Here is a 144,179-nt window from a genome sequence, read left to right on the forward strand (position 1 = left end):
CGTCCTCTGCAGAAAGTGAGGAGAAAGAGAGAGAAGGAGGGCAGTCGCTTTGCCTTTTGTGTGCATGAATGTAGGTAAAAGGGAGAGATAAGGGAAGGAAGCCTTCTGCTTGTGGGTAACGCTGCTTAAGTAGAGAGAGAGAGAGAGAGAACTATGGTTGTTAGTGGCTGGTCACCTATAGGAGTAAAAAAATAGATAGAAACGTGGCTCTGCAAATGTCTGTAATGCAAGAAAGGAGGTAGTGTGGTTGCGCTATGTGTGTACATGCAAAATAGGAAAGAGAGAGAAAGAGATTTGATCACTTTTACATGGTGCATACTTAAAAGTAAAAGCATGAGAGTGTGAGAGAATGTATTAGATTGTGTGCATTATGTTTGTGTTTGTGTTTGTGTTTCAGGAGGAGGAAGAGAAAGAAAGAAAAGAAGAAGAGAGTTCACGAGAATAGTGAGTAGAGAGAGAGAAGAAAGAAAGAAAGAGTTTTGAAGTGTGAAAGAGAGAGAGTGAAGTGAAGATTAGCCAAATGTTGAATGCAGTGATGCTGTTTTGCAGATTGACTGAAACTTGGAAGTGTTGGAAATATTGGTTCTTTTTCATTAAATTCTTGGAAACAATTTACACAAAACCATTTTGACATTAAATTTCTTTATTCAGTTTAGAATGGTGAAGTTGTGTCTTGATGATCTGTTGGGTCGTAGTAGTTTGTTCTTTTCCATTTATGTGTCTGTGTGGGTGTGTGTAAATAAAACATTGTAAATTATTTCATACAAAAAGATGTGTGTGTTTCTAGGATTTAGGCTGTGTGTGGTTGTTATTTAGGACGTATTCACTGTTTTAGTGGGTATTCAGTGCGTTGGCCTAGAGAGTAGGAAGGCCAGTCATTTTTTGGTGCGTTCGCCCCGGGAGATCACTAGCTATTTAGTAGCTACGGGATATCTCGGTGCATATATTTTGCATGTGAGAACCAGGGTTTAGGAGTTCAAAAAAAAACGGCACGACTCCTAGGATCAGAAGGACTTAGGAGTGGCCGCGAGGAGTCAAATGAGAGAGGGGCCTTGGTAAACACATGTGATTTTTTGGAGAGTTTTGCTAACTGGGTTCCGTACGAAGAAGAACGACAAGAGTGGGAGGACATATTCATTCAAGAATATTACCCACGGTTTCCTAGTGATGTGATACGTAAGATTAAGGCCACATACTGCAAGGATTATCTTAGATCCATAGAGCCCTTTGGTTTGTTCCATGCACCAATCTGGTGGAAGTGGTTTATCAAGGCAATTTTAAGGTCCATCAAGCTAGATAATTCAGAGAATCATGAAGAACCTCAGGAAGTAAGAAGTGCATGAGTGAGTCTACTCAGGGTCGACGAACAATTGACCCAAGACAAGCAAGGGAAGAAAGGAGGAAAAGGAGGGCTGAACGAGCTGAAATCCGTCTCGCAGCGCAATTAGAGTTAGTGAACCTATTGTTGAGAGAGCAAGAACCGAACGTGACACAAGAAAGATCCTTGGATAGCGGTCAATAACGTTCCTTCTAGTCTAAGCGGGGAAGATCTTTCGTGTGATGACCAAACAATAAGGGATTTAGGAGTCCCTGTACAAGTTGATAGCCCAACAAGAGAAGAAAGAGAGACTATTGCAGGCACTAGCGGTAGTGTGCCTAGAGGACTTAGAAGCTATCCGCAATTACCTAGGGTAAGACCTAGAGCTTTAAATTTCTGGGGCGATCCAACTTTTGAGGTAATGTCAATTAGTTTTGTTTTTCTTGTTATTTATTTCAAAAAAAACTTTAAAAAGAAACAATTGTTTTGTTTGTGTGATTTGTTATGTGTTTTTGTTGTTTGTTTTGGTTTGCATGTGGATTGGTTTTTTGTGTTTGTTTGTTTTTAGTTTTAGGTACATTATGTTTCTTGGAAGTTGTAATCTAATTGTTTGAATGGTTAGTATGTGCAGATATGGTATTTTCTTTGCATTTTTGCATTGCTAGGTGCAAGGAGATGGGGGAGTAACTTGGGAACAATGATATCATAGTATTGAAGATTGTTTCTGGACATGCAATTTTTTTTTTGCTATTCAGAGGATATGCAGTGTTCCACAGGTGTATTTTCTCCAATATATTTGGTTTTTTTTTTTGGTATCACTTGCATGGTGTGTGTAATAATGGGGATTGTGAGTTGTGTTAATCCAGTTGCAATTGCTTGGTACTTGACTTATATGATTCTTTCTTTTGGAAAGATTTGGGGTTTATTAGCCAAGGATACTAATTCTATGAGTTTCTTGCTGAGCTCTATAGTAGAAATTGGTCATTACCACATTCATCTTAACTAGGCATGTGCTGCATTGACTTTTTTTTTCTCTCTCTCTTTAATGGTAGGTAGCAGCTTGGAAGTGCTTAAGAACTCTAGTGGAAGGAACTTTTCTCCCTTATTCTTGGGTTATAATGACCATAATAGTCTCGATTTTCATGATGAGCCTGGGGAGGGTTTTCAAATCATTGCCTTTAAAAAAATGAAAAAAAAAAGCAGAAAGAAAAAGAAAAAAAAATCAAATGTATGTATGTGGTATATGTGGTCTATCGCCTTAATGGTTCTTGGTAGGTGAGGAGAGTCATACTGGCAAGGTTGTCAGTACTCTAAACCGATGCCTTGGGCTATTTTGGGATAGCCATCGCCATGTGAGCTTGGTAGATTCTTGGAGTCAACCTAGCCGGGTGGCAAGGTCTGAGGATCGCAGCTTAGTTTCATATGGGGTGGTTGCCATTGTGGTGTGCATTTGGTTTTTTTTTTTTAAATCAAAAGAGAAAAAATTTGAAACGAGAAAGGCATGGTTCTAATATAAGGGAATTTCAATCAGGCAATGACTTCCATGGTTAGTTGTGCTATTATTGTCTTTATGAAATATGGAAGTGAGTGGAAGGTGGTTTTCCTAGAGTTTTGTAGTTATGGATGGGTTGTTTTCTACTTATTAAAGTGGAAATATTATAGACATAGTGAGGATGTTGTGGTAGTTGCTAATTTTTACTGTTTTTGGGATTTGATGTTTGCTTAATAAACCTTTTTGGTTTATCTATTGGTTAGTGTTATATAAGTCTTGTAGTGGTGTTTGCAACTTGGATTTTCATTCACTCATTTATGTGTGCTGATGTGAAAGTGTTACAAGTTTGTTTTTTGTTTTTGTTTGTTTGTTTGGTACGGTGTAATTCTAGTGTATGGTTGGTGGTTGTTTCAGAGTGATGAAGTGGAGATGTGATGCTAGGCAGTGATGGTGAAGAAGTTAAGTGTGGGGGAAGCTGTGAAGTGAAGTTGCTGTTGTGTTCGCGAGGACGCTCACATTTCCGTGTGGGGGGAATGATGACCCCTCGATCGAAGCCATTTTTAGCAATTTTTAGGGTTTAAATAGGGTCAATTGTGGTTATTTTAGGTGCATTTCCATGGTATTTGAAAGCATATGTGTGTGGAATGTCATGGTATTTGCATGCATCATGATTGTCGATGTTGTCCATTGGTGTAAGTACATTGCATGGGTATGGTGACGATTAACATTGTATTGTACATAAAGAGGAGGTTGTATGTAAGAGTGAAGAGAGAAGAGAGAGATCGAGGGGAAGAGAATGAGGGTTAGTATGATGAGTTTCGAACTCAAGCTTTGAGGATGGTTAGGTGGGAACGCAAGTTTGGAGACCTTAATGTGGTTACAAATGAAAAGTTTCAAATAAAAAATGGAAGGGTGGGTAGTTTTAGCACCCGTTGGTACCCGTCACCCTCTTGAGAGCATATAAGAGAGAGAGAGAGAGAGAGCGCTTCTCTCTCTGGCAAATGAGCAAGAACAGGAGGAGGAGGAGGAGGAGGTAAGCCTGCTTATTTGTTTGTTGTTAATGTGTGTGTGTGAACTCTGTACATAAAGAGAGAGAGAGAGAGGCGATTGTGCTTTAGGGGAAGCGCCACCTTTGGCAAGGGGGTTGTGTGTCGTTCCAGGCCTACGCATACAATGGAGAGAAGCAGGTGAGGGCGTGATGGCTATGCGTACATGGGAAGAGAAAGAGAGAGAGAGAGGAATAGAAGTGTGTGTGTGTGTGTGTGTAGTGCATGACAGCATGAGAAGTGAGAGAGATGAGAGTATATGTGAGTGGTGTGTGCTCTGCCCGCATATACAAGAGCAGTAGAAAGAGAGAGAAAGTGGCGCACTAGTGATCTGATGTACTGCAAAGGTAGTGAAGAGAGAGAACCGGGTGCATCTGAGAGAAGCGTGTGGGCAGCGTGTGTAAGCAAGGGTAGAAGAGAAGAGAGAGAGAGGGAACACAGTGATCTGAGCGCTGCAGAGCCATTAGAAGAGAAGAGGAAAGCGTAGCTTTGTGGGCAGTCCAGCCAAGAGGAGAAGTGCCAGGGAGAGGTTGCAACGTCCTCTGTAGAAAGTGAGGAGAAAGAGAGAGGAGGAGGGCAGTCGCTTTGCCTTTTGTGTGCATGAATGTAGGTAAAAGGGAGAGATAAGGGAAGGAAGCCTTCTGCTTGTGGGTAGCGCTGCTTAAGTAGAGAGAGAGAGAGAGAGAGAACTATGGTTGTTAGTGGCTGGTCACCTGTAGGAGTAAAAAAATAGATAGAAACGTGGCTCTGCAAATGTCTGTAATGTAAGAAAGGAGGTAGTGTGGCTGCGCTATGTGTGTACATGCAAAATAGGAAAGAGAGAGAAAGAGATTTGATCACTTTGACATGGTGCATACTTAAAAGTAAAAGCATGAGAGTGTGAGAGAATGTATTAGATTGTGTGCATTATGTTTGTGTTTGCGTTTCAGGAGGAGGAAGAGAAAGAAAGAAGAAGAAGAAGAGAGTTCACGAGAATAGTGAGTAGAGAGAGAGAAGAAAGAAAGAAAGAGTTTTGAAGTGTGAAAGAGAGAGAGTGAAGAGTGGAGTGAAGTGAAGATTAGCCAAATGTTGAATGCAGTGATGCTGTTGCAGATTGACTGAAACTTGGAAGTGTTGGAAATATTGGTTCTTTTTCATTAAATTCTTGGAAACAATTTACACAAAACCATTTTGACATTAAATTTCTTTATTCAGTTTAGAATGGTGAAGTTGTGTCTTGATGATCTGTTGGGTCGTAGTAGTTTGTTCTTTTCCATTTGTGTGTCTGTGTGGGTGTGTGTAAATAAAACATTGTAAATTATTTCATACAAAAAGATGTCTTTTCGGTGTGTGTTTCTAGGATTTAGGCTATGTGTGGTTGTTATTTAGGACATATTCACTGTTTTAGTGGGTATTCAGTGCATTGGACTAGAGAGTAGGAAGGCCAGTCGGGGCGGGGGGGGTCTTTTGGATGAGGGAGGGTAAAACAAAAAATACACTAAATTATGAAAACCAACCTCCTTTCAAAATCTTGCAACTTTTTCATATGTTATCCAAATTTCAATGTGTTATGAAAACATATTTGAAGCTCTTTTAGTACAGAACACAACCATGCTAATTCTGCAAATTTAACTCGTGCCATATTGTCAAATTCATCTCATACTCAATATTTTGATAGTTTTTCTTACTAAAGGGAGTTGGCACCCTAGGGTTGTAGTGTACGAAGGAGAATATTCTATAGAAATCCAAGTACTATCCACAAAAAATTTCAAGAAAGGTTCATCATTGGTAGTAGGGACCCACTTTCAAAGAAAATATTGGTAGGGACCCACTTTCAAAGAAAATATTCCTAATGATGGGGGAAAGACCCCCGGAATGTAGTCAACAATAGCAAGATGAATTAGGACTCATGTTGGGATGATATGATCAATTAACGTGGACACATGATGGTGCCTTAGCTTGATGCACAAACTTCCCAAGGGATGATGAGTGCAGATACGATACATATGAGATTGGATGTCCCAAGGCCAGCATGATTATATTTCTACATAAAAATTACAACTGAACTACCGAGCTCTATTGGAAATTTATGAAAACTTTAAATGTACATATAGTCAAGAAGACCCCAAGAAGAAGTTCAAGGGCCCTGGACACTAAGCACACAAAAGAACATGAATGAAAGAGTGAATGAGAGAACACTTGTCCAAGTGGAAGAAGAGTCTTATGAACCATGATATTGTCTCATTTTGAGCATGTAGGCACACGCCTCACAGAGTTACAAAACATGTGTTGTGCACAATTTTGACTTTTCATTATAGTCTTACGGGTTTATTTCCTAAATCCTTCAAGTCTTTCACCTGCTCAAGCGTTAGAATGCTCCGTTATGTAGGGTGTTCTTATCGCATAATAACAAATACACGTCTATTGATTATAATTGAAACATTGAAATATTTTCCATTTACTTTGGCTTGCATTGCACTAGCCCTTGGATCTAGGTTTTGTTTTTGTTACATGAGCTTATAATTGTACTAATGACACTATCTTTGATTGTACATTAATGGAGATCAAATGCTTGGATAGGAGATCAAGGACTTGCGTGCCTTCGTTAACATGCAAAAAGGTAACCTACCTCCCTCAAATGCTAATTGATTTATAAAACCAAAGGACCACAACTAATGAACCAATGGACCATTAGACCAATCCACCACGAGGAAAGGGGGCCGTTCTTAGTTTTTATAGATAGCTCTCAGAGAGGGAGCGCCCTGCCTCTCCAACCACATACTGTGTGGCTATTATATATATACATATATATATATTATATATTACATTCAATAGGAAAAATGTTTACGTTTTAGATCAATTCAATTTGTATATTGATGATTCCTCTCTTTTGATGCATGTTCTTGATGTGAGTGAATATTTGGAGCCAAAGTAACCGAATTGGAAGCACAGTATAAATTTGGTAACCACCTTGGAACCAAACGACTAAGAAGTTACAAATTGTAATCTAATTTAGATTGATGATTACCATTTGGTAACTTTGCACTAGTAAAAATTTACCAAATGATAACTCACCTTTTAAGAAAAATTACCATTAGGGTTTTTCTATAAGCCTATATGATGCATGCTTAACGAGGCTCAAATTGATAACTTGAGGCTCACCAAGTAGAAATCACTATAATATCTTGCTATTTTTTCCAAGTTCTCTCAATAACTGATAGAAATAGCTTTAATTTTTTGAAACTCATACAACATCTAGCATGTATGAAAGAAATGAAGAGATCTTTGGAAACTTTAAGATCTAGAAAATTACCAAATTGTAACTCAAAATTTGGAATATGTTACCAATGGTAACTTTATGAAAATCTCAAATTTATACTATGATTGGAAGCAATATCAGAAGGATGTAGACAATATTATATAGACTGTACAACAATGATAAATTACGGGCTTTTCGAAGCATATCATTATTCATGTATTTGTGGGGCTTCAATGCCCAAAAGGTACAAAGCTTTTTGCATCACCTAATCAATAATAAAGCACCACCGCTGACAATTACAAGGTAGATCGGGTCCTAATGGACCTTGTATCATGACTCATGTCCATAATTATAACCATTCTTTAAATAAAATGATAAAATAATAGAAAGCGATCATGATTGAAGGATACAACCACCTTTAACCAAACCAGCATCGCGGGTGCATTGATTTTTTTACTGTGGGAACATAAAAATGCTCTTCTTTTATGGCATAAATTTCCAAGTATAGTGCACCATGATATAGACGAGAGATAAACACAATTGCACTCACTTTTAGTTGTAGCTCTAGACTTGCCAAATTTTAAAATTGCATGGTGACTCCGAATGCCGCTAGTTTTGCAAACATGTGGGGGTAAATCCGGGCCTTCCCCATACCATCATACCCAAACATGCTCCGATGGGGACCAAACTTTGCAAACATGTGGGGGACCCACCCCCATATGCTTGCAAAGTTTGGTCACAATCAGAGCATGTTTGAATTGGTAATTAGCGCCCAGTGCGGATTTTTCAAGTCTCTTGGTGCTTAAGAGGCCATGGAAAATCCGGGCCTTCCCCATACCATCGTACCCAAACATGCTTCGATGGTGACCAAACTTTGCAAGCATGTGGGGGGGGGCCTCCCACATGCTTGCAAAGTTGGGTCCCCATCGAAGCATGTTTGGGTATACGATGGTATGGGGAAGGCCCGGATTTTCCATGGCCTTTTAAGCACCAAGAAACTTGAAAAATCCACAGTGGGCACTAATTACCAATCCAAACATGCTCTCATTGTGACCAAACGTTGCAAACATGTGGGGGTGGGTCCCTCCCACATGCTTGCAAAGTTTGGTTCTCCCGTCAGAGCATGTTTGGGTATGATGGTATGGGGAAGGCCCAAATTTTCCATGTCCTCTTAAGCACCAAGAGACTTGAAAAATCCACACTGGTCGCTAATTACCAATCCAAACATGCTCCGATTGTCGAAGCATGTTTGGGTACGATGGTATGGGGAAGGCCCGGATTTTCCATGGCCTCTTAAGCACCAAGAGACTTGAAAAATCCACACTGGCCGCTAATTACCAATCCAAACATGCTCCAATTGTGACCGAACTCTACAAACATGTGGGAGTGGGCCATTCCCACATGCTTGCAAAGTTTGGTTCCCATCAGAGCATGTTTGGGTACGATGGTATGGGGAAGGCCCGGATTTTCCATGGCCTCAAGCACCAAGAGACTTGAAAAATCCACACTGGGCACTAATTACCAATCCAAACATGCTCCGATTATGACTAAACTTTGCATGCATGTGGGGGTGGGCTCCCTCCACATGCTTGCAAAGTTTGGTTCCCATCAGGGTATGTTTGGGTACGATGGTATGGGGAAGGCCCGGATTTCCCATGGCCTCTTAAGCACCAAGTGACTTGAAAAATCCACAGTGGGCACTAATTACTAACCGAAACATGCTCCGATCATGACCAAACTTTGCAAGCATGTGGGGGTGGGCTCCCCCCCACATGCTTGCAAAGTGTGGTTCCCCCCATCGGAGCATGTTTGGGTACAATGGCATAGAGATTTTCAACAAACAATATGATAGCCAAAGAGTTAAAAGTTTTAAAAAAAATCAAGAACATCAACTAAAATGTAATGATACTCAATAATGAAAAAACTCATAATGATATAAACATCAAATAAGTACATCAGAATGAAAATGAGCTACCCCAGCTAGTCTGAGGTTAGTCACTGCCCATAAATCTAAGTAGAATGTAAGTGAGCTAACCCAGCTAGTCTGAGCTTAGTCACTATCAACGGCAACCCAATCAAAATCGTCATCTCTAACTGCTGGTCGACGTGCACGTCGAGGGTGCTGTACACGTCGAGGAGGCTGTGCCGGCTGTGGGGGTCGTCGAATATCTATGGGGAGGTCTGCCTCAAAGGCAGGATCATGAGCTGGTGTGTCGGTGTACTCGGGAGCTCACGAGTCCCATAAGCTGCTACAGCCCTCTCCCTCTCTCTACGTCGTGCTACTGCAAGACGTCTCTGTCTATAAACCCAAAATCTATAATCAGCAATGGTACGTGTCTGCCACTCTGCTCGTGTAAGCTCCTCTGCTCTGTAAGGACACGCTGCTCATGAGAAGCAGCACTGCTGCTAGCACCATCACCCAAGGTGCCACTAGGACTAGCACCACCCACACGCTCGTATGCTGTGATCTGGCTCTCGTAAAGGACTCTCTGGTATGCATCAAACTCATGTGCACTACTCCACTCAATCTCTGGAGGCACCTCAAGCTCCTGATCTCTGTCATTGGCGGCATCGAGTCCCAAGTCAGTAGCTCAGGTAAAATCAAGAGGCCTATCAGTCCTAGCATCTACTCGAACGAGGCCTGGGTGAAGATCATCAATGCCCAAAACTCTGTATGCCACTACGTCGATGTGTGCACGGCAAGAGGGACATGCTGAGAAGCGTACTAGCTCCTGGGTGATGCAAGACAAATGGAAAAAATGTCCACATCCCAGGGCATATCCACCAGTATTGTCAATGTCCTCGATACATAGAGCGCAGTAGGCATCACGTAGGAATGGTGGTGCATCCTGAGGGAGAGGTCATCAAAAAACCTCTGTAAAATAACAGGCCGTGGATATAAAGGCAAGTAGGGCACTGTCATGTCTGAGGATCTGTGGAACTCTCAAACATGCAGCATCAACTGCTCTACCCTATGCTGTGCAATCCGCTCCTCCATAATCATGTGATGATGCGCCTCAGCTCTATAACTCTCTACCTCAGTCCAAGCCTACGTAAAGAGGAGTGAAAGAGGAAGTCACGCGAGCGAAAGAGAGCATCAAGAGCAAGAAATCGTAGCATCATGGATGATACCCCTCTCCCTCGCCTGCCCTCTCCATCCCCCTTCTCCACCTCCCTCATCCTTGCCACCACCTCCCTCCCACTCCCCCTTTCACCATTCACCTGCGTGTAAGGTTATGTAACTACACTAATATATGCTATTTGACATAGTATACACGCATGGATACATGCAATTTAACACATCATATACACGCTCATACATGTGACATAGAGACATATACTACAAAAAAGAATTGATGGATGTGTTTGCTTTTGTGTGAACAGGATGTCATCAACCTCCTCAAGTATTTCTAGTGAACATGAGTCAATGCATCAATGCAGTCATGATGTGTGATTGGGAGACAAAGGATCAAGTGTATGTGTAATTGATGTCAAGAATGCATTGTCTGCGCTCGTCGAATCATGTTGAATCACATCGCCATGTATGGGGAATGGAATCAAATAGGTTTAGCAGTGAGTAAAAGTAAATAGATGGTGTCGAAATTACTGATGGTATCATGTATGGGGAATGGAATCAAATAGGTTTAGCAGTGAGTAAAAGTAAACGGATGGTGTCAAAATTACTGATGGTATCATATATATTCTAATTAGAGTAGGATGCAGTACCACAGCCTAACATGCCCTACACTGAGCGTAAGAATCTAAAGCATCAATGAGATGATACAAGAGCTTCAGGATGTGCCATGAGAGATGAGTGGGAAGGGGATGACAATAGCCCTCCATCTCATGAAGTCATGGAAAAGAAACTGTTTGATGATGATAAGGTGTAAAATCTTTTTAGGAATGATCCCAAAAAGATGGACGACGATGATATGGAACAAGAGCATCTTTACATGGCTACATCAACACTAGTATTTAAAGGATGCAGATTCTCTATTCTACGTGCTTCACTTAAACTACTCAATCTACAAAGAGTTTATGGATGGAGCAATGCAAGTTTGAATGGATTACTGAAGTAAGAACTATATTTTGCAAGTTAAGAATTAGTTGTTTTTTAGCTCGCATTGATTAAAGCTCAATATGTTTTAATCACTTATGATATTGGGTGCAGATGCTTCCAAAGGGAAATAGACTACCAACCTCAAGAGATAGTGTGAGGCGCTACGTGACATCTCTTGGAGGATTGGATTATGATTTCATACATGCATGCATCAATGATTGCATTCTCTTTCGTGGGATGCATAAGGAGGCTCGACATTGTCCCAATTGTGTGGCGAGGCAAGGTATAGAACAGATGTCAAGAGTTTTCATGTACCTCGTAAAGTCTTGCAACACTTTCCTATAATTCCTCGCATCAAGCACATGTTCGAGTGCAATTCTACAGCAAAGCTCATGTCGTGGCATTCCTTGAATTGATCAAACGATGGCATGTGGAAAATTACCATAGATACTCCTACATTGAAGATGAGTGGCCTAGCTTTAAAATAGAGCCTAGGAACTTGGAATATGTGAATCCATTTGGTTTCAAAAGCACCGCATACACTGTATAGCTAGTTGTTCTAGTGAATTACAATCTTCCACCATCAATGGTGATTAAGAAGGGACATCTTATGTTATCCCTTCTAGTTCCAAAGAAACATAAAGTAAAGCATAAGAATGTTTATCTCAAACCATTGATTAGTTAAATGCTTGGATTGCTTTGTTTAATTGTTTGATCAATTAATTGAATACTATGATTTGCAAATAGCTAGTGCTTGAGAATATGGCTCTATAGGTATCATGAATGCTTTATTTGCTTTCTTAAAGTTTAGTATATAATGCATTGTGATGATTGCACATGTTTTGAATGTTATGATTGATTTAACACATTGTTTGCTTTAATACATTTTTGTGATTGCTTTGAATTTTATGATTATTTTAATACACTGTTGTGATTGCTTTGAATTTTATGATTATTTTAATACAATGTTGTGATTGCTTTGAATTTCATGATTGTTTTGAATCCCATTGATGCTTTGAACGTTGTCGTTGCAAATGCGTTGATGGAATGCTTGTATTTATTGCCAAAACAAACTTAGATTTATATGTGTATATATATATATATATTTATATTACTAAAATATACTCAATTGCAAAAATAAAATAAAATAAAGAAAACATAGTTGAATTGCCAAACTATACTTAAAAGTCAAATTAACAAAAGATGAGCATGTATTCCAAAATTATCAAAAATAGAAAGAGTCGATAGTAATGAGATTGTCACATAACTTCAATAAGAGTTTCAAGGCCTTGGATACACCTCCTAACCCCAATATCATATACAATGCTTTTGGAATATCTACTTTGCAAAGAGAGCACTGAGAGGATGCACACATTGCTCGTAATAAACAAACCGAATGCTATCTACGATTACAAGGTAATGAATACCAACAAGTAGAGGCATCAAAAAAAACTTGGCATATAGGAATAAGAGGAGGTCAGGGTGGCCTTTAGGAAAAGGGTCGCATTCATAGAGTTGTGCCATGGGACATTGACACAAGGCTAGTTGCACCTTTTCACCCATGTCTCCGGGCAAGGCTGCACGTGCATTGCGAGACTCTTGTTAGAGCCACGCATTCCAATCGTCTAAGGTGTTTAAGCAAGCATGGAGCACCACATTCTTATTCAAGATCTTGGCTCCATTTGCTGCCGCTTCGAAGCGAGCCACATTCTCGGAGTGTAGGAGCTATCAAGTGCATGTCTTCGAAAGAGTTACACTTGATGAGAGGGAGATACCACTTGCACATACTTCAAGTAGCTTATAGAGTCTTCATAAAATTGATCATTTTGTTAATGATCCATCCTAAAGCGTAAACATCACTATGCTCTATGTATGTGCCATGATGTAGTTAGTACCCATTGTAGCTCTGGCGCAAGCTATTTTTTACGTGCTCAACTTCCCTATAAGCAACTCTTTCCTCAGATTCTTCACTTGGCTCGTCTAGCAGCTGCTTCAAGTGTCTAAATTCCTTTCACGTCTAAAAAAAATCCATGGCCATAACCCAATCTATGATGCTGATGCTACACACGCTAAATTGCCAACAAAATAGAGGATGTTACTTGGGTGCAGGTCTATATGTACCTAATGACCAACATGTAAAGCTGCTAGCCCATCCACTAATTCATGGATAATGTGAAGAAAATTCTCACAAGATACATTCGTGTGAGCAATTTGTTTGGGCTAAAATCATCCTCAGGTCCCCCAGTCACTATGTCCTTAAGACCTTCTCCTCTCCTTAGAACATGATGCACCTACCTTGTGAACTTGCCTTTGTGCATAAGTAACATTGCTAAAAACTCAAGCAAGCTTCCACCATTGAAGTATGGCATGATGGTCCACAAGGGTTCTTCTTGAGTTGCTGCAATCACTCGCATAATCACTGGATGAAAAATTTTGCATTTGTGCTTCTCTTATTTTCTCCCGTGTGCGAATGTTGGTATTTCCTTTGTATTGCTTCCCAGCATACTTAATGTGTGTTAGTAGCCCTAGAGATCCCACACTAAATTGAACCTTACTAGTATGGTGACCCACACAATGCTGCAGTTATGTCCTCCTTTGTGCTTCAACTCCACCTAGTATTTACACTTGAGGTTGTTCCTCCTTGTAATAGATGTCAATCGCCTCGAGTAGCAAGAACAATTCAATGAAAAAATTAATCATCTCTTCAAGAAACTTTCATTTTAAAAGGAAAGAGCTGTGAAATAAGATATTCTTAGTTAGTTTCATCTCTCGACTAAATCCTTTGGAAATTTGTCCAATGCAATAAGGGAGGCATTCTTTGAGTGATTGCTAGCCTTTCCCTTCCCCCTTCCAAATCTGTTTCGCCTTCATGAATATTATTCATTATGAAGAAACTTGCTTTATATACGCATTGACCTATCACCTTTTTGTGGATGATAGGTTTACTAAAAAATATCCATGCCTTATTCTTCAAATTTGATCATTATGATGAACTTGTTGCTCACCTCCATAGTCAATCTTGTGTATGATAACATATGCAAATCTAAATGCATTTATATGCTTTTATTCTTAAGACATAAGTCATGGCTACAGGGCCAAATATTGTAGATCGCTAATTTCCAAAGTCCAAGCCCACAACTCTACCTTGTTCTGCATGGTTGCTTGGGCGAATAATAGATTTATTGAAGACACAATTCATATTGTAACAATCGCTAGACTGACAAACTACATCAAATTTGGAAAGGCTTAATTTTCCCTAATATGACAATCATTAATGGGAACAATTAGTCTTCATTGCATCCATAGTATGTTGAAATTTGACATGTGAAAGGATTTATTCTAACAATGTTGTAGCTAATCTATGCATCATCACCATATCCAATCTCTACACTCAAGTGACAAATACATCTATGCATAGAGTGACCCTATGCGGCTTGCATTTTTTATACACTTCCCTTAGTATTATAAGAAAGGTCCGTACCTTTCTAGCAAGCATGAAAATATATCATTATCCTACCTTCTGTAAAGATGCTAAGCAATTTCATGCTAAATGCAACTTATTATATTTCTTTACAATCCAATTATGCTTCAAGTAGTCATGAACAAAAAGAGATCGAATTCTTGCTATGTAACATTGTCATATGGATCTTCTGTGTAATTGATTTTTTGCTTGAAATATCAAATCTAGATATTGTGTGGGTTGTAATAATAGGAGGTTGAAATTCGTGTGCTGCATATTTGATCGACACCAAGAGCATAGTGCATTCTTCTAGGACCTAAAAGATTTGGCATCGCCCAAAAGCATACAAAATTATTTATTTGTACAAATGAACTACTCTTTGATGTTTCTTGAACCAATATCATGTGCATGACATTGGGCTGATAGTGTCTCTTCTATGCATCACTAAAGAGGAATTGGGAGCATCACTAAAGAGGAATTGGGAGCATCCATTTTGTTCATCCCATCTTCATCTTCCATCAATTCTAAGCTCGTAGCATAGCCAACTTCATTAAGATGGTCATGAAATTCCAATTGTTGTGGAGATTTTGGAATCAATAGCAAGAGTACTCATTCACACTGTGACAAATTTCTCATTTCTTAGGTGACAACCCCACGATGGCAAACGATGGAAGGTCATTGTTCCACTTGATGGTATCAAAATGACACATTGCAAACACGCTAATGGACCGAGAAACCCCCTCTAGAATCACTTCTTCATCATAACCCTTGTAAACTCAAAATTGTGACACAGGGGGATGATGTATGATAACATATTTTGTGGCACATCGCAATCTTGTTTTGCACATCATTTAGTGGAGTTAGTCACCTAATGATGGCCTTAACATCTTGTTGTGGTTTGTCCAAATACTTGGGACATGTATGAGATTCTAAGATGCTAGCATGGAGCGTAGCTGAACATTTACGTAGTGCACCTTTGTTTCAATTGAGGAGAGCTTTGAGGCTACCTTCCATGTGATCCAGTAGTGTGGCAAATTAGAAAGTTCATGTGTGAATACCTACAACACCTTGCTCCAGCTTACACTCACCTCAATCTGAAGGTTATTATAGTTTCTTTATTGACCAGTATATATAGAACAATGTAACGATTAAACTCTCCTCCTTTGGAAACAATTGGCTCCTCTAACCCTTTCTCAAATAGTTGGCATTCTCAAAGCTTGGGGACTGGAATTTGAACCACCCATTTCTTAGGTGCAAGAATTTGTTAAAAACCTTCATACCTAAAGCCACGTAAGGAGGCTTGATCCTTCATAATATGTTATAGATATACAATACCTTAACTCTTTGCCCCAACTTTGTCAATTATTTTTATCTCCTTCTCGGGAATGCAAGCCATGAATGACACAACTTGTGTGGCTTGCCATGTGTTGTGACCTCTCTATGTCTACCCCACTCAATGGCTGAGAGGGTCTCATGACTATGTGCTCATCAACTCTCCCTAAAGAGGTTGATCGCCCATATGTAGCAGCAACCTTCTTATCCTAGTTGATGCTCCCTTTGATTCGCTTATCCCCAAAGAAGCAGCCACCCTTTGCTTGTAACTAGCCCACACTATAGTCCATTGTGTAATCTTTGTTGCATCGAACTCCCAAGAAAGGGATGGTTCAGCATTTTACGCTTCATTGAAGTGTGTCTCTACATTATCAATTAAACTGTCAACCCATAGCAATCCATTGGTTTGCCATTGTATGTCTTTTACAAGCTCACTTTGGCCAATAGATTCCGAGGTTTTCTTTGCATCATCAAGTATCCTTGTCTTCATATTGTCTATCCTCTCTAAGCTATGTACTATCCACTGCATCTCTTGGTCTCTCATACTGCATACACTTGCAACATTCCGGATGCATTTCAAGACCAACTTATATTGGCCTTTAGTGAGCCCCACCCTTGTTTTGCACTTTGTTCCAACACATACTGAGTCCATGGTTGCAATGAGGAAGCTAGTCTTTTGCAAGCAAAGTACTGCACACGTGTCAAAAGACAAGCATGTGACAATCCATGGAGGCTTAACCTGACCACTAAAACCTAAATTTCAATCCAACACTGTATGCATTTGATTTTTGATTTATGCATGCAACATTGAAAAGAATAAAAATTCAAAGTGCAAAGAACACAAAAAAAAGAACAATACTTTATTTTTGAAACTTTTGAATCTGATAAATGCATGCAAAACTATGCTATTTTACCAAACAAATCATGGCAAATGTCTACATAAAGAAATCATGCATGCATGCATTCACATAGAAAAAAAGGGCATAAAACATTTGACAATATGTTGTTATGATTTGCATGCAAGGCCAAGGGACCTCCCTGAAATATTGGTCTTGGCACCATTTGGCCCCCCGTCTAGTTCAAGATGCGGGACCAAGGACCACAATTTGGACCAAGCCCTCCAGCCAAAAGAGAGGAGAGGATTCAATGGGCGCACCAAATGCTTATTGAGGTAGACACCGCCAAACCCCTTAAAGAGAAAGTTCCCTTGAAAAACAGAGAGGGCCAGATTATTTATGAGCAAACTCTGACCTATAAGAACCTCCCGAATGCCTGTTTTAATTGTAATAAGCAAGGGCATCTTATCAAGGACTGCCCTGATCTTCATCAACCAGCTACTAGTGATAAAACCCCAGCCAAAGAGGAGGCTTTTGTCCTGCCCCAGAGAAAACATGTGTCCAAGGTTAAAAACAATAAATCTAATTGGCATATCCCAGCCAACAGATATGCCCCCCTCCTAGCTGAGGTGCAAGATGGTCTAGAAATGCAATTTCAGGCCAAAGAGGCTATTAGCTCAGCCCTTATAGGGGCTGAACAACCATCCCCGCCGGGAAGGGTCCCCAACAAGGACCGTGTTTTCTTTAGTCAAGATCTTGATTCCCCTATGGAATCAGATGAGGATTTCATTAACAAAACTCAGCGGATCGATGAAGTTTTCAAAGCCCAACTTGATGAAGAAGATGCTTCCTTGATGAAGAGGATGTCCCTCTCACCAATGAAACAGCACGAGGAGGATGACTTCTCTCCCCTTCTTATGGGTTCGAAAATGAAGAGGAAAAAGGAAAAAAGCCAAGATGTCCTAAGAACCTCCGTGTCTGCGGGGAAACCTTCCAAAACCAGTAAAAAATGAATTCTATTAACCTTCTCTCCTTTAACTGTAAGGGGCTCACGAACCCGGAAAGGGCTGTGACCATCAATATGTGGTTAAGGGACTTCACTTTTGAATTTGACCTTCTCAGTCTGCAAGAGCTCAAAATCGAGGTCCTCAGCTGCACATGAACCTTCAGAAAATCTCTAGGAATGCTCGATGGTTTTTTACCAATCATCACTCTGGGAAAGGTGGGGCTGCGATTGGCATCCACATGAAGTGGGAGCATGCCATTTTAGATGCTTGGTCTGATGTTAACCACTGTTGGACCGCTGTTAGGATGGGCAACCCTTTCAACTTCACTTTGGTTTCCGTGTATGCCCCCTGCTTGGCCAGCTTGAGAGACAGAAGTAGGCTTCTGGGTGGGCAGCACCATTAGTGGTCATGAAAAGGTTAAATGGGACGTGTTGAAGGTAGAGAAAGACCTCTCTGACCTTTCTATGAAAACTGGATTCTCCTAGTCTAACAATCAAAAAGGCTTCTATCATAGAGCTGCCAGATTGGACAGACTTTATGCCTCGGGGAGCTTGATTGATATGTTCTTAAAAACCAAATTTACTACTGACTCCTCCCTAACCATCTCAGATCACCTCCCTCTGATCTGTAATCTTTCTTTAGGCCAGGCCAAAGGAAGGGCTGGATGGCCCCATCTTGACCCCTCCCTCTTCCGTCTCTCGTGTATCCAACAGCAGATGATCAAAGCCTCCATTGCTGATGCCTTCAATTAGTTCGAGGATGGGACTGCCTGGTTAACAAGGTTCATTCTATCTGCAAGGAGTATAAGCTGAAAGTTTCTACGATCCGTCTGAATCGTAGAGTTCAGATCAGGAACCAGATACAGGACATTTATCTGTCTAAAAATTGTGTTGTCGACCACTCTTTGATTGAGCTAAAGAATCAACTCAGACTTGAGGAGTTGTTGGCTGCTAAGGCCAACAACTCAGACTTGAGGAGTTGTTGGCTGCTAAGGCCACTAGATTGTGGTACAGAGAGGTTTGGGCTGGGAAAATTGACACACCTCACCCTAAGATGTTTGCTCTCCTTAAAAGGAAAAAAGGTAGAGATCTCATTCCTATGGTCAAGAAGCCCAATGGTCATCCTTCTTTAGATGATGTGGAAAACTTGCAAGTTATTAAGGATCACTTTTTTAACTTGTTCTCCACAGCCCTTCCTCCCTCTCAGGAAGTTTCTGCTGCTAGGGCCAAAATTGCCCGCATTAGGAGAAAGGTTGTTAACCTCTCTTTAGCTCTTAAGCTTGACTCCCCCTTCACTGAAAAGGAGGTCAAGGAGGCTATCTCTCATCTCAAAAAGTGTAAATCTCCGGGTGAAGATGGGAATCCAAACGAATTTAATGGGTCTCTCACTGATGCCTTTCCTCTTAGGAAATCTATAAGGCAAGGTTGTCCCCTTTCCCCCCTTCTTTTTGCTATTATTGCGGATGCCCTGGGGTGGCTTGTTAACAAGGAGATAACAAACAATAATATCAAGGGTATTGAGATCCCCAACAGGGCTGATCCTTTATGCCTGCAGCTTTTTGCTGATGACACGAATGTCCTGCTTCGGAATGAAGTGCAGACTGCTGCCCACTTCATGACCTACCTTGAAACCTTCTGCCTTGCCGGTGGTTCGCAAATAAACCACTCCAAGACCAGCTTCAGAGTGTTCGAAGGTGTGCCCCCTCCCTCGATCCTGTCCGCTGGTTGTAAGATTATCCCAGATGGTGTTGTGTTCAGGCTTCTAGGAATCCCCATGGGCTTTAACATATCTTCCAAACAAAGGTGGGACTATGTGCTTAATAAACTCAAGGATCAGGTCAAGAAATGGAGTCACATTAACACCGAGGTGGCATCAAGAGCCTTTGTCCTCAATCACTTCATCATCCCCTCGATTGTTTACTTCCTGGCCTGTTGGAGACCCTCCGAGACCCAACTCCAATCCCTTAACTCTATCATGGGTAATTATCTGTGGGGGGGTTCTCTAGAAAGTAAGAGGATCAGCAAAGTGGCTTTTCAGGTATGTTGCTTGGAAAAAGAGCAAGGGGGTCTTGGCATCATCAATATTGGTTTGCTTGCTGAGAAGCTTGCAGCCAAATGGGTGCAAAGAGCCATCTTGTCTAATGATGTTTGGGCAGACTTGCTCAAAATGGATGTTAGTAAATTTTGGCTCAAAGGTAAAAGATCTTGGAAGGGTTTCTCTCTCAATGAAGTGTTGTTTTCAAAGGCCTATCTTTCCCCCATAGGCAGCAAACTGTGCTGTAGGATGTGGGAGTCTTGGATGAAATACAAAAAGCTCTTCTGTTTCCAAACCTATACTAAGAGAGGTAGGTATGCTTATGCTACGGACTCTGTGTGGTTTGGGCACCTCGTGTTTCCGATTTCCAATGAACAGGTCCAGATCAGTCTTTCTTGTTTCAAAGCTGGTATAAAGGTTTGGGGTGACTTATGTGACTCATCTGGCATGTTAAACAGGGAACAAATCAGCAATAAATTCATCTTGTCCCGTGGTGGTGGAGTTGAGTTTGTAATGCAAAGGTGTAATGCTCTCAAGGTTTCCATTCCCCCGAGGCTGATTTGTGACTGTATAGCCTTTTCTAAAGCCATCCGGTGGGGCTGCTCCAATAACCTTGTCAAGTTACCTAACACTTTTCATGCAGGAAACCTGATTCTTAAGCTTAACAAGAGATGGTCCTTGTCCTGGAACAAACATCAATGGGCCTTCCGCTTCAAGCTTATTTGGGCCTTCGCTCAAGAAAGAAAACACGCCATTTTGGCTTGGCTGGTCATTCACAAAGAGACCTGGACCCTTGAGAAGGCTTTGAAGTTTGGGCATGGGAACGGTCTTTGTCCCCGCTGTAATACCAAGCTGGAAACTGTCCCCCATCTCTTCTTCTCTTGCCCAGACACTAGTCAATTCTTGAATGTTCTGAACAAGGCCTTTAAGAAAATTAGGAACACCCCTCTAAGTTGGAAAGAAGTCCTCCTAGGAGAATGCCACTCTCTAGACCCCTTAACATGGCAGTCCGTCAAAATTCTGTTTCTTTGGCATGTATGGAAGCAACGTAATGAAGCGTTGTATGAAATAAAAACTAATCACCACTTTTATCTTTTTCTTGACAGTGTACTCAAGCTAATCCACCAGCTTTAGTCAAGTGGTGTTCCTTTGGAGGTGGACCGTTGGCAAGACCTACCTTGGAGGAAATGGAAGAAATTCCATGGCTCCTCGCATTGCAAAACAAAGGAATCCATGATACAAGGACTGAATCTGGAATGTCAAAGAAGGCTTCAGCACTCCGAGTACTACGTCCAGGCATCGGAAAGTTTCTGTGGGGTCCCTTAAACCCGCACGGTCTCAATCTTCTGCACATGATGTTTTCCCATCCTCTTTCCCGGAATAGAAGACAGTCAAGCTCCAACTGGTGCTGGCTGGCCACTGCCGAGTGCTTCAGGCTGTTCATCATGCTTTGTCTCATCATGAACCGGTTCATCAAAGTTTTACTGCTACAGTGTTGCTGTAGAAGGTTCAGAGTTGTTTCCTTTTTTTCTAAAGGTTTTAACAGTTACTAGTGCTGGCTGCCGAGCTGTTCATCATGATTTGTCTCATGATCTGGTTTATCAAAGTTTCAGTCTTACTGCATTTGTCTTAGAAGTTTCAGAGTTATTCCCTATTTTCTGAAGGGTTTAACAGTTCGTAGTGTCTCCCCATGGACCTTCCGCATGGGGTCTTGTAACCACACTTTTTTTTAATATATTCCTCTGTTTTAACTAAAAAGAGAGGAGAGGGATGATTATGTCTAATCTTGGATTTCTGATTTCATAATGAGCCTGACGGTGCTTGCATTGGTACTTTATCACCAATAATTGCCAAACTACCATTGGTACTTTGACTATAACTGATGGTATTTTTATTAATGCAAATGGTAGATTACCGTTGGGAATATTTTAATTGCCAATGGTTATTTGAACAATACCGGTGGTACCTACTGGCGGTGTGATCCTAGTTACCAGGTCGGTGTAACCAAATATCGTGAAGCCGTGCATGTTTTTGTTTAAAACGTGTTCACTTGATGTGATCTCAAAAAATTTCACGTGATTACATGAACATACAAATGCTAGGAAAACATCATTGTGTGAAAGTATTAGAGGTCGTCCCTTATTGAACATGCACAATATGCACTTGCATAAGCAATTTTCTTCAGAGGGTCCTCATTGTCAATGGTAGAGAGGGAAGGCTGGAAACACACATGGAAGAAGATTGGTGAATTTGGTCCAAGTTTCTCGCCTCCAACGCATCATGATATGAGGCGCACTTTGCTAGACAAATGTTACGAAGTGGTGACAGCACAGGTTGACCATGATATTTTGACAAGCGAGGGTTGGTCCAATGTGCAACCTCGTCCTCTTATCATGTGTTACTTCATGGCAAATGATTGATAGACCTAGACAAATAAAAATGGGCATGTACATAGCACAAATTGTTGCATCAATTATTGGTATCGTGGGAGCAACGAATGTGGTACAAGTGTTCATGGACAATGCAAAAACTTGTCATGTAGGCACAGTATAAATTTGGTAACCACCTTGGAACCAAACGACTAAAAAGTTACAAATTGTAATCTAATTTAGATTGATGATTACCAATAGGGCCCTACAATGAGCGAAAAATCAAAATTGATTAATTAATAAAGGGAAGTTGGGATAACCTTTGTTAAGAGTAAAATAAATAAATTAAGCACTGCAACCATTGATCACTTCGTTCGAAGCCTGAACACATCGGGGTTAACCATGCTCTTTCGTCCAGCACAAGCACAGAAAGTCGGAGATGGAGATGGTCATGTTGTCTTGTACGTTACACAAGGGTTGCCCGTCTGCGGCATCAATCTCCCTAATCACTGCTCATTTCTATCTTTCTCTCTCTCTCAAATGAATGATGGAACTTGGGCAAGGGAGTAGGCGACGACAGGCAAGGCAGAGAGAAAACAATTGATACGCAGAGAGAAAATGATTGCAGATTCAAAATCTAAAATAAAAAGTATTGATGGAGGTAAATCCCTCATCACTGTAGTTCTGATTTTTTTAGGTTGAATAGGGGCTTGAAGTAACTTTGCACTAGTAAAAAATTACCAAATGATAACTCACCTTTTAAGCAAAATTACCATTAGGGTTTTTCTATAAGCCTATATGATGCATGCTTTACAAGGCTCAAATTGATAACTTGAGGCTCACCAAGTAGAAATCACTATAATATCTTGCTATTTTTTCCAAGTTCTCTCAATAAGTGATAGAAATAGCTTTAATTTTTTGAAACTCATACAACATCTAGCATGTATGAAAGAAATGAAGAGATCTTCGGAAACTTTAAGATCTAGAAAATTACCAAATTGTAACTCAAAATTTGGAATATGTTACCAATGGTAATTTTATGAAAATCTCAAATTTATACTATGCATGTAGGAGGTGCACAAATTAAAATACTTTATCCACATATATATGCCACTAGCTGTAATACCCATAGTTTGAATTTGGTTTTATAAGATTGGTATAAGAGCGAGGACATAGCTTGTTTCAAAGAACCTATCGGACGAGATTGACAAACTAGCAGAATTCATCCTCAAGCAACAATGAGTTCTTGATATCTACCAACCACGTATAAGTACAATGTTAAAGTTACTAGTGAAAAAAAGATTATGTACAAACTTTTATCTCCTTGAGTTGTTGTTGCAAAACAACAACTCAAGGAGATGTTGCAAAACAAAGATGCTATTAAGGAGATGTTCTCGTCTACCCTTTATAGGAGGTGGAAAGAGGTTCCAAAAGGCAGCATATAGAACAAGAGTGCAGAGATGAAAATACATTTTGACAATAGAGACTTGTTTTGGAAGAACATGGCGGATGCATATCACGTAATGATGCCTGTAATGTATGCCATTAGAGCTAGACTTGACACAAGAATGCCTAATGTGGGGAAGATATGGTTGATCTATTGGGGTGTGCAAAAAATTCTTCAAAACCTAGAATAACTAAAAGACTAGGTTGTCACAACATAGAGAAGACAATACACAAGAAGAAATCATGATGTGCTATTGAAATACATTCATCGAAGGTGGTCATCTGCCCACTGCATAGTGTGGGATATCTCCTGGACCCTGAGTTTTGGAACTTGCAGCAAGAAATAGATTAATAACTCTTGAATGACTTTGATCAAGTTGTCAATACCTTCTCTCCACATAGCAATCAAGATGTCATGAGCTAATTTGATCTAGTTGTGAATACCTCCTTTAAAGAAGTAGGAAGAGAGGGAGGAGACTCAACTACAGCTTTTTTCACAACTCACAAAAGAGAGAGGAAGATTGGAGACTGAATCCTATCTTCACTTAGAAAACAACAATAATACAATGAGAGATAGGTGTACACTATATGTGTAACCCTAGAATACATGATTCATATATGAACCCAATCCAAACATACATGGCTATCTAACTAGGCCACAAGTACATCTAACAAAAAGTGCTCACATAAATGAGAGTCACCTAGGATATACATCTAGAGTGGATCTTGATATCTCAACACTCCCCCTCAAGCTCAGATCCATCTTGAGTACACAAGCAAGCTCTTTAATCTACAAAGATTCTCTGTACCCACCACGGCCTTCATGAAGACATTAGCCACCTACTCCTCAGAGCTGACATTAACAAGATCAACCTCTCTATCTAGAACCTTCTCTCTCACAAAGTGATAATCCACCGAGAAATGTGCTTCATTCTAGCATGATAAATTGGGTTATTATCAAGCATAATGCTACTAATGTTGTCACAATAAATGACAACTACACCATGTACTGACTAGCCCAAATCAGGAAGTAGCTTATGTAACCAAGCTAGCTCACATGCATCCATAGGTGCACCCTTGTACTCAACCTCTTTGCTCAACAAGGCAACTATCGAGACTGCTTTGGCAGCACTGCCAAGGGAAAACATAAACCCGCTAGTAAATCTCCTATCGGAGATACTACTAGCCTAGTCAACATCCGTGTAAAAAAGTCCATACTGCAAAGTGGAGTTAAAATATCTCAATATGCACCTAGCCACATCCAAATGTGGCTTCCTCGATGCGTGCTTAAACAAACTCACCAACCCCACATCATAGCTCAAATATGGTTTGGTGATAGTCATGTATATCAAATTGCCAACTCTGCATTTGTACATAATGACATCTTCAAGAAGCTCCCCTTTTTCTTCACTACACTTCACATTCTACTCCAATGGAACAGAGATGGGCTTGCAACCTCTCATCCCATATTTGGACAACATATCCAAGTCATACTATCTCTGCAATAGCCATATCCCATTAGCGAATCTAATAACTTCAATGCTGAGTAAGTAATACAGCTCTCCCAAATCCTTCATTTCAAATTTCTCCTTCAAAAGCAGCTTCACTTCATCAATGTCACTTGTAACATTCAAGTCATCCATATAGATGACTACTAGCGCAATCCCTCTACCTATTCTTTTCACATAAAGTGAAAAGTTTGCATTGGAAATCTAAAATCCAAGCATGATAAGATACTAGCCTATCTTGTCTTACCATGCTGTGGGTGCCTATTTTAAGCCATATAAGGCTTTGCGCAACCAACAAACAAAATGGGAGTGTGCATCACCCTGATAACCTTCTTGATGCATCATATAAACCTCTTCTTTTGCAAATCACCATGCAAGAAGACATTCTTTATATCCATTTGATGCAAGAAGGCATTCTTTACATCCATTTGATGCAAAGACCATCCTTTTGTAGTAGCCATAGTAATTACTGCTCTCATTGTTGCCATCCTTGCAACAAAACTGAAAGCTTTCTCATAGTCAATGCCAAATGTATGTGCATATCCTTTGGCAACTAATGTTGCCTTATACCTGCTCACATACCCATCGGCATTGTGCTTCACCTTATACACCCACTTGTAGCCAATCGCCTTCTTATCACATGAGGCAAAGGCATCAATTCCCAAGTGTGATTTGCATCCAAGGTGATCATCTCCTCATCCATGGCTTCCTCCCAAGTGATACCTCCCAATTTTTCTTTCCAACTACATCCTTAAAGCAAGTTGGCTCTAGTTCTTCTAGAATTTTCACCCGATATGCATAATGATGGGCTAAAAAACCATCATATCTCATCCTATCAATATGATACTTCACATGTGTGGACCTGTATCACCTCTAGAAGTCTTAATAGCATTCCTGCTTTTTCTTGCACTTGGAGTATCACCTCTAGAAGTCTTAATAGCATTCCTGCTTTTTCTTGCACTTGGAGTAACAACTGAAGGAATCCCAAGTTTCTCATCAAGGCTCATTTATGAAGCATTGGATTCTCCATCAACATGAGAGTGACCACATGAGACATCAAAAATAGGCGCAAGGTCCACCTTCTCCTTACCTTTACATGATACTTGTGTACCACTATCTATGACCTAGTGGATCTTCTCATGGCAGTCTAGATAGCCAACTCAGGGAGTGTTAATTTAAGATTAGTCGTGCATGTTGCATACAATTAGCCTAACAAAGCAGCATAGAACACAAGGGTACATTTAATAGTCAATACATGTGTTTCCATTGTAGAGGTATGTTCAATACATGTGTTTCCATTGTAGAGGTATGTTCAATACATGTGTTTCCATTGTAGAGGTATGTTCAATACATCATCACGTGGTTTATTATCAATAAAGTGATCTTTATAATTGTAATATTCCAATATACTAGAGATTCATAAAAAGCTAGATCATTGTCTCTAAGGAGGTGCCTATAATCTCTTAGCACTTGTGAGATGTGGTCCTATATGAGTTTGTCTCGAGTAAACCTCAATGTCATCATTAGCTTCCTATAAAATTTATAAGAAGGGTGTTATCACAATGCTAAATAATGTAGCATGCATGGTGTGTAATTGAAAAAATACATGGAGTACTTAATTTCAAGCTTAGGACTGTCACTGGATGTACCATGAAGATATTGTCTCTCATCAGATCTGACTATTGCGCACCATAATTTGACTACATATATGTTTTGTAATGCTTAAAACATAATTTTATTAACTCTCATCAGATCTGACTATTGCGCACCATAATTTGACTACATATATGTTTTGTAATGCTTAAAACATAATTTTATTAACTCTATAAATTTTTTGAGATTACACATTGATTATATATATACATTCCTTCAACCATGTTATCTTTTATTTCGTTAATCCAGTGCTCTACTCTATTCACTCTACTATTCGGAAAAAATTATAACTCTACTTTTAAAAAGAGGACGACAAAAAGAAAACCATAGATATTTTTTATTTTTCATGACAAAAATTCCTATGGATTCACATTTGAGAAAAACTTAATAAAAATATCATTTATTGATCTTTCAAGTGATTACAATACCAATATTCTTTTTTTGGAATAAAGGAATATATTCTAGCTTGTGGATGTTCTCCTCATTGTCACTATTATCAACTTCAATATCAATTGGAATGTCTTTATCTTTTTCTATTTCTTTACCCGGTCTATGTGTTTGCTCTTCCTCCATTATTTCAATTGTTTGCTTATTTGTCTTATATAAATTCTCTACTATTTCATCTTCATTAAAGGCATACCTGAAATCATCAACTTCATTCTCATTTCTTTTCCATCTATTCATGAACCAATCTAATCTTGGATGTGAAGCATCGAAATTTTGTTTATTAATAAAAATGTCTCTCTCTCTCTCTCTCTCTCTCTCTCTCTCTCTCTCTCTCTCTCTCTCTCTCTCTCTCTCTCTCTCTCTCTCTCTCTCTCTCTCTTTGAAGTATTTCAGTGGATGCTAAAAGACTCACTAAACTAACGTATATAGAAAGCCTTGCTGAAAGGTTACACGATCCTACCCCGACTTATGCTACATTCGTATAAGAGCATTGTTGGCTTGTAAGCTAGCCATTTAAACCAACCCAAATAATCTTGCCAGATGCCTATTCTACAATTGCATTAATATGGCAACCTTATGTGCCCTATCCTCTTCATGCACCAATGCCCAATTTGGAGGAGCTATTATCGATGTGGCAGGAGAAGGTACATTATGGGAAAATGTGGCAAAGCATACAAAGCTGGCAAACCCCCACTTAGCAGACCTGCTCAAGATCTAGATTGTTACATTCATGATTAGTTATTGTCTTCATAGGTGGTGCAAGATAAATCACGTTCATACAAAGGGGGGTTACAAAGCCGTCATATGATACCAATCCCCGCATGGAGGATTTCAGTATACAACCAGAGTGGCATAAGGAGTCAGTCTCCAGTATAGTCAACAGTACCAGCGCTCCCTGCTGCTGGCCAACCCAAAGTGTTGATCCACTCTACATGCCTATCAAGTGGAGACTGACCCCATTACAATTCCGTGATGCCAAACGCTAGGATTCTCATGTTTGCTATAATTTTCCACAATTTGTACCATCAACATTTCCAGATATTGCAAGTCAAAGCCAGCAAATGCTCACCTGGATACGAGTTTGGAACCATATTTGAGATCCAGATATTGTGGTAACAATCAAATTTATGAAGTTGATAGTGGCCCTTATAGATCAACCTAAATAACGATATGATGAATTTGCATCTGAACAGCTCTACGTTGACATGAACATAGGTCCTGAGATGAAAGAGGCATGATGTTGTACTATCATCGCCTAAGGTGTCTTCCAAGTTACATACACATTACATTTGAAGATATGGTCGACATCGAGTTTTGGACATCACACTCAGCCTTTAGAAAAACCCTAAAAAAGCTTCAATCACGCTGGAACTTCTACAGACATGAGTTCGGCGACCAGGTCTTTTGACCTTGGTAAAAGTTTCTGAGGATAGAACCTACATCAGGTGTAGGGGGGATGTTAATCTCGTTTTAGATTGACAATTATGCTCCTCCGTTTGACGACATTAATAAGTGTTATGCAAAGGTACTATAAAAGTTATACATTACGAGATATTAACCACCCAAGGCCTTAGTTAGTAAGTTTTAGGCACCCAAGTATGAATAAGGGCTGGTTGTATATAAGGTAGTTTCTCATAATGGTGGAAAGACATGATCCCCCTTTGTGCTATGAGCTCTTGTACTTTGTAGAGAGAGAGAGAGAGAGAGAGAGAGTGTGTGTGTGTGTGTGCTCTAGTACATGTGCCTCTTTCATGTATGCATTTGTATGAGAGGGAGTGAGAGGTTGGTTGCCTTGCGTACGTGGTGTGAGCGACTTTGTGGGGTGACAGCATGGAGGTGGTATTCGGAGGAGTGGAGCTTCCAAAGTGAGCTTTAGGGAGCTTCAAAGAGTCAACAGTCGAGTTAACAAAAGGCCAAGATGTGCCCAAACATAATTCCTCAAGGAGTCACATCACTATACATGAGTGCACAATTTCTTTTCACGAGTCCAGTTGCTTACGTTGGAGAGATAAGCATAAGGGTTTAGTTGGTGGGCCACCTATGCAGGATGGAGTAGGCATAATGAGTCAAGTCCAAATGAGTCAGAAGGAGTGACATGGCTAAACCTTTAAAATACACAAAGGAAGCAGAATGAACCTCACCATCAAAACCCATGAACATGTAAGTGTACTTGTATAACATGTTCAAAACACCATGTGAGAGACATACGCATCTAGGCTGTTGGGACCCATGCACTAAGAAGAAACACCTTATATAAAAATATAAAGAGTCTCATCACATGGAAGGTCCAATTAGACAATTGGAATCTTAAATCGATGGGCTGATCCTCCTCTTAAAGCATCAATTATACACCTCCAATTGCTAATGCCAAATGGATCGCAAGACCTCCAATTGTCAACATAGTCCAATCATTGGCAAGACCAATCATCTCAATGATCCAGTGGTGACCACTTCAATCATCAAACCTTCAATCAACTGATCATTGCATTGTCTTCATCACCTCAAATTCAATCGTTTGATCAACATGTAATCATGTGATCTCTAGTCAAGCTGAGTGATCCAATCACCCGACTCGAGTCAAATCTAATTGTACCATCACTTATGCCACATAATTAGCCAAGTACAAATACTCAAGCCCTTGATTACACAATCACAATGAGATGAAGTGCACAAAGCATCAAGCACCACCTCTATCAAGAACATTGACCATGTATTTTTTTATTTTATATCATTGGATCGTCTCTAGCAGTGAATGAATTCATGGTTGAACTTTGTGTAGTGTTAAACACATGGCAAACAAGGAATAGGATACATTGTAGATATAAACTCTTTTGCACAAGTATAGTGGTTTGGAGTGTGCACTCTACACCCTGATTACTAGAGAGGATAGCTTAGTTTATGCCCAAAAGGGGGGGAGGTTTTCGCTATTTTTTACTGACTGTATAGTTGTGCTTTGTCCAGCATATATAAACCATATTTCAATAGGGGATTGCAAGAAAGAACTGTGTAGTTGCACTAAAAAGGAGGGGGGAGGGGGGTCTTACATTACATTGCCACAATTTCGCCTGGCAATGGTATAATGCTTGCAAGAAAATTCTTGTCCAAGGTACTGGCCAATCCAAAACCTTCTGGATCCGTTAAGGTCTATAATAGGAACATTAAGGGGTACATAAGATTAAAAAAGAGATCTTGCATTGGAGCATGAAGTTTCAAGTTGCATGCCTTGGCCATTATTGTAGTAATTCTTTGTAACTGAATCAAACAAAATTGTAATTCTTTGTAACTGAATCAAACAAAATTGTATTTGGACTTTTTAAGGGTTGCAAAGTTCCCTAAAAGCACAAGTTATTGAATAGGCCACCCAAGCAAAAAAATTATACCCTTATGGACCTCAATGAAACCAAGGAAAGCTATATAGACAAAGAGAGATTACAAGTGGTGGTTGGGGGGAATCATCCTTAGATTCCACTTTTGGGATCCCCTCAACCCAACTCAATTGTGTGCCTACACCAGAGTGCAAGAAGCAGACAAGGCAAGCCTTGGACAAAAAAGAAATGATGCCTATCTTGGAGTTGCACCATGGGGCATGGACCTCAGAAGGTGCTATGAATCCATTGCCACCTACAACCAAAAGATGGAGTGTGTGACCATAATCTCTTTTGAGAATGAGGTAGAGAGATATATTATCAAGATCACCCCAGTTCTAATCCAACAGCCACTAAATCTACCAAAAGTGAGACCAAGGAGTGGGACAAGAAGATCAACACCCCAAGTGAGAAGAGTGTGTGCCTCAATGCCACGCACCAAAAGCCCTACTAGAGTGAGATTATCTTGCCATAGTTGGTGATGCCCTACAGATTGTATTATGCTAATCTATCATTTTACAAACCATACAAGAACACTCAGGAAGATTTTATAATCTTAACAACGGTCAACAAAGCATTGAACTTTGTGGGGCTCATTCATTATGAAGTAGTGAGGATATGAAAACTAAATAACCCCAAGAAGGAGGAACATAAGCCTTCATCCCTGCAATCCCCCTCTAATAAGAATAAGCCTAGGAAAAAAAGAGAATAGAAAGGCCCATTAGAATTAGAAGGACTAAAGAAAAGGAGGAGAAAGTTATTTGTCACCATCAAACAAATGATGAAACAATTATGCTTAGAGATAGACACACTGATGTGACAAAAAGAAGAGGCAAAGACAGATAAGAACCAGGAAGACACCAAGGAAGAGGAAGTTATATGCAGCCCATAGATAATATCTAGGAGCCTAAGGAACAAAAGTAAGAAGACACCCCCCAAGAAGGGGACATGGCTATAACCCCCTCTCAATGTTCTGGGTAGTTTAAGAGGCTTTCCAAGGAAACAAAAAAGGTCTTAATAGAGGAGGTGGTCCCCTCCGCTTTGGAGCCAAAAGTAGCAGAGGATTATGCCAAATCTATCATCTTTAGAACTCTCAAGTTACTATAGGCCCACACTTCCAAAACAGAGTAGTATGAAGCATAGCTTCAGGAAGCCTAGACAATAATAAGCAAGCTGGAAAGTGAAAATCAACACATTCAGGGCTCAAAAGATTTTATGGATTCCAAGAACAAACAGCTTATGCACTCTTATACCCAATAGCACATCGTGCAATAGAAGGATCAACATAGAACTAATAGAACTAAACAAGGCCTAGGGCATGGTGGCAAGGTCAACAACACATTCAGGGCTCAAAAGATTTTATGGATTCCAAGAACAAACAGCTTATGCACTCTTATACCCAATAGCACATCGTGCAATAGAAGGATCAACATAGAACTGATAGAACTAAACAAGGCCTAGGGCATGGTGGCAAGGTCAACTGTCCAGTTAGAAACTATGCATTAACAACACATCAATGTAAGGATGAAGGCTCATTTGGATGCAAAAAGTTAAAGAATCAGAAGATTAGAGGGCTAAGGTGGTGAAATGGATCTAGACCAAGAATCAGAAGATTAGAGGGCTAAGGTGGTGAAATGGATCTAGACCAAGAATCAAGATATCAAACACACAAAAGACCAATTCTAGCATCTATTTTTTGGGAAACAAACACACATGAGAAATACATGAGATTATGAAGAAAATAGAGAAAATCCATATGCACATGTAGCAAAGAAGGAATGTGCATCAGGCTTGAGTGATTTAACTTCTCACCACCATGAGGATGGCTATATCAAGCTTTCCATGAGCCCTAGACCATGAATGGCCATCTCCAAGAAAGGAGCCAAGAGTACAAGTAGATGTCCAAGTGATGAATGACTAAAAGATACCTACAATGAAACCAAGGCCCTGTTTATAGCAGCCTTGTTCATGGCCCATTATTTACATATTTTAACCTTAGTTTGTGCTTCATTTTACAAACCATCCCTTCCGAAAGATTTTGTAGTCAAAATCATACAAGATATCTAAAATTCAACATAGCCTCAAATGAAATCAATGGTAAGTGGTGAAGATCCCAAATATACTCTCCAAATGCAAGGAAGTCCATGAAACTTCATCTCCAATGCATATGTGTGAAATTGTTATGGCAGCCCTTGTTGTAGATGAAATCCTTTGGCATGAAATCAATGAAATAGGCCAAAAATGATGCATACACTTTAGCCAAGCATATCTAGCATCATATTCTTCCATTTCTCTTCATGATTTCATGGCATCATATCATTAGCTGAAAAATGTATCAATTAAAGCACTTATGAAAGTGATCCAAGCATTTCCATTTTCAGCTTGTGTATTCCCATTGACCATGGACACATTGGTGATGACTTGTCAAGAAAGAACCGGCATCTAGATATCCTCATTTACTTGTTGTCCACAAATTACATCAAGTGTCTTATCCACTTTAACACCTATAATGTGTGCATAAAGACCCACATAGTCATACTCTATGCAATGACCAAATGTGATAGTGAATGGAAGTCCTCTTTTACATTTTCTCAAGCCAAAATCTTGCAACATTGAGTGCATAGTATATCTTCTATCCCCACCCACCAAAGCAAGAGGAAGACCAAGTGTAGGTAACAACAATTCACATATGCTACCCTTGTTTATCTTGGCTTCACTTGTAGAGGTTTTAACATAAACCATTGCACATTGTCTCCTTCCAATCACTCCCTTTGAAGAAAATAGTGTTTGACTATGTGCACACCTCATCATGTTCACCAACTTGATACATAGGTATAATGCTACCCTTGTTTATCTTGGCTTCACTTGTAGAGGTTTTAACATAAACCATTGCACATTGTCTCCTTCCAATCACTCCCTTTGAAGAAAATAGTGTTTGACTATGTGCACACCTCATCATGTTCACCAACTTGATACATAGGTATATCAAACTCATTTGTCCCACCTTGTTGCATAGGCATCCTCAATGCACTTTGTCCCCTCTTTGTGCATCAATGGTGGAAGCGAATTCTTCTTCCTAAAAATAGAACCACAACTCTAATCACCTTGTTTTGCAAATAAGCTTGAAGGTTGTGTATTTCATTTGCATATGAAGTGTTAACAAGAGGTTGAGACCTTTGTCTCCTTGTATCAAATAAATCTTGCCTAGAGGACATCTAAGTGCTCATTTCTCCTCCACCATTAGGCATTGACAATGCATAGCTCCTTTCTTGCATTGCATTAACATTCTCTTCAACACTATCCTCTCATTAATTGAATTTGTAAGATCACTCTCAATTGAGTTCCAACCACCATTGCTAAGAGTGACCTCATAGGAAGAATCATAGCCAACTTGATTCTTGTAGGCATAAGCATCAAAATCCATACCTCCCGTATGCCCTCGATAATCACTACTGGCTAGAATTGAGGATTGCATGTAAGAATTGACAAACTGAGCAAAGTCTTTGTACTCCTTAATAAAATAAGGCAAATCCATCCAACTATTGTGAACTTCCCTTTGCCTTTTGGTGAATGACATATGCTCCCAATCATGTTCAACCCCATCATCATCAACATAAAACTCTTCTTCAAACATAGAAGATTGATTTTCCTTGGAATGTGAAGATATTCCTTTGGGTTCTCCAAGGTTGGTTCCAAGTATTTAAACCAAGATGTATGTTGCTTTCCATGTAGTTAAGAGGGATGGGCTTGGAAAGATGTAGGCCTCATTTCCTTCATGAGAGGTCTTCTAGCCTCTGCCATGAATCTACATGTGGCATTCTTTGTAAGATTTTCATGAGTAACCCTTGTAAAAGCCTCTTGCATATGTTGCTTGCCTTCTCTTTGGTCTTCAAAAGAGATCCCATGAAAGGGTTTCTTGTCTCCTTGATGACCACCATAACCATCATCATGATTAAGTTGACCCATTGGTTGGGCTAAATTTTCTTGCATCAATCCAATTCTTATAGCCATAGTGTCAAATTTTACACTCATTTCCATCAACATTTGGATAAGAGTGTCATTTGAAACTGTATGCGAGGATTGGGGGTATGCATGTAGGCACTTCCAACATTCGCTTCTTCTTCAACCTCTCTTGAAGGTTTCCCAAAAGTCTCCTCCGATACCTCCATGTTACCATGTTCCACCATCTCTTCACCCTCTATATCCTCGGAGCTCAATGCATGCTTCCTTAGCCTTCCTTTAGGCTTGGGTGCCATGAAAATTTACTGTTTTGGAAAATCGGCTATAACTTGGGGTAGGGATCTTGGATTGGGGTGATCTAATACTTGATAGAAATCTTATGAGATGCCCTATCCAAGCATGCAAAGATCCAATTAAGATGAGGTGCCCTAATATCCTCTGTTTTAGGGTTCACAGGTATATAGGCTGAAAATGGGAATTAAGCTATAGAATACTCAAAACTCACCAAATTTGGATGAAACTTGGTGTATGAGCTCGTAATGACGAGTACTGACTATGCCTATGAGGGTTTGACCAAATTCAAAGTGCATGGATGCTTTATTTTGACTTTTTGGTCAAAGTCAACCATTTCAATCCTTATGTGCTTTGACTGAATTACGGTTTAGTACATATGCAAGAATTGTCAAGAATGATTCCATTGGGCTCATATCGCACTCCAACTTGCAATGCATTGCCTCTTGCTCTTCCCAAGTGTAGTGACCATAAAAAACAACTCCATTAATTAATTGTGTGCCATCAATTCACTCCATGCATCATAATTTTTGGAGAAATTTCGCCGTAGTATTCTTTGTATTATGGACGAAATTTTAATTTCCCAAGCAATCAAAATGGCATTTCCAAAATATCCTTTGCATTTTTGCCAATGCACTTATCATATCAAGGCATCATTGAACAAAGGCAAAGGGAAAATGGAAGAAGGAGATGACACCCTTCTGGAGCTACCAATCGGTACCTCTCCACTGCCAAACCCACACGATAACCAAACCTAATGAGGATCCAAAATTCAGACAACCAAACCTAATGAGGATCCATGGCCAACAATGAACCTTCCTCCCACCCACTGAATGGGATAAGATTGATAATGAGCAACCCTCAAAGGAGGATATTTATGATTTCCTACCATAATATGTCAATTTATTGCAACACGTCAACAACACGAGGTATAATAAGTTAATCTATGTAATTGCTATCCCCACCAACACAAGCCAACAGAGGTTACCCCGCACGTATACGGAATGGACATGCCATTCTTGAAGACTTATCGAGAAGACAAATGGGAAAGAGTGGTGGGAAAACAATCTAGAGCACATGAGGGTAGGTTTCACATGACCCACAAAGGAGAATTTATATACTTAGGGGGAACCATACAAAATCAGCCAAGATGGCAACTTCCTTGGTTCTTCAAGGAACGCCTTTATAAGACACTTACAGACATGCCCTTATTTTCAGAGGATTGATCCATAATACATGCCAATACCCTACAGTTAGATTGAGAACTGAGATATGCTACCATCATTGCCACATAGAGAGAGCTAATGGGATTGGATGTGGTAGGTGATGCGATTCTTTTTAGAAGAACATCACAATTGAGAAGATTTTCATGTGCAAATGACTTGGAAAATTTTTACAGCTCTTTTGATTTACCTATAAAATTTTGAGGATGTAAAGATAAATAAAGAGTGGCTCATTAAGCTGGTATGTTTGACTTTGCCAATCGACCTGACCCACCTTCTATAATAAGGACTCACTCTTCTCTCACTATGTACTCTCTCACACACAAAGCATGGATATGAACATGTACTAAGAATCAAACTAACCTTTACTCTCCCTCTCACACACAGAGAGACAAGAGCAAACAATTAGACAAGTGAGATAACTCATTTAGCACAAAGGGAGATTGTGTCTATTTATTATGAGATAACACCTTACTCACACTTGGGCAGCAAAATTCATAAGTTAACTATCATAAATATTACAACTTTTATAGTGCCTTTTCATAACACTTATTACTACTCTCATGCATGGTGGAGAGCATCTAGTAACCTAAAATGAGGTTAACACTGAGGTCAAGGAACATTGTTGACCTTGGTGAAGAACCTAAGCTAGTATTCATTGCCAAAGATCTCACCCGCATCGAAATGTAGGGAGTTTCTTTAGAATTAGTGAAACAAACCTCACCCCTAAGCAAGAAGGTTCCGTACACTGATATGAAGGGAATTCCTTCATAAGTGTAAAACATACCATTGCCAACGACCTCACACATGATCGAGAAGGAAATATAATGATATAAGGGGAGCTCCTTTAGAACTGGTGAAACACACCATCTCTTTCATTGAAGGTGTAAAATCATCAAAGTAGAGAGCCTACCACCACGTGAATCCCATGTAGAGAGCCTACACCATAGTAAACTACTCTTAATCCATAATTGTGGTTATTTTGAAGCAGAGTTAGAACTAAACCTATGTCTGGCATGCTTTATATGTTATCCCATCCTTTGCTCTCAAGGTATAATGGAAGAGTGCGTCATCCTCAAAAGGGGATGGATTACGACCATTAACTGGGTAGTCAATTGTTGGCAAAGAAGAATTGTGACACTTGAGCTTTCCCACATAATGGTTACTGCACCCTTGGTGGATGAGGACACCTCGAACCCTTCAACATCTTGGGCCTGTCTTCCAATTAAAGGCCAACACCTTAGGCAACCCCTAATACTTAACACTCCACTCACCTATGCCTAAACCTTGCGAGATAGAGATAGAGATCATCCCCCAAATGTCAACCTCAACAACCCTTTGAGGAGTTCCCAAGAAGCAAGATACCCTAACTAGCCAAGGAAAGTACGATGCCCAAGAAAAGACCTGGAGCACTATGCCTACCTATGAGCAAAAATCGACCAAGTGGGAATCTCAAGTAAAAGAGTTTTACCCACAACTCGAGCCCCGATCTAAAAGATGCTAAAAGTTTAAGGCTTGTAAGAGTGAAACCTTTATTTCTAGGTCCCAAAAACCTTATCGTGTGCACCACAACTCCCTAAGCTAAAGAGAGTCAAGCAATAGCCTTGACACCCAATTGCATCACACCATCAACAAGCTACACTTCAATGAATCCCAACTAGAAGCTCAAGGCTTCTACGAAGGGAACCTCTACATCTGGGTGTCCAAGTCAAGGAGACCCATGCCATGAGCCTCTATAACCACACCATTAAATGTCAAATCAAAGATTGACATAAAGCCATGCTCACAATACTGCCCCAAAGTTTAGAGCAATGGAAACACTAGCTTCGAAGGAGTTAGAAGGGTCCATGGACACCAACTAGCAACAAGAGGTATCACCAAGTCCATGTGTGGTGTTTAATGATCAAACCTCCCTTTCAAAGAAGAGGCACCCACCAAGGTGATAAGCCCCTAAGAGAGAGCCACACACACACTCCCTTTTAGCTTTGAGATCCCATCACCAAGCAATCTCAAAGGTGAAAGGGATCACCATGGTCGCACAACATCCTCGTGCAGTGCCATGCAATAACACCAACTCACTAAAAACTAGAAAGCCAAAATTCAATAAAGCACAAGGCGATGACGTTAAAGCTTTTGTTGGATGGATAAGTGATTTTTTGTATTTGTTCATTGAACTCACACGATAAGTGATTTTTTGTATTTGTTCATTGAACTCACACGATAAGCTGGAAGGTTCCCCATGTATACATGTGTAACGTAGCACCTCCTCCTTAATGGCCACCCTTGAAGAAAAGGAGATCGAAGCTAGGCACAATTGTTCTATGAGAAAAGGAGATGGAAGCTAGGCACAATCACTCCTACTATTAATTGTACACACAAATATACTTGGGAATGATGGAAACAACTTTAAAAAGAAACACCTCTCTCTATCCAAACATGCATACCTACACAAATCAGCCCTCCCTTAAAAGACCCCCTTTTAATCTCAAACCCCCAACATTTTTTATATTCTAATTTAAAATAAATCCCCTTTAATATTTAATTTAATTAAAACCCCTCTTAATATAGTTTTTTAAATTTAACTGTCAAAAAACTAAAAGTAGCATTATTATTATTATTATTATTTTCTTAAAAATGTATTTTAAAAATATTGGTCTACATTGCCACACGTGGTAACATAGCCCTATGATGGTTGTGGGCTTGTGTTGCCGTGTGGTATCACAACCCACGATGTGCATAAGCCCATAATCAGACTAGGACGAGGGGCCGCACCGAAGGCCCCTCCACCAGTGCAAACAACATGGGCTTTGGGTGTAAATGACGTAGGGCCGTGCTACTAACGTCGCAGTTCATTTTGCAATAGGGCTCGAGTGGTTTAGGCTGGGTGCTTGGTGGTTCTTTCTAGTGGTAATAGTTTAGCTATGACATTTAGGCGGCCATTCAAATCTCCATGACAACATCCGACAGTATAGCATCGTTTCTCACTTCCATCCAGCTTCGACAACAGTCTCAGCAGTTCGACACCATATACACCTAGTTATTTGATATTGCCCAGCTATCTGAGGCATTTTTATAAATTTTTAAGTGCTAATACCTCGACTCCCCAAGCACACTAGGGCGCTCCCACCATTGAACTATCAAGCATGAGAGAGAGAGAGAGAGAGAGAGAGAGAGAGAGAGAGAGAGAGAGAGAGAGAGAGAGAGAGAGAGAGCAAAAGAAGCCCATAAAAAAGAAGAAGAAGTAGAAAGCAAGAAAGAAAGCGGTGAAGGGGAAATAGAAGAAGAAGGAGGCACGAGGGGAAGAAGAAATAAAGAAGGAAGAAGAAAAGAGAAAAGCATATAAAAGAAGAATAAGGAAGAAGAAAAGAGAAAAGCATATAAAAGAAGAAAAGAATGAGGAATGTAAAAGAAGAAATAGAAAGTGGAAAAAAAGATGTGAAGACAGAGAAGAGGAGTGAAGTGAATGAGGGAAGCAAACACAAGAGGAGAAGTGAAGTGAATGAGGGAAGCAAACACGAGAGGAGAATAGAAGAGTAGAAACAAAAGAAGTGGAGAAGATCAAAGTAAAACAAGGCAAAAGCAAGTTGGCAAAAAGGTAGGCTATATAAGAAAAGAAGGTTGAACAATTAGACAGTGTGTGAAAAAACATTTAGTGGATTTTGCACCTCTTATATTTGCAAATTTACAACGAAGGTTTTAAAATTTCTAAATTTACAATCAGGCTCTCGAGTAAGAACAACCTAAAAGGCTCTTCAGAGATTAAAGGTGATTTTATTAGTAGAAATAAGAAGTGCCTAAATTTTGGGTGGTTTTAAATATAAATACCTTCAAATTATTATTCAATTTAGTAAAAAACACATGTATTTTTTTAAGAAATCATTTGGACTTTATTTAAGTGAAAGTTTTGGAATGTCTCGTGCAACCATCGCAGTATGTCTCATGCAACCACCCGTGTCAGTCTGTTTGCAGCCCGAAGGGTGATTAGCTATTACAGTAGGAAAAATATCCCTACTTACTATAGTACAGACACCACTAAACGAGTTATTATTGCCCCCATAAAAATAAAATTCTTTTGCAAAACCCTGTTTCCTTCTTGCTTTCTGCCCATGTGGATTATGCTCTTGAATGTCCCAAATAAGAACTTCACAATGATTAGCCACATAAGACCAAAACAATCTAGATTTATGTTTGCCCTTAATGCCCTTTACATTCCAAGAAATTCCATTTAATCTAACCATTATTGTTCCTAAGATGGGGAGTCATGTCAACATCTAAATCCTCGTTTTCTAACACTGCCAACTGAGACTGCAGGAGCCCTTGCTCATGTTGGTCAAGTTGGTCCAACTCTCTTTGAATTTGCACATCCATAGAGTCATCCACTGTAGTGCTCAAAACAGCATAGCGATTAGGGGACATCAGAGAAGGTTGTTCCACCCCTGTACCAGGCTTGGTACAGGGAGACATCCTGATACTAGACTGCACTATATCAATAGTATCCTCATAAGACTGAGAATCTTGGACATCCACCCGAGTAATCCCCTAGGGATTCAAATCAGCATAAACATTAGGCAGCGCAGACCCTAAAGGAGTGGCCCTGTTCTTTTGTTAGATCGATTGTTCCCCATCCACCTAGTCTGAGAAGATGAGATAAAAGGGGGGGGCTTCACTAACACCCGGAGACCCATTTAGCTGATTATTTACTAAATCTGTTGAGGAATTATTTACATGAAATATCTTTTTGACTTGAAGTATTCATAAAAATATTGATAGGAATATTAGTTTGAGAAGAAGTATTTACATTGGGATTAACACAATTGATGGGATTGCTAGTCTGAGAAGGGAAGCCCCTCTTTGTGACCCATTAGAAGTTCTTTCCTTGTCGGGACTCTGAGCAGGGGAAATGTCTTATGCAGGGGGAACAGCCGCATTAGGAGAAGAAGCTGCAGACAAATGAGTGGGGCATCCCCGAGCATAGTGACCAAATTTATTACAATGAAAACAACCCCCAAAAAAGGATCCAAACATCACAGGGATTCTCAGAGTGCCTATCCCTCCCAACTGAATATCAAGATATTTCAGAGGTGAAAGAAGTATTCCAGCAAATACACACTTTGTTGGAACCTTTTCCCATAGCCGAATTGGAAGGAATAAACAAGGGTTTCCCCAAAGCCTCTGCAAAACTTCCAAGAGAAGACCATAACCAGGGGGCAGCTTTAGAAATTCCACCCACACCAAACAAGCATTTGCCAGCCCTATATTAACATCAAAGAGTGGATCCCACAGAATCACATGCACCAAACCTCTATTCCAGAATAAAGGAATCTTGGAAAGAACCGTTGACAAAGTGTGATCTACAAACGTTGTGGAGATTTTTTGGGAACAACACAATATGTCTGGGTCATAAATGTGTATGCTGCCAATCACTATAAACAGCGGAGGGAGCTATGGAATTGGTTGAGTAATTTGCAAGGAACTGCTCTCTGTATTTTGTTAGGGTATTTCAACATGGTGGAACATGAAAGGGACATAACTGGGGATGATACCTGGATTCAATATTTGGGTTCCACTATTGGTCTTTTTGAGGATGCCACAACAGAAAGATGGCAAGCTCAATAGCTCTGCTGCTGTAAGATTCCTCCCTCTAGATTTTGAGATATAAAGGTGTAAGAACCTCCTCTTTAGTCTCTGTAATCATCCCCTAATTCTGAATGCAAGAAAACATTGTTTTACCCTGTTTTGGTCTAGAGAGAGAAAATATTATAGAGAGAGATAATACAGTTTTAAAATATTTTTGGATAAGATTTTTCTTCTAGTCAATAGAAAGAGATCCCCTAAAACAGATTCTTAAAAAGAGTTTTCCAATGTGCATTAGAAATTAATTGAATATGTGAATTGGACATCTTGGCCTAGGGGTATAAAATTTAAAAAAAATTCTTATTAAGGTCCAAAGAGTGTCAAGAAGGGCCAATAAGGTTAATCCAAGTGTTGGGATGAGAAAAAGGCAAAGAAGATAAAAAATCTCCCAAAAATAAGTAAATTCTCACATAAGATGAAGAGTTGACTAGTATAGGGTTTATTAGTAAAAAAAATGGGATTTTTTAGTAAAGAAATGGAAATTTTGACACCTCAGAATGGGGAGAAGGGCTCATGAAGGAGGCGCCTAGAAATCACATCAAGAGGGCATTTTTTAATTCAAAAAAGTGAGATATTTTATCTCTCCTCCTCCAAACTAAATAAAAAAAGTGAGCCAAACTAGTCTAAACTTGTCCAAAATGGATCAAAAGTGAGCCAAACTAGTCTAAACTTGTCCAAAATGGATCAAACTGGAGCTGGAAGCCTCTAGATTCTAGTTGGACTTGGTTGGTGGCCTACCTAACCTATAAAAAGACTCCCATTCCTTTGTATTTTCATATTGGAGTAACTATATGCTAGTGTAATTTTCAATTTATTATATTTTTATTATTGTGAAGCTTTGGAGCTTCATTAATCCTCTTCTTCTCTTGGAGATTACCCTTTACCCTTGGTGGCCAAGGCTCTTCATGAAGGCTACACAAATTTTGCAAGGTAAAGAATCAAGCAAACCAAGGGTAAGCCTAAACAATGTTGTTTATGCTCTCTTTTTAATGTTATTCTTCTTCCCAACCTCCCTCATGCTTGGGAAGCATTTTATTTTGTGGTTCTTCTCTTAAAACCATGCTTTTCTTGATTATGATGAATTAATGTTTTTGTTTAAGCTTTGGTTTATGCATAAACTAACTTTTATATTAAAAGTGAAATTTTTAGCATTATCATTTCATAGTAAATGCAGGAAAATATAGCAAAATTTTATCAATAGAAAATGAAGGTTTTTACATAAATTAAATTTTATGCTAAAAGTGAACTTTTGAGTATTCTCATTTCATAGTAAATGTGGGGAAGCTATGGTAAAATTTTATCATTAGAAAATGAAGGATTTGCATAAACTAATTTTTATATTAAAAGAGAAACCATGAGCATTCTCATTTCATAGTAAATGCGGGGAAACTATGGCAGAATTTTTATTATTAAAAAAATAAATTTTTATGCTAAAAGTGGAGTTTTAAGCATTCTCAATTTATAGAAAATGTGGGGAATCTATGGCAAAATTTATAGCATTAGAAAATGAATTTATGCATAATAATTTTTATACTAAAAGTGGAAATTTAATCATTATCATTTCATAAAAAATGCAGGGAAGTTATGGAAAAAAATTTATAGAATGAATTTATACAAAATAAATTTTATGTTAAAAGTAGAGTTTTGAGCATTATTCATTTGCCTGAAAAATGAAGAAGGTTATGCACAAATTTTCCAGATGAATTATGGAAATGATTATAAATATAATTCACTTGGATGTGAATGGATGTGAAATGATGATAATGGATGTGAATGGATGTGAATGGATGTGAAATGATGTGGATTGATGTGGAAAAGATGTGAATAGATGTGGGAAAGATGTGAATAGATGTGGATTGATGTGGGAATGATGTGATTATATGTGGATTGATGTGGGAAGATGTGAATAGATGTGGATTGATGTGGGAATGATGTGATTAGATGTGGATTGATGTGGGAAGATGCGGATTGATGTGGAAATGATCTGATTAGATGTGGATTGATGTGGGAAGATGTGAATAGATGTGGATTGATGTGGGAATGATGTGCTTAGATGTGGATTGATGTGGAAATGATGTGATTAGATGTGGGATGATGTAATTAGATGTGAATTGATGTGAGATGATGTGATTAGATGTGAGTTGATGTGGGAATGATGTGATTGGATGTGAATTGATGTGAGATGATGTGATTGGATGTGGGAGTGATGTGATTGGATGTGGATGTGAATTGATGTGAGATGATGTGATTGGATGTGGGAGTGATGTGAATTAATGTGGGATAATGAGAAATGATATGGGACGAAGGGTATTTCTGTAGAGCAAGCTGCCTGGTTAGATCGTCCCGTGCAGTTGCTGGATGCTTTCAATAAATTAGGGCCCTATCTTTTCTCCTCCTTTGGCATATTCAAATATTAAGCAGGCTAGCACAATAAGGGACTGAAATATTTTTCTGATGTGTGGGATGGTCCATTACTAGGGTGGAGAGCTTCTCACCAGTTGAAAGTCATGTATGAATTATCTCCACAGCATACACCTTTGCTTTCTCAGATCATGGATCTCATTATTCAGCTACCTATCAACACTCAAACAAATCCAGACTCTTTTTTAAAGGATTGGAGTTGGGTTTGGGGTACCCCTTTGATCCTGTATCCAAATCTTTGTATTATGCTCTCATCATGACCCCTGATTGGTTTCATCATCTTAATCAAACTTGGAAGAGGTACAGTGGTCACCAGATGGCAGCAATAGTTGCAATTATTGTGGAAAAGTCCTCTCCCTCAGAAAATTACTTGCTTTTTGTGGAAGATCATTGTTGGAGCTTTGCCAACGGGTCTTAAGCTGGCCAGTAGAAATATCCGTTCACCCATTTGCCATAGGTGTCATGCAGTAGAAGAATCTCTACAACATTTGTTTTTGTAATACCCTTCTCTTGGAGCTTTTTGGGTTCAAATGACCAGGTGGATTTTTGCATGGCTTGGGATTAGGGTTCATTGGTCGGATTGGATTGTTGGCTTATTGCATCCTATTTTACAGAGGAACATCATGTGGCATTTACGGTTTGCAGATACATTTCTTTGTGGGAAATTTGGTGCTCTAGAAATCTCATTATGGATACAGGAAGTCAAGTGCAGTTTGTTTCAGTCGCAAGTGTGCAGCAGCAATGCATTTCTTTTCTTCAAGATTTTTTGAAGTCACAGTTATCTCTGTCTTTTGCTTGGCAAGCCTTGGCACGAATTACCTTACCCTCCCGGAGGATCTGATGCGTTGAGGGAGCTGAATTGTGCTGCTGCTCCAATCACCTGGGATTACAGTCTTTTTTGTCATAGTGTAGCTTATGCCTAGACAGCTGCTTTTTGTTTACTTTTGACTTACTCGATCAACCCTTATCCCCCTTCCCTCCCTTTATCATATTGTATATATTTTCATAGTTTAAATATTAAATACTATTTCCATTTTAAAAAAAGAGAGAAATCATTTGGACTTTGCTATTATTTTGAACAACTCCATCTTCTCCTTTGGTATTTTTTTTGAACAACTCCATCTGCTCATCTGCCATTTTTTGAACAAGTTGTATTTCTGCACGGCTATGACGATGGCTTGTCGCTCGATCCGCCATGCGCTGAGAAGTCCATCCTCCACGGTGGCCTCTTCTTCGTATCTCCCTCAACTCGCTTCATGGAGCCGCTGCGTCAACGCCATCCAAACCCACGTTGTCTCTGCTTCTGCGCAGGAGGATCAGAGCGATGTGGGAGGCTCCGGTGGTTTTGTCGAGAAACGAGGAACCACCTGCGTCAATGTTGGATGCATCCCATCCAAGGTACCCACCTCCTCCTCCTCCTCCTCCTCTCTCTCTCTCTCTCTCTCTCTCTCTCTCTCTCTCTCACCCCCCCGCCCTCCCTTTTGTGTGTGTGTGTGTGTGTGTGTCTCACTGTCTTTTCCTTTTCTGTGTAGCAGGGATACAGTTTAATGACTTTTTTCTTCGCGACCAGGATTTTATGTTTTCCCTTTTTCACATCAGTGAAGGGATCTGCTGATTCTTCTCTGTGTAACGGGGAAATGTGCCTGTAGTTTCATGACTATGGAAAAGGTTGCATCTCTCGTTCTGAATACAGCAGCTAACTTGCTATTTGTGTTTGCTGTTTGTTGGGATTCCTCTAGTGTGATGGTAATTTGAATTATCGCAACACTCAATTAGGGATTCCCCAGGGATGCTGGAGGATTATTTTGTTCCTTGAAGCTTGATGAAAGAGGGACATTATCGCGGGAAAAAATGCACTTAAGTATATGAAGCCTTGGGAGGGATATAAGTGTAAGAGGGGAAAAGATCAGTGGAAAATTTATATATCAAATGAACATATGTAGCATGCAAGAGACTTGGAGATGAATTGTGAACTTGATTAAAGCACAGATTCAGCACTAAACTTGACACTTTCATATGCACCAATGAAATAGAGAGAAGCAGGAGAGAATACACGGTATTGGGTCCCAAATAACCTTCGGAACGGTGAGTATTGGACTCACTGTCGGCTGCGAATTAGCACCATAAGGAGGACAAGCCACCTTCTGATATACAATCAGCACCTTGAACTTGCCTTAATCCTCATAAAGACCTCTACTAGCTGCGTTTTCTGTCCACAGCAGGTCGCCTCAGTTTTCAGCACCTTCCTCCTTGTGTTCACCTTGGCTTGGGCTGCCCAGGGCATGTGCACAAGCAAGGACTCTTGGCAAAGTTCTCAGATGAGACGACAAGGTCCATGAGCACCCTTATATTTTGAATATGGGGCCTTTTCTACTGGCTGGCTGGGCATATGGGCTGGCTGACTCGCATAAGAGGACAAATATTTAGATATTTGATGTGTTTCTTACGTGACCCCTTCTAGGATGGCACCTATGCATCGACACCCCAATTATTCTTCCTTTGGTTTGGCCAATGAGCTATCTGTTAGAATTGTGCATCTCACTGTTATGAGGTTTACCCTATTTATTGGGTATTTCATCCATTTTCTCCTTGTGTAGTAAGTTGTGAGGTTGTCGGCCTGTTTATAGAGGCAGTCGGCCAGTTCACACATTCACTATATAAGGTAGCCCCTCATATTCACTTGTTGTATACAATCCTTGCACTTTGTTCAACACTACTTGCTGGCTATTGCCATTGTAAAGCTTCTTGCTATTATAAAAGGTGAACTTGTGCACAAGCTCTCTCTCCTTGCTCCCTCTTCTCTCTCTTGTTTTGTCTATGCTTCCGCTTGTGCATACTCTAACATGGTATCAATCGCTTAGGTATACCCGGCTGGCATCATTTGGCAAGTTTGATCCTTACCCTTTGCTGTGTTTTCTTGGATTCACAACAGTAGCTGCGTTTTTCTGGACAGCGGCTGCGTTTTCTGGAGATAAAACAGTGGCTGTGTTTCCTCATCATACCTGTGTTTTCCTTCTCCCGAGGCTTCTCACATCTGTGTTTTTTCTCTTCAGGCTGCCTTGCTCTTGCGCTTGGTTACCAAGCATCTTTTGCAAGCTTCTGTTGGCTGCATTTTTACTTCTACCTGCATTTACAACGATTGGTCTTGGTGCCTTGCTTCGTTGGAGAGTGCTCGAGAGGAGTCTTGGAGTGCTGAGATTTGTGTACTTTGCTGTTGTGGATATGGCTCCCCCTTGCACGAACAAGGATGACAAGAACCAACTATGCCCATTGGAAGCTGAATATGCGGGTTCTTTCACAAGGGTTTATGGGAGATTGTATAGGGTACTAAGAAGAAGCCTGAGCGTCCTCAGAACTTGAGAAGGTGGACCTAGGATCAAGAGGATGAATTCCTTGCGAAATTACAAGACTGGGAGAATCGTGATTCGAAGGCGCTGTAACATGCGGAAGCTTCGGAGAAGAATCGGTAACTTCAATACTCAGAAATCAGCACTCTTTTCGCGGCGGAAATTAACACACAAACTGAACGGAGATGTGCAAAAAATAGAGAGAAGGAGAGAGATGTAGAGGACACAGTATTGGGTCCCAAATACCCTCTCTAGGGCACCCACCACGGATGGTGTATTTGCTTTATTAGAATGATGTAAATCTGAAAGAAAATACAGAAATCTTAGACCTTTCTTGGCTGGAAATTCCTTGCCCTTGACCTGAAATCCTTCACCCCTTTGCTTAGCACCTTCTTGGCTTGTGCGTCTGCTTCTGATTGATTGGCTGGACAGGGCCTTTGCAAACCTCATGAGGGCTGGGCAGCCTGTATGGGCTGCCCCATACCTGCCCTACAACCATGAACATGCTGTATTCTCCTGAAATTTGCCTTTAGCTTGCCCCTAGGGCTGTCCTACAGCCCCTCCATGGCTGGTGGGTTCAGCCAGGGCTTTCCTGGCCCTCATGGGGGTGATTTCACACCATCCCCATGCCCACACAAAGACCCGGGGTAGCCCTATGGGCTGGCCCCTTGTTCTAAATACTAACTACTCAGTGATCTACCATACTAGATACACAGAATCACCGACATCATTCCAGAGGGATACTCACAGTGCGGACTGGCACTGTTTCATGTGCAGGACAGTGCACACCTGACCTTAGACTACTGTGCAGGACAATGCACACTTGACTTCGGACAACTGAGATGGATCCCTGGCTGACTCGTCCTGGACTGGGCTCACATGGGACTTGTTCACCATCCTAGGTCCTGCTCCTTCTGGACAGAAATGTTTACGTGGCATCCAAGTGCGGGATGCACGTGACATCTCCTTCTGCTTAACTTGACGGAGGCTGCATAGCCTCCAAATAATCCGTCAATAATGCCGGATAGTCTTCAAAAAACTCTTTGTCGAGCCATACCGCTTCATGGGTCCCTTGGTCCTGAAACTTCGTGAGGAATTGTCGTAGTCTTGGGCCCGAGTCATGCTTGAAATGGTGCAGAAGGATCTGTTCTGGAACCATAACTTCTGCTTCATCAACAATATCTTGTTCCGCTTCGTCTTTGACCTCTGAAGGGATTGGACCTGCACATGGCTTTAACCAACTAACATGAAATACATCGTGCATAGTCCAACTCGGAGGTAGCTTTAATTGCATAGACACCTCATTAATCTTTTTCTAGATGGGAAAAGGTCCGAAGTTCCTGAAATGCAACTTTGGGCATCGCTTGCCCACCTGTTTCAATCTTTGCTTCATAATCCGAAGATAAATCCAATCCCCTTCCGAAAACTTCATATCCCTTCGGTCTTTATTGGCCTGTTGAGTGTAGGCCTCTTGCGCTTTAGCCAATCTGTCTTTTACTGACTCTAGAATCTCCTGGTAAGACTCCGTCACTCTGTTCGCTTCAGGTACTGAAGACGAGGTCCTGCTCAACAACAACTAGAAAGGTCTTCCAAATGCTGCCTCATATGGAGTCCTGCCAAGAGCTGAAGAAAAAGAATCATTCAAAACAGCTTGAACTAAAGGTAAATATGATTCCCACTTACCTTGTTGATCGTGGACATAACACTTCAGCACATCAAAGGCCAACTGGTTGTATATCTCTGTCTGGCGGTCCGTCTGTGGGTGGAATGCACTGGAAAAATTCAACTTAGTACCAAAGTTATCAAACAATGTCCTCCAAAAATGACTGGTAAACTTGGCATCTCGGTCTGACACTATGGTCCTAGGAATCCCGCCAATCGGATACCAATGTTGAATGAGCAACTGGGCAACATCCTCGGCGGTCACATTGGCCCTGCAAGGAATAAGCATAACAAATTTGCTAAATCTATCAATAATAGTTAAGCACTGCGTATTACGCTTACTCGGACTGGGAGACAGATTCGTGACAGTCCATGGAAATGTCTTGGAAAGGACCCTCAGGAATTGGCAAGGGCTATAACAACCCTATCTTCTTTCCACGAGGAGCTTTCACCTTTTGACAAATATGACAGCGTTGTACATATGTAAACACATCACGCCTCATCTTTGGCCAATAGTATTGCCATTCCAATTTCTCCAGAGTCGAATTCATGCCCCTATGACCACCTGTAATGGCGTCATGGGCATCATGGAGAAGAGCTGTCCTGAACGACTTCATGACACACAGTCGGCCTTTGTAGAAAAGCCAACCATCGCGTATCAAAAAGTGGCATGGTCCAGTGGCATCCAATGCCTGTTCCCACTGTGTACTGAATTCCTCGGAATTCGCGTACGTGTGCTTCATGTCATCTAGTCCTATACCAACAAGATCAAGTCTAGTGGTCTGAATCGTAGTCACCTGTCCCTTCTTGCTCAAAGCATCAGCCACTGGATTGGCCTTTCTTGGAAGGTACTCAATCATACCACCGAATTGTTGGAATATCTGACTCCAGCGGTGTTGTCGATCACTCCACTGTGCACTTGGCATTGTCTGAATCTAGCGTAATGTCTCATGGTCAGTGCGAACCTCAAAGTTACGGCCATACAGAAAATGTTTCCAATGTTTCAAGGCCTGTATAACTACTAGGAGTTCACGATCATAGACTGAGTAGTTTCTCTCTTCGGGCAGTAACTTACGAGACATGTAAGCTACTGGATGACCATTCTATTGCAATACACCTCCAATTGCGATGTTACTCGCATCGGTGATCACCTAAAATGATTCGTCCCACGAGGCAAGTGCTAAACAAGGCGCTTCTGATAAAGCCACCTTGAGATTCTTGAATGCCTCCAACGCTCGTGGAGTCATTCGAATCTTTTGCCTTCTTGTCTTCACACCCTTTAGCAGATCGGTGAGATCTGCCGAGAGATCAGAAAACTTGTCTATGTGGGTGGAGTATGCCTGGCATATGCCCACAAAGGATCTAATGTCATAGGCTGTCTGAGGTATTTCCCAATTGACAATCTCGGCTACTTTAGCCGGATCAAGTCTAATGCCTTCCAAGTACCAACTGGCTAAGATCAGTATGTCAGTATCTGTTTTCCTAACTGCGGCAAAGTAAGCTTCAAACTGATGCAACCATGAATAAAGAGTTGTGGGGTTGAGTTTACCATTATACTTACTGAAGTTCATTTTCTCGGGAAAATGATTCGAGGGCGCCGCCGGTGTCAATCTGGCGTCCAAAGCTCTGAGGTAACACTCGTGTTCCACGCGTCGCATGGCTTCGTCTTCTCGTTGTCAGATCTCTAATGCACGCATCTGCAACTCAAGCAAAGAGCTTGGTTGCGGTTGTGACCCCGCGAGAGGGTCCCTGTGTCGAGGATTTGGTATCTGGGATATGGAAGGAGAGGGAGGAGGAGATGGAAAACGTGACGCTGGAGAACGGGTACGCTCTTCGAGAGTCAAGATCTGCGCCTTCTGCTCATCCAACTTGGCTGTCTGTTCTGCGATTGCTCGCATCATTCGCTGGAACATGTCTGTAACACTCAAGCCTGGTGCCCTAGTTGGGCTGCTTGGTGTACTATGGTCCCATGGTTCTTGGTCTCTCTCGTCATTGAAGCTCGCCATAGCAAGAAAATGCACTTCCTTTTTGGAACGCAATCTGACTATCCACTATCTGTGTGGGAGACGTCCGGAGGCGTCTAAAAACCAACCACACGAGCGAGAAAAAATTCTGGTTTCTTTGCTGAATCTTTGTACTTGAAGTAGGCTCTGATACCACTGTAACATGCGGAAGCTTCGGAGAAGAATCGGTAACTTCAATACTCAGAAACCAGCACTCTTTTCGCGACGGAAATTAACGCACAAATTGAAAGGAGATGTGCAGAAAATAGAGAGAGGGAGAGAGAGATGTAGAGGACACAGTATTGGGTCCCAAATACCCTCTGTAGGGCCCCCACCATGGATGGTGTATTTGCTTTATTAGAATGATGTAAATCTAAAAGAAAATACAGAAATCTTGGACCTTTCTTGGCTGGAAATTTCCTGCCCTTGACCTGAAATCCTTCACCCCTTTGCTTAGCACCTTCTTGGCTTGTCTAGCCTCTTTATGCTTGAGCTCTTGGTGAGAAAATGAGATCCAATGATGGGATTGTGGGCTCTCCCTTTTATAGTACTCCTACTACAGCAGTCGGCTAGCATAAAGTCAGGCGGCCAGCATTTAATGCTCCCACGACTGAAATTCCAGCATAAAATGCTGAAAAAATCACATTAAATGTTGCGTTTTTTTCCTAACAAGTTGGGCATGATGCGCCTGCTTCTGATTGGTTGGCGCATTAAATGCTGAAAAAATCACATTAAATGTTGCGTTTTTTTCCTAACAAGCTGGGCATGATGCGCCTGCTTGTGATTGGCTGGATAGGGCCTTTGCAAACCTCATGAGGGTTGGGCAGCCTGTATGGGCTGCCCCATACCTGCCCTACAGCCATGAAAATGCTGTATTCTCCTGAAATTTGCCTTTAGCTTGCCCCTTGGGCTGTCCTATAGCCCCTCCATGGGTGGTGGGTTCAGCCAGGGCTTTCCTGGCCCTCATGGGGGTGGTTTCACACTATCCCCATGCCCACACAAAGACCTGGGGTAGCCCTATGGGCTGGCCCCTTGTTCTAAACACTAACTACTCAGTGATCTGGCATCCAGTACCATACCAGATACACAGAATCATTGACATCATTCCAGAGGGAGACTCACAACGCGGACTGGCACTGTTTCATGTGGAGGACAGTGCACACCTGACCTTAGACTATTGTGCAGGACAATGCACACCTGACTTCGGACAACTGAGATGGATCCCTGGCTGACTCGTCTTGGACTGGGCTCACATGGGACTAGTTGACCATCCTAGGTCCTATAGTGATACAGATACTTCCAATAACACATAGGGCTCCCAAGGTGCTTCCGGCTTGTATAAATAGCCATAGCTTGCATCTCATTCATTCATCTCAGCATTCAGCAATTGGCTCAAGCCTCATCATCGATTCAGCCTACAGCAAGTAGATCTCATCATTCATCATCGTTTGGAGCAAGCGTTTCAGTCCTACAGCCCTAGGAGCATCATCGCTTGTGCCATTAGTCCTCCATCAGCAAAACGCAGCACCATTTAGTATTCAGCCACTTCAAAGCTCAGCGTTTTCAGCATATACACAGTTTTCAGCATTTATACATTCATCGTTTTGCTACAGCCCTTCCGGTCAAGGTAAAACGCATTCATACAATCATTTTCAGCATTCATTCATAGCCGAGAACAGTCCCAATCAGTCCCATCTCTCAGCCTCAGATTTGCAGCCTTCCTACATTCCATTGGAAGAGTGCATAGGCTGATTCTCCACTGGCTAGCACCTGATTCTTCCAGTACAAGATGAAAACAAAAGCAAAACATATGTTGAATTCGGTGCTCGTTCACAGAACAGGAGAGCTTTCCTGGCTTGGAGCACATGCAGGACAACCAAGGACAGCCCACAACATTCCCACATCAGCCCGGGACAGCCTTGTAAAGCCATCTTACATTTTGCCAAGCCCACAGACCAAATCGACCAGCCTTAAGGGACTGTTTCAGCAGTTGACTAGTTCTCAGGAGCCTCAGAGAAAGTCAGCCAGCAGAGGTTTACACGCCAGATGACCACTGAGCAGCAGAGGAGTCTCCACACAAATGAACCAGCTCCTGCTGCCCCAAAATGAGTTGGGCCAGCAGCTTTTCAAGGTTTGTCTGCAGCCGGCCAGCACAAGGGAAGGCTTCAAACAGTCGACCAGCACCCTCCAGCCACTTGGATGGTACCGGACTTGACAGCTAGCAGTAGGCAGCTCCAGATCAGGTCGGCCAGCTCCTCCATGCATGAGAAAAGCATGCGATCAGCCCAAACATGAGTTCCCTCCAGTAATAGAGCATGTCCTCCAAAAATATCTCAAGCGTGTGCTTTTTAGGTCCAAGATGGGGCGCCTACAAACAAGCAGCCCATAAATTGTCCAGTGCCCATCCTTTGGCTGTCACATGTATTAAAATAGTCTTGCCCTTCCCGGAAGAAAAAAAAATTGTCCTACCTAGTGTGTACACTTATAAGTTTGCCTGGTCACTTATAAGTGAGTGTGAACATGCATTAGTATCATAAAGCTGTAAATTGATTTTGTAGGGACACTTACCACTTGTAAAACACATGTAGACCACCTATTGGTCCAAAACAAGTGTGCACATACACGTCCACAGGGTGCCCAGCGTCCCCGGCCCCATGGACAACATAGGTAGTAATCTCAGGCATTGTCGAGGCAAACAAGACAAGTCATCCAAATATATAATCACCAGGATAGCTAGTCCTGGGAAATCACATCATGTCAGGCTCCATGAGCCATACATGTACTTTCATGTCAGGCTCCACAAGCCATACATGTATGTCATGTTAGGCTCCATATGCCACACATGAACAGTAGAAAAGAGAAGCAATGAGGAATTTTGTGACATCTGCCCGGAATGTCCCCCAAAATCTGAATTCCCGAGTATTGTCTCTCTCTCTCTCTCTCTCTCTCTCTCTCTCTCTCTCTCTCTCCACGCAATGTTCTCTTTTCTTTAAAAGAAATTCAGTGGACTTTTTGTTCAGGTGCATGATTCCACGTCAAAGTTTATGTAGTGTGTACTGTGTTTTTTCTCCTATAGAGTTGAACATGTGCCCCTGAACTTGTCCAGCTATCTGGAGCGGTGAATTTGATGCAACCTCAACATCTTGGGTCTTTTTCTTTAGTGCGCCATTATACTGATGCTCCAGCTGCAAATTCTGAAGAACAAGGTATTTTTGGAAAGTAATTTGGTTTTCTGGATGCTTACTTTGTATTACATGAAAATATGCGATCTACAGGGAGCAGCGTCTTTTTCTGTTCATTCCTCTAGATCTGTTTATTTTTATTTCTCGTGCAGATCACTATACTGTTTTATTTTTGCTGACTGCTACTCTCCTTGAAGCTACACATAGGAGAACGGTCTGATAAGGCAGTTTTATCTTTTTGTCTGACGCGATAGAATATTCAACTGCCAAGCTTTTTCTTGCTTATCCTGAACTTCCAGACGGTCTTTCTTTAAAGGGCAAAGTAAATACCACAGAAGTCTATATATGGTTTTTGGCTATCAAGTGGAGAGTGAGTAGGGTTTTAAAATTCAAATAGTGGAAGAGGCTGAAAGTGCTTGCTCAAATAAGCCAAAGGACTAAAATTATCTCATGTATTTCAACTTTTCAGAACCTTAGACCTAGTCTTAATATAAGCAGCCTGCCCTCTTGATAATGTGGCACGGTATGGCAATCCTTATCTAAGCAGGCACCATGACAACAGAAGACTTTGGGAAGCACCATGACTACCACTTATGTAAATGGAAGATACCACATGGGAAGCAGTGTGCTTAAAGAGTTTGAAGGGTTTGAAATTTAAGAGTGAGGCAAGGTCCTATTGACAAGTGTGGGCAGGCTGTTATACACTCGGATAGCAAACTGTTGGTGAATTTTTCTTAGGAAGTGTGGCTCTTTAAACAAGCGGATTGCAACTACATTGACCGCCAATGTTGGCATGCAGGCATTATGGCAGTTCAGCCCATGAAAGTGATGTGATACTAAAATAATGTAGCCAAGGGTAATGGTAATGAAGCTGGAAATGGTCTACCAAAATTCATTCTAATGGTAGATGTTTTCTTTCCTAACTAACTCATACATACGGGTATAAGTCATGAGAAAATTGCAAAGTGGTATCATGTATTTGCAGCCATTTATTTTTGCTTTCTGCTGTTTGCCCAACGACTAGTGTTTCCCCACCCCCATTTCAAGTCATGCTTATGTCAAGTGAGTTTGAAATTTGAACTCTCTTCTTGCCTCTTATTTCTTTTCCTCTCCCTTCATTTTTCTGTATGCTTTTTGATAAGCGTGGCCTTTAGAAAAAGAAAAATGACGTTTGGCTTTGATTTTTAAATTAAGCGATTAAGAAGCAAAGTGGGCTTCACGCTTATGGTGAAATCAACTAGAGAAGATTGCGTGGAGCTCTAAGGATTTAGTTATGTGGCAAAAGTCCACTCAAAACATCTTAGGTTTGCATCCCTAAACCCTAACTCAGTAGTAGAAAACTGTAATTGCAGATTTAAGCAGTAATTGGGATCAAATCTCAATATGATACCCCCCCCCAACCCCCCCTTCCATTGCTTGTTGCCATGTGGCCAATTACTTCTCCAAGCGTAAGACCCCTTTGGGCCTTCCACCTTAATAATTTAATGAATGCCTTAGGCGTCCCCTTAGGCCTTTATACTTCACGTTGGCCACTTCTTTGTAAATACACACACGACCTGAGGGTAATCCTATCAATAGGAACATGTAACAAAGCTTTGTAAGGTAGAGTTGGAGCTGTACATGCCTTTGTCAATTCATGGATAAAGTGAACATTTTAGTAACTTCTAAAGTAAGTATGGATCTTCTTTCTTTGTGTGCAGACCCTTTGAAACGAATTTTTTTCAATATGATGAAGAGATACAAATTATTTGTATCGGAGTTGACAAAATCAAAAATCACCCTAGATCCTGATGATTCAAAAGCAGTTGCGGACTACAAGGCAACCATGGATGGAGTAAGGAAAAAGTAAGAGCTGTCTTTGATTTCCAAATATGCCTGCCATCCTTTATGTGCATGGTTTGTGGACTTGTGGTCTGAATAACCAGGCATTCAATGAATATGCACATGTGTTGTGGCATGCAGGGTTGGTGTACATTCGAAAACACAAAAAATTGCAATGATTATTGAACGCGAAGCAGCAGCAGCGCCAGATGTGAAGACCTTCTTCAAGTCCCTGCCAAAGCTGAAAGCTCGGTAGGTCATACCTCTTTTTGTTGGAATTTTCTGCTGCTTGTTATGTATGTATGCCCCTGCTGGATTGTTTGTTCTGTGTGTGTTTACATTGTACTTCTCTTCTGAAATGTCATGATTGTGCAAGAGTGAAAGGAAGGTAAGTACATAAGGGCTTCTACTTTGATTGTTGCATTTTTCTAGCCTGCAAGGCTCGAAGAAGATGAAGTGGAATTGAAGTTGTTAAGGATCCTCTCATACCTGGTTGCCATTTTAAAATTATGCTTACCTTACGCTTTCTAATGCGGACCTTACAGTTTGGGGGTCAAAGAGGAATATGATGGAGACAAGATGATGCTTGAGGCGGTTGAAAAAGTGGAGAAAAAGATTGGAAGAGTTTTGACCCGGGTTGACAAGGAGGGCATGGGCTTACTCCGGAAGGAATTTGATGCTATCAATAAGGCGTATGCTTCCACTTTTCAAAATCATTTATGAATGAACTTGAATTCAACATGTTAGATTAACAGTTTTATTGGCTCATCGAGATAGTTTCACAGGATGGTTATGTTTCCTTGGGGTTACAAAAGTGCAGGTTGGGAGTAAGTCCAAACATGCTGAAAGACTTGGAAGCTGAGCTAGAACTTACATTCGCAAAGGCAGAGCTTCAACACATGAAGAATGAGGTGGTTGACACAATCGAGACTCACAAAAAGAGGTATCTTGTTGGTTTCAGGCCTTTTGACCTTGTAGCAAAGATGATTCTTGGATTCTTGGATCAATTAGCTGTCTTTTTTTGTCTTGCTGTTCCTACCAGCCAGTCCAGAGTGGCAGCAGCCTGTCAGGCAATAATCATTCCCACTGCTACCCCACAGTTTGTGCAGACCTGTCCAAGCAATCCAGCACTTGGTTCTGCATCAGGCTTCAGCAGCTCTAGGTGTTCATCTGGGGCTAGCCACCATGAACTAGTGTCATGTCTCCAGCCCCCGAGTGAGTGCACAATTAGATGCTGCAGAAGGCAGCCAGTTTGTAATTCTTCCTATCTTCTTGCTTCTACAAGTGAAGCAAGTACTCTGCAAAGGCAGGGAGGGGCATATTGGCTCATTGAGGTTGTGTGCATGTTCTTTGTAAGAAGGGGTGTATCCCAAGAGATCTTTATCATTCACTTAATTAAAACATAATTCAAGGTAGGATGGAGGGAGACAATTACGTGAGAATGGATGGAGACAATAACGTGTACATGGGGTTTGAGTACGTGCAGGACTGAAGAATGCCCCCTCCCTTCTGTAGCAAGCTGATGATTTGGCTTGTTAGGTCGAGGCCATGTGTCGTGGGAGCACGGATGCATGGCACGGTCGTGGGGATGCAGGCACCTAAAAAGTGTGATTTGGAAAGCCGTATATTTAAGGGCTCGAAGGCTGGATGCCAAGGGAGAGTGTGGACCTGAACGAGAGAATTATGAAACCAGAACTAATGATGCATGTGAAGAGCCCAAAATGTGAAATGGTTTGCCTTTTGTTTTTGTAAATAAATAAAATGTGAGAAGGGGTAACGAATTTGTATAATGGGCCTGTCCCGTCCCACTCGCTTCTTGTATCAGGCAGAGGCCCATTCGAGAAAAATCAGAGAAAAAAGATTGAGGAGAATCTTGAGGAATGACTACAGCCCTCCGCCATGCCTCACTTGTATAGAGCCAGCTTAGGCACGCTTTAAAGGAAGTTTTGCTTTTAAAAAGAACTTTTAAAAAGTAACTTGCTTTTAAAAAGCAAGCGAAAAGCAGCTTTATTGACTTTTTATGCAAAAATTCATCCTCCTAAAAATCTCTCTCAAACCACTTTGAATTTGAAGATGCTGTTAGAGACAAAGTTGCTTCTCTCAATGAGCTGTTTGGGATGGCGTGAATAGATCTTTATTATGACAGTCTTGAAAATTAGGGCTAGGGTTTCTGTTGAGGCAAAACATGCATTGTGCTGACATAGCATGAACATCATCATAGACCGTGGTGATGAATGTAAGTGCTGGGAGCAGTATTGAGAGCATGCTAGGATGCTGTAGTGGCTGTGGTTTGGGCAGTGCGCAAAGAGAGGTTGGTTCTGCAATTACAAAGAGGAAAGAAGGCATCGTGAGAATATTGGTGTTGCTAACAAGGAGGATGCAAGCATTTGTCACCATGCTAGGTGCAGAGAGAAGAACGTCGTTGTCATCACTCATCATTGTTGTCAAGAGATAATTGTTGTTGATTGCGGAGAAGGTGTAAGATCATTGGCGAAAGAGAGAAGGTTGACATCAGCGCGAATCCATGCTGGGAAGCTTTGTGAGATCATTGTGTTGTAGCGAATTTGGAAGGAGAAGTGGAAATCTTCTTCGTAATAAACACTAGTTAAATATGTATGGCTCAAAGGTCTTTATTTAAAGTATTAAAATTTATAAGTTCATAAAAAATTACATGGAGATCATAGTCACATGAAAACGCGTTTCTAGAGTGAGAAACCCCGAAACCCCAAAACGCAAGAAACGTTTCGAAAACTCCTAATTTTTTTGGTTTCTCAAAATGTTAAAAGTTCCTATTGTTTGGAACTTTAGCAATGCAAAATTATGCAGGATAAAAACCGAAACCTTGGCGTTTCTTAGCCAAAGGCCGAAACGTTTTGCCCCGAAACCCCAAAAACCCCGAAACGTCAAAAATCTCGACATAGTAACCTGGACCGGCAGAAACGGTCGGTTCGGACCGGGTTGGAAACGGTGTTTCCGAGTTTCCGCGAGGTCGGAAACGGCAAGAAACGGAGTTTCTTTTGAATTTATTTTAGACATGTAAAAAACATGCATAGAGACATCCTATTAAATAAACTTATGTCAAGAGATGCAAAAAACATGCATAGAGACCTCAAACAAGACACATCAAAGACTCAAGTGGACATTAGAATCATAACACTTAACAGAATGTAGATAATGGACATGTATGATGTCGCGGCAAATTCATGTGAACCATAAAAAACTGAAGGCTGAAGGCTGAAGCATACATAGTGAGCTGCAAATTGTGATCATAATACATCATACATATCAGCAATGATCATCAAACTTGGGAGTTAGAGGTGCCCACTGTGGCACTGCCAATTTTCAAAATTAAATGGTTCAAAAACTACAAAATAACCGACATGCCGGCTGCCAAAAAAAAATGTACGGAAATGGCGTTTCCGCCGGTCTCCGTTTCCGGAAACGGCCGAACTGTTTCCAGAGGGCGGAAACGCCGTTTCCGGTTACTATGAATCCCGAAACGTTTCTGGTGACTATGATGGAGATAGATATGAACATCGATCAATGAGTTGAGAAGGGAGTTTGTTATATACCGTCTGGGTCAACAAGCAAGAAAAAGCAAAAGTCAAACTTTGTTGACCAAAAAAGTTGAGGGCACCGTTGGAAAGAGCTCGTCGAACTGAGTCAAAAAGCTATAAGCCACTTTTTCAAAAAGCAGCTCCAGGGCCAAAAAGCAAGGTCCTGAAGTTAAAATCAAGAACTTTGACTATTATTAAAACAAAAGCAAAAGCAAGTGAATAAAACAAAAGCCAAGTGGTAAAAACAAAAGCAAAGCATGGTAAAAGCAAGCATCCCCTCAAGTATTTAAAGAACCAAGCACCCTTTGGTGGATCATAGAAGACTCGAGAAGAACCTTGGAGAAAGAAGTTGTGAAGATCCTACGCCCCTATTCGGAGTACTCAGCCGACTGTGCGCCACTTGGACGTGCAGCACCTTGTTCAGTTCTGTGCGTCGGTTGTACCCTACTACGCCGCCACCTGCAACAGTACCTTCTCTGTTCAGCAGCACCACTGTCATGTAGCAACTGCGCTAATTGCTCCTGTACAAACCCTGTGTGCTTGCTGTCTAGGCAGAGTCCTCTGGCTATGCTGCCCTTGTGCCACTTGTAGCCAGTTCTACTACTACCTTACATCGCCGCCAAAACACCACCATATCTGCCGCTTGCCGGCCTGAAAAGTCTGCATTGCCAGCTCTCTGCTTTGTGTACAGTTAGCAGCCATCATCTTAATTTTGTGTGCTGCCTGTGCTCATCAAAGCTGTTGCCCCTATCGACAACATCTAGCCCTCAAAGTATTCCGTTTGAGCAACATCAACGAAGATTTTATCGAAGCCAGACTACCGAAGCCGAAGGTGTGGAAGCTGCCAAAGCATACTTACGTGGAAAAGGGGTTTCCTTTAGAAAAGAACCTAGAGCCACCCGATCTGTCACTCATGGAGGACAGAGAGAAGCTACCCCCAAACTCGCCTTATCAGATGTAGCCTCTTCTGGCCTAGCAAAAGAGAAGAAGGCAAAGGAGCCTTCAAGCAGCAAAGTGGACTTCAAGCTAGGAGAGAAAAGCGTAAAGTTTGATACCATTCATGGAAAGCGGGACACTCAGAAAGCTCTATCCTTCATCAAACAGTTTGACACTGCCTTTGGAGGAGAGGACTTCTCCGAAAGTCCAAATTCCACACGGTTTGTATGCACTTGAAAGATGCCGTCTTGAATTGGTGGATTAAGGTGGTCCAAGAAGGGACCAAGCCTACCTACCTCATGGGCTGATTTCAAAACCATGTTCACCAAAAAGTTCCTTTCCGCTACCTTTAAGGTAGATGTACAGAAGGAATGGGGCGAGGTAAAGCAAAAAGTGGGAGAAAGTGTGGCAACATATCTTAATAACTTTTCAGCCGTCTCATTGAAGTTTACCTCATATATTCCTATCCCACCATTGATGGAAATGCGAAAGCTTGTCAATGGATTGCAACCAAAGCTTTATCAAGCAGTCTACATGTTGGGACCTAAAACCTTGGAAGAAGCCCAAGAAAAAACCTTGCAAACCGAAGCTCCATATATGCCTTGGATGGTGGGAAAATCAAAGAATGAGAATCAAGTCTCATCTCAAAGGAAGAAGTTTAGAGATCAATCCCCATCAAGAACCGAGTCACAAGAAAAGAAGATTAGGAGTGAGGACAAACACCCACTCTTTAGAAGAAAATTGTCCTGTCACGTGCATCCCGCACTTGGATGCCACGTAGACATTTCTGTACAGAAGGTGCCACGTAGACATTTCTGTACAGAAGGTGCAGGACCTGGGATGGTGAACTGGTCCCATGTGAGCCCAGTCCGGGACGAGTCAGCCAGGGATCCATCTCAGTCGTCCGAGGTCAGGTGTGCATTGTCCTGCACATGAGTCCAAGGTCAAGTGTGCACTGTCCTGCACATGAAACAGTGCCAGTCCGCGCTGTGAGTCTGTCAAAGTCGTGCATGCGGAAGCTTGAATACAGGCAGTGAGCGAGAGAGAGAAGTTGACGCAGAGAGAGAGAGAGAGAGAGAAAAGTTGACGAACAGCTTGAACTTTAGCGATGAATAGATGATTATTACAATGGTGGGCATGGGTATTTATACCCTCATGCTGTGAATGGCCGACTCATGTAGCGTAATAACTTATGCACTTTGTTACGACTCGTTTCCACATGAGATACTACATTTTAACACCCTCTCTGTAGCTCATAGTGGGCATAGATGAAGAAACCAAGGCGATGCAGATGCAACCATGGACACCCTAGCGTGGCCTTTGCTAGGTACACCTCGGATAATGCACCAATCAACCTGTCTCCACAAGAAAATGCCATCTTGAGCTTTAGCTGCCACATAGAATAATGAATTGCGGACAACTCCACATTCATGATCCCCCATTCGTTGAACTGCGAACACATCACGTTCAAAAAATCCTCTGAACCTTGAACTGTCGTCACACGACGCCCAAAATTCTGCTACACAATGAACCAGGAACTCATCCCATCCATAGTCTGCTACCAATGAACTACGAACACATCACGTCCATAGATTTGTCAAGCTGTTCCATGCCAGATGCATGTGCCTTGAACTCCGACACACGGGTCCAAATCACAAAAATGGGAGCACAGACTGCCCCTCTCTGCCACTCACATGCCTCTCTCTGGCTGAAGCACGTGGTAGCATCCATCCACCAAGCTAGAATGGTGGAGCATGTGCCAGTGAAGTCCTCGCCACACCGGCAGACGCCGTAGCATCCCTAGTAGAATCACTGTCATTGTCATCCTCGTTAGCTTTGCCTTTACCTTTGTCATTTGTCGAGCCTTGAGCTTTAGCTTTGGATTTGCAATCCCGAGCCAAATGCCCTTGCTTTCCGCACTTATAACAACGGCTCCTAGACTTCTTATTGGATTCCGATGCAGTATGTGCCGATTCTACATCCTTCGGAACTCGAATCTTGCCTTGGGAAATGAGCACTGCTTCCTCCTCAATGAGAAAAGAGCTGAGATAATCAAATTCCAGCTTTTCCTTCGTGACTTGTAAGTGTAATGCCCTCGAGACCATCTCATACTCCTCAGGCAACTTCGTAAGAACCAAGGCAGCTAACTGGGTACTAGTTAATGCACTATTCATAGCCGATAACTGATCATGGATAACCTTTGCCTTCATTAGAAATGACTGCATAGAGGTCCCGGCTTCAAACTTGATGGAAAACAACTGGCCGAGAAGGGTTACCGCTCGCATTGTTGAGTCTCGATCAAACATTCCTGCAAGCTTTGACCACATTTCCTTGGCAGTCTTTAAAGTCTGAATGGCAGGGGAAATTTCCTTGGTGAGAGATTCTGCAATCGCCGACATCGCCTTCGCATTGTGAGCTTCCCAATCCACAAGAGATTTGAGAAACTCCTCCTCCTGAAGACGTGTGAACCGATTGCTATCCCTTCGGGGACGTTCCTCCGAGCCATCAACAATGTTCCATAAGCCTTTTCTGCTAAACCACAACCTCATGATCAAATTCCAATGCGCATAGTTGTCGCCATTCAGTTTGTCGTCCTTGCTTGAACACGGGAGACCCATCTCATAAACTCTGTCCAAGGCTCTTGTGCCAAGGGTAAATCCATAGCTTGATGTAGATCTTCTCGTGTCTGGATTTCCTTCCCAATCTGAGTCACTCCAACCTTGTAGTCTGACTCGATCCGTCGTTCCCCCTCTAGTGTCATAGAAGAGTCCAAGATCCTTCGTACCCTGCAGATACCGCAAGATCCGCAATCCTACATTCCAACGAGTCTTCAAAGGTGTCTCTGCATGAATGAGCTCAACAACCCCACTAGAAAGCTTAAGTCCAATCTGGTGTTCAACAACTAAATCAATGAACCAACAAGCTTCCGATACAAGGAGGCATCAATTTGCTTACAAGGATCATTAACTGTAAGTTTGGTAGATCTTCTCAGTCGATCCAAACCTCCTCTCCGTAGCCGACGCACTTCTCGATCCTCCTCTTGTAACAGTCAACACAGTTGAAATCTCGTCCCGAGTCCTCGAGCACTTTGACCTGCAAGTCTTGGCCGCGTCCTGGATTCCACTCCCGAGGCTCCACCCTTGCGTCACCGGTGCCCTCCTGGCCTGAAAACGCAGCAAAGAAACCGTCTGTTGTCCACACTGTACTTGGCCCACAAAACGCAGCAAAAAAGACTGCTCTGTTGATCGCCTATTGCACTACAGAGGCAGGTCTTCACACGTGCATGGGCAGCCAGGAAATGCCGCCTGGAAACACAAAACGCAGGGTTGAAATGCTACTGAGATTCACTGAACACTAACGCCAGCCAAAAAAATGCAGGGAAAGGGAGAGTAGCGTTGGAGGAGAGATGTGCACTTCAAAGCTCTGATACCATGTCAAAGTTGTGCATGCGGAAGCTTGAATACAGGCAGTGAGCGAGAGAGAGAAGTTGACGCACAGAGAGAGAGAGAGAGAGAGAGAGAGAGAGAGAGAGAGAGAGAGAGAGAGAGAGAGAGAGAGAAAAGTTGACGAACAGCTTGAACATTAGCGATGAATAGATGATTATTACAATGGTGGGCATGGGTATTTATACCCTCATGCTGTGAATGGCCGACTCATGTAGCATAATAACTTATGCCCTTTGTTACGACTCGTTTCCACATGAGATACTACATTTTAACAGAGTCTCCCTCTAGAATGATGTCAGTGGTTCTGTGTATCTGGTATGGTACCGGATGCCAGATCACTGAGTAGATTATGTTTAGGACAAGGGGCCAGCCCATAGGACTACCCCGGATCTGAGTGGGCATGGGAATGGTGTAGAACCACCCCCATGAGGGCCAGGAAGGCCCAGGCTGAACCCACCAGCCATGGAGGGGCTGTAGGACAGCCCTAGGGCACAAATAAGGCAATCTCCAGGAGATTACAGCCTTTGTATGGCTGTAGGGCATGTATGGGGCAGCCCATACAGGCTGCCCAGCCTTGGGATTGTGGACAAAAGTGGTGTCCAGCCAATCAGAAGCAGGCGCATCACTTTCAGCCTGTTAGGGAAAAAGGTAGTATTTTTTGGGATTTAATTCAGCATTTATTGCTGAATTTCACCAGTCGTGGGACATAGCTTGTTTTTTCAGCTGGCCGACTGCTCCTCAGGAGGAGTATAAATAGTGGAGGCCATAATCCCATCATTCATCTCAGTTTTCACCAAGTGCTCAAGCCAATCAAGGGCCAGTCAAGCCAAGGAGATTGCCAAGCAAAGGGTTGGACTTCTGAAGGTCAAGGGCAGGATTTTCCAGCCAAGAAAAGGTCAAGTTTTCTGTATTTGTTTTCAGATTTACATCATTCTAATAAAGCAAATACACCATCCGTGGTGGGGGCCCTACAGAGGGTAATTGGGACCCAATACTGTGTCCTCTCCATCTCCCCCTTCTCTCTCTATTTTCTGCACATCTCCTTTCAGTTTGTGCGTTAATTTTCGTCGCGAAAAGAGTGCTGATTTCTGAGTTTTGAAGTACCGATCCTTCTCCGAAGCTTCCGCATATTACAGTGGTATCAGAGCCTACTTCAAGGACAAAGATTCAACAAAGAAAACTAGAAATTTTTTTCGCTCGTGTGGTTGGTTTTTAGATGCCGGTGGACTACCCCTTTCGGAGTGACTCCTGTCCCTCGAAGGACGGTTGGTTTTTAGCCTCCGGAAGCCTCCGGAAGTCTCCCACACAGATAGTGGATGGTCAGATTGCGTTCCGGAAAGGAATTGCATTTTCCCGCTATGGCGAGCTTTGGCGACGAGAGAGAACCAGAACCATGGGACCAGAGTGCACCAGGTAGCCCAGCTAGGGCACCAGGCTTGAGTGTCACAGACATGTTCCAGCAGATGATGCAAGCAATCGCAGACCAGACAGCCAAGTTGGATGAGCAGAAGGCGCGGATCTTAGCTCTGGAGGAGCGTTCTCGCTCTCCAGTGTCGCGTTTTCCATCTCCTCCTCCCTCTCCTCCCTCTCCTTCCGTATCCCAGATACCAGATCCTTGTCACAGGGACCCTCTCGCGGGGTTACACCACAGCCAAGCTCCTTGCTTGAGTTGCAGATGCGTGCACTGGAGATTCGACAACGAGAAGACGACGCCATGCGACGCGTGGAACACGAGCGTTACCTCAGAGCTTTGGACGCCAAATTGACACCGGCGGCGCCCTCGAATCATTTTCCCGAGAAAATGAATTTCAGTAAGTATAATGGTAAACTCGATCCCATAACTCTTTATTCATGGTTACATCAATTTGAAGCTTACTTTGCTGCAGTTAGGAAAACAGATACTGACAAAGTGATCTTAGCTAGTTGGTACTTGGAAGGTGAGGCCATTCCTTGGTGGACTCAGTGGGCTCATGCCCACACCAGAGCAGGTATGGTTGGCAGCTTATGTGTGGGACGAGTTCGTCCGCGACCTTAAGCAGCGGTTTCTACCGCCCCACTACCTTGAGCGACTCGAAGACGAGTTCAGGGGAGCGCGTCAAAATGCGCAACCAGTCCTTCAGTTTGCTAATAAAATTTCGACCTTGTGTCTACAATTAGGCTTATCTGACTCGGACAAGAAAGGGCAGTTTTTGTATGGCCTGGACACGCAAATCCAATGGGAGGTGCGTATGTTTAGGCCAGCCACCTTTGAGGACGCACTCTCGCTTGCGCATAGTGCAGAAATGAAACACAATGGTGGCAAGCCCAAGACTTCCCAGTCGGCTTCTCCCAAGGCTAACGCCTCGGGGGGCAAAAGCCAGAACCAGACGGGGTCTTCCCCAGGACAGAGCCCGGGAGCCTCTGGCTCCAAGAACTCGAACGATGCGTCTAAGCTTACTCCAGACCAGAAAGCGGAGGCAGGCAAGACAGGTGGAAAGTTGAGTGCTGAGGAGCTTTCTCAGTACAAGAAGGAGGGTAGATGTTTCTTTTGTCACACAAAAAGGACATACTTTCTCAGTACAAGAAGGAGGGTAGATGTACTGAGGAGCTTTCTCAGTACAAGAAGTGAAACCGATCCCGTCAAGTGGGAAAGACTTCGTTGGACACCCACACGCTTAATAGCACAACTTTAAAACCACAAATTTGAAATGGACAACTTAAAACAACTTGAAATTTAAATGAAATGAAATGGAAAGATGGACACCAGCACTGGGGCCGGAACGGGCCGACCCCCCCCTCAATATATGATATATTTATTGGGAGTATTTAATAAATACAATGCTCCATGGGTTCCAAGAACCAGATAATGTCCATGTACATATGAAAACAGTACCAAACAAATAGGCTCGAATTTCGATGTAGAAGCTCGAAGCAGAACGACCACTAGTGTGGTCCAATCGCTACGGTCCTGTGCTTTCACTGGACTCCGCGGAGAGCGCCTCACTGGTGTTCCGAGACCACGCACAAACAGGCGCTCTTGTACTAACGCCTGGCTCTCCCGATCTCAGCACCTTTGGACCGAGGTTCTCCAATAAAGCTTGGACAACCCGGCACCGAACGGGTGTGGCCGTAGAGGGATGAATCCCTTATCAGATTTAAACATAAAATACTTTACTCAAATCTGAAAATCACTTACTTGTAGATGGTTGATAGAAGACCAAAACTTGTGGTGTTTGTGTAGATTATGAAACCACCTTTGTTGAAGAAACAGTTGCCTTGTGGTGAACCACCAACACAAGAATCACCGCAAAAGACACAGCCGCCTGCCGTGAGAAAAGAAGCATCCACTTGCAAAGGAGGAGAGGCTTGGCTGCAGTGTAGAGGAACCGACTGGTTTGAAGAGGCAGCCGCCTATAGAAAGTGGGGTAATACTTGCTGGAAGACGGGTGCAACATGTGTAGATTTGCAGCCACAAAAGGCAGCACGTTGATGTTCTGCAGGTTTTGCTGCCACCTATGGGAGCAACCGCCAGAGATAGAGAGTGCAGCCCGTTTGAAGGAGGATTTAATAGCCTGCGCAGCATACAGTTGGCTGTATGAGCAGGAGTGCAGCAGCTCGAGTAGTGTGGCTGCCTGGTCATACAGGTACGCAGCAGTCTGAGTAGAAAAGGGACGCCTGTAGAAGAGCAGGCGCAGCCAGCAGCAGCCAAAAACAATCGCCTGCAAGGTTCAAGCAGCCAGCTGGAGATTTAGCGCAGCCACCAGCACTCGCCTGGGAGCAGAAGCACATACAATTCAGCAGCCGCCTGGGGCATGGGTTGGTGTTTGGGTTGCAGCCTGTAGTGCAGAGGAAACAGCAGTCGCCTGAAAGAGAGAATGCGCAAACAGGGATGGTCGCCTGTTGTTTCACGTAAGAAGGAAGCGATGATCCCCACGCTTGATGGAGGGAGACCTTATTAATAAGTTAATGTGGAGTTAACCTTGGTGATACCCACGCATGCATGTGGGGGAACTAGTGGGGGTAGGTGACCATGCCCACCCCCACACTCACTTAAAAGTGGGGCTCCCCACCTTGGCCCCAAAGTGGGTGCCCAAAGGGGGTGCCCACTTTTAAATAAGTGTGAACACCTAACCTTATAAAATAAAGGGTTAGAATAAAAAACATTAAAACAACATGTGTAACATACTTACCACCTGTTCACATGCACTAGAACTCGTCAGAATACAGAGCAGACTTCACGACTCACTGGCAGGCGTCCCCGCTCAGTAAGTAACACGTCAAGCAGGCAAACACACAAATACATGTCATGCGAAAACAGTTTCAAGCATGCAAATCATGTGTGCATGTGCAAATAGTAACATGGACATATCTCCCGTTCATGGAACAAGTACAAAATATCTGTCGGCACAAAACTGGCACGACAATAAAAACATAAAAACCTGGTCTTCCCATGGAGTGACAGTCCCATAGGTAAGACACAGTTCCAGGCACGAGTCTCCCTATGGTGTGACAGTCCCATAGGCAAAACACGGCACGAATACTGGCTCTTCCATGGCGTGACAGTCCCATGGGTCGAACACAGTCCAGGTCATACACGGGTGGCACTGGTCTGGCTCCCGTCCATACGACATCATCCTGCTAACACACGGGTGGCACCAGTCTGGCTCCCGTCCATGTCAGCAAAATACTGTTCTCTTCACACGAGACACTGGCCTGGCCTCAAGTGAACGAGACGCAAAAACTAGGAATGGACCAAATGGTCGGCCAATTGGTGACATCCCCCCGGGCTTCTAAAGAGTTGACCTCAACTGAAAAGCCTCAAGATATGCCTGCAACAATTGCGGATAATCTGCAAAATAATCCTCATTTACCCATTTGGCATCAATAGGCAAATAATTCTTAAACTTCACAAGGTATCTCCTGGAAAGCTTTCCTGCAGGTAGCTTTCTCTCCTTGTGAAAAACAATCTGTTCTGGCTGGAGGATCTCCTCAAGCTCTTCAATCTCTGGCGGATCTTCTGTGACAGGCTCATTAGGATCTAGCCCCACATATTTCCGAAATAGACTCACATGAAAAGCATTGTGAATCTTCCAATGACTAGGTAGAGCAAACCTGTAGGACACTTCATTGATCTTCTGAATCACCTTAAGGGTCCATAATAGCGAGGAGAAAGCTTAGGATATGATCCTTCTCGTCTTGGCCTATGATCCTTCTCGTCTTGGCCTCTTCCGAAGCCTAGCCTTCTCAAATTTCAGCAATACCCAATCACCCTCTTTGACTTCCATGTCCCTTCTATGCTTGTTCGCAGCCATTTTATGCTTATCCTGAGATCTTGCAATGGCTGTCCGCACCTGACCAAAGGCAAGATCCAAGTCACGAACATATTCATCAGCTGCAAAAATCTCATCCTATGTACGAAGGATGGGTGGCAAGACCACTCTGCCATAAATAATCTCAAACGGAGCCTTTCCTGTGGAAGTATGGATTGTATTGTTGTAGTCAAACTCAACAAGTGGAAGATACTTCTCCCATGCACTCTTTTGATCTGCCACATAACACTTCAACAAATCCAACACGGCTGAATTTGCAGCTTCACTTTGGCCATCCGTTTGGGGATGATAAGCTGATGAAAACTCAAGCTTAGTACCCATATTATCAAACAAAGCCCTCCAAAATAGGCTTGTAGTCCTGGGATCTCTATCCCCAACAATGGATTTAGGCATACCATGATGCTTGAAAATATTAGCAAGAAAAAGCTTTACCATATGATCAGCTTTGATGGTTTTCTTGACGGGCAAGAAGTGAGCTTGCTTGCTAAACCTGTCCACAATAGTCCAAATAGCATCATTCCCATGCTGGGATCTAGGCAAATCCATAATGAAATCCATCGTGATACTTTCCCAAGGTTGCAAGGGAATAGGCAATGGCTGAAGCAAACCTGGAGGCTTTTGCCTATCAAATTTCACCTTTTGGCAAGTAATACATGCACGCACATAAGCCTCAATGTCTTTACACATGCTTGGCCAAAAGAAATACCTCTGAATCATGCGAGTAGTAGGCATAATACCTCGATGACCAGCATATGGTGGAGCGTGACATTCGTCCATAACCTTTGGACGCAAATCCTTCACCACACATAGGCAATTATCCTTCATGAGATAACCCTCGTTGATAACATAAGAGGCATGTGAATGACCAGCCATCAAATCAGTCCATATATGGCAAAAATCAGCATCCAAATGATACAAATCTCTCATAGCAGATAGATCTCCATGAGAGGCTACTGAGACTGCAGCAACATAAGGCCTCCTAGATAATGCATCGGCCACCACATTTTTCTTTCCTGGAGTATGCACAATCTGAAAATGAAACATGGAAAGAAAGTTTGCCATTCTCATCTGCTTCTCTGAAAGCTTGGTTTGAGATAGAAAATATCTCAAGCTTTGATGATCTGTCTTGACTACAAATTCAGCCCCAAGAAGGTAATGTTTTCAAATCTTTAAGGCGTGAATTACAGCCAAGAGCTCTTTCTCATAGATATCCATATGAAGCTCAGCATCATGCAAACGATGGCTCTCGTATGCAACTGCATGCCCTTCTTGATTTAGGACAGCTCCTATGCAATCACCACAAGCATCACATTCAACCATGAATGACTTGTGCAAGTCAGGAACAATCAATACTGGACCACATACGATCGCATGCTTGAGCTGCAAGAAAGCATCCTGTTCCTTTGAAGTCCATTTGAAAGCAGTTTTCTTCTTCGTGAGATCATGTAGAGGAGTGGCAATCATGGCGAAATGCCTTATGAAACGCCTGTAATACGAACATAATCCCAGAAAACTACGTACTTGATGTACGTTTTGCAATTCGGGCCAATTCCGAATAGTCTATATCTTTGCAGGATCCATTGTAACTCCATCTTTGGATACAATATGTCCCAGATAATGAATCTCTGAAAGGAAAAACTCACTTTTCTTGGCATTGACGAAAAGTTTATGCTTCCGCAACTCTTCGAACACTGTGACCAAATGAGTTCTGTGTTCCTGTTCATTCTTGGAGAAAACCAAGATATCATCAAAGAAGACTCCTGTAAACTTGCGATGGGGTCGGAATATCCTATCCATCATACGATTAAAAGTAGCAGGAGCATTGGTGAGACCAAAAGGCATTACCAAGAATTCATATAATTCGAAGGCTGTCCTGAAAGCAGTCTTATGGACATCTTGTGGCACCACTCGGATCTGGTGATAACCACTCTTCAAATCAAGTCTGCTAAAACAAGCCGAACCATCAAGCTTATCCAAGATATCATCAATACGTGGAATTGGAAATCTGTTCTTGATGGTAAGCTTGTTCAAAGCTCTATAGTCCACACACATACGGAATGATCCGTCCTTCTTTTGAACAAGAAGCACAGGAGAGCAGTAAGGTGAGGAACTGGGCTGAACCAAACCTTTCTCTAAAAGCTCGTTTACTTGCTTCATAATTTCTTCTTGTTGTGCAGCACTCACTCGGTATGCGGGTTTGTTAGGTGGAGAACTACCTGGCACAAGATCTATACGGTGATCTTCGGGCCTTTGGGGAGGTAATTCACCTGGCAACGAGTCAGCAAAACAGTCGTTGAATGCATTAAGAAAATTCAGCTTATCATTAGACATAACATCCACATTTTGATGATTAGGCACAAGACTATCACGCACAAAAACCAAGTACGCTGAAAGACTCTTTTTCATTGCTTTATTAATTTGGATGTGTGATACAAGTGGGATGGAATCCCCTTCTTTGCCAGCATCAATAAAATGCATGCGGCCTTTATGCATAAAAGAAATCATATTGGACTTGTAGTCTTTGCGGGGCTCAAGCCTATGATGCCACGGCTTGCCCAACAATACATCACATCCATTCAGTGGAGCAACTAGGAAATGCTCATTATCAAGGTAGCCCTGAATATGGATACGCAACTTCCCTATCAAAGGGGTAACCTGCACCTCTTTACCAATAAATGCAGCTTCGGCTTCAATCTGAGGTCCCATGTTTTCAACCTCAATACCCAATGCAGCTGCCATTTGCATAGAGATGAAATTGTCAGTTGCACAGTCATCAAACATGAAGAGTGCGGGCTGATCCTTGATTTGCCCCCAAGCCTTGCAAACCATACGCTCTTTTGCATCATGACCTGTTTTTCCTTGCACATCAGGAACTGCATGAACATTTGCTTTGGTGTGCTTGTCCTCGTGCTTTGACTTGCGATCCGGGCATTGCCGAAACATGTGGTCTTTGCTACCACAAGAAAAGCATTTTCCATCCTTGGCATATTGCTCTCTTTGCTCCGGGGTTAATCCAAATTTGTTCTTTCTTGGGCCCTGTTCTTTAGATGTGTTATTTTCAGCTTTACCACCCTTGTAAGGCTCCCGGAAGTTCTTTTTAGGTGGCTGTCCACCCTTTTGCTGATTTGGGACAGCCTTGTCCTTCCCCTTGGAACCTCCTTGATCCTGCTTAATCTTGAGCACCAATTGCTCTGTAGCAAGAGCAGAAGCTGTGAGTTGTTGCAACGTATGTTTTGGGTGCAATTCAATACCCGATCTATATGCTGGTTGCAGTCCAGAACGAAACTTCCTCTTTCTTTCATCCTCTGTGATTTGCATGAAGGGAGTGACTTCCAGCAACACTTTCCAGAATTTTTTAACATACTGTTGCACACTCTCATTATCTTTTTGTTCCAGCCTGTCCCACTTTTGAGTGAGAGTTTGCTCCGCATTGGGTGGCAAGAACTGAGCATAAAATCTATCTTTGAATTCCTTCCAAGTAGAGATGGGATCCTTGGTGATCTTTTCAGTGATCCACCAATGGGCAGCAGTCCCTTTCAAAAACATGCTAGCATGGCGCACCTTTGATTTTTGTGTGAAATCCTCATCGCTAAAAGCAATGTCGAACTGTGCCACAAATGCTAACACCTTAGAAGCATCATGTTCACCATGAAAGACATCAAATTTGACAGATTTATCACCTGCTTTGAATTCCTTGAGCTTCCTGGCATGAGGCTCATGGTCTTCTCTTTTTCTTTTCCCCTTATCCAACGGGGTAGCCCTGTCTGCATGGGCTCCATGGGCCGTCATAGAAGCTTCATGGGGCACGGTGGCATGTGCTCCACGAACTCGAAACTCAGATGCATGTGACTTACCTGCATATGGCATGGTCTCTCCATGAGACAACTCAGAAGGCAAAATTTTTCTGGAAGTAGACCTGTCAGCATGAGATACATGTCTTGCATGCATGTGACTTTCATGCCCTCCATGAGCACTGGCATACATATATCTATCAGGCTTTGTGCCTTGTGGAGAGGATGCATGTCGAGAGGTGACAATCACCTCTTCCTTTTGCATAAAGGATTTCAGCCTCTGGGATGCGGGATCTCCATGCTTCAAACGAGGTGGATTTCTGAATTTCAGCTCTCCGTCATCCCCCTCTTTGATATCACCTTTTCGAAGGAGATAGGCAAGTGCCAACTCCCTTGGTTTCTTGCCCACTTTACGAGCCATTGATTCAAAAGTTACATCAACCATAGCATCAGCCTTCCTGGCTTCAATAGCACTTTGTAGATGGGGATCTTCATGCAAAAACTTTAATTCTCGCTCTTGAGCCTGCAAAAGTTTTCTCATATGTTCCATTTCAGCCCTCATAGCATCAGGCTCTTGTTCAAGCATAACTGTCTTTCCTGGAGACAGTTGACCCTTGGATTCACTATCCAGAACCCTTTCAAGGGGCTTGTGCCTACCACGCAGGGCATCAGACCCACGAGAAGCACTAGATGGACCCCTCGAATTTGGCACTTCCAAAGGGTTGCCTTGGCTGTCCATTGTGTTTTAAGTTTGCTAAAAGCGGGATGTCCAGTACACAGGTTCGTTTCCCCACTAGGAAGAGGGAAACAACCGTGCTCTGATACCAATGAAACCGATCCCGTCAAGTGGGAAAGACTCCGTTGGACACCCACACGCTTAATAGCACAACTTTAAAACCACAAATTTGAAATGGACAACTTGAAACAACTTGAAATTTAAATGAAATGAAATGGAAAGATGGACACCAGCACTGGGGCCGGAACGGGCCGACCCCCCCCTCAATATATGATATATTTATTGGGAGTATTTAATAAATACAATGCTCCATGGGTTCCAAGAACCAGATAATGTCCATGTACATATGAAAACAGTACCAAACAAATAGGCTCGAATTTCGATGTAGAAGCTCGAAGCAGAACGACCACTAGTGTGGTCCAATCGCTACGGTCCTGTGCTTTCACTGGACTCCGCGGAGAGCGCCTCACTGGTGTTCCGAGACCACGCACAAACAGGCGCTCTCGTACTAACGCCTGGCTCTCCCGATCTCAGCACCTTTGGACCGAGGTTCTCCAATAAAGCTTGGACAACCTGGCACCGAACGGGTGTGGCCGTAGAGGGATGAATCCCTTATTAGATTTAAACATAAAATGCTTTACTCAAATCTGAAAATCACTTACTTGTAGATGGTTGATAGAAGACCAAAACTTGTGGTGTTTGTGTAGATTATGAAACCACCTTTGTTGAAGAAACAGTTGCCTTGTGGTGAACCACCAACACAAGAATCACCGCAAAAGACACAGCCGCCTGCTGTGAGAAAAGAAGCATCCACTTGCAAAGGAGGAGAGGCTTGGCTGCAGTGTAGAGGAACCGACTGGTTTGAAGAGCCGCCTATAGAAAGTGGGGTAATACTTGCTGGAAGACGGGTGCAACATGTGTAGATTTGCAGCCACAAAAGGCAGCATGTTGATGTTCTGCAGGTTTTGCTGCCACCTGTGGGAGCAACCGCCAGAGACAGAGAGTGCAGCCCGTTTGAAGGAGGATTTAATAGCCTGCGCAGCATACAGTTGGCTGTATGAGCAGGAGCGCAGCAGCTCGAGTAGTGTGGCTGCCTGGTCATACAGGTACGCAGCAGTCTGAGTAGAAAAGGGACGCCTGTAGAAGAGCAGGCGCAGCCAGCAGCAGCCAAAAACAATCGCCTGCAAGGTTCAAGCAGCCAGCTGGAGATTTAGTGCAGCCACCAGCACTCGCTTGGGAGCAGAAACACATACAATTCAGCAGCCGCCTGGGGCATGGGTTGGTGTTTGGGTTGCAGCCTGTAGTGCAGAGGAAACAGCAGTCGCCTGAAAGAGAGAATGCGCAAACAGGGATGGTCGCTTGTTGTTTCACGTAAGAAGGAAGCGATGATCCCCACGCTTGATGGAGGGAGACCTTTTTAATAAGTTAATGTGGAGTTAACCTTGGTGATACCCACGCATGCATGTGGGGGAACTAGTGGGGGTAGGTGACCATGCCCACCCCCACACTCACTTAAAAGTGGGGCTCCCCACCTTGGCCCCAAAGTGGGTGCCCAAAGGGGGTGCCCACTTTTAAATAAGTGTGAACACCTAACCTTATAAAATAAAGGGTTAGAATAAAAAACATTAAAACAACATGTGTAACATACTTACCACCTGTTCACATGCACTAGAACTCGTCAGAATACAGAGCAGACTTCACGACTCACTGGCATGCGTCCCCGCTCAGTAAGTAACACGTCAAGCAGGCAAACACACAAATACATGTCATGCAAAAACAGTTTCAAGCATGCAAATCATGTGTGCATGTGCAAATAGTAACATGGACATATCTCCCGTTCATGGAACAAGTACAAAATATCTGTCGGCACAAAACTGGCACGACAATAAAAACATAAAAACCTGGTCTTCCCATGGAGTGACAGTCCCATAGGTAAGACAGTTCCAGGCACGAGTCTCCCTATGGTGTGACAGTCCCATAGGCAAAACACGGCACGAATACTGGCTCTTCCATGGCGTGACAGTCCCATGGGTCGAACACAGTCCAGGTCATACACGGGTGGCACTGGTCTGGCTCCCGTCCATACGACACCATCCTGCTAACACACGGGTGGCACCAGTCTGGCTCCCGTCCATGTCAGCAAAATACTGGTCTCTTCACACGAGACACTGGCCTGGCCTCAAGTGAACGAGACGCAAAAACTAGGAATGGACCAAATGGTCGGCCAATTGGTGACAAGAAGGAGGGTAGATGTTTCTTTTGTCACACAAAAAGGACATACTTCTCGGGATTGTCCGAAGAAGGAGGGTATATGTTTCTTTTTTCACACAAAAGGACATACTTCTCGGGATTGTCCGAAGAAGCCTCCAAAGCCCGCCGCCGCTGCCTCCACAGCTGCCGTGGTGAGCACAGCTCCCACACAGACCCGAGCGGCTACCCCTAGTTCTTCAACCCCCGGTGCTTCAGTTGGAGTAATTATTAGCCGGGATCTCGAAGATAAGCAGAAGGGCGCCCATGACCAGGAGTATGAGCGCAACGAATTGCTCAAGTCCTTTGGCTACATAGGTGGCCAGAGAGTCGTTGTCTTGTTTGACAGCGGCAGCACGGAGGATGTGGTCACGGAACAGGCCGCTAGGCGTGCCCGTTTCGAGCTGACTCCGGTGGACAAACAGGTTGAGGGTTTTAGCACAGGTATGACAACGAGCGTCAAGTATGAAGCTCTAGGTGCTAAGTTAGTAATTCAGGGCATAGAGTTTGTGCGTGACTTTATGGTTGCCCCTCTTGTAGGAGTAGACTTAATTTTGGGTATCCAGTGGTTTCACAAGTTTCTTCCTGATGTCAAGTGGGACAAGCACACGTTCCAGATCAATCGAAATGTGTCAAACACCCCGGTGACCATTAAGTGTGAGCCAGGTATTCCAAACTTTCCGCTCATAAGCCACTTGCAGGCTAAGTGAGCAGTCAGGAAAGGCGCACAGTGTGCGATGATTTACATCCAGACAGCCGAGACGGTGGCCAGTGCTTCTGAGAAGCACTCGGTTCTCCATGAAAAGTTCCAGAAGATTTTTCTTCGGGAGAGTCTCCCTCCCTAGCTCCCCCCGTCCAGACCGGAGGATCACAAGATTGACCTCCTCCTAGGCTTGGAACCCCCGAGCAAGTTTCCGTATCGCCTTTCTAAGGCAATGGAATCGGAGTTGGACCGCCAACTCCAAGAATTGTTGCAAGCTGGCTTCATCCGCCCCAGCGTGTCGCCATTTGCAGCACCGATCTTGTTTGTCAAGAAGAAAGATGGGTCTTCTCGGTTGTGTGTCGATTATCGTGCACTCAACAAGCTGACTATCAAGAGCAGATTCCCGATGCCTCGAATTGACTATATTCTCGAGAGGCTGAATGGAGCTAAGGTGTTCTCTAAATTAGATTTAAAGAGTGGGTACCACCAGGTACGGATTGTAGAGGGGGACATCCCCAAAACAGCCTTCCGTACAGAACGGGCCCACTATGAATTTGTGGTCATGCCATTTGGTTTGACGAACGCCCCAGCTACGTTTAACCACATGACGATGCGTATTTTCTGGGAGTTGATTGGAGAGTGTGTGTTCATATTTCTGGACGACATACTCATATTTTCAGCTACAGTTGAGCAGCATGACATTGATGTGGAGAAAGTCCTTAAGTTGCTGGAAAGCAACGAGCTCTATGTCAATGAAAAGAAGTGAGAATTTTATCTGTTCCAGGTACATTACTTGGGATATATAATTAGTGCCGAAGGCATTCGACTTGATCCGGCTAAAGTGGCTGAGATTGTTAACTGGGAAGTACCTCAGACCGCTTATGACATTAGATCATTTGTGGGTATATGCCAGGCATATTCCACCCACATTGACAAGTTTTCTGATCTCTCGACGGACCTCACCGATTTGCTAAAGGGAGTGAAAACAAGAAGGCAAAAGATTCGAATGACTCCACGGGCGTTGGAGGCATTCCAGAACCTCAAGGTGGCTTTGTCAGAAGCGCCTTCTGTACAGAAGGTGCAGGATCTGGGATGGGAACTGGTCCCATGTGAGCCCAGTCCGGGACGAGTCAGCCAGGGATCCATCTCAGTCGTCCGAGGTCAGGTGTGCATTGTCCTGCACATGAGTCCAAGGTTAGGTGTGCACTGTCCTGCACATGAAACAGTGCCAGTCCGTGCTGTGAGTCTCCCTCTAGAATGATGTCAGTGGTTCTGTGTATCTGGTATGGTACCGGATGCCAGATCACTAAGTAGATTATGTTTAGGACAAGGGGCCAGCCCATAGGACTACCCCGGATCTGAGTGTGGGCATGGGAATGGTGTAGAACCACCCCCATGAGGGCTAGGAAGGCCTAGGCTGAACCCACCAGCCATGGAGGGGCTGTAGGACAGCCCTAGGGCACAGATAAGGCAATCTCCAGGAGATTATAGCCTTTGTATGGCTGTAGGGCATGTATGGGGCAGCCCATACAGGCTGCCCAGCCTTGGGATTGTAGACAAAAGTGGTGTCCAGCCAATCAGAAGCAGGCACATCACTTTCAGCCTGTTAGGGAAAAAAGGTAGTATTTTTTGGGATTTAATTCAGCATTTATTGCTGAATTTCACCAGTCGTGGGACATAGCTTGTTTTTTCAGCTGGCCGACTGCTCCTCAAGAGGAGTATAAATAGTGGAGGCCATAATCCCATCATTCATCTCAGTTTTCACCAAGTGCTCAAGCCAATCAAGGGTCAGTCAAGCCAAGGAGATTGCCAAGCAAAGGGGTGGACTTCTGAAGGTCAAGGGCAGGATTTTCCAGCCAAGAAAAGGTCAAGTTTTCTGTATTTGTTTTCAGATTTACATCATTCTAATAAAGCAAATACACCATCCGTGGTGGGGGCCCTACAGAGGGTAATTGGGACCCAATACTGTGTCCTCTCCATCTCCCCCTTCTCTCTCTATTTTCTGCACATCTCCTTTCAGTTTGTGCGTTAATTTCCGTCGCGAAAAGAGTGCTGATTTCTGAGTTTTGAAGTACCGACCCTTCTCCGAAGCTTCCGCATATTACATGTCCCTCAAGCAACTCACAGAATATACCAAAGAAGGGAATTGTTTCCAATGTGGAAAGAAGGGCACTTGGTTGCAAATTGTCCTAACCTGACAGATCAAGAAGCTAAAGAGACTAGAAGATCTTCAGATTGACATCTTGCCATGAAGTTTTTGGAGCGGTTTTGTATCATGAGGGCTATGTAATGGCTTATGATAGTTTTAGATGAGGATCTCAAGAGCTATAATGAAACATATTTTTGTGACTTTTTGTTATGAAGAAAGATTTAAGAGGGAGGGATTGTATCTCTGTGTGTGTGTGTGTGTGTGTGTGTGTGTATATTGAATTGGAATTGATCATTATTTTGCTTATAATGGCTATTTGGACATGCTCTAGTTTGGGTGGCAACGATGCCAGAAAGCCCAAGGAGCAAGATTTGTAAATGGAAAGCAACGATGCCAAATGACCCATTGGATGGCAACGATGCCAGATATATTGGACTTCGTAGTCGAGCGGTCATTGCGACTAGATGGCCCAGATGATTGTATTGGATTTCGCAGTCGGGCGGTCATTATGACCAGATGGCCCTGAGCGGTCCTAGTGACCAGATGGCTTAGTACGGTTTCGATGAAACCAGACAGGACAATCCATGAACAGGAGGATCAGTATTTGTGCATTGCATACTGATGTAGGTCTGAATTTCTTTGACTTTGTGTGCTGTTTTTGATGCGTGGACAATGCTTCGATTTATGGCATGTGATAGTCCACTCGGCTCTAGACTACCTGGCCAGTATCTGGAATACCCAATAGACGCGAATGATGCATACTTGTTTGTTGACTAGCTTGTGTCTAGTTTTTGTAGAAGGTGAGTATGCATTTATTTTCTAACCCCTGCTATAGGCTATGAAGATCATGTACCATTAAAAACAAGGACATCCGTCAAAGAAAGACATAAAGATGTTGCCAAAGGAGCAGAAGGCACCACATATATGAGGAAAGGACAGATGCACAAGAGCACCAGATGGAGCTAGTACCATATCTATGTCACAGTTGAGGACAACTGTGATATTCCTCAACTGTGAATGTAACTATTTGGTCCTCCATGCTCTTTTCACATGATAGAACTCATGCCCGGACACATGGACAGGATGATGGACATATGGAAACAGGGTTCCTAAAGTTGGAATTGGAAAAAGCACTCGTCTGGGTCAAAAAGCAGGAAAAAAGCAAAAGTCAAACTTTGTTGACCAAAAAAGCTGAGGGCACCGTTGGAAAGAGCTTGTCGAACTGAGTCAAAAAGCTATAAGCCACTTTTTCAAAAAGCAGCACCAAGGCCAAAAAGCAAGGCCCTGAAGTTAAAATCAAGAACTTTGACTATTATTAAAACAAAAGCAAAAGCAAGTGAATAAAACAAAAGCCAAGTGGTAAAAACAAGAGCAAAGCATGGTAAAAGCAGGCATCCCCTCAAGTATTTAAAGAACCAAGCACACTTTTGGTGGATCATAGAAGACTAGAGAAGAACCTTGGAGAAAGAAGTTGTGAAGACTCATCTTCATCATGAGCCTCACCAACTAACCTCTCCACCACAACCGGTGGCTACCACTCCTTTTAATCCCCGGCGTTCTGCCATCCTACGCCCCTATTTGGAGTACTCAGCCGACTGTGCGCCACCTGTACCTGCAGCGCCTTGTTCAGTTCTGTGCGTCGGCTGTACCCTACTGTGTCGCCACCTGCAACAGTACCTTCTCTGTTCAGCAGCACCACTGTCATCTAGCCACTGCGCTAATTGCTCCTGTACAAACCCTGTGTGCCTGCTGTCCAGTCAGAGCCCTCTGGCTATGCTGCCCTTGTGCCACTTGTAGCCAGTTCTGTCACTACCTTACATTGCTGCCAAAACACGACGATATCTGCCGCCTGCCGGCCTGAAAAGTTTGCACCGCCAGCTCTTTGCTCTGTGTACAGTCAGCAGCCATCATCTTAATTTTGTGCGCTGCCTGTGCTCTATTCTCTGCCCTAAAAAGCATCACAGCTGCTGCCCCTATCTACAGCATCTATCCCTCAAAGTATTCCGTTTGAGCAACATCAACCTCTCTAAACCTCCAAGGAGGGAAGTTACCTTGTGGAGACACTACCTAGTTGTGGATACTTTTGAGATTGTCCTTGTCCGGATTGGATTGAGAACAAAGAACTATTTGTGGATACTTGGATTGGGAACAAAGAACATAGAAACATGAGAGGAGCATCAGCCCCCCATAGATGGTATACCACTCTCCAAAATATCAAGCATGGGGCTAATGAGTATGGCCGAGAGGTCTCGCTCAGCTGCGCCACGTGGAAAGGTAGCTCGATGTGGCAGTGGAGCATGTCCTAGATTTGGAGTTGATGAGGGGATTGTGGCCGACGTCCTTTGAGCCGGGGGCGTTGGGCATGTTGGAATGCGGAGGCCCGGTCCGAGGTAACTCCTCTTGGGCGAGGTGAGTTTGGAGCAGCTCGGGGTGGGTCCACAAGATTCACTATATCGGTGCCCTCCATCTCTTGGGTCCGAAAGAAATTGGTGATGGTTGGCGAAGGAGGGGGCGAGGTTGGTTGGAGAGGGGGAAGATGCACGGGTGGCGAAGGAGGGAGGGGCGCAGTTGGGAAGGGGGGGAGAAGGGTGCGTAGACGGGCAACGGGTGAGAGAAGACAACAACGAAGGGGGGTGCAAGCAGCACATATGTTTGCAGGGGGAACTCGCAACTCCACACACGCTTAGGATGACATAGATGTCTACAAAGTATTGGGAACGTTTGTATTTGAATTCTCTCTTATCCTTAGTCCTTAGAAGTGGTGGTAGTACAACTTTGCCATAAACAACCTTGAATGGTGTTTTTCTTGTGGAACTATGCACTATATTGTTGTAGACAAACTCTACTAGTGGAAGATACTTCTCCCACTACTTTTTTTGTGCCACATAGCACTTTAACAAATCTAATATGGCTGAGTTTGCTATCTCACTCTGGCCATCCGTCTGTGGATAATATGAGGAAGAAAAAATCCAATTTCGTTCCGATATTATCAAACAATGTCCTCCAAAACAAAGTGGTGGTCCTGTGATCTTGACCACCAACAATAGACTTGGGCATTCCATGATGTTTGAACACTTGTGCCAGAAAAATCCTTGCCATGTGGTTTGCCTAGATGGTCTTGCTCACTAGAATAAAATGAGCTTGCTTATTGAACCTGTCCACAATGGTCCAAATATCATTCCCAAACTTTGACTTTGGCAAGTAAAAAATGAAGCCAATTGCTATACTTTTCCATGGCCTCTTGATCATGGGTAGAGGCATAAGCAGGCCTGGAGTCTTTTGATGATTATACTTGATCTTTTGACAAGTCAAGCTCTTGGATACATACTTGTCAAGTCTTTTGATGATTATACTTGATCTTTTGACAAGTCAAGCTCTTGGATACAATCTTGTCAATATCCTTTCTCATGCTAGGCCAATAGAAGTATCGTTCCAATGCTTGCGAAGCAAAAGAAATATCTCTATGTCCTACATAAGGTGGTGCATGTGATTCCTCAATCACTTTTTGCCTCAAATCCTTGGTTACGTATAACTGTGTATCCATCATCAAATATCACTCTTTCAAGGAATAGTGATACCATCCTCTATCTTCTGCATAATCCCATGAAAGTCCTCATCATGCACATAGTGATCGCTCATGGAATCCAACTCTCTATGATAGGCAATGGTCACTAAATGTACCTTTGGTCTCTTAGATATAGCATCTACAACCACATTCTTCTTCTTCTATAAATGAAACATGGACAAAATGTTTGCCCACCTCATATGCTTCTTGGAAAGCTTAGTTTGGGTTAGAAAATATCTCAAACGTTGATGATGTGTCTTCACCATGAAATCAGCCCCAGGCCCCCAAGCAAATAATGCTTCCATGATGTAAGGGCATGAATCACGGCTAGAAGTTCTTTCTCATAAACCTGCAAGTGTTTCTCCACATGTTGCAACTGTCGGCTCTCAAAGGCAACCACATGCCATTCTTGTTGCAAAACTGCTCCTATACAATCCCCACTTGCATCACATTCCACCACAAAAGGTTTCACTAGGTATGGAATGACCAATACTTGTCCATTAGTAAGCTTCTCCTTCAATAGGTGGAAGGCATGTCTTTGATGCTCACCCAATTTTGAACAATACTGTCTTCTTGCCTAGATCATGCAAGGGAGGGATAATGGTGGCAAAGTTTCTATTGAACCTCCTATAATAGAAGTATAATCCTAAGAAACCACGCACCTAATGTATCAATTTCAATTCTGGCTAATTCTTGATGGCCTCAAGCTTTGTTGGGTCTATCCGCACTCCTTTCTTAGACACTATATGTCTAAGATAATGTATCTCTTCTAAGAAAAACACACTGTTCTTTCCATTGATGAACAACTTGTACTCCCTCAACTCTTGGAATACCTTAACTAAACGCTTTGTGTGTTCCTCTTCGGTCTTGGAAAACACAATAATGTCATCAAAGAAAGTGCACGCATACTTCGGATGTGGACTAAAGATCCGATTCAACATGCGGTTTAAGATAGTCGGAGCATTTGTGACTCCAAAAGGCATCACCAAATACTCATACAATCCAAAAGTGCTACGGAAGGCAGTCTTGTGAATATCGTGTGGCTGGATCCAAATCTGATGATAGCCAGTTGATATTGTGCCTATTTTTTCTATCTTTAGCGGTGCATTTGTCCTATCAACTACTTATTTGCTGTACTAATTCTTTCTATTTGCTACTTCCCTTAGTGCTAGGCCTCATTATGGCTGAGTTTGCCTTGCATCTCCGGAGGTTTGACAGAAACTCAGTACGAAGGGCTTTGTGTGAATATATGTTCTTATGTGTGTGTGTGTGTGTGTGTGGAGTGCGTGTGTGAGAGCATATCTTGATATAGAGTTCTACACCTTCTATTGGGCACCGATGACGTTAGTGGGGATGTCGTAGTATCTAGTCCATACTATGCATAATGGAGTTGATAGTTATATAGTCTTGTGGGTTGACTACCATGAGTATATAACATGCACGTTCCTAAAAGGTGAATTTGGGCATGTTCTTGGATTCATCTAGCTATATATAGCCACTCTTTAAGTCAATCCAACTAAAGAATGCCGCACCTTCCAACTGATTCAATATATCATCAACCCTTAGTGTAGGAAACCGATTCTTGATTGTAATCTTGTTCAAGTCTCTGTAATCCACGCACATGTAGAATGAGCCATCCTTCTTCTGCACTAGAAGCATTGGAGAACAAAAGGGTGAAGAACTAGGTCGTATCACTCCCTTTGATAGCAAGTCTTGTACTCGTGTTGTAATCTCTTCTTGTTGTACCAAACTCACACGATAAGGAGGGTGAACTCCCTGGGATCAACTCTATCACACGATCCTTTGTCGCACAGGAGTCAATAACATCCGTGAAGCAATCCTTGTATTGCTCTAGAAACTATAGTCTCTCCCTGTCAGAGAGTTCAAATATGTTACCGAGTCTTCACTCTTATTCTTTACAAAGATCATATACGCAAAGATGGAAGACTTTATTGCTTTAGAAATAGATACATGGGATACAATAGAGATGGTATCTCCCTTTTTGTTTGCTACAGTAGTGATATCCTTATTCTTATGCTTAAAAGAAATGGTCCTCTCGGGAATCCGGATAATAGCACTGTTCTTATGGAACCATGGCATCCCCAAGATGACATCCGCGAGCTTCAAAGGTATCCTCATAGTCCACGTATCCTTGGACATGAATCCTCAACTTACTAATGATAGGCGTTGCTGCCATTACATCACCACGAAACACTTGTTCGGCATGCAAGGCTGGTCCCATCTTCTCAAGTCTGATTCCCAACTATTCTGCAAGCTTTATGCAAATGAAATTATATGTGGCTCCCATGTCAAACAACGCTAGTGCATTCTTGAATTGCACTTTGTCCCAAGAGAGGTATAACTCTCTAGCCTCGAGTTCCAAAGTGTTTCCCAATACATTGGGAATCCCATCGAGCAGTGGCTTAGACTTTTTCTTGGACTTTACTTGCTCTCTAGGTCCCTTAGGATGACCTAGATATTGAGCCAACATGTGCCCCTCTTTGCCACGTCTAAAGCGTTTCCCTTTCTTGCGGTAGATCTCTATTTACTCATTGGTCAAGTTGTGCTTTCCTTTTAGGAGTTTGAAATATCTCTCGGCTTCGTAGGCTGAAACCTATTCTTGGAGTGCTCACGCTTCTCAAGTATTGAAGACTTTTGATCTCCAATACTTGTCCTTTTCTTTGGTTCGTCTACCATGCAGACCATGGCATCAACTGAAGTTGGATGCATCAAATTATGAATGGTATCATTTGGGCATACATTCACAAAATCTTGAATGTTGTGATGTAAACCTCCCCTTCTTTCTTAACTTAGACTTCTCAAAAATCTCCTTAAAAGGAGTAATCTTGAGACATGCATCCCAAAATTCTTATTGTAGTGATCAACTGTCTCACCTGTCTCCATCTGCAATCATTTTCATGTAAGGTGCACATCATGTTCAAACTTTTTAGGTAAAAATTAATCATAAAACTACTTCTTGAGGTCTTTCCAATTCTTGGGAGATGTTCCCTCAACCATGAGTGCACCTTGCCAGCATTGGTTGTCTCCGTAAGATGTAAACTAGCCAGCGAATCTTAGATGTCTCCGAATAGTTTTTGTAACCAAAAGCAATATCAAATTGGCGGATAAAAGTGAGAACTTTGTCTGTGTAATCATAAGCTCTAGTTCTTGCCCAAAAGCACTTGAGAAAAGCGCTTTAAAACCCACTTATAGACCAAAAAGCATCTTTTTAATAATAAAAACTCTTCTAGACATCATGTCGTTGAACGTCACCGGTGCATTGGTGAGTCTTAATGGCATCACCACAAACTTGTAGTGGTCGCGTTCAATCTTAAAGGTTGTTTTTGGAATGTCAGCCATAGAGATCCGAACCTCATGATATCCACTTTTGAGATCCATCTTAGAAGAGAACTTAGCACTATTAAGTCCATTCTTTGCTTCAAAGGGGGTTGCTAGTTGATCTGCATAATGTTGGCTACGGACATATATCAAAGCTCACCCTTCTGCTTATCGTCAAATATCACTGTTGGTACTGAGTTTAAAGAGGGTAAGAGTTGTGAATCCGTCTACGTCCAGATGATGGGACAACTCATCTTTTTAGCTAGTTGAGAAGAAATGGCATCCTCATAGTTGCCCATATCGAAAAGGACAATAAACTTGTGTCCCTTCGTTGTGCCATAAGCACGGATGAGGGCTTTCTTTTGCCCTCAACCTCACCCTCCAGCTTATCGTCAAATACCATTGTTGGTATTTAGTTTAAAGAGGGTAAGAGTTGTATAGCATTAGTGGCCGATGTTCGAGGTGTGGATGAAGCTGTAGCGGTGGCTATTGTGGAGGCAGATGCCTTGGAGGCTTGTGCAGGGTGCCACTTCGTACAATCTTTTTTTCCATGCCCCACGGTGTGGCAAAAGAAAACATCGGTTCTCCCCCTTATACGTGTTTGCTCGTCTGGTTGGAGACATCCACTAGTAATGCCCTCTATGGCCTTTTTCTCTGGTGTCTTCTTAGGCTTGTATTCCCTATCTTTCTTGTCTCCTTAGGTGCTTTGCCTTGGTTCATCATCATTTCTTGATTCTGAGACAGAGTAAGAGCCTTGTCGTATGATTGTAAACCTAATGTTCGTTTCTAATCCCCTAATGAACTGTTTCAATTTATCCTCGGATATCTCCAATTGCTGTGCTAACGTGACAACTCTGTTAGAGTATGTCAGGATTCGAGACCCATTTTGGGAGAGTTTGTAAAAATCATCCTTAAGGTTGGTCATGTATTGAGAAGGAAGAAACCATTTTTTTGAGGTCGGACACGAAGGTGCCCCACACAAACTGAGGAGCCATGGTAGTCGAGTCTACATATAGATTGGACCAATGTTGCCACTAGATAAGTGCTTCGCCAATGAGATGAGGTGCTACCATGTGTGAAGGAGATAGCACAGGCGGAAGCATAAACAGTAAACATATGAGAGAGTTGGACAAGATCACCTTTTATAACAGCAGTAAAGCTTTACAATGGCAATAGCTAGCAATTGGATGTTGAACTATGTGCAAGTGAATTGGATGAAGGAGTGAATAACGGGGAACTCCTTATATAGTGCATCATAGAGCTGGCCGATTGCTCACAGGACAAATAAATAAGAGAAATACAATAAAATACCCAAATAAATGGTAGAGGCTCCAGAACACTGAGATGCTTACTGAAATCGGCCTTCACAGACTTGACGGGCGGTGAGCACAACTTAATCACACTTAAAACTCTTAATGAGCTGGAATAATAATAAACTTTGCAAGAGAAAAAGAAAAAGAGATGGAGCTAGAGCGCTCCTGCACAAGAGTCCAATAGGCCCCAAAGCGTGGTGCCCCCGTAGGTATTTATTTATCTCTTGAAGTCGGCGTAGCCTTTGTACAACTTCCGGGAAGAGAACTCCTTGTTTCACGTAGAGAGAGTCTCTTCTAAGCTTTCACCCAATTTTTCACGTGGATTACAATGGGCCTTGGCCCCCCCTTTTTATACAAATCCTGGCTAAAAAGCCCAGCTTTTTTTAAAAAAATTTATAAAATCTCATTGAACACTTTAGTTTTACTTAAAAAAAACTCGCACACGGGAGATTTTTCATGTTGCTTTTCTCTTTCTGCGTTTTGGTTTTAGCGCTGCTCTCTCTCTCTCTCTCTCTCTCTCTCTCTCTCTCTCTCTCTCTCTCTCTCTCTCTCTCTCTCTCTCTCTCTCTCTGTCTGTCTGTGTGTGTGCGCGTTTTAGGGTTCAGCGCTGCTCTTTCTGTGTTTAGGTTTCAGCGCTGCTCTCTCTGGCGTCTTTTTCTGTTGTAGCTTGGTGCCCTTGCCACGTGGCAGTGCCACGTCATCCGGACGGGTTGCCTGGCCTGTTGGGCTGCGCTGCAGGGCTGCCCTTGCTGTTGCATCACCCGGCTGTTCTCTAACCGCTGCCCTTGGCCACGAAACTTGCAAACAAACAAACAACAAGGGGGTGCAGGCTTGACTCACCTCCCAACCATGACAGCCGTGGGCAAGCCCACAGTCTTGGCTGTCCCCACCGAGCCACGAGCTGAGCTAACTAGGTTGACATACCGACCAATCTCCTCCTCATGACGTCCCATACCGCCACGAAGCTGCCCTCGTGGGCCTAGAGATTGTTGCCGGCCTCGGCTGCGTAAAGCAGGTGCACGTCTGCACTAGATCCAGGCTCCAAGACCATAGAGCTCTCACAAATCTCGCGAGACTCTATATCACTAATGACTCACCTTGGCCACCCTTTTATAGGTTCTTGGTCGGTCATCGGGCGTCCACACTTGGGCACCCGCCCGTCCGTCCATACTTGGGTGCCCGCCCGTTAGTCTATCCCTAACTCAGCTCGCCAATTAGCCTGCCTAGCTCCAAGCTTCCCCAAACCTCGAAGCTAGTCTTGTGTGCGTGTAGCACACGGTAGATACACACTGTGCACATGACATACTCCCCTTTTTCTAAGAGCTCACTCTTGAGCTCACTAAAAAGCCAAGGTAATCTCTTTGAAGAGTAGTCAATGTCTCCCATGTAGCATACTCCTCAACACGATCCTTCCACTTGATCTTGTATTCCGTGATAAGCGTATTACGCAATCTTCTTTCACGAAATCCAAGAATCTTTTCAGGTTCGTGCGGAACAAATGTTAGGTCCTCGACATCTGTAATTTCTTGAGGAGTAACTAACTGGTCTGTTTCACCCAGTACTTCCTTAAGTCTACTGACATGAAATACAGGATGAACTTTCACACGAGGATGCAAATCCAATTCATATGCAATTGAACCAATCCTTCGTGTAATACGAAATGGTCCACAGTATTTGGGGGATAATTTCGGAGATCGACCTGTCCGTAAAGTCTCAGAATCTTTCGGAACTCACAAATACACCATCGTTCCTTCAGAGAACTCTCTGGGTGAACGATGTCTATTAGAATAAAATCTGTCTCGGTCTTGAGGACTTCTAATAGATTCCTTCGCAACTTGTAACATTTCCTGCATATCTTGCAAAAAATTACGTGCTGCATGTCATGGCCCTGTGAAAATGGAGCAGGACAAGTGTGGGCATGGTGGTTGCAGAGTCAGAATATTTTATGATTCACATGGGGGGTGCCCGGACAGTGTTTAAAGATGTGTGGACAACCCTAGGTGTGAAGGGGGAACATTAAAACATTGACTTTTAATGTTTATTAAAGTTGCCCCTAGGCCTTAGTGGCCCTAGGGAACTTATTAAGTTGGGGCCCTAGGGATTAACTTGGGAAGGAGGTTTTCTCTCTCTTCACTCTCTCTCCTCCCTTTTTGGGGAGTCGTGTAGCAAAAGGAGAGGCTTCCTTCATGCGCTTGTGATTCCTAGCGTGGAAAAGCTGAAGGAGGAGGAGGCGACTGCTGTACAACAGTTTGGCTGCTGTTTTTCAGAGTGGATCCAGCCGTACAGCACTGTACGGCCAGAGCAGGACACTCTCTCTCTCTCTCTCTCTCTCCTCTGTTGCTGGCGGCGCACAGAGCTGCTGCTGGTGGCTGCGCAGAAGCTCTGTTCAGGCTGTGTATTGTGTTTTCCAGCAAGTACACACTGTACGGCTGCCGTACAGTGTACGGGCAGCCAGGTACAGAAGGTACAGTTGCTGCAGAAGAGTTCACAGGTGCTGGACAGACTTGTGCAGGCTGATTCAGGCTGGTACAGAAGTGGACAGCAGGCTGTTTTTGCAAGTACAACGCCTGGCACGCATCCCGAGGCGGTACAATCAAGTACAGTGCTGATTTTCAGATCTGTATTTTCAAGGACAGCATAGGAGTGAGCATCAGGAGGAAGATACAGGCAAGTGCAAGCACACGTGTGAAGCAGGATTGTGGGTTCAAGTGCCTGCAGGCACAGATTGGTGCTGTTGCTTCCTCCAGAGTTGTTTCACGAGCTGAACTTGGTAAGCCTTGACTCTGTTCATCCATCTCTCTTTCTATTGCTTGATGTCTGCTACAGGTATGTGTTATCTGGCTCCTTGTGAGAGGAGGAGTATAGCAGATTGACAAGAGATTAAGACAGGGATTGAACAGCACATGTATGTTGAGCTGAGAAGATGTATCATGCTTATGAGTTATGCCAGATGTATGCCCATGGCTGGCCTGCTTTGTGAACTTGGCTGATCAGAGGGAGGCACAGTGTGTTGCTTGAGGACACAGATCTGTGTGCATAGATCCTCTGTGCTAAGAAGGATTTGTGGGCAGTCAGATTGGACTACAGGTGTAAACTCTTGGCTGGTTTTTGTTTTGTACTCAGCCATACATATTATTTTAATGGAATAAAGAAATACCGCAAGGGGCGCCAAGCTTTGGGGCCAACAGGTGTCGCTGTGTATTCAGATTTGGGCACTCTAGCCCCAATCTGTGTTTGGTTTTTTTCATCTAGACTACAAGTGGACGGGTGTTAGCTCTTACCGCACTCTGGTTTTCTATCAGAGGCCGGTTTCAAGGTTCATGCTGAAGTCCTGAGAATCCTACTGTAACAGGTGATCTAGGTTGAAAACCATACATAAGCATGAAAGGACTAAAACTTGAATCGTATGCTTAGTACTATTATATGCAAATTCTAACATAGGAAGATAATCCTCCCATGAACTCTGTCTTTTGGATACATATGCTCGAAGCATATCCTCCAAAATCTGATTCACTCTTTCAGTCTGGCCATCAGATTGAGGATGATCAAATTCAAAGTTGTTTCCAACTTCTCAAAAACAAGTTTTCAAAAATCACTCGTAAACTAGAGTCCCTATCACTGACTATGTCCTGCGGTAACCCGTACAGTCTAAACCATTGCTCGATAAATTGCCGTGCTTATTGCGTAGTTGTAATAGTCTTCCGGGTGGGTAAAAATCTAGTCATTTTTGTCAAGCGATCTACCACAACCCAAATAGAATCATGGCCTTGATGTGTTCTTGGCAATCCGGTAATAAAATCCATGGAAATACTTTTCCATTTATTACCTGGGATTTGCAAAGAATGCAGCAACCCAGCCTGTCTAAAGCGTTGAGCTTTATTTACCCTTTCATCTTTGGCCAATAAAAAGTGTGTTTCACTAACGATAGTGTCCTGTGTACCCCAAGGTGTCCAGCAGAAGGGGCGTCGTGACACTCCGTAAGAATCTTGGACCTAATGTCTGGGATCTGTGGTATACAAATTTTGTCATTACGGAATAGTAAACCATTCCGAATCATCCACTGGCCACCTGCATCCTGAATGATAGACTGCTCAGTCATTGAGTCTTGGTCAATCAATGAGCTCCCATCCTGGATCTTCTGCCAAAATGGACCAAAATAACTATCAGTCGTGCAAAGCCCTCTCAATGACTGAAATAAGTCGGTAGAAATCTCAGTGAATGACAAAGTATTCACCTCTCTAATTCGACTAAGCGCATCTGCAACACTATTCATGGACCCTTTCTGATAACGGATCTCAAAATCAAAATCTTGCATTAACTCAGCCCAACGAGTCATCTGATCTAGGGAGAGGATAACGGTTCTTAATTGTCACCTTGTTCAATCTCTTGTAATCTATACACAGTCTCCAGGTGTTGTCCTTCTTTCTTCTAAGCAGCACAGGTGTACTCCAAGGTGATTTACTTGGATGGATCTGGCCCATCCTCAAATAATCTTCGAGTTGTTTAGCCAACTCATCTTCCTCAGCTTGGCTCATCCTGTAAGGTGGAATACTGACAAGATGGGTGCCAGGGATCAAGTCAATACGATGATCTACACTCCTTTCAGGTGGTAAACCTGATGGCAGTTCCTTAGGAAATACATCTTGAAACGAATCAAGTATCTTCTGTAATTCTTTGCTTTCAAACACACTTAATTCATTTACATCCATGGAAGGGATGAGAAAGGAAGAAAGTGGAATCAATACACAATGGAAAGCGGTATACAAAGAAGAATCCATTATATTTCCAAAATCAACTGTATTTACAAGAGGTCCCTGAGAGAGATGAATACAATCACCTAAAATACTATACTGGATGTCCCTATGCTGAAAAGAAAAAATATGATTAGACCAATCTATCTGGACTCGAAGAGTCTTAAACCACTCAATTTCTAATAACAAGTCTACATTTTCTAGGTGCATAACATAGCATTCCAGAGTATCTTTGTAGTCCTGAATCTGGATTGGAAGCATCTCCACCTTTCGATCCCATACTTGCCTTCCCGTAGGTAGGCGTACCTCATAGGTATGATCGCTGGGTGTCGTATCAAGACTCAATTTCTGCACAAGTTTGTAGTTAACAAAGTTGTGTGAGCTGCCAGGGTCTAGAAGAATGTGAATTTTATGTCCATTCACTTCTGCATAAACTCGGAGAAGATCATGCAAGCCAAATACTTTAGAGTTGAACAGACAATCAGAACATGTACTAGGGCGAGAAAGTACACTAGCTGACGTACTTGTCAAAGACAACTGGTTAGCTGCCTTTGGCTTGGGTCCTGCGTTAGTCTTTGCACCCTTTTGCTTCGGGCACTCGTTACGCATGTCCTTTTTCTTCGCAGATAAAACAACGTCCTTCCTTCTTGGGCTTTAAAGCCCCAAGGAGTCGTTTCTTCTTCGCTGGTGTCGAACTTGAATTCTTCGAAGGTAGGTCCGAAGACTTTCCTTCAGTCGTGCTAGCCATAGGTGCAAAGAACTTTCTTTTATGCTTGTTTCCCTGCTCGGTAACGGGTTTCGACTTGAAAGAGACCATTGTATCATCATAGATACGAGCAGCACATGGGGGGGAAATGCATGTGTACTAGAGAAGCACACCAACTGCGGTCTCCTGAGCTTGAAGCGCCCTGGGAGCCCTAGAAGTGGTACTAGAATCTGTATCACTATCTTGTGTCATGTCTTTGCCTTTTCTCTGAGATGAAGCCTTGCCCTTGGTCTTGTCCTTCTTCTTGGACAAACAATCCTTGGACAGATGTCCTCTTTTCCAGCAAGAGAAACAGCGACTTTGACCTTTCTTCTGAACTGAGGAAAGTGCCTGGTCAGAACTGTTGACTGACACCTTCAACTTACCCAGTGAGATGAGAACAGACTCCTCCTCCAAAAGTAGGGAGGTAAGATCATCAAAATCTAATTGAGTGGAAGTGACCTGGCACCGCAAAGATCGAGAAATAACATCATAGTCCGGAGGAAGCTTGGTGAAAATAAGAGCAGCTAGCTGCGAAGAGGACAAAGCAGCACCCATATCCAGTAACTGGTCATGGATAACCTTGGCCTTCATGAGAAAAGACTACATGAAATTGCCTTCAAGAAATAACAAGCTGTAGAGCTGTCCTTGCAAGGTAACTGGCCTCCTCGATGAATCTCATGCAAAGAGATCCTCCAATTTTGACCATACTTGATGAGCACTGGAGAGAGTTTGCATTGTTGGTGAGACCTCCTCGGTGATGGTCCGCACAAGCACAGAATGCGCCTTCGAGTCCCGATTCTCCCAATCTTGTAATTCCACAGCAAATTCATCTTCCTAGCAAATTCATCTTCCTGATCCTGAGTCCACTGCCTAGAGTTTTGAGGACACTCGGGCTTCCTTTCAGTGCCCTGAACAATGTCCCACAAACGCTTGTGGATGAACTAGACCCGCATCTGAAGCTTCCACTGAGCGTAGTTGGGTCCTTTGAACTTGTCATCTTTGTTTGTACAGGGGGGAGCCATATCCATAGCAGCCAAGAACTAATCTCAGCTCTCAAACACTTCTCTCAAGTGCTCTCCAATGAAGCGAGGCACCAGGAACAATCAGCCCTCTCTCAAACTGTAGAGAGAGAGAGGCGGGACAGCAGCAAAACAGTCCAAGATCCACCGGGAACCGCCTACCGGAAGGGCAGGGACTCGTGGAGGAAGAAGAAAATGTACAGCCACTTGTCTGGCAACTCCACATGGAAGAGAACTCACCAAATCTGATGCCGGTGGAGAAAATACAGCCACAACTCCACCATTTGCCTCTGTAGAAGAAAACGCAGCCACCAAAACTGGCCGGAGAGCTTTTGTAGGAGAAAACGCAGCCAAAACACTGCAAGATCTGCCTCTGAAGAGCAAAACACAGCTTGTAGGGCTGGCCGACAGCAACCAAAAGAGGGCTGGGCCAGAAACACAACAAGGTACTGAAAACGTAGCAACTGTATGGACTGATCTGCAGCCGGAGAATTGATGGAGGCAAAACGCACAACAGAAGTGGGCAGATTTGCAGGGTTTGGCGCAGCGTATGATACCATGAAGGAGATAGCACAGGTGGAAGCATAAGCAGTAAACATATGAGAGAGTGCAAAGGAGATAGAGAGATTTGGACAAGATCACCTTTTATAATAGCAGTAAAGCTTTACAATGGCAATAGCCAGCAATTGGATGTTGAACTATGTGCAAGTGAATTGGATGAAGGAGTGAATAATGGGGAACTCCTTATATAGTGCATCAGTGAGCTGGCTGACTGCCTCTAGGGCTGGCCGATTGCTCACAGGACAAATAAATAGGAGAAATACAATAAAATATGTCATGATTGTGTCTAACTCTCTTAATCTCTCCTTAATTACTCCTTAATCCCTTATTAACTGAAAGGACACCTGTGAAGGGTCACACCCTTACACATGGATTGAATGGGAGGATTAGAATTAGGGTTAGAGTTCATGTGGGAGACATACACAGAGAAACAAGGGAGAGAGAGAGAGAGAGAGTTGTGGGGATAAGTCAACTCACCAAGTGTGAGTGTGTGACTCCCCTATCACACATGTATATTGCACTAGTACACATAGTGCACTTAGTACATTAAAAGTACTAAGTGTACTATGTACTATAACTTATGGGCTTGTACACACTATAAGGGTGGGCATAATGCCTTTACCCCAACCACCTCCCACTTAAAGGCAAAGTGCCCTTAAATGAAGGAAAAGAAAAATCAGCATGTACATGATAATATACAAGGCCATATCAAGGCTGAAAATGGCCTCATCCATCAAGTGTCTGCAATGAGCAAACTGCTCCGGAGGCAAACTCTTTGTCAACAGATCAGCCGGGTTGTCATCCGTATGAATCTTAACAAGCTGAATTTGCTTGTTCTCTATCACCTCTCTGATGAAGTGATACTTCACATCCACATGCTTCGTCTTTGCATGAAAGACAGGGTTCTTTGCCAACTGGATGGCACTCTGACTGTCACAAGAATATCCCCTGTATAACCCAAATCAACCACTAACCGAGATAGCGATAATGCCTCCTTGCAAGCCTCTGTGGCTGCAATATACTTGGCCTTTGTAGTAGATAAGGCTGTGCACTTCTGCATCCTGGATATCCATGACACAGCACCTCCTGTGAATGTAAACACATAACCGGTAGTAGACTTCCGGTTATCTGGATGACCGGCATAATCCGAATCCGTGTAACCATGCACTAATGCATCCTGTTTGCCAAAGCAAATGCACATATCCTGTGTGCCCTTCAGGTATCTCATGACACCTTTCACTGCTTCCCAATGCTTCTTGCCAGGGTTGGCCATGTATCTAGAAACCACTCCCACTGCAAATGCAATGTCCGGCCTAGTAGCAACCATGGCATACATGAGACTGCCACAAGCTGAAGCATACGGAATCTTGGCCATATCAGCCCTGTCTCTATCCGACTGTGGGCTGTCCATAGCACTGAGTCTCACATATGGAGGCAAAGGAGTACTAGTCTTCTTCCCCCCGTCCATATTGAACCTCTGCAAGACTTTGCCAATGTATTCCTTCTGAGACAAATACAACACATGCTGATTTCTGTCCCGAAGTATCCGCATACCCAAAATGTGATTTGCATCACCCATATCCTTCATATCAAAGGTTTCATGCAGCCTCTTTTTCAAGGCTTCCATCTCTTTACGAGATTTCCCGGCAATCAACATATCATCAACATACAAGATGAGGATCAATAGACTGCCATCCAAAGCTTTCTTGGTGTACAAGCAGTGATCTATGTCACTTCTCCTGAATTTCTGAGATTTCATGAATGTATCAAATTTATGATACCATTCCCTTGGTGCCTGTTTGAGCCCATAAAGACTCTTTTTCAGCTTGCATACAAGCTTCTCCTTTCCACTTACTGCATAACCCTTTGGCTGCTGCATATAAATCTCCTCATGGAGATCACCGTGAAGAAAAGCAGTCTTCACATCCATCTGAATCAAGTCCAGATTATCATGCGCAACCAAAGCTAACACAGCTCTAAGTGTGGTCATTTTGACCACTGGAGAGAAGATCTCCTCAAAGTCCACACCATATTCCTGCTTATAGCCCTTAGCCACTAACCTGGCTTTGTATCTTGGCTTTGCATCTGGTGCAACTTTGAGCCTGCATACCCACTTGCATGGCAAAACCTTCTTGCCTGCAGGCAAATGCACCAACTTCCATGTTCCATTTTTGTGCAGAGAATCCATCTCTGACTTCATGGCACGCTCCCATAGAGCTTTGTCTGCCCTCTGTAAAGCCTCCTTGTAACATGAGGGCTCCCCACAGTCAGTAAGCATCAAGTAGTCAACCCCTGGAACAAACCTATCAGGGGCTCTGGAGGGTCTTGTGGACCTCCGTACCCAATGACCATCATTTGCAGGTTGCTGTCCAGCCTGCATATCACCCATTGGTGGCTCCTGTTCCATGCCATAAGGCTGAAAAATCATGCCCGGTATTTCCTCTAACTGTGGTATATCCATAGGGATATCTTCTGCCATCTCTGGCTGTCCATTTGGACCATTTTCAGCACCATTTAAGGGCTGGTTTTCCTGCTGTAATGGCTGATTTACAGCCCTTTGTTGTTGTCCATGATGTCCATCATCATCAAAGATGACTCTGCCAGGCTCCTGTTGCCTTGCAGGCTCCTTATACATGCATGTTTCATCAAAAATGACATCATTGCTGCGTATAATCTTTCTATTCACGGGATCCCAAAGTCTATACCCCATTTCACCTTTGTCACCATATCCTAGGAATATGCATTTGTGAGACTTAGGATCAAGTTTGGTGCGCATTTCCCTGCGTATGTGCACGTACGCAACGCAACCAAACACTCTCAAGTGCTTGTATGACGGAGGCTTCCTTGTCCATACTTCCTCTGGCACTTTCCCACCAAGCCTCGTGTTAGGTGACCTGTTTATAAGGTGAACGGCTGTCATAACAACTTCAGCCCAAAAACCATGAGGTAATGCAGCATGTGACAACATAGAACGGACCTTCTCCTGAATGGTCCTGTTCATCCTCTCTGCTGTCCCGTTTTGTGGAGGATCATAAGGAGTAGAGAGCTCCCTCTTGGTGCCTTTAGCATCACAAAAGTCCTGAAACTGTTTGGACATATACTCTCCACCATTGTCGGAACGCAAAGCCTTCAGTGTTTTGCCAGTTTGATTCTCAACAAGAGCAACAAACTTCTCAAACACTGAGAATGTATCACTCTTCAAACGAAGAGGAGGATAAACCCACACCTTACGTGTGGCATCATCTATAAAAGACACAAAGTATTTTGCCCCTCCCAAAGAAAGCTGAGGCATCTCACATACATCTGTATGCACAAGCTCTAATTGAGCATCTTTCTGTCCAAGAGCTTTCTTGTGGGGGCACTGTAGTTGCCTACCATATATACAATGCTCACAAAACTGAAAACTTGAAAACTTTAGAGAAGGCAAGTAACCCAAACGAGACAATTGCTCCATTCCTTTGACACTCATGTGTCCCAACCGGCTATGCCACATAGAGATTTCCGGCAGCTCGGTTGCATTTATATTAGCATGGTGACAAACACCTGCATGCATGAAATAAAGAGTGTCCACCTTAGAGTCTCTGGGAACAACCAGTGAGCCCTTACTAATCTTCCACTTTCCACGACCAAATGTGGTAACATAATCAGCATCATCAAGCTGTCCAGTAGAAAGCAGGTTCTTCTTGATCTCAGGCACATGCCTGACATCATGGAGCATAAGCTGTGAGCCATCTGAAAACACAAGCCTCACATCACCTCTGCCAAGAATCTTGCATGCATGGTTATCACCCAAATAAACCACTCCTTCATTGCCAGCAGTATACCTGACAAACAAGTCTCTGCAACCTGTGACATGAAAGGAGGCACCTGAATCAATGATCCATGAGTGCATACCATGACCACCTGTAAGAAGTGAATGGGCATCAAGTGAAGACGTAAATAGGACCTCATCCTCACTGCCACCTGCATGTGACACATTGATTTCTTCAATCTTGACTCCACTTTTGCCCTTTGGCTTTACATCTTTGGCTTCATCTTTCTCTTTGTCTTTGCCTTTTCCCTTTTCCTTTTGATCATTTTTCCATTTGTAGCATTGCTTTTTAATGTGTCCCTTCTTGCCACAATAATGGCATTCCAAATCCTTTTTGGAGCGAGACTTGCTCCTTCCCCGTTCTTGGCTTTTTCCCCTTTGCTGGGATCTCCCACGTGCATTCATTGCATTGGACTTTCCAACAGAGTTGTTTTTCCTGTTCATCTCTTCTTGAAGAAGAGCACCCTCAACATCTGCATATGACAGCATAGCATGCGAATTGCTAGTGGCTGTCCTGAATGTGTTCCAACTCTCTGGCAAAGTGCATAACAGAAAAGTGGCTTTGAACTCATCGTCCATTGCCAACTTTTGATTAATGACCTGGCTGACAATACCATTAAACTCATTTAGATGGGCTGTCATAGACGCCCCTTCCTTCATCTGAAGACCTATGAGTTTCTTCAACCAATACACTTTGCTTGAGGCACTTTGTTGGGCATACAAGTCCTGCAATCTCTGCCACATTCCCCAAGCTGTCTTCTCTTCACGAATGCTGAAAAGTAATGAGTCTGATACAGACAACATGATAGTAGATCTTGCCAGCTCATCCATATCTTCCCACTCTTCAGCAGTAAGAGAAGCGGGCATTACACCCCTTTCTTTGATAGGCTTGTGCTGCTTTTTCTGGAGCAACACATTGTAGCACTGGGTTTGCCAAATATCATGATTATGCGAGCCTTCAAGCTTCTTGATGTGAAGCAATAAAGAGCTCTCACCTGTGGTTGCCATAGCAATATGCAACCTGTCAATGCCTGACTCCCTGCAAAATGTGCAAACACTGCATCAAAAGCACACAAAGTGCTCACAGTTGTTCTCCCAAGCTTTATCTCCCACTGCGGAAGCAAGAATGCAACTTTTCTCCCCCTTCATGTGATGAAATCATCAAAATCTGGTTGCTGCAGATTTTGGACAGCACCTTAAATGTGCTCTATTGCCCTTCCAAAGTACTGTACAGCAGTACTAAGTGCTCACCTGTGATGTACCAAACCTGTACCGGCAAGTACAGCAGCTGAAATTGAACCTTTTCCTTACTCAAATCAGTGTACAGCCATGCCAAAACTTGCACAAAGCTGTGCCAAATCTGTACCAACAGGTACAACAGCAATAAATGCTCTCCTGCAAATGAGTGAAAATCAGACTTTTACAGTCCCGAACTCTGCATACAACAGTCCCGAACAGAAATTGGGCAAAAGCCCCTTGACTGCAAGCTGATTATTGAGGATTCAAGGCATAAAAGTCTTGCCTGCTGCTTTGCCAAACTTAACAAGAATAAAATCTTGAAAAGCCCCTTGATTTAAGATCAATTGTTGATCATACATGGTACATTGACGCACATGAAGGCATCCAGAGTGTTCACGATGCTTCCCCCTAGCCACATATACATCCAATACATGAAACCCCCTTGATTTACAGGCACATTGAGTGCTTGACAGGCATCAACACATTGCCCAAAGCATCAAATGCGAGTGCCTGCATGCAAATCAACCAAATCGGCACAAAAGCCCCTTGATTTGCACTGCAATTTGCTGCAATTTTGCCCGAATGTGCGATTTCTCACATCATACAGCATGTATGACTGCTTAATTGCACAATTACATCAAAATCCCCAAATTTCGACATCCAATTTCCTACAAATTGATCCTGATTGTGACCAATGTCACCCAATTTTGCCAATTTCGCTCAAAAATTGAGCAATTCGGCACCTGTACCTGCTCAATTGATGATTGTACTTGCTCAATTGCAAATCCCAAAAAAAAAAATTGAAGCAGAATACCTTGTAATTTCTGATTGCAAAAAAAAAGGGGGGGGGTCGTGCTGATGATGCTGCTTGTTGTGCACGTAGGCAATAGCTGAGGAGCTCTGGTTGTATTGCTGAAGGCGACCAAGCTCAAGCTATGGAACTTGCCTCCCAATTGCGACCGAGAGGAGTTTCTGGAGGTGGCCCATGCAGGTGTCGAACTCAATGAATCCACCAATTCCCTGCGCGTTCAGCTCCGGGTCGTCAGTGATGTTGACGGGCGCCCGCCTGGGTATGCGCCTGAATGCATGGGTTCCCCTCGTAGCCAGCCGTCGACAAGAGCTTTGTGTGTTCGCCTGACCACCACCACGTAGGCGTTGCAGCCTTACACTCCTTATCGCTGGTAGCGGGGTAGCGGGGTATGCGCCTTGTGTATTCGCCTAGGTACGCTGCCTGGTTCTGGTACGCAGCCTGTGTTCGCTTGCCTCCCCTTCGCACTAAACGTGTAGACGCCTGGCTGTGTGCAAGGCGATGTTGGGCAGACCAGCGTGGCTGCTGGGCAGCCCACGCTCACACTGACTGGGTCACACCGACAAGCTACTTCAGCCCTCCAGGTTCCATGGAGCTACACACACACAGCCTGCATAGCAGAATTTGAGCCACGCTTTCCTCTTTGATGGCAGGGCGTTTCTGAAGAAACTCAGCTACAGAGGATCAAGACAGCAACCTATGCTCTGATACCAGTTGAATGGGAGGATTAGAATTAGGGTTAGAGTTCATGTGGGAGACATACACAGAGAAACAAGGGAGAGAGAGAGAGAGAGAGAGAGAGAGAGAGAGAGAGAGAGAGAGAGAGAGAGAGTTGTGGGGATAAGTCAACTCACCAAGTGTGAGTGTGTGACTCCCCTATCACACATGTATATTGCACTAGTACACATAGTGCACTTAGTACATTAAAAGTACTAAGTGTACTATGTACTATAACTTATGGGCTTGTACACACTATAAGGGTGGGCATAATGCCTTTACCCCAACATGGATCACTATCAAAGGGCATGTCTACTCATTAAAAGACACACCCCTAAGTCCAAAGGACATAACCGTTGATTCAAGAGCCGCACCCCTTCCCAGGGATGTCTCTTCACTTGTACCCTTTCGGCCTCTATTTAAGAAACGCCCTTGTCTCAATGCAAACAACTCAGTCTTTACTGCAGTATTTGTCTTATGCTCATTAATTAAGTCTTAATCATGTTAATAAAGCTATAAAAGCTTTACAGTGGTATCGGAGCAAACTTTTTTCCGCCTTGTGTTATGCCCAAACCCTAACCCTAACCCTAAAATCAGTCCTAACCCTAACCCTAAAATCAGCCTGCCCAAACCCTAAAATTGGGTGTAGTAAGTGTTGAATGGAAGAGCAAGAGAGAATGCCCCATCAAATTCAGCCCCCAACTCCCAATTTTGGCTGATTAAGTCCGGGCCAGCCATATGCAAGACACTCTTGCATAAAGGAGAAAAAAAAAGCCTTCAACCAGGAGGCTTACCTCTTCAGGGAGCACCCCTTCATGAACCGGCACCCCTCCCAAGCGCAGTCGTACCTCTTCGTGGAAGCTTCCCAATCGGATGCCGGCGGAGAGTGAGCGCATGATGATTAGTTGTGATTTTTTATTAAAAAAACCCAACACACAAGACTATAATGCTTTAATGCCACGTGTACAAACACATTAAAAGAAAAAACCATAAACTTACCTTACGGGCCCCTACAAAATCGGCTCCACCCACTTGAGTGGGCCCGGGTGTGTACCTAAAAAAAATGGCACGACCTTGCGTGTAGTTTCGGCCTGCACCTCCCGCCTTCCTGCATACGGGTTCCCTCGCGCTAGCGTGCAGACGTCCTTCTCTTCCACGAATTCAGCACCCGTACCTTCTTCATTGTTGGCCTCCTGCGGTCTATGCCTGTGTTTGGTTCAGCCACACGTGTAGTTGGTGTTTTCCGTGGATTGACGGCTACTACCCTTGGTGCTTCTTCTCTAGCAACACTATTTATTATGGCAACCTCCTTCAGGTGTGATTTTTCCATTTTCTTGGGTATAAACATTTCACATAATGTGGAGTATCAACATATCAGCAACCCACCATTTCATTCTTTTGCGGGCTCTCCACTCCTCCGGGGCCAATATCCCTTTTTACGGGTTCAAAAGCACCTCTCATATCACGTGCGTCGTGGACACACATTACCCTCTTCTCCGACGGCTTATGGCAGAGGAAACCTATGCTTTCAGTTATTTACAGGATACACCCTCTCAGTCCATAGTGCCCTCTCCTACCCATGTTTCTCCACCAGCCTGAGCCCCTGTTCTAGTGAATGTGCCCCGCCCATTCATTACCGCATTCAAATAGCCACACTGACTTCTCACCTGAGAGAATTCGACATGTGGGTGATCCGTGTTCGTACTTCTGCACAGGATCTGGATCAGTATTGTTTTATACTTAGGCGTCATCCTTATCTGGGCGCTATCCTCCCCGAGGGTGGCATCATTTTTCATGAATATTGCATCTATTCTGAGGACGTTCATCCATCTTCATTCACGGTGCGTCCCTCTACACCGGAGTATACACCCTTGACACCATTAGCTGTCCCTATCCTTGTACCTTCTTCTCCAGTAGCAGACTCTCGTGCAAGCCCGGTCCCAGAAGATCGCCGTTACTATATTGGATGGTCTATAGATGCTTCACCAGTACGTAGCCTCTCCTCTCGGGATTTCCAGATGCCGCACCCTCCAGTCGATGGTTCTTACTAGAGCCCAGCGGCGTCAACAACAGCGAAAACCCCCAGAGCCTCATCACCCTGAAGCATCTACATCAACATCTTCTCTCATGGCAGAACCTGTTGACATACCAATCTCTCCGAAATGGCAGCCAGCTTTGCAGCAACTTCAACAGCAGTTCCAACAGCAACTCCAGGAGTCTATGGCATCCTTGGCTTCTCAGATCCAGCAGCTCCACACGGATCGCCACTCCTACACGAGTTCTGTACCAGTAGCAGATGTTTCAGCAAACAGTACCAGCAGATGCAGACGTCATTCCTTTCGAGGTAGAAGGCGACGACCTTAAAACTCTTTATCGTCTTTTACAAGCCAATAAAACAAAGAAATTGGAAATTAAACCCCTTGACTCTTATGGTGGTTAGCGCAATAAGCGCATCTTAGACCAATGGCTCTACAAACTGCGGTTATACTTTGAAACCATGACCCTTTCTGATTCCAAAAAGGCGATTTTTACGGTATCCCTCCTCAAAGACACTGCTTTATTGTGGTGGCAACGACGACAGCACGCTGGAAAATCGGTTACAACGTGGCAAAAATTCGAGCGGGTCCTCCGTAAGCAGTTCATATCTGCCAATGCGGATTTCCAAGCCCGTACTCGCTTACGCTATTTGGACCAAACTGGTTCCTTGGCCTCTTATATCTCCCAGTTCACCAACTTGATACTAGAGATTGACTCTTTGTCCCCAGCGGACGAACTTCGTGCCTTCGTTGAAGGTCTTAATCCCACAATGCGTGTCGATGTTCTGAAATATAACCCTGTCGATCTTGCCGATGCCATACAATACGCCGAGCGCATTGCAGACATTAATTCTCGAAATTCGGCTTCTTCTGGTCGAGCTAATGACTTTCAGAAAGCCAATGGATCTCATATGAGCCGAGATAGTCGCAGAGAGTCATTTGGCACTTCTACCCCCCGGCCTAATCCCCAATGGAATAATTCTCAACATCCTCGCCAACCAGAAGGATCGTCCTCTTTTCGGTTCTGACGTTATCAATCCTTCCAACCACGCAGTTCGGATCGTGGACGGGACCAAAGACGTGACCAATCTCGTAATCCTCGTCCTTCTACTGTTCCTTTTGGATGGGATCAACAAAAGACGGGATTGTGCACAATTTGTAATGGACCTCATCGTTGGTTTGAGTGCCCCAAAAGACCAACCCATCGACAGAATTCTAATGTTGAACCCTCTACTCTGAGGAGAAACCCCTAGTTGTTGACAAAGGAAAGCGTGCAGTTAATCACCATGCTATTGCACATGCTTCAGTGATTACCGCTACTGCTGCAGCACAAGCTGCCTCTTCACCGTTGCCCCAGCGGTCTACCCAGGTTTTGGTTCTTCAAGGCTCTATTTCCAATCACCCTATTCAGGTGCTCATTTCCAATTTTCATATGACAATTGAGTATGTTCTTGGTCTTACCAATGTGGTTGCGGATGCCCTCAGTCGTATGCCGCCAGCTTCGGTCTTGGCTATTTCTACAGTTGAAATGGATATACCTCAAAGTTTCAAGGATCTTTATTCAAAAGATCGTGATTGTGGAAATGCATTTCGAATTCTCAATTCTCAGAATGTAACTCCTTCCGACTTGAAGATTTATGGAGCATATACAATAGTGGATGGTTTGTCATATTATCAGGACCGTATTTGTGTACCTCATGATACTCATGTTCGAAGAGTATTGGTGAAAGAACATCACGAGGTCACTTATGCTGCACACCCAGGCATCAACAAGACATATTGTCTTTTGACAGCTACATACTATTTGGCCTCAAATGAAGCAAGATGTTATTAAGTTTGTTACAGCATGTCTCTCGTGCCGATGTATGAAAGCTAGCAGACAAGTTTCAGCTGGTCTTCTTCAACCACTTCCAGTTCCTAATAAAAGCTGGGAAAGTATTAGTTTGGATTTTATCACTTCATTGCCACGTTCTTCTAAAGGCAATACATAGATTCTTGTAGTGGTTGACAGATTTTCTAAAATGGCACATTTCATTCCGTGCAAGAAAGCAGCCCAGGCTTCAGATATTGTAGTACTGTTCATACAGTATATCTTCAAACTTCATGGATTGCCAAAATCTATAGTTTTTGATCGAGATCCAAAGTTTATAGGACATTTTTGGACTTCGATATTCAAGTCTCTTGGTACAAATTTACTCTTTAGCTCTGCTTATCATCCACAGACAGATGGACAAACGGAACGAGTTAATCAGATTCTGGAAGAAATGCTGCGTTATTATGTTCAGTCTCGATTAGCTTCATGGGAAGAATATTTACCTTTGGTGGAATTTGCTTATAATAATTCTTATCATTCAGCTATTGGAATGACACTTTTCAAGCAGCTTATGGCCATACTCCCCTTACCCCTGCCAACTTTGTTCTTCAACATAAAGTGGCTTTAGCAGACCACCTCACTCAAGAAATGCAAGATATTCTATTACAGATTAAGGATAAGATGGTCAGCGTCCAAGAGCAATATCAGCGCACAGCTAATAAGCATCGTCGTCACATTGAATTTCAAGAAGGAGACTTGGTATTATTATATATTTCCCCTCATCGATACATGACAGTGAAATCAGTCTTCCCAAAGCTTCGCTCAAGTTATTATGGACTCTTTCGTATTATTAAGAAGAACTCATCTCTTAGTTATAAGTTGGAGTTACCACCTTCTTGGGGTAGAATTCATCCAACTTTTCATATTTCTTGGCTTAAGAAGTTTGTGGATGATTTTTCAGTTTTAGATATTTTGGATTATGTTCTAGAAATCGAAGATGAACACATACTCTTAACTCCAGAGACAATTCTTGATGTCAGACAGAAAGAAACACGACATAAACTTACTACAGAATTTTTGGTTAAATGGAGAGATCTTGATGATTCCGACTCTACTTGGCAAAGTGATGAAGACTTACAGGAATATCCATAACTTCTTCGGGAATTCTTTCAAAGACAACCATCTCTTCTTAGCCGGAGTCTTATTTTAAGTGGGAGGGATTGTCACGATTGTGACTAACTCTCTTAATCTCTCCTTAATTACTCCTTAATCCTTTATTAACTGAAAGGACACCTGTGAAGGGTCACACCCTTACACATGGGTCACTATCAAAGGACATGTCTATTCATTAAAAGACACACCCCTAAGTCCAAAGGACATAACCGTTGATTCAAGAGCCACACCCCTTCCCAGGGATGTGTCTCTTCACTTGTACCCTTTCGGCCTCTATTTAAGAAAGGCCCCTGACTCAATGCAAACAACTCAGTCTTTCCTGCAGTATTTGTCTTATGTTCATTAATTAAGTCTTAATCATGTTAATAAAGCTATAAAAGCTTTACAAAATACCCAGATTAATGGTAAAGGCCCCAAGACACTGAGATGCACAATTCTAATAATGTGGACTCTATCTTGAGGAGCTGAAAGCTTGGCCAAAAAAAAGTACGCCACAAAATGATGAATAAACTGCATACGTGCGACATGATCACACTTAGCATCATACTTACTAAAATTTGGTAGAGCTCGTATGACATTGGTGGTTGGGGTGGTGGAGGAACTCAGACCTTGTTGTGCCACGGCAGAGAGAATTGACAACATATTTGCTTGCATAGTTGCTGTCAACTATTGCTGTTGGAGTTGCGTAGCGTCTCATTCAAGCCTTTGTTGGTATTCATGGGTTGCTTGGTTTGCGTGTCGTTGGTCTTATCAGCCTTGTGTTTGGTGTTCTTTGCCCTTCGTTCAATTGTCATGTCGGGCTTCTTTGGCCCTTCGTTAGCCCGTTTGGCTTCTTCTTTTTGTCTTTGTTGCTCCATGATCATTGATGAGGAACAATCTTTCAAGCTCTAAAAGTTCTTTAGGCTTTTTCATCTTCTTTGATTGCATCCTTGGCTTTTTCAGCTTTGGCTTTTTTTTGCTGCTTCTTCTTTAGTCTCAATTTGGAGCTTGACCGAACTGTTTTGCTCTAAAATTGCTTGGACGAAGTTGTCATTGAAGTGCAGAAGCATTTCTTTGGCTTTGTAGATTTGTCCTTCCATGTCTTCTTTGAAGCTTTCTGAAGAAGTCTCTCCTGACATTGTGGAGGCTTAGGTTGTTTTTCTTGACTGTAGTTTTACCGTCCACAAGATGCTCTCACTTTTGGGTAGCTAAGTTGGGTCACGACTCACAACCTACAGCTCCGATACTGATGTAGCGTAGCCTCAAAAGTGTGCGCAAGGCGTTTGTGCAACGTTCGAGATTGTTGGCATCTTGGATGTGACTCGATTGGGTCTTTTCTGTTCTTGGAAGGACACTTTGTATGGATGCCATACAACTCTCGGGACACATGTAGATCTAGTGGGGAGAATCTGACACACTTGCAAGTAGGCAAAGGACAACTTTTGTGGGTTGTATTTGGATAGCCACGTTGGAGCGGATTTAGCAACCCTATAGGTGCACAAAAATGCCTAGGCAAGGCAACCATGGAAAAGACATCTTTTTGGCACAATATTCAATGCAATAGGTTGACTGTCGTAACATGTGTGGCGCAACAAAGTCTTCTTTAAACTTGTGAGGTTATGTAATTTACTTTACTTAAGAGTGAAGAGTTGAGAGAGAGGATGAGAGTCCACATTAGATTGGGTCCCAATTATCCACAGAAAGGCGCGTCCTCTCCCAACCCCCCCCCCCCCCCCCCCTTTCTTTGCAAGTAAGAGTATGTAACTTGGTTGAATACAATGCTAATCAATACACTTAAATACATTAAGATTTGATGGACACATGCTCGATACAAGAAGTAATTTGCTTAATTTTCATTAGACACACAATGAGCCGGAACTGCCGACCCCTCCCTTAAATAAAGTATATTGATCTTGGGAGAATCAAGTACATAGTGTCATGGGCATTTTTTACGAGATTTCCATACCAATGCATATGAATACAATATTGCAAACAAGTGATTGTCGATGTAGACTTGCAACTCACACTACCCTCTCAAGTGCCCATGTTCCCTACCATCTACTCTCTATTGTTTCATCAACACATGGTAGCAACAATCTGCAAGAGAGCACGTAGGACAAGAGAATACTACACAGGGTATGTGATCTTGTAATCCGGTTCCTTCCTCCTGTTACTTGCTTCCATATTTAAGCATTTAAGCTTACCAATTGCAAGTAGAGTTGATGACAGCGGAAGTATTCGCGATGGAAGTCCTTGGAGTGATGAGATCTTCGATTTGTCGCATTTCTTCGCGACAAAAGTCTTCAAGAGGATGAAGGGAACCCTGGGAAAGCTTTCCCTATGGTTCAACTTGAGAAAGGAGGGCTGAAATTAGGGTTTTCAATAAAAAGACCAGAAATTACAGCAATAAAGAGAGCTGTTTTACTGAATTTTAGTCATTGGGAGTGTGTAGGAGAGTGATTAGCATCCGGAAGCACTCTTGAAAGCTTGAGATACATCTTAGCAAGCTTGGATATGGAGGTAGGAAGGAGAAAGTGCAGAAAATACAACCCCAAATGCCCTCATGAAGGAGGTGCCAATCTCTAGAGAGAGGAGGAGTGAGGTGGTGAGTTGTCTAGTGTAGGTGGCAGGCAAGCAAGCTAGAGTGTACACATGGCTAGTTACTCCCTTTGTACAAAGGGGATAAGGTCTGGGCAGTGGACATTGGGTTTTGTCCACCTCGGGACATCAGTGTGTGTGAACACCGGGTTGGTCATAATTTATAAGTGAGTTTTAGTCGCCCAAAACTTAATGAAGTGTGTACACACTCATTTATAAATTAGTGTTAACTCCTAAGGCTAGGTTTATGACCAATACTTACTTGTCACATGCCACATAACCATGTTGGCAGATAGTTTCACATGCACGGTTCGGGGGCGGGCGTCCCCTTACCCCTGGAACTACACATTGGTTAAGCAAGCATGAAAACAACATGCAATTTCAATTGCAAGCAAGCATATAAAGATGCTATGCAATGCAGCATTGGTATGGATAACCCTCGTTCATGAGATTATACTAAAATAGACGTGCTCCAAGCAAGTGCACGAGGTACCAGACCCAATGAAACACCAATCCGCCAAGCATTTCCGGGCATGTACACAGAGGCACAAGTCCCAATGGAAAGCCAAGTCCACAGTATCACATGAGTGGCATCAATCCCCGGCATATACAACTGCCATGGACACCAATCCAATGTACATACATGATGAGAAAGCACGGGTTGACCAATTGGGTGGCCAAAAGGTGACAGAGTATGTGCTTGTATTACTTTGGAGAACTTTGTACAATGATGTGAATGATGATTGCCAAGCATTAAGGACGAGGAAAAGACCGAACTCGGGCTGAACCAGTTACCATACGTTGACCCAATAGCACTGTAGAAGACTCTATGAAGCCACTTATGCAAGTCTAAAACTGCGGAGGATATGCACATATGCTGGCTGAAGATGAGAGGATCTTCTATGCTGCCTAGGGGATGAAGCATGGGGTGCTTGAAGGCTGATTGTATGCTCTAAAAAAACCCAGAGGCTTTTAGGCACACATTCACTGTCTACTAACTTCTGTGAAATGAGCTGATTTATGCAAGGATCTTTGGGGTGCATTATATATGAGATATATGCTGTCGTTGGTGATGATATGTTGCTGTCGGCCTGTTTTACAGTCCACTACTTATGAAAACAAGCATTTAAATGCTACGCATGCTTTCACACGTGTGATGCGCTTCATTTATTGCTGTTGGGTGGTGACTATGCTGGCCGATTGGGGTTTAGATGCTGCTTATGGTGGCCAACTAGGTTTTGAGGGCTTGCCAATGATATTTGGCACCCTACACAAGGCATAAATTATGCCTTGCATCTAGCCCATACTGCCATACCTCTACATGCCTTTATATGCTTGGCTTAATGCATTCTAATGGACTGAGTTATATGCCCTATCCTTTGGTGACTTATATGCTTGTTGTACAAGTGGGTAGGGATTGACCTTGAGACCTAAGGTTGAGAGATTGACCTACGTAGCTCGTGCGTGACATGTCCCGGATTGGGCCCACAATGGGGCCACGACATATGACAAATATTCCTAAAAAGGGTGCTAATGATGTATATATTACATTGAATGCTGAGCCTGTGTGTCACATAGCACCACAATGTAGGGCACATGTGACAATTTATTTTACTAACCCATTACTTATTTCACTACCGTGAATATCCCCAACAATGCTGAATGATCTCTTTAGAGATTATTTGGGGAAGTTCGATGTGGTATCCTTAGATGATATTTTAGTTTATAGTCATACCTTGAGGAGCATGTTGAGCATCTCAGGGTAGTCTTGGGGGGACCTTAAGACGGGAACGACTGCATGCTAAACTCTCAAAGTGTGAGTTCTTCTCTCTAAGTGTGGTATTCTTTGATGATATTTTAGTTTATAGTCGTACCCCGGAGTAGTATGTTGAGCATCTCAGGGTAGTCTTGGGGACCTTAAGATGGGAACGACTGTATGCTTAACTCTCTAAGTGTGTGTCCTTCTGTAAGGAGCTTACACACCCAGCTGGGTCAACGAATCTTGCGATGGTATGAGCATTGTTCTTGAGAAGGTGTTGGATTGGCAAGTTCCTTGGACAGGGAGGCATTTGCACATACTGTCCAGTAACCGAATTTCTACTGCAACTTTGCCTTGACCAGAAATTGGGCATATTCAGTCAAACTCCATACTTTCATAGAGTTCTTGTGTGAAAATCTTATAGAGCCGAAACAGGGCCTGAAACGAGCTTGAATCACACCACAACGTGCAAAAACTTAGTTAACATAGCTAACTAGTTTACGTAGTTAACTACACATAACATGATCTTCTTCCTTCACCCAAGACGATGCCTCAATTTGAGACAATGACTTATTTGTCTGCCTGTAGCTCTCATAGCTATCAAAGGTGTTGCTCTAAAATCGTTAAAGAGATGGAAATACCCTTTAAACCCGTGTACCACTTCCTTGCTTGCCTTGACTCTCCAGCATGGATGTTGTAACATTGAAAGATTTCTCAAAGTTAACCCTAGATTAAGGTCCCTTCATTTCTTTTTTAATCGCGTAATCTTATTCTAAGCATCTAACTTTGTGTGCAGGCACGGACTGGAAGATATTCAAGTCGACATTAGGAAATTGGACCACCGTAACTACTTGTGACCATTTTTGGATGGCAATGTTGCCCAGCGCTACTGTTGCTACGTACTTCGTTCACCTTGCTTGGCAGCAACACAGAAAGTTCTGGTTTTATGTATTGAAGGATTTTCGGATGTCTTTTGAAGGGAGTCTCTGTTTCCACATTTTCCTTCAGTATATTGATGAAAGCAGAAACTGTAGCCCAGCTTACTGCAAATAAGGTGGAAACCAAAAGTTTTTAAAATGCATTAAAAAAAAGAAATGTGGGTTTGTGTTTGTTGTACTTATCTGGTGTCTACAGAATCTCACCTTTGAAGGCTGAAGGCGATCATTGATTGGTAGTCTTAACTTCTAAAATCTAGTACATAAAGGAAAAGTTAGTATATATAAAGGAATTGTTCTGCAGTATATAAATTTTAACATATACTTATGTATGTATATATGTATATATAGGAGGCGTGTGTACACCTGCACACTTGTGTTGTCAACCAATCTCTAATTATTATGCATTTCCTTCCTTCATCCTGCTGAAATTGAAACAGTGCAAAGCTGACATGAATGTGTGTGTATGGTCAATATATCTCTAATCAGTATACAGTTCCCTGATCCTCTTGAAGTTGAAAGAGTTTATAGTTAGCTAAAACATTTTTTCAGTTATCTTCTCTCTTTGAATGCCTCCTCCATTTTGATCGAGCGGGGTTGCGTCTGTTGCTGCCATTGAAAAGACATTCTCGCCTGATGTCTTTTCTTGTGGCGGAGCATATCTTTCTCAACTGTCTTGGGCATGACTCGATGGAATACGTGTTTCATCTTTGATGTCGTCCTTTGCCTTGATTGCGTCTGCCTTTATTTCCATTGCTGGAAATAGCTTATTAACATATTTGGTTGTTGAAAAAGATTTGAACATAGTTTGAGGCACACTGCGTCACATGGTTAAACTATTATATACTCTGCTTAGTCAAAAACATGAGCAAGGTTATATGTTTCAAGAACACAAAACGAAGAAGGGGGGTCTACTTGTTTTTCCTTCCGGATTCAAGGCCAGCCATGGATATAAGTTTCCAGAGACAGGCTTTATTAGTTATATTGGGCAATCTGGAAGGAAAATTGACTAGGGTGTTATTGATTCACGGACCATACAATTCTATATACAACCGGATGACACGCATGAAAAAGGCTTTGAAAGGAAAGAAGGGATTCTTGATGATAATGAGTTTTCTACTTTTAGACGAATTCTTGGGGAGTGTCCTTTTTGTGTAAGGGTTTATAGTAAAATTCTAGAAGAACACGACTCTTGTTCTTTTTTATAAAAATGAACACTATTTGCAAAAAAAAAAAAAGGTTGTATGTTAAGGTGAGTTTCATTATCACGGACAAACATGAATTGTCAGAGAATGAAGCTCACAAAGCTTGATTCGTGGCCCCAAAAAACGTGAGACTAGATGTGAGCCAACTAGACATATGAGGTCACGATGCATGAGCATTCAAAGGAGTGACATGAGTCTAGTTCACCAACAGACCCTTGTAAGCCTACTTCACATGAGCCACCAAACATGAGCCCAACTAGGTGTCAATCATCATCCGTGAGTCCATTAGGCATGAGCCATGAGCCTACTAGGCATGCGCCACTAGTCGTGATGTCCAAGTCTCGGGATTACCTTATCCTTATACCAAAGCATGTGTCGTTGGATCTTGCTTTAGATTCGCCAACAATTGCAACTTTTTAATGTGGGTGCGCTGGCTTGTCCGTCGTGTCCCCACTTTGTTGTCACACCGGAATGCTTCTTGTTAATGGGGGAAGGGAGAGCTCTCTTTACGAAATGGTGGCAAATAGAGAAGGTCCTTCACAATGGTTCTCTTTTACAAAAGGTGGGAAGAAGAGGAAGCTAATTCAAGTAGAAAACCTACAAACAATCCTCTCCATCAAGCATGCAAGGTTCAATAGATCACAAGAAAACAAGACTAGAGGAGCTGACAAGCATTCTATTGCAAGGAAATGATTGTGTCTTGCTTATTGTTAAAAATGACTTACAAGTGAGTAGTTTTCACACTAAACATTGGATACTCTATGCTTATTGTTAAAAATGACTTACATACAAGTGAGTAGTTTTCACACTTAACATTGGACACTCTGTGCTTGTACGATTTCAACATTGAGTTACACACCAAACCATATCTCTTTGTACATTACCCAAGACTAATCTACTCTTAAATAGCTCTCTTAATAGGGTTCAACATGACAAGTATTAGGTTGCTGCTCTAGAGAAAGGGTAATTACGTGGTAATTGTGGTCTGGTTGTTTCCAAATGTTTCATTTACATGTAGTTCAAAGAATTGCCTTACATTAAATTACTTCACATACATTTAATAGAACTCTTCAATTTTCTTTTTATTTTCCTAGCATGATCAATTGCACAATCTTTCAAGCACTGGAAATAATCCCATGCTACTTAAATGTTAACTCATTTTATTTCAATATCGTGTATCACATTCATTTCATGAAGCACATACATAAAGAAGGCATTATGAAATACTTATACTTCAGTCAAGACCTCATAATACCTAGTCTTTTCAAGTGGGTTTAGTGACCTAAGTTATTGGCGTGCTTTGCCTTCTTGAAGGCAAAGTTCGAATGAGTAGATCTTGGTGGGATCATCAATCTGTCTAATGGTCTCACTAATTTGATCAAACTTCTCTAGGTACTGAATGCGATCGTTGGTTCCATCAAATTTGGTTATCATCTGTGAGATGTAAATCGGCTTGGTTTTGCCCAATTTTGAGCATGTAGATACTATGTTGGTTTTTTTAAACCAAACTCTAAGCCTCTAGGTGTTATGTTCATGCAAACCCCCTTCCTAATTTAAAGACTATCCTTAGCATATGTTTTGCATATTTATAATGCGATGAAACATAAGGAGGTGGTTGCGTGACACCCTATCATGGTACTTATGCCCTATGAGGTTGGTTTATGTTGTTTGCCCAACTTTGTTCCTCTACGTGCGATGTCGCAACCCTCCTTTCCAATTCAAATACCATCCTCAACATGTCTTTTGCATAGTCACGTGTCGGTGGAACATAAGGAGGTGGTTGAGTGAAACCTCGTGTTGCAAGGTATGTGACCTCTTGCCCTATGGGGTACTTTTCCTCCACCATCTTGGCCTTGAGGTTGGATGCTTACTGTAACTAAGAACACGTTCTTTGAATGCTCACGTTGATCCCTTTATGTCGAGGTAGTCCCACACAATGACGCTTTATTCCTCCTTGGGTTCTCTATTCCTTGTACAAATGTAGAAGAATTGGAATTGGTTCCGTGGTAAATACGCTTCTATAATGGGTTCATGTGGAGAGCAAAACTCCTTTTTATATTGTGTGCACTTGATGTTAGGTGTAATGAGGAACACTTGTCCTTGCTGGTACATCAAAAGAGACATGTCCCATTTGTTGTAATTGTGGTTTTTGAGATGTTTGTTGGTCATGTTTATTGAGACGCATGGATTGAGCTCTCCTAAAATGATAATCAACTTCCTAATGAGATGCTAATCTTACTCTAATGACAACACAATTAACATGACTAATTTAAGGTGGGTGATACCTAAGTGAACTCATGTGATGAATGAGTGTGTGCTGCACTCAAGTTAATTACACTCTAACAAGACTAATTTAAGGTGGGTGATACCTAAGTGAACTGATGTGATGATGAGTGTGTGCTAAATAAATTGCATTGAAGTTAATTACACTCTAAGATAGATTAACTTGGACACATAAAGAAACTTGAGATAAGTGTAAGTGATATGTTCATTGCTTGAAAATGGTTCCTTTTTATATGAGGAGGTACACCTTTTGGCTTGCACATCAATGTGGGATAATTCCTTTCGCTCTTTCTTGGCTACTCATACTCACTTCCTACCTCTTCCTTGCACCAGGGGAGATATTTCTCAATATCCCCCCTTGGAGCCATATTTTTTAAGGCTATTGCAAAAGGTGATCAGATGTGGGATTTACAAATACTTCACCCCCTCCCTTAATGTAGGTGGTAGGTGGATTGACATTTAGACTTAGACATGGAACATCTCCTCCCGTGGGTTCTTGATTAGCTACTCTCAGGTGGTCAAGAGCTCCTTTGTTGCTCAGTGCTTCTGCTTGCTTGAGATCTCTTTGCTTTTTCTTAATGAAGATCTCTTGGCATTGCTTTTTCTTAATGAAGATCTCTTAGCATTGACTTCATGCTTCTTGCATAGAATTGATGAGCTTCTGGACAGGCTAAGTGGAGCCTAGATCTTCACAAAGATAGATTTTAAATCAGGGTATTACCAGATCAGGATTAATGAGCAAGATATCCCGAAGATAGCCACCATCAATACTCGATATGGGCACTATGAATTTACAATCATGTCGTTTGGATTGACAAATGCCCCAGCTACATTCAATCACCTAATGCAAGACAGTCTCAGAGAATACTTGGATGATTTTGTTCTTGTTTTCTTTGATGATATTCTGATTTACTCAAAGAATGCAGTTGACCATGAAGCTCACGTCTGAAAAGTTCTTGAGATTCTAAGGAAGCACCATCTCTTTGCAAAAAAGAGCAAATGCACTTTCTCTATCGAGACCATGTTGAATACTTGGGCTTTCTGGTATCCAAAGACGGAATTTCTCCAGATTTCACAAAAGTCCAAGCAGTCAGATTGGCGTGAACCAAAGACAGTGAAAAAAGTTAGAGAATTCTTGGAATTAACTGGTTGCACTATTCTTCCATCACACACAAACAACTCATGGGTGCTTGATCTTATTGGCTGCTTACAAATTTTTGATGATGATGTTGTTGATGGAGTTCCTGATCTTGCTACAAATTTCAAGACCCAAGTTGATGAATACCATGCTAATATAAAAATATGTTGAAAATGCATGCTAGTGTTTTCTATTTCCCTCCTTAATGCACTACATATGATCATCTCTTAAAACTAGATGAGGTTTATTAAACCTTACGGATTTTTTTAAATATATGTATATATATTCTGTGTTGTTGCCGACTGCTTTGCTAGCCTTCAGTTTTCGGACGAAGGCCCTTCGATTGCTTCGCTTTTTGTGTGACTTGTTGAGGATTACAGGTGCTATTCGACGCTGCTTGCAGAGTTGCTTATTTAGGTTGCAAGTTTGAAGTCTTTGGTATCCCCCTGCTTCCCGTGGAGTCTCACAGATTACCGTTTGCTCCACCATTGAAATGTTTCGCTGAGAACAGGACTACTGGAGAGAAGAGCAAGATCATTGTCACCAGTTAAATAGCCTTTCATACGGAGAAAGCGTGTGCTATTGAGGTGGAGTTTCACACTGGTTGTATCGTGGAGTTAGTGTAACTTGCTACTAGGAATGCTGCTGGTTGGTGATTAACGACCATCGCTGGTGAGTCGGCTATCTTGTGTGCGCCTAGTGAAGAGTGTCGTTCTATGCTACACTGAAAATACGAGACACCAACTGCTTCTTCCTTTTGCTTGGGTTGAGCTTCTCTTTGGATATCTGCCTCTTGTCTCTTGGCTGCTTTTCAAAAGGTTGTACACAAATGTCACCCCTTCTCTCTCTCTCTCTCTCTCTCTCTCTCTCTCTCACAAGATCCCTTCTCTCTCTCTCTCTCTCTCTCTCCTCCTGACGACAATCAACTTCCTAATGAGATGTTACTCTTACTCTAATGATAATACAATTAACATGACTAATCTAAGTTGAATGATGCTTAAGTGAACTCATGATGATGAGTGTGTGCTAATTAAATTGTACTCAAGTTAATTAGGCACCAAGATAGATTAACTTGTATACATAGAGAAACTTGAGATAAGTGCAAGTGATATGATCATTGCTTAAAATGGTCCTCTTTTATATGAGGATGTACACCTTTTGGCTTGCACATCAATGTGGCATAATTGTCTTTGCTCTTGCATACTCACTCCCGACCTCTTTCTTGTGCTTAATGGTACCACATTTCTTAACAATGTTCACCTTGGGATAAACCTGGCACAAGATCGACACAAAATGTTTAATGGAGGAGTACTTGTACAAAGAGCTCATACATTTGTTGGTCATGTTTACCTTGGGATAAACCCACCTCAGGATTGATACCAAATGTTTAATTGAGGAGTACTTCTATAAAGAGCTCATACACTTGAGTTTCTCACTATTGCTTTGTCTATTCTAGTGAAGAAAATGGATGGTTTGTTTGAATGTGTGTTGATCAAGAGCATTGAGTAAGAGTAATTATTCTAATATGATAGATAGATGATGTATTTATGTTATTGATGGAGAAATTGTTCTTAGTCAAGTTATATCTCTTAAATTGATTTCATCAAATCCGTACTATGGATGATGATATTTATAAGATAACTTCTCAATCTTGTTTTGGATGTGATGTTGTTTGGATTTAACTTGTGCTCCTACTTTATTCATGATGTTAATGAGTTATCTACATTTAGATAAATTCTTGGCAAGTGTCCTTGTTTATAATAAAATTCTAGTAGAACATAAATCTTGTTCTTAAAAAAAAAATGATGAGAGTACACACTATTTGCCAAAAAAATGAAAACCGGTTGTATGTTAAGATGAGTTTCATTATCTTAGACATACTATTTGTGTTGTTTCAGTTAGAATGAATTCGAAGAAAGTAGCGATCATTTTAGTATGGGTAGTTTCAAAAAATTGCTTGAGCTTAGATCTTTCTTAGAGTTTTTTAGATTTTGTTATAAGTTTATTATTATGTACTCACTATTTGTCGACTCACCGAATGATATGTTATTATTGTCATATTTATTTGGACTAACATACAACATAATATTTTTTTGATTACTTGAAAGAGGTGATAGCGGGTATCCTAGTGTTAAAAAATAGTGGATTTGCAGCTACCTTTTGTGGTAGAAGCTAGCTTAAGTAACATTGATATAGGAGTTCTGTTGAAGCTATGAAGGCCAACAAGAGTAAGACACTCAATGTTTCTTAAAAATAGCCTACTCATGTATGGAATTGAATTTAAAGTGTATGTGGATTATCCAATTAGATCTTAGCATATGTGGAGCTAGATGATCTCAAATGACATAAGAATTTCATATGGAAATTCTTAATAGATACGAAAAAGAGAGCATTTTTGTTAATGCATGATCAAGGATAGTGTATTAAATAAGATTCAGTATTATTGAAAATCAAATGTTATAATAACACATACATGAAGCTCATAGAACTGACAGGTATGTCCAATTAATGTGATTGAAGGATAGCCTAGTTAATAAGAAAACAATGATAGATCAATCATGGTTGAATAATGATGAAGAACATATGTTAAAACCACTTCACTCGATTAGGTTTAGCCCGTCATCCTATTGTAAGGCACTCGCAATTGTTACACCCACGTGTAAACGAAAGACCACCTTTTGTAAGACGATTCCAAAATTTGTAAAGCGACCTTACCCTGAGCTTAATGATAAATAGGGAAGTTACAAACTTTGTGAACATCCTTATTTAAGACTAGAACTAGTGCCATTGTTCCTTTGTCAAGTTTTGTCCCTAGCCTGGTTTGAAAGATGATCATTTGTATATAAGTCATTTTTTGGACATTAAAAAATAGATCTATTCCCTTGTAATAGAATACTTGTGAGCTCTCCCACTTCTCTCTACTCTCTTGCTTTCTTTGTGCTCTTGGGATCTTTGCATAGCTTGATGGTTTGCTTGCTTACATAGGATTGAGTGTAGGTTTGTCCTAGCTTGAGCTTTTTCTTTACCACCTCTTGTGAGATAGGACCAATGTGAAGGCCATCTTCTCTTTTCCTCCATCTAGGTAAAGAAATCTCTACCTTCACTACCATGGCCATGGAAGCATTCCAGTATGACAGTAGAGTTAAGATGGGCTAGCACACCCACATTAAGAAGTTTCATTTCGGCAAGACCCAAGGACACTTGTTTCATATAGATATGTAAAGCTATATTCTTGAACATGTTTAGCATCATTGTAGAAACTAGTCTAGGGATTCGATCTATTTTTCTATCCATTCCAAGATATTGGGATTACCCAAAATTGTTCAATATTGATTAGGTGGTGGTCACACTTTAAAAGGCACTTGGTTTTGGAGCGTAGGATGTGTTAGATTTGTTGTTTCTTATTTTGTTTTGAAGATTGTTTTGCAGTATGTTAGATCAATCTAATTACTTACTCTAGAAGGGGAGTATCCTTATTTCTTTGTCTATTTGCATGATTTTGAAGCTCAAAAGGCTTTGATTTTGTTACAGTAAAAGCCAAGAAATAGCTTAGCAATTACAATTAAGATTATAATCCAGTTCAAAAACATAAGCTACAAGCTCGATTTGGTGTGGATTAGAGTGAGGAAGTTGTGATTTTTCATTCATGCATTTCATTATTTTGTTTATACATTGTTGAAGTTGGTAGCTTAGATTGAGTGTAGGATTCTCCTTGCTTGAGCTTCTACTTTACCATCTCTTCTGAGAGAGAGAGGACCAATGTGAATGCTATCTCCTCTTTGATAGCTTAGATTGAGTGTAGGATTCTCCTTGCTTGAGCTTCTACTTTACCACCTCTTCTGAGAGAGGACCAATGTGAAGGCTATATCCTCTTTGCCTTCATCTAGGCAAAGAAAACTCCACCTTCACTACCATGGCCATGGAAACATTTTGGTGTGACAACAGAGTGAGGATGAAATAGATGGGCAAGAACACCCACATCTAGAAGTTACATTCTGTGGCTTTGCTCTGCAGGAGCGGCAAGACCCAAGGATACTTGTTTTGCATAGGTTATATAAAGCTATATTATTAAACATGTTTGGCATCACTATTAGGAACTAGCCTGGGAATTAGTTCTATTTTTCTATCCATTCCAAGCTATTGGGATTACCCAAAATTATTTGATACATGTTTGGCATCACTGTTAGGAACTAGCCTGGGAATTAGTTCTATTTTTCTATCCATTCCAAGCTATTGGGATTACCCAAAATTATTTGATATTGATTAGGAGGTCACACTTTGAAAGGCACTCAATTTTGGAGCTTTGGATGTGCTACATTTTTTGTTTCTTATTTTGTTTTGAACATTGTTTTTTACTATCTTAGGTCAATCTAATTGCATACTTTGGAAGGAAAATACCCTTATTTCGTTGTCTATTTGCATGATTTTGAAGCTCAAAAGGCTTTGATTTTGTTACAATAAAAGCTAAGAAATAACTTAGCAATTGAAATTAGGATTGTAAGCCACTCCAAAAACATAAGCTACAAGCTCTATTTGGTGTGGATTAGAGTGAGGAAGTTGCAATTTTTCATATATGTATTTCATAATTTTTGTTCATGCATTGTTGAAATTGGTAGCTTTGAGCATGTAAAATCAATAAAAAACACTTAGAGTCACTTGCATAAATATATTAATTAGGATTACAAATCTTAATCACTCCAATCAAGTCCAAGGAACCTTAATCGCCCTCAATCAGGTCCAAGAAACCTTGAAAAATCACAAAAACTAGGCCAAACCACCTCTAGGTTTTGGGGGACGTGAGCCCATTAGTGCCTATACAGACATGCGTGAGATATAGGGACATGACATGAGCCTACACAAATGTGACGTGAGTTTACCTATCTAATATGTGAGCCAAGTACAAGACTTGACGACGTGAGCATTGCTGTAGTTGACCCTAATATTTTACTAGTCAATTAAACTTACCTTGATGACTTGTAAGGAGACACCTTCTCATATCCTAAAATGATTTTCCTTTCATACAATATGTATTAGCAACAACTTTCAAAGAAATACCTTGTCCTTTTCAATTACTGGAGCATTTAATATAATTATGCTCAATAATTGCTCACCAATCCTATCATATGTATGGAGCCCCATGGACTACTTTGAATCTGTCTGTACCTAAGTGTACCTATTTTATAAAAACTAAAATCTGTGACTCGATTTCATAAGAATTTGTGAGCCTAGCTAACATGACATGAGCCTAGATAGATGTGATGTGAGTCTACCCATCTAATAATACGCGAGCCAAGTATAAGACATGACGTGAGCCTTGTTGAACCTAATCTTTTACTAGTCAATTAAACTTACCTTGATGACTTGTAAGGACACACCTACTAATATCCTAAAATATTTTCGTGTCATACAAATTTTACCATCAATTTTCAAAAACAAAAGCCTTGTCCTTTCAATTATTGGAGCACTTAGCATAATTATGCTTAATAATTACTCACCAATGTTGTCATAGGTACGGAGCCCCATACACCACTTTAAATCTATGGGCAAGTGTGCCTATTTCATATAAACTAAAATATGTGAGCCGATTTCATAATAATCTATGAGCCTAGTGAGCCATGAGACGTGAGGCTAGCTAGCCATCATAGACATGGGCCTAGCTAGTCATAATGTGAATCCTTAAGACATGAGCCCACAAGGTGTGTGAGGCCACTAGACATGAGGCTATTGACGCATGGCATGGGTATAACTTACAAGAACCGAATGAATCCATTTCTTTACAAAAAAAGACATGAGCCACCATACATGAGCCAGATGTGATTCCTCACTAAGTGTGGTGAGCCCATAAAGCTTGATTCGTGAGCCCACCAAACATGAGCCACTAGACTTGAGGCCTTCATGCATGAGCCTACCAAGGTGTGACACGGTATGTATGTATGTATGCATATATATATATATACATACATACATACATATACATACATACATACATACATACATACATACATACATACATACATACATACATATATATATATATATATATATATATATATATATATATATGTACATACATATATATATATGTATGTATGTATGTATGTATATGTGAATGGACGTGATGTGATGTGATATGGATCTAGGTAGATGTAAATGGATGAGATGTGATGTGAATGGATATGATGTGATGTGATGTGGATCAGGGTAGATGTGAATGGATGAGATGTGATGTGAATGGATGTGACGTGATGTGATGAGGATCTCAATAGATGTAATTGGATGTGATGAGATGTGATGTGGATGAATGTGATGTGATATGGATAGATGTGATGAGATGTAATTGGATGTGATGAGATGTGGATGTGGATGAATGTGATGTGATTGGATAGATGTGATTAGATATAATATGATATGATTGGATGAGAATGGATGAAGGATGATGGGAATAGATATGACTGGATGTGGAATAAGCAAAGTGAATTGATTTAGAAGAATGTGGAATAATAAGAAATGATGTGGAACAATGTGGAAAGATGAGAGTTCGTTAGAAACTGTATTTATGACTTGTTTTTAAATGATTGTTTTATGTCAAGAATATTGGGGAAGCTTTTTGACCATCTTGTGAATGAGGTCGTGGAGACCTAAGTGATAAAGTTGCAACAGCTGATGGAGAGTCAACGGAGGATGTCTCGCGTAGCAAGGTCGGTCGAGGTCTTGACCAGCCTCGGTTCGATTTAAATGGTGAGCTTCCCCAGTACGGTGGATGAGGGACCAAGGAAGTGACCTATGAGTGAAGTGCTAGGTGATTTGCGAAGGAACCTAGAGGGTGCTGACCATATGGTTCTCGAGTCTGGGTCGCCGAAGATACCCACGCGTGCGTCGAGGAAGAAAAATGGAACAAGGTGTTAGAGTTGTTTTCTGAACTCGGGCATGGATCTGGTTGATTCGCCTTACTGGTCTTCAAAAACGGATGAGTCCATGGCTCTTTTATATGGATCTGTTGGTTGATCTTGCTACTGCTGATCTTCAACGGAGAGTCCATTTGGATCTTTCTTATGTGATTATATTTCCAGGTACTATTAGCTAGGAACTATCGAAAAGGCCCCTGAGTGAACAGGTGGTGAGCGTTCTGGTTGTTGCCAATGATGCCATAGGTACGCTAGGGAAGAAATGAATGTAATACTTGATTATATTTCTGGGAACTATGAGCTAGGAACTATCAAAAAGGCCCCTGAGTGAGAAGGTGGTGAGCGTTCTGGTGCCAATGATGCCATAGGTACACCGATGAAGGAATGACTGGAAATTAGAATTCAAGCTAGATATTTTGGAGGATAATGATAGTGATACTAGGGTTTCATTAAAAGCTTGTTTTAAAGACAGTTGAATCTGTGAAAAAGGCAATTTCATATTGGGTGTGTAAGTGGTGTGACTATCTTGAAGTTTGCTTGAAGCACCGGCTAGGGGCCTGGGAACTCTTTTCTCTAGTACCCGAGGCAAAACATAACCAAATTCCTAAATGGATCCTATCACTACAATGGTTGGGCGGTTGGCTAACCTATGGGATTGGATGGATTTAGGCTGGACTGATGGATCCCTAAAATGAGACTCAATTCTGTTAAGTTACAATAGTTGAAGTAAATGTCGGATAATCCTTGTTATATGGAAAAGAATCAACGGATGTGCCTCTTGATGAGGAAAAAAGTGTTGGACTCTATGATCCAAGTGCAAGTCTTTTCCTTGATCTGACCATGTGACTTACGGGCTCAGTCAGATCAGTTTGGTTAGTTAAGGCTCTTGACTACGTTAGAATAAAAATAACCTAGAGGAATCGCCTATGTCTGCTGGGTGAGGGAGGTTTTTCTGGGTTCGATTTTGGAAGAACTGAGGTATTAGTCTCTTGTCCGGATATCCGTGGGGCGAGGCCCCAAGTGAGAGGTTCTGCCCTACACAAGAAGTGCTACTTCCACTGCTAACACCCTCGAAATTCATTACACAGAGGGGGCAGGAATCTTTCACTCTTGGTGGTATGGGATACTTCATTGTATTTATGTGTGCACCCTTGGGCTCGGGGGTGGATGAGTATATGCCTGGTTTATACATGTTTATGCATAGTGATTAACTAAAGAGATCTTTAGGGTTCTAACAGTGGTATCATAGTGGTCTCTAATTAATTTTGGAGGCTTTTTCTCCTCTTAACTCTCTCATTATACCAAATTTTTAGCATTTTTTAAGTAAATTTTAACATTTACTTAGCAAAAAATGTTATTTTTTGGTTGGTTTTGTTAACCTATGCATGTGGAACGTCAATATGGCGGTCGGAACGCATGCTTCTCAATTTCAATAGATGTATCGACATTGCAGAGAAACTTCGTGAGTGTAAATGCTATTTTTCTCTCTTTTTCATGGGTAAAACAAGCATTTTGTGGATTTGTTATCGGAGTTCCGCACATGATATTATGCATAATTTTGGTAGAAAGATTTTCCTTACATCTCATGAAATTTTAGGAATTTTTCCTTAAATTTTAATACATTTTTTGACTATAGAAATGGTAAATTAGGCTTTTCATGCGGTTGTTTTGTGAAAAGCCCGCATGCGTGTTGACTGGCATCATGCTTGTATGTCGTGTGGAGCTTATTTTTTCCCCCTCTCTCTAAGAAAGCACGGCGGCCCAGATGAGGGCAAGAAATCCTGGTAGGCATAAAGAGTAGAATCCAGAAAGATTAAGACTTTGTGCCACATATGTGTGTCTTTGTACACAAATTTTATTTTGGCACACGCATTCGCAGTTGGTGAATGGGACTCTGTTATGGTTGAAACTTTGTTTGATTCCATTGGTCATGTGAGTTAATTTTTCCATGATTTTTTTTTCAAGTCTAGCTCGTGTGGAATTCTCTCTTATTAGACCTGTTTTCTTCGATGATGGCTGGAATCTGTGTTCCAAGTGTGTCTCGCCTTTGACACTTGTCCATGGTAGTTTATTTTGCACTTGTTTAAGTCTATTCTATGCTTAATTTCCTAAGCCTAAGACAAATTCTATCTCATGGGCTAGTTGATCTATTTATTTTGGTGGATTTTATTGGATGGTTTCCAAGTTTTATATGGACTCATCAGGTTCTGCCTAGATCACTTGTGTCTAGGGGTTTTTAATGAGTGCTACACACATGTGTTTCACTTGCTTACTTTGGAGTTTTGCTTGAACAACACCACGTTCATATACTCCAGATTAATGAGTTGGCCACCAATTTTAATGCTTGTTTAATGACCATTAGATGGCATGCATTGATTTTTATTATCAACTATGGTTTTCATGGATTCGAGGTGCTTCTATTCTTATATCCATGGTTTTATGAGGATCTTTTGATCTTTTGGATAATATCGTGTGTTTTGAAGGTAGCATTTGCCTTCGTTTAAGGTAGCGTTTGCCTTCGTTTTTGCACATAATTTTGGAGTATATTCCTTGTACTCTTGTACGTATTCCAACTTAGATACCTAGTTGCTTATGTATCTAGGTGAATTGTTATTTTTCTACCCCGGCTTTATTGTGTTTATTGGGTAGCTATCATTAGAAAGGCGCCAATACTTCAAATTGTTTTCTAATGATGTACTCGAAAATCTAATTATTTTGGTGGATTTTATTGGATGGTTTCCAAGTTTTATATGGACTCATCAGGTTCTGCCTAGATCACTTGTGTCTAGGGGTTTTTAATGAGTGCTACACACATGTGTTTCACTTGCTTACTTTGGAGTTTTGATTGAACAACACCACGTTCATATACTCCAGATTAATGAGTTGGCCACCAATTTTAATGCTTGTTTAATGACCATTAGATGGCATGCATTGATTTTTATGATCAACTATGATTTTCATAGATTCGAGGTGCTTCTATTCTTATATCCATGGTTTTATGAGGATCTTTTGATCTTTTGGATAATATCGTGTGTTTTGAAGGTAGCATTTGCCTTCGTTTAAGGTAGCGTTTGCCTTCGTTTTTGCACATAATTTTGGAGTATATTTCTTGTACTCTTGTACGTATTCCAACTTAGATACCTAGTTGCTTATGTATCTAGGTGAATTGTTATTTTTCTACCCGAGCTTTATTGTGTTTATTGGGTAGCTATCATTAGAAAGGCGCTAATACTTCAAATTGTTTTCTAATGATGTACTCGAAAAGAGTTATTTCTTGATGTGGTCTCAAGTATATAGAGATAGGTTTTAGTATGTGAAAGTCTGGGATAAGACCATCTCATTCCTTTTATGAGGATTTTATTCATATTTCCTAGATGGCATACTAGGGAGTTCCAAATTGGTAAGGTATGTATGGGTGGTATCATGGTGGTATGGGACGCTAGAGATTCCTCACATATATTATCTTATCCGGATAATTTGGGCTCAAGATTGTTGCCTTCCTTACATCACTTAGCATGTTAACCCCAACATTCAAAGACAATCTCATTTTCTGAATCCACTTGAAGTTGTAGTGTAGGCATTCTCTAGATAAACTTCTTTTATCTATAGCCTGCATGTTTTGATGGTGGGTGTAATCTCGTTGGCATTTTCACTTATTGAAATCTCTTTCTTTAGAGTTTAACGAGTTTATCTTGTTGTGTTCAGATTAAGGAATTTTGGATTCTTCCGGTGTTGGCATTTCTTTCTCTAGTTCCATCCTTTAGGTGATTTATACAGTCCACCTAAGGGTTTACGGATGTACATATGTGACTCATTGAGACATTGATGACTCCCTATGTTCATATGGGTAACTCGGGATGCCGATAATTCCCTATGTAGATGTGGGTACGTTAGGCCGCCGATGGATCCCTAGTTCCTGCTGTTATAATGCCATGTCTTCCTACTTTATTCTGAATGGTTTACAACAAGTTTTGAAGAAATTTGAAACTACTTTGAGTATGAGTTCCTTTGATCACCCGCAGTCTGATGGGCAAACACAGCATGTGAATCAGATTTTGGAGGATATGCTTCGTGCGTATATCTCTAGAAAACCATCAAGTTGGGAAAAGTATCTTCTAATGATGGAATTTTGCCTATAACAGTTCTAAGCATACGACTACTGGCTATAGTCCGTTCATGCTTATTTATGGGTATCAACCTAGGGCACCTATTGATGTTGGTTTTAAGGACAACTCTCCTATATAATAGGGGCATGGGGCACTCTCAAGGGATGTTCCCTGGTGTAGAGCATTGTGTCTACTCTCTTTCCATTTCAAGCTAGAGCTATGTGCTGCTAGAGTGAAGTCATATCTCTTGGTGGTATGGGACACTAAGGTAAGATATGTGATACTTCATTGTATTTATGTGTGCACCCTTGGGCTCGGGGGTGGTCAGGTGGATGAGTATATGCCTGGTTTATGTATGTTTATGCATAGTGATTAACTAGAGAGATCTTTAAGGTTTTAACAGTACACCTAGGCTTATTCTTATGACCGACATTACACAAATCGTAAGCTCGGCCATCCCATATATCTTTTACATGAAGCGCTTAGCACGGTTACACAAAAATGAGTTACAAGAAGCATAACCACGCTTAGAAATGATGTTAACTAGTGTGCTTAACATACCCCCTCCCTAATTCAGATCCGTCCTTGGAGCTAGTAGTAAGGATACTCAATAGTAGTAGATAGAGTATGTGCTTATGAAGTCATACCACGATTTGGTATGCGAGGGGGATCAATGGAAGACTTTGTAGCTGGTCCATAATGTAGTCTCCATCATGTCTTTAAATGTCTATAGTCGCCAAGCGGTGGATGCACTCGTAATAGCCAAACAATTGCTTCAAGGTTAAGCACATGGAGGGCTTCAATGGTTTTGGAAAAGGGGTAAGCATATGGGCAAAGACCATGGGGAACGGCGAGGTCAATGGGGTCGTTGGTCTCGTGAGGTGTCCATATCGGATGAGGCTAGCCCATTTGAGAAGATTGGCGGTAAGAGGGTGGACGGGGAGGGTGAAGAGGGAGGCAGGTTTGGAGAAGGAGATTTGGGATTGGAAAAACAGGGTGACGAGGAGTGAGATGGAGTCAAAGGGAAGTTGGGTGAGAATATAAGAAAGGGTGGTGGGGAAGACATGGTCATCAAGGGAGATGTCATGCTGTAGGAGGTTGAGGCCGAGGGCTTGGTGTTGGAGGTCGAGGAGTTGGTTGGTGTTTTGCAGAGGGGTGGTGAGGCAAGGGAGCTCTATGGCCGAGTCCATCAAGGCGTCGATCTTGTGTGGTGAACCTCGCCGACCCAAAGGGTGTGGGTTGAGGGTGAGTTACACGGGCTTCCACGGCTTTGACTTGTGCATCCTTCTAGTAAAGGGTGTCTTCTGCCACTTACCGGTACTTGCTGAAGCAGAGTCAGAAGCAGTTGCCTTCGTCCTTGATGCGTGCAGCTCTCGGTTTGAGCTCTTGGGCTTTTTTGTGGGTGAGGGCAAGGGCTCGGGGTGCTCATTATTTAGCGTCTTGGGTGGCTTGGAGCCTTTGCTAAAGTTCACTAATTGTGGCGAGAGTGGTGTGGCGAGGGTGGTGGCCTCATGCTCCTCCAGGGCCACATGGAGTTGCTAGTTGCTAGTTGGCGAGGGTAGCTTCTTGGAGGTTTTCTTGGGTTTTCTGCTGGTTGACCTTGGCGAGGAGCATTTGTTGCTGGGCTACTATGACCTATTCTTGCTGTCTCTGCATCTAATCGATCATGGATGAGACCAGCTCACGTGCAAGGTTGGAGAATCCTTGGGCAAAATCCAAGACAACGGCATGTGTTGAGAGCAGATGCCATCGGAGTAGGTGGCATGGGAACAGAAATTGCCCGCATGGGCCCAATAGAGTGTATCCATGGTGTTTTGTTGAGAGGAGGATGGGGATGATGGGCCTTCTTTAGGAAAGGTCGGGCGGGGGTGAGATAGGGGAAATAATGACCCCTCAGGCTAGGGGTTTTGATGAGGTTCTCGTTGAAAAATTGGGTCGTTCGGCGGCAGACATCCTCCTCTTCTTGTGCTTTCCTAGGGGCTTCTTCCTCCTGTTCTGTGCTTTGATTTGAGCCTCAACCATAGCAGCAGCAGCGGGCGGCCTCGTATTCCTGAGTCTCGATGTGATGGTGTTTGGGGGGTGGAGAGGTTGGAGAGGGTCGGGGTTCTGGGAGAGGAGTGGGAATGGGAATGGGAATGGGGGTTGTGTTCTAGTGGGCAAACGGGTTGTGGTAGGTCTGGCCAGCCTACGGTGTGGTAGATCACCTTGGTGAGAAGGGAGGAGAGGCAGCAAGCTTGCCCTTAGGTTGGCACATATGGAATGCAGCTCCTTGTGGATGTATTCCTCCCAATTCACTTGTACCCTTGATGGACACGGGCTAGGGTGGAATGGTTGCACATGTTGAACCTGTCTATCCAGCGGAAAGAGAGGGCTCAGGCTAGCATGACAAGCTCACGGTGAGATATATTCTACCACTCCATGCCGTCCTTTGTTGTGGGCCCCTGGTAATTATCCCGTATGTGGCGTATAATATTTGCTAGCCAAACGTAGGGATGTTCCATGTAGGGGAGATGCAATGCCTCCCAAACGAGGTGGTCCAGACTAAGGGGGAGTCTGGGGGTGGCCCTCGTTGTCAATGGCATGCCCTGTAGCTTGGTTTGTATCATAGGTCTCCATGAAGTAGAGGCAATTGAGAATATTTGGGCCCCAAGGCTGAAGAGTGGGTAAATTGTCAAACCTTGTCTCCATGAAGTAGAGGCAATTGAGAATATTTGGGCCCCAAGGCTGAAGAGTGGGTAAATTGTCAAGCCTTGTCTGCTCCAGGCAGGCCACAATGGCAAGATTGATGTCCCTGTAAACAAGGTTTAGTATAGTAGAGCAGCTTGTGCTCAACCTTGTGGGTGTTCTTCATGAGATTGTAGACGGTGTGGCCACTCACTTGCCTCATAAGGGGCTCGCCTAGGTGGGAGAGCTGAGTAGGGTGCTCCCATACTCCTCAAAATGGTGGCCGACAGGTCTCTTCTTCTTCTGGGGGTATGAGGTAGGACCTCACAGTAGGAGTCAAAGTGGGCGAGGGCTGCCATGATGCTAAGGATAAAAATTTGGCCTGAGAGTGTGAAATCTCGCAAGAAAAAAAGTTGCAAGAGTTTGGCTAGGGTGCAGAGATAAAAGTGGGTGAAATGAAGGTGGTGGGCCGTTTTTATAGATTCCCTAAGAAGTGAACGGTTGTGGCTTCACGAGTGAACGGCCATGGCTTCATGAGTGAACGGCCATGGCTTCATGAGTGAACGGCCATGGTTAAGCAGAGTGAACGGCCATTGCTTCCTTGAGTGAACGACCGTGGCTTCCTTGAGTGAATGGTCATGGTGGTGAAGCATTTTACAAGAGAACGGACATTCTCTTGTAAAATGCTTAGACGTGGCTTCCTTGAGTGAACGCCGTGGCTAGGCATTTTACAAGAGAACGACCATGTCTTAGATGAGTGAACGGATGTGGCTTAACATTTTGCAAGGGAACAGCCGTGGCTTAGCACATAAGGAGTGAACGGCCATGGCTTGATGAGTGAATGGCTATGGCTAAGCATAGTGAATGGTCATGGCTTCCTTGAGTGAACGGTTGTGGCTTAACATTTTACAAGGGAATAGTCGTGGCTTAGTAGATGAGGAGTGAACAGTTGTGGCTTAATGAGAGTGAACGGTCGTGGCTTCCTTGAGTGAACAGTTGTGGCTTTGTGAGTGGACGGACATGGCTTCTTGAATTGTTTTTAGTAGGGTACCCTGTAAACATGTTTTGTACCCTAAGGCTATACAGCCGGCACCCCATTGCGGGTTTTGTAGAGTGCCATGTGTTATAGGACATCAGGTTATGATTGGCTCTTATGTCTACAAGAGCTAATTTTTGTGTGAAGCTCATTGAGGTGGTTATGCCTGTGCGGGTTTCACGTCCCAGTCCTCTTCTTTGAGGTTCACTACTTGGGCCATGTTTACTATGATGTGTTTGCCCCTAAGTTTTGCTTCGTTCTTTGGCTTCGTGTTGTGCAGATTCCTTCATTTCCTTGTGCCGATTTTTTTGTTGTTTTTTAAGGTGAATAGTTATTAATGTATTATGACTGAGTGGGCCATAGTAGCGTTTTAGTTTGCTACCATAACCTACTATCTCGACGCGCTATTGAGGGTATCTATGTGCAATGCACCTTACGGGGTTATTTCAATGACTAGAAAAGGTCCCAATCCTCTGTATTTGAGTGTCTTTTTGTTATTCTTTGTGCTGTAGAGGAAGACCATATCTCTTTCACCCATTTCCTTGTCCTTAAGTTGGTCATCAAACCACTATTTACACCTTAGCTTTTCTACGATCATGCCATACACCGCTATGAGGGGCATTTCATCAAGCCTTTCAATTTCCAAAAGTCACAACTCAAGAGATTGCCTGTGATTTTTTCCCATACCGCTATCCTTAAGCTAGGTGCTAAGAATTTCATAGAGGTATAACAAAGTCAGTGCCATAGGGCTCCTCATCGATCATCGTATGGCATGCTTGGCACAAGTGGATTGCAGTGGATTGGGTGTTCTTATTGAATCTTTAGCTAATGGTCGGCCACTCATAGGATGGACTTTCCAACTACGCAGGTTGACCTTTATTGTTTGATCTTTCTTTCAAATGTAGATATGATCCGTGTCCCAATCGTGGATCATTTTGGTTTCTCTCATGAAGAGACGTCCTAGGATGGAATCATAGGAAACATGTTGTTGGCCAAAGTTCATCACCACGAAGGTGTGTCGGAAGTTGGTTCCGAGGATCTTTATCTTCAAATCCTGTAGAAGGCCTATGGGCCTTGCGGTGGCTGCATCAGCAAGTATCACAAGTAAAGTCATGTCATACATACATACATACATACATATATATATAGATATATATAGATATATATATGTGTGTGTGTGTGTGTGTGTGTACATACATACATATATATATATATATATATATATATATATATATGTATGTATGTATGTATGTATGTATGTATATGTGAATGGATGTGATGTGATGTGATATGGATCTAGGTAGATGTAAATGGATGAGATGTGATGTGAATGGATATGATGTGATGTGATGTGGATCAGGGTAGATGTGAATGGATGAGATGTGATGTGAATGGATGTGACGTGATGTGATGAGGATCTCAATAGATGTAATTGGATGTGATGAGATGTGATGTGGATGAATGTGATGTGATATGGATAGATGTGTTGAGATGTAATTGGATGTGATGAGATGTGGATGTGGATGAATGTGATGTGATATGGATAGATGTGATGAGATATAATATGATATGATTGGATGAGAATGGATGAAGGATGATGGGAATAGATATGACTAGATGTGGAATAAGCAAAGTGAATTGATTTAAAAGAATGTGGAATAATAAGAAATGATATGGAACAATGTGGAAAGATGAGAGTTCGTTAGAAACTATATTTATGACTTGTTTTTAAATGATTGTTTTATGTCAAGAATGTTGGGGAAGCTTTTTGACCATCTTGTGATGAATGAGGTCGTGGAGACCTAAGTGATAAAGTTGCAACAGCTGATGGAGAGTCAACAGAGGATGTCTCGCGTAGCAAGGTCGGTCGAGGTCTTGACCAACCTCGGTTCGATTTAAATGGTGAGCTTCCAGTACCGTGGATGAGGGACCAAGGAAGCGACCTATGAGTGAAGCGCTAGGTGATTTGCGAAGCAACCTAGAGGGTGCTGACCATATGGTTCTCGAGTCTGGGTCGTCGAAGATACCCACGCATGCGTCGAGGAAGAAAAATGGAACAAGGTGTTAGAGTTGTTTTCTGAACTCGAGCATAGATCTGGTTGATTTGCCTTGCTGGTCTTTAAAAACGGATGAGTCCATGGCTCTTTTATATGGATCTGTTGGTTGATCTTGCTGCTGCTCTGCTGATCTTCAACGGAGAGTCCATTTGGATCTTTCTTATGTGATTATATTTCCAGGTACTATTAGCTAGGAACTATCGAAAAGGCCCCTGAGTGAACAGGTGGTGAGCGTTCTGGTTGTTGCTAATGATGCCATAGGTACGCTAGGGAAGAAATGAATGTAATACTTGATTATATTTCTGGGAACTATGAGCTAGGAACTATCAAAAAGGCCCCTGAGTGAGAAGGTGGTGAGCGTTCTGGTGCCAATGATGCCATAGGTACACCGATGAAGGGATGACTGGAAATTAGAATTCAAGCTAGATATTTTGGAGGATAATGATAGTGATACTAGGGTTTCATTAAAATCTTGTTTTAAAGAAAGTTGAATCTGTGAAAAAGGCAATTTCATATTGGGTGTGTAAGTGGTGTGACTATCTTGAAGTTTGCTTGAAGCACCGGCTAGGGGCCTGGGAATTCTTTTCCCTGGTACACCCGGGGCAAAACATAACCAAATTCCTAAATGGATCCTATCACTATAGTGGTTGGGCGGTTAGCTAACCCATGGGATTGGATGGGGTTAGGCTGGACTGATGGATCCTTAAAATGAGACTCAATTCTGTTAAGTTACAATATTTGAAGTAAATCCCGGATAATCCTTGTTATATGGAAAAGAATCAACGGATGTGCCTCTTGATGAGAAAAAAAGTGTTGGACTCTATGATCCAAGTGCAAGTCTTTTCCTTGATCTGACCATGTGACTTACGGGCTCGGTCGGATCAGTTTGGTTAGTTAAGGCTCTTGACTACGTTAGAATAAAAATAACCTAGAGGAATCGCCTATGTCTGCTGGGTGAGGGAAGTTTTTCTGGGTTCGATTTTGGAAGAACTGAGGTATTAGTCTCTTGTCCGGATATCCGTGGGGCGAGGCCCCAAGTGAGAGATTCTGCCCTACGCAAGAAGTGCTACTTACATTGCTAACACCCTCAGAATTCATTACGCAGAGGGAGCAGGAATCTTTCACTCTTGGTGGTATGGGATACTTCATTGTATTTATGTGTGCACCCTTGGGCTCGGGGGTGGATGAGTATATGCCTGGTTTATACATGTTTATGCATAGTGATTAACTAAAGAGATCTTTAGGGTTTTAACAGTGGTATCATAGTGGTCTCTAGTTAATTTTGGAGGTTTTTTCTCCTCTTAACTCTCTCATTATACCAAATTTTTAGCATTTTTTAAGTAAATTTTAACATTTACTTAGCAAAAAATGTTATTTTTTGGTTGGTTTTGTTAACCTATGCATGTGGAACGTCAATATGGCATTCGGAACGCATGCTTCTCAATTTCAATGGATGTATCGACATTGCAGAGAAACTTCGTGAGTGTAAATGCTATTTTTCTCTCTTTTTCATGGGTAAAACAAGCATTTTGTGGATTTGTTATTGGAGTTCCGCACATGATATTATGCATAATTTTGGTAGAAAGATTCCCCTTACATCTCATGAAATTTTAGGAATTTTTCCTTAAATTTTAATACATTTTTTGACTATAGAAATGGTAAATTAGGCTTTTCTTGCGGTTGTTTTGTGAAAAGCCCGCATGCGTGTTGACTGGCATCATGCTTGTATGTCGTGTGGAGCTTATTCTTTCCCCCTCTCTCTAAGAAAGCACGGCGGCCAAGATGAGGACAAGAAAACCTGGTAGGCATAAAGAGTAGAATCTGGAAAGATTAAGACTTTGTGCCATGTGAGTTAATTTTTCCATGATTTTTTTTCAAGTCTAGCTCGTGTGGAATTCTCTCTTATTGGACCTGTTTTCTTCGATGATGGCTGGAATCTGTGTTCCAAGTGTGTCTCGCCTTTGACACTTATCCATGGTAGTTTATTTTGCACTTGTTTAAGTCTATTCTATGCTTAATTTCCTAAGCCTAAGACAAATTCTATCATGGGCTAGTTGATCTATTTATTTTGGTGGATTTTATTGGATGGTTTCCAAGTTTTATATGGACTCATCAGGTTCTGCCTAGATCACTTGTGTCTAGGGGTTTTTAATGAGTGCTACACACATGTGTTTCACTTGCTTACTTTGGAGTTTTGCTTGAACAACACCACGTTCATATACTCCAGATTAATGAGTTGGCCACCAATTTTAATGCTTGTTTAATGACCATTAGATGGCATGCATTGATTTTTATTATCAACTATGGTTTTCATGGATTCGAGGTGCTTCTATTCTTATATCCATGGTTTTATGAGGATCTTTTGATCTTTTGGATAATATCGTGTGTTTTGAAGGTAGCATTTGCCTTCGTTTAAGGTAGCGTTTGCCTTCGTTTTTGCACATAATTTTGGAGTATATTCCTTGTACTCTTGTACGTATTCCAACTTAGATACCTAGTTGCTTATGTATCTAGGTGAATTGTTATTTTTCTACCCCGGCTTTATTGTGTTTATTGGGTAGCTATCATTAGAAAGGCGCCAATACTTCAAATTGTTTTCTAATGATGTACTCGAAAATCTAATTATTTTGGTGGATTTTATTGGATGGTTTCCAAGTTTTATATGGACTCATCAGGTTCTGCCTAGATCACTTGTGTCTAGGGGTTTTTAATGAGTGCTACACACATGTGTTTCACTTGCTTACTTTGGAGTTTTGATTGAACAACACCACGTTCATATACTCCAGATTAATGAGTTGGCCACCAATTTTAATGCTTGTTTAATGACCATTAGATGGCATGCATTGATTTTTATGATCAACTATGATTTTCATAGATTCGAGGTGCTTCTATTCTTATATCCATGGTTTTATGAGGATCTTTTGATCTTTTGGATAATATCGTGTGTTTTGAAGGTAGCATTTGCCTGTAAGGTAGCGTTTGCCTTCGTTTTTGCACATAATTTTGGAGTATATTTCTTGTACTCTTGTACGTATTCCAACTTAGATACCTAGTTGCTTATGTATCTAGGTGAATTGTTATTTTTCTACCCGAGCTTTATTGTGTTTATTGGGTAGCTATCATTAGAAAGGCGCTAATACTTCAAATTGTTTTCTAATGATGTACTCGAAAAGAGTTATTTCTTGATGTGGTCTCAAGTATATAGAGATAGGTTTTAGTATGTGAAAGTCTGGGATAAGACCATCTCATTCCTTTTATGAGGATTTTATTCATATTTCCTAGACGGCATACTAGGGAGTTCCAAATTGGTAAGGTATGTATGGGTGGTATCATGGTGGTATGGGACGCTAGAGATTCCTCACATATATTATCTTATCGGGCTCAAGATTGTTGCCTTCCTTACATCACTTAGCATGTTAACCCCAACATTCAAAGACAATCTCATTTTCTGAATCCACTTAAGGTTATAGTGTAGGCGTTCTCTAGATAAACTTCTTTTATCTATAGCCTGTATGTTTGGATGGTGGGTGTAATCTCGTTGGCATTTTCACTTATTGAAATCTCTTTCTTTAGAGTTTAACGAGTTTATCTTGTTGTGTTCAGATTAAGGAATTTTGGATTCTTCCTTGGTTGGCATTTCTTTCTCTAGTTCCATCCTTTAGGTGATTTATACAGTCCACCTAAGGGTTTACGGATGTACATATGTGACTCATTGAGACATTGATGACTCCCTATGTTGATATGGGTAACTCGGGATGCCGATAATTCCCTGTGTAGATGTGGGTACGTTAGGCCGCCGATGGATCCCTAGTTCCTGCTGTTATAATGCCATGTCTTCCTACTTTATTCTGAATGGTTTACAACAAGTTTTGAAGAAATTTGAAACTACTTTGAGTATGAGTTCCTTTGATCACCCGCAGTCTGATGGGCAAACAGAGCATGTGAATCAAATTTTAGAGGATATGCTTCGTGCATATATCTCTAGAAAACCATCAAGTTGGGAAAAGTATCTTCTAATGATGGAATTTTGCCTATAACAGTTCTAAGCATACGACTACTGGCTATAGTCCGTTCATGCTTATTTATGGGTATCAACCTAGGGCACCTATTGATGTTGGTTTTAAGACAACTCTCCTATATAATAGGGGCATGGGGCACTCTCAAGGGATGTTCCCTGGTGTAGAGCATTGTGTCTACTCTCTTTCCATTTCAAGCTAGAGCTATGTGCTACTGGAGTGAAGTCATATCTCTTGGTGGTATGGGACACTAAGGTAAGATATGTGATACTTCATTGTATTTATGTGTGCACCCTTGGGCTCGGGGGTGGTCAGGTGGATGAGTATATGCCTGGTTTATGTATGTTTATGTGCATAGTGATTAACTAGAGAGATCTTAAAGGTTTTAACAGTACACCTAGGCTTATTCGTATGGCCGACATTACACAAATCGTAAGCTCGGCCATCCCATATATCTTTTACATGAAGCGCTTAGTGCGGTTACACAAAAATGAGTTACAAGAAGCATAACCATGCTTAGAAATGATGTTAACTAGTGTGCTTAACATACCCCCTCCCTAATTCAGATCCGTCCTTGGAGCTAGTAGCAAGGATACTCAATAGTAGTAGATAGAGTATGTGCTTATGAAGTCATACCACGATTTGGGATGCGAGGGGGATCAATGGAAGACTTTGTAGCTGGTCCATAATGTAGTCTCCATCATGTCTTCACATGTCTATAGTCACCAAGCGGGCATCCATTGGATGCACTCGTAATAGCCAAACAATTGCTTCAAGGTCGGGCTTTTGTTGAGATTGAAGGCAAGGCCTTGACTACCCTTGTAGTAGTGGTCCTAATCTGGAAACACCTCCAAGAGCGTGATGATCAAGTTGAAGAAGCAGATTGTTGCCCACAGTGGCAGGGTTGGGGACCTAAGCATAGCAGCCATGAAAGCATGGATCGTCATCAACATTGTGGCCTTTGTGAATGGGCTCTAGGACGTCGGTGGGGTGAACCAAGGGAAGTTGTATTATAATTTGGGGTTCGTTGTCTACTCCTTCCTGAATAAGTCCCAGCATCTGCAAATAGGCAAGTATGGGGGATCCGCAAGTTGCAGGGTGCCTTGCAGTATTGCTCCCAAATGTAGGGCTTCAAGAGAAAGGGCTAATGCCAAACGGGCTACTTGCCCATGAGCTCGAAGGTTATGGGGTGAGCATTGAGGGCGCTGGTAACCCGCCGCGTTGTCGATGTGGATGTTGGCACTTCCAAGCATCGTGTTTGGCATCCAGATAAGGCCGGAGGACCAATCGGCGGTCTGTATGTTTTCTAGAGCATGTTGGAGTTGTCAAGGAAGATATCGATGGCTTGCTTGAACTCCATGAGATCCAGTGGGTTGTGCCACTTCAGGGGGTTTAGTGGCGGGTCCATCTCTTCATGCTCCTATGGGGATGGCAGGGGAATTTCACCTTCCTCCAAGGTTGTGGGGGCAGGGAGGTCAATCGGGTTGCGCGACAGGGGTGGAGGAGCCATCAAAGGAGAGGTAGCAGTGTGGCGAGGATGGCATCGAGGAAAGGTGGGGGGTCGTGAGGTAGAGGGTATATCCTTGAAGTCCTTGGAGAGGCCCAGGTGGAGATTGAACATAGGAGGTGGTGGAGGAGGTGTGGGTGATGGAGGAGGAGAGGGAATGTGGGTTCTAGAGGATGGTGAGGAGAAAAGGGGAAGAGTTGCCATGGAAGTGGTGGGGGGTGTCAAGGTACGATACTGGGTACCTGGGGGTGGGGTTTTGAGCTTGGTCCGGGTTGGGATTGGTAAGGGGGTGGAGGCTAGTAAGGGGGGGACTGGAAGGCGGGGGATTAGTAGGGGGATTTTTGGGGGCTAGCTCTGCCCCATCGTTGTTGTCGTCATTGTTGTCATTGTCCTCGGAGTTGCAGTTGGGGTGCATGGAATAGAAACAAGCATGGGCTTCTTCAGCTTCTTTGGGGGCAATGTCGAGGGGGAATGCCACATGGGAATCATCAAATTGGATGATCCGAATGGCGAGGATCACTTGTATAACTAGAGGTAGGAGAGCGGTGGTAGAGGACTAGGAGAGCGGTGGTAGAGGACTAGGAAAGCGGTGGTAGAGGACTAGAAGCGCGGTGGTGGAGGACTAGGAAAGCGGTGGTAGAGGACTAGAAGCGCGGTGGTGGAGGACTAGGAAAGCGGTGGTAGAGGACTAGGAGCCCATAGGGGCAGAAGGGTGGGATCTCCCAGAGCGACGAAGGGATTTGTAAGCCCAATAGACCATCTCCCACCCCTACCGCTCAAGGACATGGAGGGCTTCAATGGTTTTGGAAAAGGGGTAAGCATATGGGCAAAGACCATGGGGAACGCGCGAGGTCAATGGGTTCGTTGGTCTCATGAGGTGCCCATATCGGATGAGGCTAGCCCATTTGAGAAGATTGGCAGTAAGAGGGTGGACGGGGAGGGTGAAGAGGGAGGCAGGTTTGGAGAAGGAGATTTGGGATTGGAAAAAGAGGGTGACGAGGAGTGAGATGGAGTCAGAGGGAAGTTGGGTGAGAATATAAGAAAGGGTGGTGGGGAAGACATGGTCATCAAGGGAGATGTCATACTGTAGGAGGTTGAGGCCGAGGGCTTGGTGTTGGAGGTCGAGGAGTTGGTTGGTGTTTTGCAGAGGGGTGGTGAGGCAAGGGAGCTCTATGGCCGAGTCCATCAAGGCGTCGATCTTGTGTGGTGAACCTCGCTGACCCAAAGGGTGTGGGTTGAGGGTGAGTTACATAGGCTTCCACGGCTTCGACTTGTGCATCCTTCTAGTAAAGGGTGTCTTCTGCCACTTACCGGTACTTGCTGAAGCAGAGTCAGAAGCAGTTGCCTTTGTCCTTGATGCGTGCAGCTCTCGGTTTGAGCTCTTGGGCTTTTTTGTGGGTGAGGGCAAGGGCTCGGGGTGCTCATTATTCAGCGTCTTGGGTGGCTTGGAGCCTTTGCTAAAGTTCACTAATTGTGGCGAGAGTGGTGTGGCGAGGGTGGTGGCCTCATGCTCCTCCAGGGCCACATGGAGTTGCTAGTTGCTAGTTGGCGAGGGTAGCTTCTTGGAGGTTTTCTTGGGTTTTCTGCTGGTTGGCCTTGGCGAGGAGCATTTGTTGCTGGGCTACTATGACCTATTCTTGTTGTCTCTGCATCTAATCGATCATGGATGAGACCAGCTCACGTGCAAGGTTGGAGAATCCTTGGGCAAAATCCAAGACAACGGCATGTGTTGAGAGCAGATGCCATCGGAGTAGGTGGCATGGGAACAGAAATTGCCCGCATGGGCCCAATAGAGTGTATCCATGGTGTTTTGTTGAGAGGACGATGGGGATGATGGGCCTTCTTTAGGAAAGGTCGGGGGTGAGATAGGGGAAATAATGACCCCTCAGGCTAGGGGTTTTGATGAGGTTCTCGTTGAAAAATTGGGTCGTTCGGCGGCGGACATCCTCCTCTTCTTGTGCTTTCCTAGGGGCTTCTTCCTCCTGTTCTGTGCTTTGATTTGAGCCTCAACCATAGTAGCAGCAGCGGGCGGCCTCGTATTCCTGAGTCTCGATGTGATGGTGTTTGGGGGGTGGAGAGGTTGGAGAGGGTCGGGGTTCTGGGAGAGGAGTGGGAATGGGAATGGGAATGGGGGTTGTGTTCTAGTGGGCAAACGGGTTGTGGTAGGTCTGGCCAGCCTACGGTGTGGTAGATCACCTTGGTGAGAAGGGAGGAGAGGCAGCAAGCTTGCCCTTAGGTTGGCACATATGGAATGCAGCTCCTTGTGGATGTATTCCTCCCAATTCACTTGTACCCTTGATGGACACGGGCTAGGGTGGAATGGTTGCACATGTTGAACCTGTCTATCTAGCGGAAAGAGAGGGCTCAGGCTAGCATGACAAGCTCACCGTGAGATATATTCTACCACTCCATGCCGTCCTTTGTTGTGGGCCCTTGGTAATTATCCCGTATGTGGCATATAATATTTGCTAGCCAAACGTAGGGATGTTCCATGTAGGGGAGATGCAATGCCACCCAAACGAGGTGGTGTAGACTAAGGGGGAGAGTCTGGGGGTGGCCCTTGTTGTCAATGGCATGCCCTGTAGCTTGGTTTGTATCATAGGTCTCCATGAAGTAGAGGCAATTGAGAATATTTGGGCCCCAAGGCTGAAGAGTGGGTAAATTGTCAAGCCTTGTCTCCATGAAGTAGAGGCAATTGAGAATATTTGGGCCCCAAGGCTGAAGAGTGGGTAAATTGTCAAGCCTTGTCTGCTCCAGGCAGGCCACAATGGCAAGATTGATGTCCCTGTAAACAAGGTTTAGTATAGTAGAGCAGCTTGTGCTCAACCTTGTGGGTGTTCTTCATGAGATTGTAGACGGTGTGGCCACTCACTTGCCTCATGAGGGGGCTCGCCTAGGTGGGAGAGTTGAGCAGGTTGCTCCCATACTCCTCAAAATGGTGGCCGACAGGTCTCTTCTTCTTCTGGGTGTATGAGGTAGGACCTCATAGGAGGAGTCAAAGTGGGCGGGGGCTGCCATAATGCTAAGGATAAAAATTTGGCCTAAGAGCATGAAATCTCGCGAGAAAAAATTGCAAGAGTTTGGCTAGGGTGCAGAGATAAAAGTGGGTGAAATGAAGGTGGTGGGCCGTTTTTATAGATTCCCTAAGAAGTGAACGGTTGTGGCTTCACGAGTGAACGGCCATGGCTTCATGAGTGAACGGCCATGGTTAAGCAGAGTGAACGGCCATGGCTTCCTTGAGTGAACGGCCGTGGCTTCCTTGAGTGAATGGTCATGGTGGTGGCGAAGCATTTTACAAGAGAACAGACGTTCTCTTGTAAAATGCAGTGGCTTCCTTGAGTGAACGCCGTGGCTAAGCATTTTACAAGAGAGCGGTCGTGGCTAGGCATTTTACAAGAGAACGACCATGTCTTAGATGAGTGAACGGATGTGGCTTAACATTTTGCAAGGGAACAGCCGTGGCTCAGCACATGAGGAGTGAACGGCCATGGCTTGATGAGGAGTGAACGGCCATGGCTTGATGAGTGAATGGCTATGGCTAAGCAGAGTGAATGGTCATGGCTTCCTTGAGTGAACGGTTGTGGCTTAACATTTTACAAGGGAATAGTCGTGGCTTAGTAGATGAGGAGTGAACAGTTGTGGCTTAATGAGAGTGAACGGTCGTGGCTTCCTTGAGTGAACAGCTGTGGCTTTGTGAGTGGACGGACGTGGCTTCTTGAGTTTTTTTTAGTAGGGTACCCTGTAAACATGTTTTGTACCCTAAGGCTATATAGCCGGCACCCCATTGCGGGTTTTGTAGAGTGCCATGTGTTATAGGACATTAGGTTATGATTGGCTCTTATGATTGGCTCTTATGATTGGCTCTTATGTCTACAAGAGCTAATTTTTGTGTGAAGCTCATTGAGGTGGTTATGCCTGTGCGGGTTTCACGTCCCAGTCCTCTTCTTTGAGGTTCACTACTTGGGCCATGTTTACTATGATGTGTTTTCCCCTAAGTTTTGCTTCGTTCTTTGGCTTCGTGTTGTGCAGATTCCTTCATTTCCTCGTGCCGATTTTTTTGTTGTTTTTTAAGGTAAATAGTTATTAATGTATTATGACTGAGTGGGCCATAGTAGTATTTTAGTTTGCTACCATAACCTGCCATCTCGACGCTATCGAGGGTTTCTATGTGCAATGCGCCTTACGGGGTTATTTCAATGACTAGAAAAGGTCCCAATCCTCTGTATTTGAGTGTCTTTTTGTGATTCTTTGTGCTGTAGAGGAAGACCATATCTCTTTCACCCATTTCCTTGTCCTTAAGTTGGTCATCAAACCACTATTTACACCTTAGCTTTTCTACGATCATGCCATACACGGCTGAGGGGCATTTCATCAAGCCTTTCAAGTTCCAAAAGTCACAACTCAAGAGATTGCCTGTGATTTTTTCCCATACTGCTATCCTTAAGCTAGGTGCTAAGAATTTCATAGAGGTATAACAACGTCAGTGCCATAGGGCTCCTCATCGATCATCGTATGGCATGCTTGGCACAAGTGGATTGCAGTGGATTGGGTGTTCTTATTGAATCTTTAGCTAATGGTCGGCCACTCATAGGATGGACTTTCCAACTACGCAGGTTGACCTTTATTGTTTGATCTTTCTTTCAAATGTAGATATGATCCGTGTCCCAATCGTGGATCATTTTGGTTTCTCTCATGAAGAGACGTCCTAGGATAGAATCATAGGAAACATGTTGTTGGCCAAAGTTCATCACCACGAAGGTGTGTCGGAAGTTGGTTCCGAGGATCTTTATCTTCAAATCCTGTAGAAGGCCTATGGGCCTTGCGGTGGCTGCATCAGCAAGTTTCACAAGTAAAGTCATGTCATCCATGGCAGGTGCTCCCATTTCTTCCAGCATCGTTTAGCAACAATGCTCACTCCCATTCCTCTATCCAAGATGGTGGTGACTTGAAGGTCATCGAAGGTTAGGGGTAGTGCCACATTGAGTTCGTCTTCTTCAAAGTATTGCCCTAGTTTGTTGACTCAAACAATGGGGATGCCAGTGATTTCTTGTGGTTCTATGAATCCATCCTCATCGGTCTCATTAGAGCTTGGTAGTTCCTCGAGCTCTTGCATTCCTACTCCTAGGTGTCCTTCCATCTAATCCTTCCATATACTCGGCTAGCTTGGAGTAAGGTGCCAATGGGGATTTGAATTTGAGAAGAAAGGGAGGAGGAGAGAGTTACAATGTCGCTAGGAACGGATGTAGTTTCCTGAGCTGGATCACCCTTGCTCGTGTTTGGGCTCTTGCAAGTGTTTGGGCTCTTGCAAGTGTAGGGTATTTGAACCTAGACTTTTGTGTTTGTTCTTTTTGGGTGATCATCTCCGCTACTACCGAGTTTCCTTGGTGGAGGAGTATCCATAGCTATTGGTTCTACCATTCGAGGGGGTCTCTAGAGGGTGCTTGGTCAGTGGGACCCTTGTTATAATCCCGAGTTTCCTCAATTGGTCTTATGTGAGGAACACGAGGACATTCTTCAAGGTGCATTGTTTGAGGTTCCTCCTCTACTAATTGAGCTTGATAGTCGCTGACGAGCTCCTGAGCGGCCTTTAGCCTTTCTTTTTCTTAAGTGGGGTTTGGATATTTAGCTAACTTTCGGGACAACTGATGGGGGTCTATTTGTCCTCTGATGAAAGGGGTTGAAGGTAGCATCTTCTCCTGATAAAGATGAGAAGGTCGACACATTGATGGTTGTCCCATCATCGGACCCATTCTTTATGACCACTCGACTATCCCCTTTGCCTATCTTCTTGGCCTTTTTCTTTCATGAGCACCTTCGTGCACTTGTTCCGGGACTTCCTTACGGGATAGAATCCATGTGTGTTCTGGGTGTCCTTGACTTTGCGAGGTCAATGCCTCAATGGTAGCAGTGTGGGCTATGACCCTTCTTCTACTTTGGATTTTGGTAAACTGCATTAAGAGGGACTGTATATATGAAGCCATCTCTTACACTTAGCAAGTTAATGCTGGTGCTAGGATTAGCCTCATGTGCCTTCCCCGTTGTGCTTGTTCTCAATGAATAGTCCTTGTA

At 42.6% G+C, this 144,179-nt stretch overlaps 1 protein-coding gene across 1 annotated transcript; it reads left to right on the top strand.

The window, feature by feature from the left end:
• The first annotated feature begins 45,233 nt into the window (after nt 1-45,233).
• Nucleotides 45,234-111,367, top strand: LOC147607752 (putative ATP synthase 24 kDa subunit, mitochondrial). The gene is made up of 7 exons (XM_086790012.1): nt 45,234-45,538; nt 54,259-54,358; nt 56,035-56,179; nt 56,297-56,407; nt 56,701-56,847; nt 56,976-57,098; nt 111,055-111,367. Exons 1-7 carry the CDS (start codon nt 45,308-45,310, stop codon nt 111,113-111,115), a joined length of 918 nt encoding a protein of 305 aa, XP_086646138.1. The 5' UTR covers nt 45,234-45,307; the 3' UTR covers nt 111,116-111,367.
• Nucleotides 111,368-144,179: the final 32,812 nt, after the last annotated feature.

This window comes from Cibotium barometz, chromosome 54 (assembly GCF_041138505.1).
Source record: "Cibotium barometz isolate CiBa-2024 chromosome 54, ASM4113850v1, whole genome shotgun sequence".
NCBI lineage: Eukaryota > Viridiplantae > Streptophyta > Polypodiopsida > Cyatheales > Cibotiaceae > Cibotium > Cibotium barometz.

What these genes read in the sequence shown, in the direction of transcription:
- LOC147607752 (XM_086790012.1), top strand. Translation starts at nt 45,308, where the DNA reads ATGACGATGGCTTGTCGCTCGATCCGCCATGCGCTGAGAAGTCCATCC. An exon ending in TGCAAATTCTGAAGAACAAG is followed by an intron (nt 54,359 to 56,034) that starts GTATTTTTGGAA and finishes CTTTGTGTGCAG; the next exon opens with ACCCTTTGAAACGAATTTTT. An exon ending in ATCGAGACTCACAAAAAGAG is followed by an intron (nt 57,099 to 111,054) that starts GTATCTTGTTGG and finishes CTTTGTGTGCAG; the next exon opens with GCACGGACTGGAAGATATTC.